General features: G+C 39.7%; 3 protein-coding genes across 4 annotated transcripts; 1 reads left to right on the top strand and 2 right to left on the bottom strand.

The window, feature by feature from the left end:
* Positions 1-61,551: 61,551 nt before the first annotated feature.
* Positions 61,552-65,540, bottom strand: LOC121862239 (homologous-pairing protein 2 homolog). The gene is made up of 3 exons (XM_042360329.1): positions 65,316-65,540; positions 63,589-63,816; positions 61,552-62,245 (listed from the first exon to the last, which is right to left on the bottom strand). The coding sequence occupies exons 1-3, from the start codon at positions 65,463-65,465 to the stop codon at positions 61,988-61,990; spliced, it is 636 nt and encodes a 211-aa protein (XP_042216263.1). The 5' UTR covers positions 65,466-65,540; the 3' UTR covers positions 61,552-61,987.
* An 884-nt stretch (positions 65,541-66,424) lies between these two features.
* On the top strand, positions 66,425-88,680 carry LOC121862238. Of its 2 annotated transcripts, none has more exons than XM_042360327.1 (19): positions 66,425-66,772; positions 68,099-69,396; positions 69,929-70,801; positions 72,014-72,128; positions 72,317-72,489; positions 72,798-72,871; positions 73,880-74,080; positions 74,334-74,460; positions 75,426-75,557; positions 75,957-76,076; positions 76,978-78,294; positions 78,626-78,818; positions 79,897-80,027; positions 81,540-81,670; positions 81,979-82,221; positions 83,121-83,235; positions 85,574-85,684; positions 87,118-87,327; positions 88,015-88,680. In XM_042360327.1, exons 2-19 carry the CDS (start codon positions 68,185-68,187, stop codon positions 88,207-88,209), a joined length of 5,673 nt encoding a protein of 1,890 aa, XP_042216261.1. In that variant the 5' UTR covers positions 66,425-66,772; positions 68,099-68,184; the 3' UTR covers positions 88,210-88,680. The 2 variants fall into 2 exon arrangements, with proteins under 2 accessions (XP_042216261.1, XP_042216262.1); XM_042360328.1 differs by having other exon boundaries at positions 66,425-66,594.
* A 5,725-nt stretch (positions 88,681-94,405) lies between these two features.
* On the bottom strand, positions 94,406-98,700 carry LOC121862481 (beta-1,3-galactosyltransferase 1-like). The gene is made up of 5 exons (XM_042360785.1): positions 98,479-98,700; positions 98,054-98,293; positions 96,346-96,740; positions 94,963-95,128; positions 94,406-94,504 (listed from the first exon to the last, which is right to left on the bottom strand). The coding sequence occupies exons 1-5, from the start codon at positions 98,698-98,700 to the stop codon at positions 94,406-94,408; spliced, it is 1,122 nt and encodes a 373-aa protein (XP_042216719.1).
* Between the last annotated feature and the right edge of the window lie 31,492 nt (positions 98,701-130,192).

Raw genomic sequence — 130,192 nt, forward strand, 5'->3', positions numbered from 1 at the left:
ACTTGTCTGATATTCAATGCGTTAAACTCTGAGCCATGGAAGCTAAATACGGCGGCGATGGTGAATAGATATGATGGTGCAACGCTATTGTTATATTGTTGAGTGGGAGCCTTGTCCTGCACCACCAAGAGACGGAACACCTAACCCACAAGGAGCACCTCTACACCACTAGGTCAAGGAACATCCACAAGGAGCACCTCTGAACCACTAGGTCAAGGAACACCCAGAAGGAGCACCTCTGAACCACCAAATTAAGGAACACTCTTGGTTGGGGGTATAGAAGAATGCTTCAGCAGACGGTGGGTGACCTCAGGACCCGCCACCACCCGAGTTTAGACAATAAAGACGTGTACCGTACCCCTCCCCACCCCTCCCCACCCCACCCCACCCCACCCCACCCCGTCCCGTCTCGTCCCGTTCCGTTCCGTTTCTTGCACGATATAAAGCTCCTCTTCGTCAACCTCTCCACTATAATTCATAAAAAAAAATAAACGAATAAAAATATACAATCTTACTCTCCATTACTTCTCAAAAAAAATTATACCTGGTGTCACTTAATACCCCGACCGTGTCAACCTGCTTACACCACATGTCTTACAACTCAAGCTGTAAACTGCCTCCTCCATATATAAAGGGATCACCTGAAGATTAACCACCCTAATCTTATCTGCGTGAGGAGAGTAAGGTTGGTTAGCACAAGGGGAGGTTAATCTTCAGGTGAAATAAGCTGGGGTGGCTAATCTTCAGGTGACACAGACATAAAAAAGTTCGCCATCATTAGGCTTCGTAAACGACTAAAGCCAACCAAATACCATGACCTTCACTGACCTTCGTGTTCCTCAATGTCATGACCACTAGTGTTTAGACTGTCAATAATCCTTACGACGAATATTCATCTTAAATGGTATATGAAAGAACCCAATTTTAACCTAACCTTACCTTAACCCAACATTAACTTAACATAACTTAACCATAAACTAACCTAAGATAACCTAACCTAACCTAACCCAACACAATCTACCCTAACCCAATCTAACCTTAACCTAACATTAACTTAACTTACCCTAACCTTAACTTAACCTTAACATAACCTGACCTGACCTAAAATATTCTTACACAAATCGGGACAAGATATGAATAGCTTAACTGTAGCATATTAAAATTGTCAATAACAGCCAATACAGTATAAACCTTAAATTTACTCTAAGTTGAAAGGTTTACATATGTGAGAAACAGAAGGTAATAATGTAAATTCTTCAGCTACATCAGAATCTTAGAGTGGATAAAATAAGAGTTACAAGTATCAGGTCATCACGTGTACGGAGTTACTGAGTCTCACTACTTTACCCAATTAGTTCAGGTCTTACAGGTGAACACAGGTATAACACGTGGATAGTGTTATGGTTTATCAGTAAATTATCATACATTCACGAATCTTTTAAAGTCTGATATCTGATAATTTACTTTTACCATTTCTTGACATTTAACAAAATTCTAACCAATAATAATAATAATAATAATAATAATAATAATAATAATAATAATAATATTAATAATAATAATAATAACAAATAAAAATACTAATAGTAATAATAAAACAATAATAATAATAATAATAATAATAATAATAATAATAATAATAATAATAATAATAATAATAATAATAATTTAGACCCGAATAACATTTTAAATTCCCAGTATTTGCAACACACTCAGGTATCTAAACACAAGAGAAGGGTAATGCTGGTACGAAGGTCACACTGTAAAAAAAAAAAATACCCACCCTCAAATATTTACACCAAGTTCTCAAAATATGAGTCACACGACCTTCAGAAAAAGACAACCGAGTCAAACTTCAGCGATTTATTTTTTGAAGACGAAAATAAGTTAGACACAACAACCATCGTTAACACAAACAGGAAATAGTCAAATAACTCACCCACTATCCTCCGCCCTTAACAACCCACACTCTGCTTACCTGCAAGAGAAAGAATATGTTTAGAAAATGACAATATGACTCAATGTAAATATTGTAGAATTATTAATGTAAGGTCGAGAAGCACACCATGAGGGTTGGGCAGTGATAAGGGGTGACAAATATGGAGAGCCAGACACCACCACCATACACCACCCAACATCCCGCCCGATAACTACCAACACACAACTCTCTCTCTCTCTCTCTCTCTCTCTCTCTCTCTCTCTCTGACAGACACGAGGGCGTTTTTAGCCTTCACCTCCCACCCAGTGACCCACTACCTCCTACCCTCACCCCTTGTCTCTTACCATGACCACAACCTTCCCCACCCACGTCTCATCCACCTTTGATCTATCCCCTCCTCTTAACCCGCTCCAACCTCCTATTCCTCCATCCTTCCCGTCCTCCCTCTACCTAACCTAACCTTACAAAAAAAGGTAAAATAAAAATAAAGTACGACCAAACCTTCGCCCTACTCATCGATCCAGTCACTCCTAACTACCACCACCCTCCCAGTCCCACACACACACACACACACGTTATGGGACCGTGCCACCAAACTACGGCGTCTCAGTCACCAAGGTTAAACAAACCTCGCTCCACTTCCCCCCATGTAAACCCTCGTACCTCACCTTACCCCCACCCTTCTTTCTTAACCCTTCCCTCAACACCTAACATTATCAGCACCCACTGTGCCTCCTACAGTTCAGCCTCCACTCTCCCCCCTTGTGTGCCTCCTACAGTTCAGCCTCCACTCTCCCCTTGAGTGCCTCCTACAGTTCAGCCTCCCTCTCCCCCCTTGTGTGCCTCCTACAGTTCAGCCTCCCTCTCTCCCCTTGTGTGCCTCCTACAGTTCAGCCTCCACTCTCCCCCCTTGTGTGCCTCCTACAGTTCAGCCTCCACTCTCCCCCCTTGTGTGCCTCCTTCAGACACTAACCAACCTAGCCTTACATATTCACCTATAAATTTGATAAATATTTCAATTTCAATCAACCATCAAAGAAAAATACAGTAAAGGTGCAGGTTAATGTACATTGACATCAACAAAACAGCAACATGATATAAATACTTATTAATATTTGTTTCATCATCAAAATATATAAAATACAAATAAGAAAAAATAAACAAACATTAAATAAATATACTTTTCAATTTCAAACCCTGGCTGCTGGTCCGTAAATCTGCCTATGAGCTGTAAACAGATTTTTCTATTTCCTTCCAAAGACTTTAATTCCATTAGTATTTAGTTACAGCCCTTGTAGCTTCCTATGGCCCCAAGAAACCTGACTATACAAGAGCACACCAAAGCTTCAGAACTAAAATAATAAATAATATGAAATAAGATAAAAAGAGCTGACCCTTCTGCCTTTCCCCTCACCAAAAACTTTACAATAATAGAGACCAAATCTTCCTTCTGAGGCGGTAACTGCGAAAGCTACTTATGGTGTAAACACATTTGTCTTAGAAGGCAAGTTAAGGGTGTTGCAGACGGCGTCCACTACCTTATGTGTTCAACTGGAAGCCACAGCACATAGGGGACGGGGTCACCTTCCACCCTCCCACACATCACATGAATACTATCCAGGTGAACTATTAAATCACCTGAATATTATCCTATCAATCAGGTATTTTGCATGTAAACTATCACCCGATATTATATAGGTAAACAGTCAAGCCAAAAGTAAGCAGGTTAACTAAATGTTACCTGAATACTGTACAGGTAACTCAACCTGTGCTTACCTATGATACTGAACTTACTGATTACAGGTGTACTTATACATGACGCTAATTCATCAAAATTACAACTGATCTACACTTTAATTAATTACAAGTGTGCTTATCTTCGACACGTAATTACATATTTGTCTTAACACTGTACTTATTGTCTCGTCATCAGTGTTGTAACGCCATGATGATGATGATGATGATTACCGGTATCTATTTTCACGCAACAGATCAGGTAATTAATTATATCACCTTACAAGTCGTATATATAATTGATGGTCTTATTTTACTATGAAAGATAAGACAATGTTGCGTGGATCAATAAAATCATCAAGGAGCTCAAGTTCAAAGTGTGTGTGTGGCATGAGGGTCGGTTGATAAAACTTGACCTCAGACACCACATGACCTTTACATATCACGTGGTAAGATCACATGTATACTTGAGATATCTTTAATATCCTTAAATGGATTAGGGCGTGGTTACAGGACAGGAAACAGCGAGTGAGCATTAACGGCACTAAATCCCATTGGAGCAACGTCACTAGTGGAGTTCCCCAAGGCTCAGTACTTGGAACATCATTATTTATTATATGCATAAACGACATAGATATCGGCATAGACAGCAACATAAGTAAATTTGCTGATGACACTAAAATAGGACGTGTTATTAAATCTGACGAGGACTCAGCAAAACTACAGGAAGATCTAAAAAAAAATTTTGAATGGTCTGAAAAATGGCAGATGAAATTCAACGTGGACAAATGTAAAGTACTCAGTATAGGAGATGTAAACAGGGAAACCAGTTACCAGATGAACAACGATGCCATTGAGAAATCCGACTGCGAGAGAGATTTAGGAGTAATGATAAGTAGGAACCTTAAGCCAAGTAAACAATGTGTTTTTGCTCGTAACAAGGCTAATAAAGTACTTGGGTTCATACAAAGGAGTGTTAGTTACAAGACTAGCGAGGTCATCTTTCGATTATATCTTGCGCTTGTGAGACCTCACCTGGATTGCGCAGTTCAGTTCTGGTCACTGTATTACAGAATGGATATAGAATCCTTGGAAAGAATACAGAGGAGAATGACAAGACTAATCCCGGGCATTAGGAACCTTGAGTACAGAGACAGGTTAAAGCATCTTAATTTGCACTCCCTCGAGAGACGTAGAGCGAGGGGCGACATGATGGAGGTGTATAAATGGAAGTCAGGGCTAAACAAAGGTGACATTACAAATGTACTCAAACTTTCCAACCAGGAGCGAACTCGTAACAATGGTTTTAAATTAGACAAATTTAGATTTAGGCGCGAAATAGGTAAACACTGGTTTGGAAACAGAGTAGTGGATGAATGGAACAAGTTACCAAATATCATCATTAACTCGAATACGCTGAATAGCTTCAAACATAGGTTGGATGCTTATATGAGCAATAGGGGTTGGGTGTAAACGGGGCTGCCCAGTATAGGCCAATAGGCCCGCTGCAGTTTCCTCCATTCTTATGTTCTTAATACCAAATAGCTTTCTCCCTCCTCCGCCGTCACCACAGAGTCTTGCACAACCTGGGCCACATTCCCTCACCCACCCATACTGTGCACCTCCCTTAGTAACATCTCTCCCGACCTGCCTCCCTTCCTCGCGATCTCTTCCTCTCTCTACCCTACCCCTCTCTCATACCCGTCCCCCTCCTCCCTCCTCAGTCAATTCCCTTACATCACCACCATTCCCATCCACTCCCCTCACCCACCTACCTCACCTTTATAGAGCCACTCCTAAGCTGCATTCCCGGTGACTACTACGACTCTCCGCACCCACCCACACCATCATCACAGTCCAAAAAGTTCCATCGCCAACATCATCCTCCTCACCAAATTCACCAACCATTATCGTTCTTGTTATTCTTGCCATTCTTGAGCCTGCATATATGAGGCTAGAGAGAGATATAGTGAGGTAGGTAATAGCCACAGCCTCGCTACTTTCTTTAAACAATCACGTAGTAACAAGAAAGCCAACCACGTCAACACACACGGCTACCGATGTTATGTGGCAGTCTTCCCTTCTATAGCTCACATACTCTTTATTTTCTGTCTTCGTCTGTTTATATAGGGTGAGATAAAGGGCTGGAAATCTCTCGCTATTTAACACTGATAGAACAGATGTGTACAGTACCGACAACTGAGCATTTTAACACCAATTAAAACAGTTATTTTATCGAACTATAAACCCAACTACATGTGTTTATCCCCACACTTGGCGGCTGTTTTGTGGATAAATGAATAACATAGAAAACATAGTAATAACTAAAAAAAAATTATAATCCTGTAACGTTGATGTCAAAGCTGTAGTTTTTTTTCCTCCAAATGACTGTAGCGTGATGTAATGATCTGTGCTGCACTGTAACACCCTGGGAGGAAGTATCGGGTGAGAATAAATTCAGAGTTGGTCACAATGACATTATTTAAGCGGGTGTTGAGGCCCCCGGGACGACCACCACCCCCCCCCTTACACCACTTTCACAGCCGATGGAGCGAAGTGCTTACGCGCGTCCAACAACGTAGACCTCACGCCTGTCAACAATGGACTAACAGTGAGTAAGACAAAGCTCTGTCCATTGACTCTCTCAAACTGATTGTGAGTGACAGACGAAGCGACTTACTGTCTTATATCTCTCACGGGTTTGACTCCCGCCCGACCTGAGTGAAGGACTGGGTTCCTCATGTACACACTCAAAATATCTTTACTCGAGGGTCGATGAATTTCATAATGAACACCCCGACTCCTGCTGACTCAACAGGGTTGTCAACATCCTGCGTCCGTTGTGTCATACTGTCTCGCACAAAATCGTAAAGATACTTTTTGGGTTGAGTGTTATATTTGGTCTTATGAACTAAACCGTAGAAAAGTACAGTACACATAATAACATAAGAAAGGAGAAAACTGCAGCGGGCCTATTGGCCCACACTGGGCAGTCCCATTTACACCCAACCCTTATCGCCTGTGGATAGTGGAACAACCCTTGGCTGGACTAACATCCTGTCAGCTGACGTCATTGGTTTATTTTTGTCATATACATGTTATCGAAGGAGAGATGACTGTGTCCGGCCGTACGGTCTGCGTCTTGGTAAGAGTGTAGGACAGCAGGAGTTTCTCAGATCTACTGTACAGTATTCCACCCCATCCACCCACACCAATATCCCACAAAACACTCATCCACACTCACACAGTCCACACACACACACACACACACACACACACACATATATACACACACACAGTCTACACTACCCCCACGCAGAAAATTTTCTTTATCTGAGTCGTAATTAAACACACCGCAACTTACATAGACTCCAAGAAAGTATTTTCTAAAAGGTCTAAATGACTTTTATTAGCACACACAGACAGGTATAAGGCATTCATCACACACACACACACACACACATTGCAGGGGAGAAAGTCTGGTGGTTCTTCAGACATTACTTTTCGCAGTCGTAATTACAGAAGATGGACTCTTATAAGGGGGCGGAGCGTGAGGTGGGTGGGCAGGCTTGTGTAGAGTGGAGTGGGTGGAGTGAAGTGAGTAGGTGGTTGGTGGAGTGGTGGGTGGGTAGGTGGTGGGTGGGTGGGCGGGCGTGTAGGTGGGTGGGTGGGTGGGTGGGTGGGTAGGTGGTTGGGTGGGCGTGTAGGTGGTTGGGTGTGTGGATAGGTAGGTGGCGGGTAAGTAAATGGGTGAGTTTTTGCAGCGATGTGGGAGACAAAGGTAGAAGAGAGAAAGTGGGAGGGAGGAAGGAAGTGAATGATAAAGAAAAGAGAGAGAGAGGAAGAGACGATGAGATAAAGTATGAAAAGGGTACAAAGTAGAGACAGTGAGAAAGTAATAAAAATAGAGGAGGTAGGAGAGACAGAGAGAACTTTATATCAGGTAAACAACAAACAAAAAATAAAATAAAAAACAAAGAAAAGAAAAGAAAAAATTAGTGTTAAATAAAAAAACGACTTACGAAATTACGACAAATGATGATAATAAATAATGATGTTGATAAATGAAAATAGATGTGACTCACACACACCACGTCAGGCTCCTCATAACACCATCTGTGAGGGAATTACTACACCACGTCAGGCCCCTCATAACACCATCTGTGAGGGAGTTACTACACCACGTCAGGCCCCTCATAACACCATCTGTGAGGAGTTACTACACCACGTCAGGCCCTCATAACACCATCTGTGAGGAGTTACTACACACCACATCCAGGCCCCTCATAACACCATCTGTAGAGTTACTACACCCACGTCAGGCCCCCTCCATAACACCATCTGTGGGGAATTACTACACCACGTCAGGCTCCTCATAACTTGCCTGCCATCTGTGGGGAGTTACTACACACACCACGTCAGGCCCCTCCTTAACACCATCTGTGGGGAGTTACTACACCACGTCAGGCCTCTTACCATCTGTGAGAATTACTACCACGTCAGGCCCCTTATAACACCATCTGTGAGGGAATTACTACACCACGTCAAGCCTTCATAACACCATCTGTGAGGGAATTACTACACCACGTCAGGCCCCTCATAACACCATCTGTGAGGGAATTACTACACCACGTCAAGCCTTCATAACACCATCTGGGAGGGAGTTACTACACTACGAGTTTGCTGTTCAACACCTACATTAATCTGTATGTTCACTGTATGTTCCTTTACCTTTCTCTAATGAAGGCGTTTGTTAAACCACCAATGTATGTAATAAGTCATTTATGTCCAATGTATATTTTCAGCCTTCGGACTGCAGAACTTTTTCAATAAACCATTATTTTTTTATTATTATATACACATACTCTTCCTCACACACACTCTTACACCCTCCCCCACAGACATCGAAGACAGAACAGTCGATTGGTATTTGTGTTTATACATTACATATTTTCAACCCATATATACACAAAAAAACCCCGCACATATACGGACTCCAACTCAATGCTGGCGAATTATTAGACTGCGGAAGGTTAACCTTGCCTGGGGGTGCAGGTTGAAATTCAAGCACAACAGGAATCCAGCACCCTTTTAACAAGTCACTGAGAACGTAAAAATAAAAAGTAGAATTCATCGTTATCAACTTCGGAAAGAATGAAATGTAGTATATAATGCACTTATATTATTGACGTCTGTGAGCGTTGACTTACTAATGTAATGCCACCTTTAATGTTTGTATACATGTGTGTGTGTGTGTGTGTGTGTGTGTGTGTGTGTGTGTTTGACTTGCATTTTCTCTTCTGACAATCCCCTCCACCCCAAAAAAAAATAATAATAAAGTAAAAAATAAAAAATAAACAAAATTCTATACTGTACATCAGATCTTCTACACACACACACACATCGATCTCCTCTGTCTCTGCTACACCTTTTATATTTCATTGACGAAGAAAGACAGTCAGCGGCAAGTGTTAGAGAGACCAACCAACTGTCCCTGACCTTAAAACTCTACTGGGCCACCCTTCCATCACCACTCCTACTCCTGCGCGCACACGCGGGGAGGGGGGGGAACCCAGCCATGTGTTCAGTGACCCACATTCAGCACGGCAGGACAGAGTAGTAAGGGAGTTGCTTTGTCCAGTAGTCAAACCATGCGTGGCACGGTGCGGAGTAAAGGTAAACAACTCAATTAAAACAAGCAATTAGAGTCGTATTCACACAGGTTAACCCATTAATGTAAACACAGGTATGTAACCAATTTCAGTATCTTAAGACTATCATCGTATCGGGGAAAATTAGTTTTTCCCAGAACCACACAACCTCCTTCACACCCACCAGGGAATATGTTCAAATGAGAGGGAAAGAAAAAGTTGGTTCTTTCACTATGGATTTACCTGGCCACGATTCGTTCACCTGAGAGAAGTTGGATAAGACAGACAGACAGACAGACAGACCGACAGACAGAGGAGGTACCGACACTGTATACATAACCAGGGAAGGCCCATTGTCACACCCAAGAAAATGTTCACCTCTCTCGCAGTAAAAGTTGTTACCAGAGCCACAAGAGAATATATTCATGACGGTACAAAACTTTCTTAAGGGGGAAATGAACTAATCTCCACTACTACTATAATGTCCATGGCTACTACAGCTAAATAATGTCCACTACTACAAATACTAAATATCAAGATGACCAATGGGCTTATTAGTAAATATTTGTAGGCGTCAACTACAGGGAGATAATACAGACAGCTTCTCTCCTTTTACATCTGAGTTGGGAAAAAACAAAATCGAGACAGCTAATAACCATCACATTCTCTCAACACAATTACTGTTCTTTGTCTGTTCACCTAAACCAACTTTTGACATTTGGAAACACGTCCTATCACGCCAAGGAGGGAAGGGGGGTAGAAGAAACCGGTATGTGGAGAGTATCTACTGAGGCCCTTGAGGAAGGTACTCGTCTACATAACACTGATACGTCTGTCATCGTTTCTGTGACTATAATTGCATTCCCCGCCTGACCCGCTATGACCTTTCCTCAGCCTTGATGGTGGAATAGTACATAATGTATTACGGCCGGCTGTAGGTGGCCGTAGTCTTCTCCACAATTCCACCTACAAGTCTAAGTTACAGAGGACAGATGTAAAAGACAAACTGGTTTATCTGGACAAATTAACATTCTTGTATCTTGACGTTTAAAGAGGAATTCAGAAAGTAGTGCCGAAGAGAGACTACAGTGAATAAGTTAGCACCACCAATGCGCTGAGGGAGGTTGGTGGAGTGGTTGAGAAGTGCAGCTACTTTTTATGCACGGGGTCAGTGGGAGACAAGAGATGCACTTTTTTCTGGACAACTGTTTCTACTGGTGAACGGTTACAACTTCTTTTTTTATAGTGGATATTGAGAAACATCTTAAAGTATGTCATCTTATATAATTACGAGGAACTGACACAATGTCTAGTTACACGTGGATATAATTGACACTTGTTTTCAATTTTCAAGTCAGTGTTGTGATATTTATATTACATTAAACAAATCCGACTTTGAGATAAGAGTGCAGTTAAAATATTCATTTATTATAATTATCATGTTCTTCAACTCAAATACCTTTTATTATAAGAGAACAAACGTGTTGTTGTTGTTCTTTAAGCTAGAGAGAACAGCCCAGAGCGGACACATTCGCTCTAAAATGGTAAATAACAAACACGTGATGGTATTAATTAATAATCAGCTACTGTGCGTTAAAGAACTAAACAGTCGGTCATTATAACCATGTTCTTACACACCATCATCACGCACACAGAACGCAACTAGTGCAATTTTGTAAGGTGAATCACAGTGGCGTCACACCTGCATGAGTCACCTGAGTAATCCAACACGTGTCAGTGGCAGGAGATGAGGAACACCAACACTTGTGGCTACACCTGTGCTCAACCGTCTATCATACTCATACACACACTTCTCCACTGCCTCCCTTCACTTCATACTGTATCTGCACACACACACACACACACACACACACACACACACACACACACACACACACCCTCCATATCCTTAATCAAATCCAACATCAGCATTAAACAAAATCGCATAACTCCTCTTTCTCTGAACACCAACCAACTAAAATTACTGTTTACCTTGCTCACATAATTACCCCCAACCACTCCCCTCATCACTTACCAAACTACAATAAAGCGCTTTACACGGTGTTAATTTCAGGGTAGTTTTTGTGTCTAAATTTCACAGTTTAGTCCCGAGCCGCGCCCTGCCATTACCGGCGATCAGTGAAGGGAGTAGACTGTCCTCACACTTTAAAGCCACGTACACTGCAGGAAATTGATCGCATCACCTGAAGATCAGACACTGTAGGTTATATTCACTTGATCAAACGCCCTAACTCTAATGTAATCTAATCCAAAAGTCCTCATACAGCATAAACGTGTTTAAACAGGTGAGATAAACGGAGGTGTATAATCAACAGGTGATCCAATTATCGCTCTTACTCTCAAAGATATTTAATTTTTATCTTTACACAAGAAATGCATAATTCTTCCCATACAGAACTGAACAAAAATCTAAAATATTAATAAAAAATATATAAAAAATAAACAGAAGTCATGAACACTGGCACACACGATCAGCCTTTTCTCCAGGATATATTGAACAGCCAATCTTACCTTTTTACACTGTCACTATGTTGAAATGCCCTGTAGTATGACCTTCTCCCCACCTAGTTATTATATATCATATTTGGATCACTTATGTTACTTGTTATTTGTCAATCAAGTGACCCATTCCCCAAATATGTAACTGTATATTTTCAGCCTTCTGGCTGCCATGCTCTTTCAATAAACCGTTAATTATTATTATTACATACAGAAAGTCATCATACTCAATGGGCAACTCACTGTACTCAAAGGGTTGAGTCACTGTATTCAAGGGGTTGGCATCCTACTCAAGGGGTTAAGTCATCGTTCTCAAGAAGTTTACAAAGATGTTAACCTCCCACCTCCCTAACTCACCCACCTACTCACGCACACTTACCCACAAGTATGTCCACCTAGCTCTTCTTTGACAAGGTAACGAAGGGAAAAAGCACAACTTTTCAAATCCCGGAAGCTAACACTTACCCATTGTTGTCGCGGCATCTCTTGTCTTCATTGTGTCAATCCTAAACAATCTGTCGCCCGTCACGAGTCACTGGGGAAATGTGCACACAAAAAATATCTATTCATTGTATCCGGGGTTAAAGCATACTCATGTGTTGTGTTGATCTAAACGACTACCAGCACGGAGAGCTTGTATACCCACCAGGATGTTAAGGTAAGTCGTCATTGTTGAGGTTGTGGTCGCCTTATTTTGTCATTCGTTATCGCCTTCGTCATTATTCTCAGATGTTGTGGTAGTCGTCATTGTTGATGTCGTGGTTGTCGTATTTGTCGTTCGTTATGGTCGTCGTCGTCGCCTTCGTCATATTGTAAGACAAGTTTTTTGTGCTAATGCAGTTATATGACAGACGAGTTTTTTCATTCTACCAAACGACACTTGTTAATGATTCTGGTGGCACACGCAGCAACCTGTACTAATCATGGTGCCTTAACCTGACACTGTATACTAGAACCTGAGCCAGCACTAGCACCTAAACCTATACTAACACACATAACTTGTCAATTTTCCTTTTAACACGTATGTAAATTTGACGGTCATTAAGTGTCCTAGATTAAACTGAGCTTCCAGTACCTTACCATCCATATACTTAGGTAAACTACATCAATCTGGTCAACGTCTGTGGTTTACGCGCCTTCATCAGTTAAGATCATGATTTAAGGCGACATAATAGTAAGATATTTTAGTTGCATACACTCCACGTTAAAGAGATCTTTCTTTTACACTGTGGAAATTATTAGGTGATGGTAAGAGGATTTATTACACGTATCTTAAAGACGTTCACAGTAAGTAAGTGATTGTAGGGCTTAATATGACTAGAGACCTTTAAGTAAAAGTTATTCTTGGAGTGTGTCTTTAGTAACTCGACTCGGTGATCAACCCTCCCCCTCCACTGCCTCCCACACCCCTCCTCCCACCCCTCCACCTTCACCGCCTCACACCCCTTCACCCGCCTCCCCACCCCTTCACCGCCCTCCCCTCCACACCTCTTCACCGCCTCCCCACCCCTTCACCGCCTCCCACCCTCACACCCCTTCACCCCACCACCACCTCCTACACCCCTTCACCGCCTCCCACACCCCTCCCCCGCCTCCCACACCCCCTCCCACATCCCTCCATCACCACTTCCCCCAACTCCACCCTCCCTTTGTGTGTTGTTTAACAGGCATAATAGATGCTTCAACAGGTAGGGCCTTTAAGCTCCTTTTATCGTGTTTGACTTTTTCTTTTTTTTGTCAATCACTCTTCCTCCCCTCCTCCACAAAACACCCCCCCTCTCCTTTCACCCCCTCTCCTACACCCACCTCCTCCCTCACAACACCTCCCCCAGCTACCCAAAGCAACCAGGCCTCAGAACACAGAGGCTGGGCGACAAAGCGACCATCGTCCACCAGACCACTCAACAATGAAGGGAACAATGACTCCTCTCGCGGGGGTTTTAGCATTATACCCCAACTCATCCACCCCCCACTCACATATTATCCACACATACACACACAAGAACCGTACACAGATACACATACCGCACATGCATATACATACATACATACATATACATACATATGTACACGGACCATACATACACCACACATGCACACACCAACTTTACTATTCCTGCTCCAGTAGTCTAAACACACACACACACACACACGAGAGAGAGAGAATGAATGACGGGTTGCACAAGACGTTCATTGGAAAAACAAGAGAACTCTTTAATGGATGAAAAAGACCTTCCGGTGAGGGGAACTAATTCATTAAGTATAAGAACCCACCCAAGGGGTTAGTGACCATGAAGGAGGAGGAGGAAAGTGTTAGAAGCATGGAGCTTGGGGGGAAAGGGGCAGAGAGGAAGAATAAGAAAGGGCGGAGGAGGAGGGCTTCAATCAAATACAAGTGTCGGCTGAAGTGGTGGCGTCGGTGCCGATAAAGACCTTACTTAAACATCCTATTAATAATAAGCATCGGGTAAAGTACTAAAGCTGTCCAATGAGTATTACTTAAATGTCCTCATAGATAATTAAGTAACCACATAAATAGTAAAGATAACCACTGAACATTACTTTAACTTTATTGCTCAAAGATTTAAGTACCGGCTTCAGTGCTCAAGTAACTTAAAGGATTCTCAATAACGTTCTTAAATACAGTACAACCAACACAGACTACTTCCTCGAGGGCCTTCACTTATTGTCTTATGCAGTACAAGAACCCGCCTAAGTGCTGCTGGCTGGCGGACACAGTGAAAAGGATTTAGCAGAGTTGAAATTGGACTAAAGTTTCATTTATTTATTTATGTATATTCACTTCTGGCTCGCTACCTCTACATGGTGATAATAGTTTAAATGGCACGGCGCTACACCATCACTTAATGAACTACCCCGTATAGTGTGTAAAGGATATTATGTACTGTATGTAACTCAGTGTTAAAGAGACCACAACCTTGAAGACAGACAGACAGACAGACAGACAGACAGACACACACACACACCTTCTCTCCCTTCCACTATCACTATCAATACAACTACTATCACCATCAACTGAATCAGATATCTTAACCCTGAGTGTAATAAGCTCACTCAATAAGACACTGAATCAATAAATCACAATCCTATGAGTACGACAACAACCTCTTGGATACGATAACTTTATCTCTCGAGTACGATGTCGTAAACAAAATCTCAAACCCTGATTATTAAGTACATATTTTTTTTTTCGGTGACAGATTTCGCCTTCTGTCGGGAATCTCGGTTTTCTTGAATGCATTGTTGGGGGAGAGGAGGAGGGGAGGTAAGGAGTGGAGAGGGAAGGTAACAGAGTGGGGAGGTGAGGAAGAGGGGAGACCTAGTGGCAGGAAATTGTGGACTGGTGAAGATGAGGCAGACAGCAGAAGGAGGACGAGTAAGAGGAGGAAGATAAGGATTAAGATGAGAAGAGGAGTCAAGTGAGCGAGTTACAAGAGGAAATGAATAAGACGTTGTGGTGAGCCATTCTGAGAAGGAGACAACCAACAGTATTGAGGGAGATGGATGGTGGAGTGGAGGGAGGGTGGAAGAGAGGAGGATGGAGAGAGGGAGAGGGGGGGGTGGGGGAGATGGGGGGTGGGGGGGGAGAGAGGGGGTGGGGGGAGGGGGTGGGGAGAGGGGGGGTGAGAGAGGGGTGGAAGAATGGGAAAGAGCAAGGTTGGGAGCATGAGAGCAAAGGTTGAAGAAGAAAGGGGGTGAAGCATGAGGAGGAACAAAGGGGTGAAGAAATGGGGAAGAAGAAAGGGGGGTGATGATCAAGAAGGAAGGAAGGAAGGAAAAATAACAGTAAACCAATTATAGAATCAACCAAAACGGAAAACCATACATGTCAGTCGTTCAATAAGACTAAAAATTCTCGACAGCAAAGTGAGCGATCTGTCTCCTCGGTGATATATAACATGAGAAATACAAAACCACGTGTGACAAGTGGCTACAATCACCTCCACGCCTTAACGCCCAGGTGAGTTAGTCTGGCACATAACTTAACACAGACGATTCTTCATGTGGATATTACTGGTAGCCTATGGTTTAGAAATGTAAGATCTACTACTACTACTACTACTACTACTACTACTACTAATAATAATAATAATAATAATAATAACAATAATAACAATACTACCACTGCTACTATTACTACTACTACTACTAATAATAATAATAATAATAATAATAATGTTTGTTTTCATTGGGTCAACTTGATGAAGCCAATGACCCGTTCTTAGCAACACTTGTTTACACCTGGTAAGTCTAGGCACTGACGGCGACGTAGATGAACTGAAGAGTCGACCTGGATCACCTGAATATTAACCATCCTAACGCTAATCCAACTTATTTCACCTGAAGATTAACCTAACCAAACCTAATCAAATCCTCCAGATATATCAAGAGGGTAATTAATCCCCAGGTGAAATAATCAAGGGTGTCTAATCTTCAGGTGTGATCCAAAAAGAATGATGAGAATTTACACACAAACACACGACTAGAACCTCCATGGGGCAATAAGACCATTAATTAAGGAGTAACTTGATCCCCTGGGTAGTTAGCTATTGAGCATAATGAAGACTGATGACCTATAATGCCAAGGGGCAGAGAGAGACCTGGAGTAGAGTCACAGTGTTATAAAACGTGGTAGAGCTCGGGTAACCAATACCGTATATACGTAACATGAAGTAGAGAAATGTTATAATACTTCAAATGCATTACGAAATATATATCTTAAAAGTATTAAAAATATATACTAATTCCCTTAAAAGCATTATAACACATGAGGGTATTTATTGAGAGGTATAATACTTAAGAGCGTTAAAACTTATAAGTCTTAACGCCAACCAAACAATACAACAGGTATATAATAATTACTCACTATCGGTACCACTAAAAACATAAGTGACCTAAAAATAAAAATAAAATAAAAAAATAAAAAAGTCAAGGACGAGAAGCGTGAGAACACAGAAGGCATTTTATCGAGATTAAAAACACGGCGAGCTTCAATCTTCAAGACATTGTTGATTCTTTGACACACACACCGCTGAACATCTAAGAAAACACAAGCGAAATAAGATAAAATTACCCGGATTCAATTCTCTTCAAACAATTCTACCGCAAGTTGGAAAAGGTGTCCCCAAAATCACCACGAAAAAAAGGTTTAGAAAAGAGCGTTGAAAATAAGAGTGAGAAGGTATACAGTGGAGAGATGATGTCACGGTGTGTTGACAAGTTGCGTTCGGGAGAGATAGGTAAGCCCCCCCCCCCCCTTTAGTTCTCAATGACTCCCAATATAATAAACAATTCATAATTATTTTAACTGGTCCTCATAATCGTTCAACACCCCCTTCCCCACCAATCATAACCGGAAATAGTGAAGTACCAGTTAACAACAAGATATTTCCTGTCTAAAATAAGGATCAGTTTATTATGTTCTTGATATACATATGTCAGATATAATAGTTTCTTGTACATTGTGTGAGGCATTGAGAGAGAGAGAGAGAGAGAGAGAGAGAGAGAGAGAGAGAGATGCATTAAGTTACAAAAGAACGATATACAGTATATACCATACACTACAAAATAGACAACTTGCAAAATAATCCCACATTCCTACATAATACTACAGCATACTAACAAATATCACCCAGATACCAAGTGAATATTAACGAGGGGATAAGAGAGTACAGGCCCAAAATACTTCCCGACAGCGTTTAACATTTAACCCTATAACCTCTAACCAAAGTCAAGGTAGTTATTTTTTTTAAGACCTTAACCAAACTCGTCATAACTTTAACCTCTGTTGAATAATAACTCTTGCCTAGAAACACATGCTTGTTCGCCACATCACCAGTATAGTGTGTTCCGTGTGTTCCCACCTTCTTACCCACCCTCCTTAGCTGTTTATCTTTCTGCATCTCCCCTTCCCCTCCTCCAAACCCTCACCTTCGCTCTTGCAATCACCGACTTCCCTTCATTTTCTTGTTCTAAGGTATTGCGGGTTTTTTTTTATCTTCTTTCACTTCCTTTATAGGTTTGTGTTGGCCAGTCAGTCAGTCAGTCAACCAGTCAGTCAGTCTATCTGCCTCCGTCTCCCCCCACCACCTGTCGTCTAGCTAGCAACAACAGCTTGATGTATGCAGGTTTCCACTCGTACACACACACATGCACTCACACGTTTTTAGTATCCTGGACGGAAGTTGTGCATCATCCTCCTATTTTCGTCACCACCTCTCACGACCACCTGTTATTTTCCCGTCTCTCTCTCTCTCGGCCCCCTCCCTCTACCGGTTCCTTCCCACCACCTGTCCCTCCCCCACCTTAACCTTCACTCCGTACCGCCTCCACCTCCCCTCCCCACCTTCCGGGATGTCACGACCTGACTCACCAATGACGTCACCACAACTTACGTCACGACCATCACCTCAGTAAACACTAACAAGAAGAGAGTAACACAATAAGCCCCTCATATGCCAGGGCTCTTGACTCACCACCACTGTCTCCTTGCATTACTAACACGTTTTCGTTCAATTGTTTCTCTCCGTCTACCACAACACACTGGTCTTTAACAATATCAGTAACAATCCCTAAATACACAGGTTAGGTTCCCTGGTTAGTGTGAGTAAATATACCAGTAATATTAAATACTTGTTCAGAATTCCCCCAGCTGAAGATCGTGTGGTGAGCCTTACTTCACGCTCGGGGTGTGAGAGTTGTAGTGGTGGCCTGAAGGTGAACGCCAGATAGTGTCCTGAGGGAATGTTTATGTGTTGTGTCACCCCCGATAGTTTACAATATGCTACGTAATGAGTGTCAAGGCCACATACACACACTATCTTCCATCGGACATGAAAATGGGGAGATACAACTACAGCACATGGGTGGGTGGGTGGGTGGGTGTATGGGTGTCGGTGGGTAAGAGGGAGGCGTTACGAGCAGGGGGTGATTGTACTTTATAGGTATAGGAAGTTACCGTAGCCACACACACACACACACACACACACACACACAGGGCGTACGATCGTCTAGCAATAAGACCAGTGATGTGCAGTGATCAGTCACACCGCTACAGTTAACAGTAATCCACAGCCACTGACTATACCACCATCTACCACCACCACCACTACTACTAACTGCACTATCACCCTTAGTACTTTTTTTCACCACCACCACTACTATTATTATCATCTGCATCACCACCACTCTTACCCACATCATCACCATCCCCTGCACCACCACTTCTATCACTACCACCACCTGCACAGTCCCACTAATACAACTACCCGCCATTAATAGTGACTGCACCATCACTACCAACTGCTCTACTAAGTACCACAATACACATACTACCACTAATGACCATCACCACATGAACGACAACCACTACCCTCACCAACACACCTGAAGATTAATTAACCAGCCAACTACCACACACACCTAATGACTACGATACAACCATGACGCACAACAACAACAACAATAATAACAAACAACAACGCTCCTGCCTTTCGTGTTTCCAAGAGAACTTCCATTCACTCAATACAATTACTGATCATGATACACCGAAGCTGACCAGTGTGTGTGTGTGTGTTAGTGGTAGGGGATGACGGAGGAGGCAGGAAGATGTTGAGTTAGGTAATCGTAGTGGGAATGATGGGAGGGGGGTGTTGTGATGGCTGTTAAGTGGTAAATAATACATATGTCACACTATCAGAGATAAGGAAACAAGTTTAAATTAATTCTAAGGGAAGCAAAAAACAAGATAATACCCAAACACAGAAAATAATAAGACAAACGTGAGTAAACGGATACAAGAATAATGAACACTACAAGAGAGGAGATGGAGGGGTAGTCAAAAGTCACTTCCCAGAGACTAACTCATCTATTCACCTCATCCTCTCACCATCCACTAATCAGTGATGTACAGAATGAACCAGGGTGACTATTAGGCCCTTCATATGTCTACTACGACTGTCCCCTTGCCCCCCCCCTTATGGATGCCAAGCTCAGGTTCCAATATAAAACAACAAACATTATATATCACTCCACATGGACCATCTAGTTTCCTCAATGTCAACGATGAAGGCAAAAAAAAAAATCCCCAATTACACACAGCACTGAGGCTCCTGTCGTAACCAGGTGTATTTCTCATGTTAGAAAAAAATATTAACAAAAACCATTTGACAGTGCAGTTCCTCAGTGGCGGCCAGCGTCATGTGGTGAAAATACCTCGGCAATTATTATATACTGTACTAAGTTTAAATACACACATGGTTAAAATCAATTAATGCAACACCTTTATTTTATTTGATACAATGATTCTATTAATGAACTAAGGTACAGTAAGTATTAATCATTAGACGTGTTTATCTTGGACAGTATCAAAGTAAATATACAACTATAAAACTCACTGATTAAATGATTCATGTAACAGTAGGATATCATAATGGGATACAAAGATGTGAAACAAAACAATACAAATACAACAGTACTGTTAGATACACAGAGCAACAGAGAAACAAACAAATAGATGGGGAGAGGTAAGGGGGTCAGATAAGAACCCCCACCCCCACCCCTTCCCTCCCTCCCACCCCCACACACCAGCCGACTCAAGGCCAGTAGAAAATTGTTGCCAACCCCGGACTCGACTCTAAGACACGCCTTTTCTTGCAAACTCTTGATGCCACCGACAAAATAAATAAATAAATACAAAACAAAAATATAAATTCCCACTAAGATTCAGGATAAAGGCCGATTACACGTTAAAAAATTTTGATACAGTTATCTGGTAGGTTTCTGCACTGCTTTGTTAAACTGTAAAATATTAATTAACTGTAAGGATAATTTTTTAAATATCTTGGACTACCTAATAATGTTTGAGTAAATAAAAAAAATGCAAGAACACTCCACACTCAAGAAACAGCGAAGTAGTCTAAAGGCCCTACATCAATGGCTACAGGGCCTGATTTTCTACTAGTAATGAGGCAGTTACCAGTAATTGAGAATTTCCTGCGATACAGTAGTTGCTCCAGCCATAATTTATCTAACACAGGCACCAACCCATTATGTAAAAAATTAAGAAAAATACTACGCATCTACCTCAAGTCCTACAGCTTAGTTCTGCTAGGTTGAAGAATACACCTTGAAGCACCACGTAAGATAAATGTATATCATTAACAGTATTCTTGCCACACTTGTAAGATCATTTTTATTAATTATCTTACATACCAGTTTTTAATATTACGTGTTCCAATAAAATTTACTTCCTTGGTTGAGTTAATAATAATCCCTTACATTATTTTTTGGTTCTGTAATAGTATAAATAATTTAAAATCAGACGTCATGTTACACAATCAATTCTCTGACCAGTAAAAAAAAAGGCCTATGAGATAGAAAAACATCTGAAGTTATACTTATATGTAATAGTAATAATAATTATACTCTACCAGTAATACTTATAATAATTCTATAATACTAATAAGTAATACATACTTACAAACGTTATCAAAAGTGCCAGTAAAATACCTCAAGAAGAAAAATAACAAAAGCGGTACAGAGACATGAGCAATAAAGACATGAGAGAGAGAGAGAGAGAGAGAGAGAGAGAGAGAGAGAGATGACAATTAGCAAACATTCCAGCACAAGCGAGGAGAAAACACGGCCCGAGGCTGGAGTGAGACGCACAGGTATATACAGGTATATTTTTTTTAATTACACAATCTTGAAGACATTTCCAAGGTACTGTATTACTTTTTTTTCTTGTAACCGCCAGTCAGTCGGTCAATCAATCAGTCAGTTAAGAACGGTCGATCAGTCAGTTTCAGGCACAGTATTTTTAATTTAGACTGACTCAAGTATGAAGTACTGTACTATTGGGTTCAGTACAGCACAGTTATCTATTATGGTATAAGGTTTGTTTACCAGATCATTTAAATAAAGTCAGAGTACAATAAGTTAAGCAAAGCCAGAGCATTATAAGAAATACCCGTTAGTTAAAACTAGATTACGAGTCATGGCGGACTAGTCAACCAGTGTAATGTTGGCTAATGCCACCATGACCTGGTAACTTTCATTATATACCTGAGGAAATGTTAGGCAGAAAAAAATCTTGTGTGGATAATGAGGAAATTTTGAGAGAGAGAGAGAGAGAGAGAGAGAGAGAGAGAGAGTTACAGTAGGCTAATTTGTATACATTTTCTCTCTCTCTCTCTCTCTCTCCCTTTCTTTCTTTCTCTCTCTTGCTCTACACTTGTCTTTCTCATAACAACAAAAACCAACGTGTACCCCTGAGCGAGTAGACAAGCGGTAAGCGACACAGGACACTCGGAACACAAGCACTCAGATACCCGACACGTTACAGCAGCCTCCGCCAGCTCTCATCCACCCTCCCCCCTTGACTACTTCAGCCACGCCGCCCTCCAACTGCCACTACCTACGGGAGGAGAGAGAGAAGGACTGTTACTACGGTAGTGAGGATGGATTACGGTGTGAAGTAATAGTACGATAAAGGAGAATAAGATAATGAAAAGGAATACGATGATAAAAACAAAATAAAAACAATAAAATAAATAACAAAAATAAATGAATATGACAATAAAAAGAAGTATAATGGTATCGAAAAGAAATAATCTGATAATAACAAGAAATATTTAAAAACAAAATATTACGTATATATTATGGGTCAACTTAGAGCCAAAAAATTACATAAAAGACAATTTATTGGACACGAGCACACGAGGGCGAGATCGTGTATAAGAGAACATATCACATTCTTGGAGTTATGTTAAATACCAAATAAGAGACAAAGACGAGGCTAGTCACCATGGAATGTGCTGCGTTTGGTTCTTGGTGATAAGTGAGTAGCTCCTGTCGTCTACTTTCTTGGCACTTTCGTCAAAACCTGGTAGCTACAGTAATCACAACAGCAGGTACTAGCTAGTCGATATGTAAACACCAATCCACACGTGATGCTTAGTAATTCCAGACGAAGACCATAATGAACACCACACCCCCCACCTTCTCCTCCCTCGCTCGTTGGTGGAAACAGCCAGCCAGGCCCATTAGCTCAATGTGTCAAGGTCGTTCAGGACGTGAGGGGGGAACCTCAACACGAGCGGAAGTTCTTCAAACCTCAAAAGAGCTTGTGTGTGTGTGTGTGTGTGTGTGTGTGTGTGTGTGTGTGTGTGTGTTGCAGGGAGATGATGACTACTCAATACTTAGGGTTATGTTACTCCATCTCTGTACCAAGGTCTGTGTATAACTACTACTACGACTACTACTACTACTACTACTACTACTACTCGTATTACTCTAGCATCTAATAAATGGAACACCCTCTCCCAATAACAGCTACAATATATACCGTAATATCCCTAACAAACTACTAAATTTCTACTGACTACAAAGATCAAACTATACCTGCCGTCAAGACTAGTGGGTGTAGTGTTACCGACAAATTTACATGACTGAGGCAAGAGGAAATTAGTGAGAGACGGTAGGTAGGTTTTTACCCCAAGGCCAAAGCTAAACACGATGGGTCATTCACAATAAAGGGGGACCGTGAGTTTTTTTTTCCTTGTCCAGAAACTTTGTAATGGAAAAAATAAATAAATACCCAACCTATGTGACCTTCATTTCATTGGATTAGGTTGGTTAGGTTAGGTTGTCAAGCTGTGATTATTGTTTCCACTTCAGAATTCTTAATAAAAATGATTAGCTAAAGACATGGGGATAATTTAGAATCAACAATATTTACTAAACAAACATACAACCACTATATAAACAAGTCGAGTCCAACAATCATAAATATTTTCCCCAGTCAACACACCTGATCCATTAATTAATTACCCCACGTAAAGGTACTCACTAAACTATTATCCCGCATTTAATATTTAACTTAAAAAAAAATTACACCTCACGTAGGACTGAGGAAAACGGATATTTGTCACACACTTCACTATAAACTGAGGTAAGTTTACGTGAAGGAAAGACGCACTGTGTCGGTGACCTGTCTGGTTAAGTGACGTAACGTGAGGGCCGATTACGGATAGGGGTAATAGAATCCTTTAGCCAGACAGTCAAGTAAATGTTGTAACACAAGACAATAGACATTCCTGAATCCGTGGCCACAATGGTATAAACCTCCTTCCCCACCACTACCAAAGAGGCATGAGGGTATTGTAAATTTATCCGTGTGTGGGTGAGTCAGTTCCAAGTATAAGGGTATCCACAATGTCCTGTTATTGTTTACTTCTTATTCTGCATTACACTAACACCTCAAGTAAGAGTCAGTGATGAGTTATTCATTATATATTTATTTAGTTTTGTCCACATATGAAAAAGGATGTATAATTTACGTATCCAATCTCTGCTGACGTAAATTACAAATATTTATCAGGTTTCTTTCATCCATATATTACAGTTACTGGTCACACACACACACACACACACACACACACACACACTGCGCGAGGCCACCCACTGCACTCAAACTCGTGACAATTCCAAGAGGATGAAATAAAAAATACACTTGTTATCTTTTGATTTTTTCCCCCCAGAAGAAATTGATCTAAGTTACAGTTTCTAGTTAAATGACGAGAGATTACCTTGATTATTAGAAAAAATTTCATAATAATAACGGGTAGCCTTCAAGTCCTTCTAAGGCGTTAACAATGAAAAGGTTTAGTAATTAATCTGTTTTATGAGTCGTTAAGTTCACCAACAACCTCGATATATTTCCTGAGTTCTTTTTATCATCACCTACAAGAACACCACTACTGTTACTTTCTTTAACTGTACCGTTTACTAATATATCACTTACCGGTACAGTACCATAGACAAGTTACCACCATTTTCCTCAAGTACATATTAATTTACAACTCGGTGAAAATTATATTGTTCGTGAATGAAGAATTAAGTCTGGTATAGCAACGTAAAATTATATGGCGAAGTATCAACCCTGGGTGATGTGCATGTCCATAGTTTAAATTTCAACCTACCGCTAAGCCAAGGAAGGAGTCGGGGTTCGAGGGTTCGGATCGGGACACGGGGTTCGAGGTTCGTACAATAAGATCACTTGACTAGTTCATTTAAGCTAGAGTACAAAAAATCACATCCACTACTCACACGAAATCACACTGAGACTCTACCTAACATGATCAGTTCACTTCGCACTAAATAGGAGACATAACTACAGTACAGAATCTTTTCCGATAGTAAATTTGATCTCTCGTGTGATGCTAACTGGATCACTTTAGCTAAGATACAGTCTCTGAATACAGTAATTGTGATTATCGTTGTGCATCAGCTTAAGTCAACTACTTAAGTCAGTGCATTCCTTAACGTTTACTGACGACGTAAATTTAACAAACGAATCTTTAAGAACCAAGAGCCGTGGTTATCCCATTAACTCAAGTATATAACACAAAGACATTTTCCCACTCCACTTAAAACATTTCTTACACTTGAAATAAAAACAAAAAGGTTAAATCATCTCTAAAATCATTATTATAACATATAAGTCAATTATTAAAACCCGTTTGCTTCTACTCCCTGAACCACGAACCCCGACTAGTGAATCCGAAGCATTTATGGACAATAATATATCAGTCTACTGCTTCAGGTTCATGAGTCTGAATCTCGGGGTTCAGGGGGAGACACGAATGGTTTTTATTAATTGACTGTAAGCCGTTCCAGTTGTTCCTACTTATCTTAAAAGCATAAAGATCTAACTCTGAATTAAAATTATTATTATTATTGGTAGGGTAGCTACTTTTGTATTAGAATATTTACTTTTAAGGCAATAAAATGGCGGCGAAGGTGTGGCTATTGGAGAAGGCTGGAGGTCAAGTTACGAAGAAAAAAGTAAAGTAGTAAAAGTATCGAAATCCACAGCCTACTCCTAGACTACAGTACGTTTACTCACTGTTACATCACACATAAACATTTTCATAGCACTAATCTGTCAACATCCTGGTGAGAACAATTCCATCGGACGTCACTCCACGTTTCATCTGACTCAATAGCATCAGGTCTTCACGCCACTTCCTCTAGCGTACACAATACTTAATGTCACCTGATAACTATAGTTCTCTGTTCTCTTATTTCGTTCTAGATGTGCCCTGTGGGTCGAAGGCAGGGAGAGGAGAAGAAGAAACGAAGGGAAAGAGGGAGAAAGGAAAGAGAGGAAGAGAGGAAAAGGGAGAGAGACGGAGGGGAAGGAAGGAAGAGAAAGAAGAATGGGAAGGAAAATAAGGGAATGTATGTTCTGATCATAAGTAAAAAACGAAGAAATACCAAACTTTAAATGAATTCACCATCAGCTTATATAATACTCTCTACAGACTGTCGCCCCCGGCACGAAAACACAGCCACTACTTGACAAAACTGGGTGGCCAAGACAAGACTGGATGGCCAAGACAAATCTGAGGTGGTGTTGGTGTTGGTGTTCACGAGACAATCTTGGTATTCATAAGTCTTACTCACTCACTCACTCTCAGCTGCAGTGTTGCACAAGACCGAAGCAGTCACTTGAGACGTAACCTTAATAAACTACACCTGGGCCGCGTCTACACACCTGCAAGCTTCTCCGTAACTTAATACACACGAAAACTACAACACTCGTTCACTATCTTTTACACACACACACACACACACACACACACACACACTTCTATACAATAATGTAGTACGTAATAGAGCTACACATTTCACAGTTCTCTAGGATCCATTGTTAATATATGTACCCAACTCTCGGTAATAAATTAATAAGCTATAAATATATTCACTTCCCATCATTACAAAATCACGATGACCCGAGCACACTATCTGACCCCCACCTCTCGTACGTCTATGGGAAAGGGTCGCGGAAAGGGGACGTGATTGCTGCCCGTATCATCATTGGGTATGACTTTGCTTGGGAGATTGGTATCCCCGCATCCCCTGAGCAACGCTCTTGTGCATTATGCAGAAGACCCGACAGCAGCACCCTTATCCACTACCTCCTAAGATGTCCCCACACACAACGCTTCCGTGACGCCTGCTGGACCACCACTCCACGACCCCCTGACGGAGACACGATGATCCTCCCCATACTGGCCAGATATTTTGTAAATAATATTGATTATGTGTTAAAGGAATATCCTTCCTTCCTTAGGCTTTAGTAAGCCCCTTTATAATATTTATACTGTATATACTTGTCACACTTGCCAGATGCTTCTGGTGTCATTGTACAGGGGTACCTAGTGACAGCACTAGGATCCCGCTTCCTCTATCAAGGAATAAACAATTGAAATTGAAATTGAATCTGACCCCCCCACCCCCCACACAACCTTGACTGCCTATTATGCCTGTTAAGTGATAGGTAAAACGCATCATAGCGGTCAACTGTTCTTACAACCTTAGATATAATTATAATAACAAAAAAAATTCATTAGTTACTTCCTACATTCGCGGTTTACCACCTCCGGGCATGACGAGTCCTGAGCTACCACCATACCACCTACGGGCATTTCCTGATACCCCGTTTTGTCTACTGGGAACGCGCGCTACATGGGGCAGTGACGCGATTCAGTGATTAAGCCTCCACACACAGTTTGTAAATATTTAAAGACCATTAAGATCTTTTAAGTGAGGTATTTCATAAATATTTAGAAAGCATTAAAAGGTCTTCCGAGGAAGATGTAAATATTGAAGAAACATTAAAACTGCATTACCACACACTATGAGTACTGGATAACCAAACACAATATAGCTACTTAACCACTACCTGTACCCAACAACCCACTACACACACACACAGCAGTACACAACAACCCACTACACACACACACACACACACACAGGAGTACACAACAGCACAAAAACCCACTACACACACACACAGGAGTACACAACAACACTCCCACACGTGACGACAAAAAACGCAGTGTCATACCGTCAGTGGTAAGAGTATTAAGAGAGAGACTCGGGCTTAAGAACACACGGGCAAAAAAACCACGTGGGTCCACTACTGGAAGGATTCTCCACTAAGACATCCGCATCGCTCGCACACTGGCGGGATTTCCTGGAGGGGCGGAAGGTAGAAAGGGTGTGGGGAGGGTAAGGAGGTAAGTAGAGGGGAAATAGAGAGGGGTGAGGGGAAACAGGTAGGAAGAGGGAAAGTAGGGAAAGTGTGGGGGAGAAAAAAAGAGGTAGGGGGAAAGTAGGGTGGATGTAAAGGGGGAGGGAGGGAGGGGAGGCAGAGGGAAGAGCTAGGAAAAATCTAATAAGGTCAGAGGGGAAGGAGAGGTAAAAGGAAGATAGGAAGTATCTGATAAAACCAAGACGCAAAATAAGGGGGGAGGAAAAAATCTTAGATCAACTGAAGAAAAAAAACAAATAAGCGAGATGACAAATAAGAACAATGACACGACAAATAAATGACAAAAAAAGATTAAATACAAATAACAAAAAGATAATCCATAAAGACCATCAGAGACAAAAGATATAAAATACTGATGGACGATGAAAAACAAGGAGACAAGAAGGATGAAATAAGAGAGAAAGGAGAGAGGACGAGGGTGAAGACGTGAGGGGGGGGTTATAATAAAGGCTCTGAAGACGAGGGAGAGGGAGAGAGCCACGGCTAAGGAGGAACGAAGAAGAGAAGAAAAAGACGAAATCAATATAAAAAGGAATACGAACGAGAAATAAATCAGACCCAGAGAGAAAGGGGGGGGGGTATAACGGGAAATAAAACAGATTATAATACAAACACAAATAAAAGCGTTGATACCCGAGAGACTATGTTTGTTTGTGCTTGAACATGTATGACTCGAAGTACATGAAAGTGGATGAAGGGAATAAATAATAGTAGTAGTAGCAGCAGCAGTAGTAGTAGTAGTAGTAGTAGTAGTGATCTGGTTGCCTCCTCCCCTAGTAGTGTGTATATACCGGTACAGTATATATGATACCACCTTATAGTACGGTAGTCTGTGTATATACCGGTATATATTCACAGTAATGGTGACCTGTTGGTGAAACGCCAATCCAAGACACCGCCAACACTGCCATCTTCTACACCATCACCTCTTCTCCACTATCACCAACACCTCTACTATACCTTCACCAACTCCACCACCACCAACCCCCCCTAAGTAATAACACACACCTGCTGCATCAAACTCCGAGTCGTTCTACTTTTGCTTGCTCATTATCGTTCATCTTAAGACACACATCACCCACCACCATCACCACAACCACCATCACCACCACACGAGTACCACCATCACCACAACCACCATCACCACTACCACGACTACCACCATCACCACAACTACCATCACATCACGACTACCACACTCACCGACTACCACCACGACTACCACATCACCACAACCACCATCACCACAACTACCATCACCACTACCACCACCACGACTACCATCACCACAACTACCACCACCACAGTACCACCACCATCACCCACAACTACCACCATCACCCACCATCTACCATCACCACCATCACCATACCACCATCACCACTACCCACCAACACGACTACTACCACCATCACCACAACCACCACCACCATCACCACCACCATCACCACAACTACCATCACTACAACTATCATCACCACTACCACAACTACCACCACCACGACTACCACCATCACCACAACTACCATCACCACCACTACCATCACCACTAACACGCTCATCTGAAAACCTCACACGTCAAAATAGACATCACACATAAACAAGATATTCTAACGTAAAATATATACTGTGACATCAAAACAAAGACTCACACATCTACAGTATAGTAAGCATTACCTCTTTTTATTATGGTTTATATTGAAAAGTGTCGCAAGGTGTTAAATCCCCACTTAATTGGCTGACAAAATAATAAATAACAATTAAAATGAGGTCATCTGTTGGTCTATTAACACCAACAAGATGAACACCGGGTCTCGCTTCACCTCCAAGGTTCGCTTAAGTTAATTTAGTTACCTTGTTCACAAAAGTTTAAGCACTGAGACACGGCTCATGTTACGGGTGACTGGTTACAATGCAGTCGTCTTATTCCCCGTGACATTAAGTCTCCTCCTGCGTCACTCTCATCAACCCCGGGCGTCATGGGTGTGTCACCGAGGTAAGTACAGGTATGTGTCATTAAGATGAGTAGGCGAGTCATGTAACCAATGGTGAGCCCTCACATGTCCCCCAGGGAACAATTCATGGTGATATTGGTCTCAGATTGTTTCCCACGGCAAGTGATCCAGCGTCCCCAGATAGTAACTCTGGTGATGCTGCTCTCAGGTCGTGCCTCACAGTAGGTTCATACAGACACCATCTCACCTCTAGTATGCCAACTCGTGATGTTATTAGTCTTAGGTCACGGTGACTTGAGTTCATAAACCCCCACCACATCAAGGCCTCCCACAGTTCACTCGTCTCCCCTAACAACTCGTGATGATACTCGTGGTTGGTGCTTCCCAACGGAAGGCTCCCCCCCCCCATCAACAATTGACCCTCACATACGACAGAATACATTATACCATACGTAACAAAGCCATTCCTTTGTGATGGTTATTGTTGTCGGAGTTGACAATGTTATTGTTGGGTGAAAGTTTGCAAGTTAAAAGTTGCCATGAGGGCTGTGTTATGTTGCAAGTTACCATGATAGCCTGTAGTATGTTGCAAGCTGCAATGGTGGCCTGAGACTTGTACTAACTTCCCTGGTGTTGCAGTCGTGATAAAGCTGTCGTTTCTACTAAGTGAGGTGATAGCTCCAGTCTTTGGCCACTTCACACACCCCTCCACTGTGTCTCTTATAAAGGCTGCCGTTCTGAGCGTATAATGACCTACATGTGTACCCACTCTTGCCTACTTTAACAGAGATAACCAACTCAGTGTGCTGGGTCAAGATGACTCGTGAGGTTACTTACACAGACACTCATCCCCTGTAAAGAACCTGGGACTACCAACCAAACATCCCTTTTATCACTGTCTGCTTAAGGACCACTGCCAGTATCCCATCCCTCACCACCACCCTCACACACACCCCGTCCCTCACCACCACCCTCACACACACACCCCGTCCCTCACCACCACCCTCACACACACACCCCGTCCCTCACCACCACCCTCACACACACACACCCCTGTCCCTCACCACCACCCTCACACACACACACCCCGTCCCTCACCACCACCCTCAAACACACACACCGTCCCCTCACCACCACCCTCACACACACCCGTCCCTCACCACCACCCTCACACACCCGTCCCTCACACCACCCTCACACACCCTGTCCACCACCACACCCGTCCCTCACACCACCCACACACCACCACCACACACACCCCCCGTCCCTCACCACCACCCTCACACCTCCCTCCCCACACACACCCTGTCCACCACCACCCCACACACACACCCGTCCCACCACCACCCCCACACCACCCCTCCCCCACCCTCACACACACCCCGTCCCTCACCACCACCACACACACACACCCCGTCCCTCACCACCACCCACACACCCCGTCCTCACCACCACCCTCCCACACACACCGTCCCTCACCACCACCCTCACACACCCTCACCACCACCCCACACACCACGTCCCCTCACCACCCCCACCTCAAACACCCCTCACACCCTCCCTCACCACCACCCTCCACCCACCACCGTCCTCACACCCACAAACACACCTCCCTCACAGCCACCCTCAAACCTCACACCACAAACACACCCCTGTCCCAACCCCCACACCCACACCCGTCCCTCACAGCCACCCAAAACCCCTCTAACTACCCAATAACCTCACGAGTTGAAACACAGTACAGGAGGCATGGAGGTGGGGTGGGTAGGTGGGGGGTGGGGGGGAAAGGGTACTAGGGAGGAATAGGTTTGGGTAGGATGCCCAGGCAGCTCTCCTGGGCGTCCTCCTCTCAACCTTACTCCCCACCCTCCCCACACACACACGCGCGCTCCCCCCACACACACACACACGCGCGCGCTCCCCCACCTCCCCCCATGACTGTACTGTACACACAAACCCCACGTGGTTGATTAATGGCCCTTCATTTCCTCTAAATCGTCATAAAAACATAACTCCTGGTAAATAAACATTAACCACGAGGGTAAACTTTGTAATGTTATAAAATTTCCCCGATTTAGCAGAGACGCTACACGACCACAGGGGATAGGTTAGGTTAGGAAGAAGGATTTAATTCAAAATATCCTAAGGTCTAATACGTTATCGTGGTAGAGTGTGTCATATTAAGCTCCTCGGGATTATAAGTTTATCCACAAATCTAACGAGAGAGAGAGAGTAAACTTTAAAGCGGGCAACAAAAGATGACGAAACTACAAGAAAAACTTACTTTCCTTTTGCTTTTTTCACCGAGTAAGTTTTAATACTACAGAAAATCTTAATATTACTTTAAGATCTACTTTATTAAAAAAAGATCATCTCCTAACCTCTTGAGTCCAGAATCACCTCTAAACAAAATACAACCGTCTAGCGTTAACCAAACAAAAATTATTAAAAGTAGCGTCCCAGTAGTGAAGGGGGGGGGGGGGGTTAACAGTTTAAACGTCATTAATAGGTTAAATCTTGCGTCATGTAAACAAGACCAACAATCTTCACAAAAAATATATATATAATTGTGTGTTTTTGTTGTATAATATCAAACATAAAGCCCACTGGTCTATGAGTTAACTGACAAGAGTATAACTGAACAGGGGACACATTGCCAGCCAAGACCAACAGCAAATGTCAAACCCTCGTGTAGTACGTCACACTCACCCCAAGAGATCTAACCAAAACACTAAGAAAATGTTCCTTCTTGTTTTTATAAAGGAAATTGAAACTTCCAACCTAAATGTGTTAAAGTTTTAATGATCAAGTGAGCGTTTGGTCCTATACTTGTTGACCACTACTCCCCTAGTATCCTGAACCAACCCAGACCTGATACATAATGAGATAGACAAAGAATATACTGTATATAGCCTCAAGAAGCTCTGATACCAGCTGGCCCCTAGAGCACGTTGAAGCACTTATGTTATTTCTGAATAGGTCACATGATACTACACCCACACACAGTATCCTACGTTTAAACTTAATTCCAACTCGTAATAAGTATGAAAAAAGGTTTTGTTTTTAAGAGAATTATCATGACGTACCCTTGAACACGGCATTACTCACCACAACACGAGACAACACTAAGTTTACATGTGGTTTCCCTTGTTTATGTTTCTTACCATCAAAGGTCATTGAACCCTATGGGGGGGGGGGAGGTGTGGGAGGGAGCAGTTACTTGGTTAATCAATCAAGTGTGTGTGTGTGTGTGTTATAGCATCTACCAGGAAGCCATATACAAGAGTGGGCACTTCGCTGAGCCAGAGAACCACATATATAATTCTTGTCATTTTGAATTCAATTGTTTAATTCATATTACGTCAGAGATGGTGACTGAGTATTCAAGACAACACTCATTGTTATTATTATCCAGACACCTTCAGACCCGGTATCTGCAACTCTGTTAAAATGTCAACATGCTACCCAGTTCCAAGCTATGACTCACTGGTAAAGATAACATCCAGCCTTCGTGCATGTTGGAATGATTAAACGTCCGGGTGTAAGGAGGACAGCAGACGGTGCGTGACCACACAGACTTGTCTATGTTTATCTAAGTCTCTCATCAAGGACCAGACTCTAGTAATAGAAAAGGCGGGGAGGGGGGGGGGTATTATCTTACTAAGCCTTGCCATCAGTGTGATTAGGCCGCTCCTCTCTTTAATATGCCCCCTTTGTCTCAGTCCCTGCCAGGTCCCCCTCTCGCTCCAGAATTAACCCCCCCCCCTTCCACCCCGCCGTACATCCTAATAAACAAGTTTTTTCTCCTTTCCCTCCCCAGTTAAAATCAGATCAAGGTCAGTGTCATTACGGAGATGACACGTTTCTTACAGCAGGTTACACCTTATTGGGCAATTCACCTCCTCTGACCTCCAATTCATTGGTGGTTCGGTTGCGGAAACGTGTTCCTACAACCCCTGTGGTAACCCTTGTCTCCACACGGCCAACCTATATGACCTCTAGCATCTTTATCCACCACCCTCGTTACATGACCAATACCCATTCCTTCAAAATTATTGATACTACTACTGCGACGTGCCGTTTAGAGACACCGGTGTAGGAACACATTTCCGAAGCTGTATCATCAACACAGCAACCAGTGAATATTCCATAACACGCATAACTAACAACCACCTACTGAATATACCGTCAGACGCCTATAACGTCAACAAGCTTTAATTTCACGGAAGACAGCTTCCACTACCACGCTGTGTCAGATAGTAGTTAAACACCGGACACGGGTAAGGTGTTTTGCCTTCATGCTGCTGGCGACTCAGCGTCTCACAAGACGATGAATACACTCCACTTTTTGCAGCAGCCGGTCAACCCCAGGACAGCGTGGGAAGTGAGTTACTTACGGCCCCGGTACCATACTGTTGTTGTTGTTGTCTTCATGTCCCAGTCTCTTTACGTTGTACCAGTACGTTTTGTTCTCGGTGTAACTCAGTAAAGTGTGTGTGTGTGTGTGTGTGTGTACAAAGAATACTAGTGGTGTAGAGTGGTTCACTAGCCAACAGTGCTGCATTGTGTGTGTTATATTCTCAGGGGAAATGTTCCCATGAGAAACACAACACTAATTCCCCGAGGCGCACCCTTAACCACTCCCACATTAGAGACTAAATATAATACAATCCTTCAAGTCAACACTTTATTCCCAGCCTTGACAACACCCCCCAGTCTTATACAACTAAACCTTTCTATCCCATAATCAATTTCAATTCAACACAAACACGAGCTGGAAACTAGCCCTAAGGACTTCTACTGCGTTAATAACCTCTGAGAAATCCCCTCCCCACCCACACAATAACCTATATACCCCATTGCCTTGAGTGCTTGTTATCCTGCACCTAAGGTCAAGGCGCACAGTAAAATAATAAACCTTTACTGTACACTAACCTACCCTCCACAACCCAGCCATCACAAACTATAGCAACAAATCCACCATAAAACCCGTAACAGCTTTAATAAAATTCATAAATAAATAACAAGCTTATTACGAACAGTTACACAGTACAGGATATTATATGTTTTACTTATCGCTGTCTTTCTACTTATGAATATTGTAAAATCGATAATGACCACCATTTAAAATAATCCGGTAATGCAAGTATTAAATTCAGTCAACAATTACCCAGTTTTAATTCCAAACCTCCAGAGAATTTCACTTCACCTAAAGACCCCAAACTTACATAAATTTGGCTTTATCAATAATACGTAATCCAGGTATATAGTACTGTACATGCATGATTCGTCTCGTATAATAACAGGCGAGCTCAAATGTTGGGTTTTTTCACAATAAGAAACGTCCCATCTTCACTTTCTACTTAATACATTATGTTTAAAAGTCCTTCCTAATCTACAACCTTTATCTATAGGCCTAGATTCACCCTGACAAATCATCAGCTATCATTAACAATATATAGATTTTACATGAACCTGTTATAGCATTATGTAACTATAAACTAAGATACCAGGATAAAGCAGAACTATTATATACAATAATCCAATAAAAAAATATTCAAATCTTACGATGATAGCAAGATAACTAGACACACACTGAACCAGTCTAACTCTGATTGATAGTTCTTTAGATATCTTGCTGATAACACGTACGACTGACAAGATGGAGATAACATCAATGTACCCTCACCACCCACCTCCTGAGATTGATGTCATAACGTTATATTTTTTTTTTACTTATATTCATAGTTGATCCACGTAAACATCACTATAATTTAAGAATTGTTCTATATTTTATCCAGATTTTCTTTTCAACATAAAAGTAAAAATAATTAGTGTTTTTTTTTTCTGTAAAGGACTAATGGGAAAGAAGATAAGAAAGCCTAGAATAGCAACCGAGAGAAAAAACGACAAATGTCTGATAAGGAAGAGTGAAAACCTCATCTATGTCTGCCAAGGAAACAGAGGACCCAACCCAACCATGTCATGTTTACTATCCAGCCACTAGCTTCCATTAATGTTTATATACTTTTCTGTCTGAATTACTTTCTTCTCAATTCGTGTCTCATTAATTACAACAAGTCTGAAATGCACTCAGACCGCTATACCATAAGCGACAGTCGTTTTCCCATCGTGATTCTGAACCAAATTTGCCCAAAAGTCAATCCCAGGTTGTTAGTCCATTAGTTCAACGTTCCGCTTACACCAAGATTAAATACTTTTAATAGTAAATGGTTATGTTACGTACAGTAGCTAAAACAACTATCTGTGTATACTTTGTGGGAAACAATAATTATGAGACCATGGACGATAAATTTTGGTATATGAGGGCTGTCACCAGTCACACGTAAAATTTCTGAGCATATCAACCCCCAGCCTGCACAGATAGTTGTTTTAGCTTCTGTACATGCATACATACTAAACACAGAAATACACAGATCCGGCTCACTGATCCCTGAATATGCACCTGAGGCATCACTATCAAACCAATAATGCAAGCTTTCTATAAGGTTATCAGTAACCTGTTTTACTGTGTGCAGCTCAAGTTACCTTAAATCATAGACCTATTGATCGTTTCTTCACGACACAAATCATTCAAGTATTCATAACATACGAAAGAATCAAGAGACAAACTAGAAACTCCGGTACAATATGTTTAATGAGCCGCCAAATTTACTCTCAAATGGGGAGACCTTGAGTCTCACACTCTCAAGTTTACACGAAGAACGAAAAGAAAAAAATTTGTTTGTCCAGAAATCTCCGACGGTAAACTTATACTTTACTGTCCAGAAAATGTTTTATAGTCAAAGGCGTTTTCATACAGTACTAAACAGTCTTTAAAGCAGCCACTTTATAAGTGTTCAAGAAAAAATACGAACGACTAAAAATTGACAATGATCTTGGACTCTGGGCCGTAGGCAAAACTCCTTGTTCACGTAGCGTGGCAGGAAACGTGCTTACCCGCTTCCGGTCTTGGTGCAGTCTGGATCTTGTTGACCACAGGTGTACCTTAACCTACTAAATGTACAGTACAACTTCACAAACAAATCAACATATAACAATAACGATGATGAAAAGAGCCTCAGTTATCATTTGTGATAACGAAAATAACTATGAGAAAACGCCATGGTGGGGAGAGACAAGCATACTGTACCAGCCACAGAAACCCACGGGCGTCATCACACCTGCATTTCCTGAGCCCAGCGCCCGACACCATCCAAAATGATACCTCGACCCTGTCACTTAATGTCCCGTGTTAGTACATAAGGAAACTGGACTACCCGGAGGAAACCTGAGACGTCTGGTTGTGTCACACTGGATAAAAACCCTTCCCACGTCTGCCCCGGGACAGGAATCAAACCCTGGACACAGCCATGAGAGATACACACTTAACCTCTCAACTGCAATCACACACTATCAGAATCAACCATGATGCTTAATTCCAGTTACCAAAATTTTACAAAATAGATAAATGCAGAGCTTATCACAGGAAACTACACAGCGGAAAGTGACAGAAGCACAAGCAAGGTGACCACCATTCAGTCACAAGGTTAAACAAGACTTAAAGTTCACTAAACCTCTCTCCTGATCTCTCATAATTGTTGGCTATTGCAGAAAGTGACCTTGTGTACTGTGCTGTAACACCTTATATACGTTAAAACACTGTAGCAACTAGAGAATTCATGACAGTACAGTACAAATATATCACCGGGACATGTATCAACTCCCTCCCCCCCCACCCACCCCCCCACCCACCCCCATGATTGTAGGTTTCTAGGTAAAAGTTCTCAAAGTTTCACCACAATGAATTATTCCACGTGTGCATACATTCCCGGAGCGGAGCGTGGGAGGCAATATATCAGCTGATGGGGATTCATTAGTTGACTGATGCATTACCCAGCATGAGATTGTCTGAAAATACCTACCCTCGCCTCAGGAACTACCCAACCTATTTTTTTTTCTCATAGTAAATGTATAGAAGACAGTGCTATACCTTAGAATCCGACAAAATAACACGATTTAAGTTTCTACATTACAATTGACTATGTAATCACTTCATTTATCTAAAGTGACCATACTAACAACACAATTCTCATGCCCAAAATTGGTATATTCGAGAACACTGACGTAAGATGCAATATATATATACGTTATCAGTAACATTTTGTCCGAACATGCACACCTTGCAATCATATCTGCATACTTGTGTTTGGTGTGTTATCAGAACAAGTCCCTCCTGCTGAGCTCCATCAAAACACTTGAGTTCTGTAGCTACCAGTGTCATCTATCCGTTCACTTATGTCATGGTGGAGAAGGTCACAGCCTGCCCAGTGGTCCAGATGAATACTTAACAGATCATTCTCTAACACACCAAAGAAAACCACAAAGTCGTCGTCGCCACCAAGCTACGGCCAAGCTTCATCGCCGTTTTTTTTTTTCAGGTCACAAGTAGCGAACAACTTAAAATATGCTAAGGGTAAAATAGAGACCTTTACGACGCTAGGAGGCATAATAGGAGTCAAACACATACATTAAGATTCGCTGTAATGGTATTTTTGTCTTCTTGGGCAAATGAGACGGGTTATAAAAGGGAGTCACAACACTTATGACACTACTACGACGTTTAAGGGATAACAACGACAGGTTTTAAATACACCTGCAGTGATAAGAAGGCTTTATCATCACCCACTTCCACCGGAGGACTCACACGACGCGGCCAACTGTCCACCAGTAGCCTCACACACACACCTGTCTGCCATGGTAACCACAAATGTACCTTAGAAATTTGACAATATATCCTATCCTACTACAGCTGTTTACACCGTGATTCCAAACTTCTGTCGACCGTTGACGTTCTACTTCTGTATGGTTGTTGGTAATGTTACTGCAGTTTGCGTGGAATTTGGCAACAAGACACAATAACAGGTCAAAATCATCCAGCGTCGGTAATATTGGTCACATTTACATTTCAAGGTCAATCCTATCATAATTACTAAACAAGGTCAGATACTTTAATTCCCAGTAGACTAGAAGCCACATTAAACTGGCCAAGGTCCCTAAACAAGCCCATGCTGGATACCACTAAATAGTAACTCTTAATATATAATGCCGGTGACAGCTATAAATCAGAACGTAAATTATAACCTAAATACAACAGCACGGGTTATAAGAGCTAAGCATCGTCACAAACACCGCCCGCCTCCACCACGCTATACAAGATAACATCCTGTATGACAAAATGTTACGAACAGTCACTTTATGTCTCGCTGTAAATGTCAAGAACCAAATACTACCACGAGAATACAACAGGGTGTTCAAGTGACGTCTTATTGTGTACTGAAGGACAAATGTTGGGATCGTACGAGTTGATATTGAGTTTATATTTTAATGATTCAACGCTTTAGAAAATATGGGTAGAGTCGATGTCAAGGATATGGTACAACAGGAGTACCTTAGTCTACGAAAGGACCAGGATTCCGAGTTCATTACCATTTAAAAGGGCATCGTACTTTAGTGGCTATCGTATCTTGCGGAGTAATGTAACTTTGAAGATATCGTCTCATTCTGCCTATCGCTATGTTTCTGAGTATAGCTTAACATACTCATAAAACACATGACAGGGCAGTAACCTGGTGCCCTGTCATGTCATATATACACTGATAAGGCTCTTATCGTTACTGTTACGTAGATAAGAGTTCTTATTAAGATAAAAGATACGGTATAGAAGTAAATTTTAAATCACCTGGATACCGTCTATGAATTATGTTCAATTTCTTCACTAAATTCCATTAACACTTGTCCTGCACAAAAAAATAATTCACTTAACGATTAGACCACTCACCGTGTACAATTTGACCATATATCGTATTATATTTTTCTATACTGTCTTAAGAATATATGAAATTATCAACACCAGTGACTGTAAAGTGGTCTCAAAATTATACTAAACAGACAAATAAATAAAGAAGGTTAGCCCACATCCATTAGCCAGGCCAGGAGAGGTGGATATGGGGCTGAATACTCGACCAGATTTTTTAAAATTAAATCAAATATCTTAATATTAGTTGACATGTGAAAACGGATACGTAGAAAACGGATATCCGGAACATAGTTAAACTGGTGGTCACACATCCGGCCCACACAAAGCCAAGAGCGACTGACATAAACAGAGCCCGGGAGACCGTGTCAGACTGTTAAGAGCATCATCCTCAGCCCCACAAGGAACCTTCACTGATGTCAACACAAGGGAACTCCCAACACACACGACACAACTTTAATCCTGTCGCTACATTTCAATAGTGTCGATAACCACTAGCACCTTCTCCAGTTGTGTGTATATACAACTGAAAATGCCTGTGGGTGTCGAAGCCTTGGCAAGAAAGCTTCGAGTTTCAATCAGAGACGGTTTTGTTCACATGCTTGGTACCCACGTTAATGTGAACCCTTCCAAGTACAGGATGTGTTATGACTGCAATAAAGGTTAAGGCAATCCTAACTGTAACATACAAGAGCACTGGTGTAGCCTGAAGTAAACCTCTTGAATATATTAGTACAGTATCTCACTTAAGGCTTTTTCCCCCTAGGCTATGCTGCTGGTGGAGCTTTTAATGTGAGCCAAATGACACACTGACAGCTGTTATTGGTGAAAAAAGGCAACGACAGAGAACTTCCGCAATAAGAGTGGCAGTTTATAAGCCATACGGATATGAGAGTCATTCTTAAACTCTTGCGGCCACCTACAAAAACGAGACGTGCACTCACCCCCCCCCCCCACACTTCCTTCCTTACAGGATAATTATAATAACTCTAAGTAACCTGTTAACAGTTGGTGGTATCAACACTGACAAAATAATATGTAACTTTGAAAATATAATTGTTAGAGTCTTATCTAATGTGTATATGGCTTAGCTGTTTAAATTAGTGTTTATAGTAAACAGTGATTAAAGACCCCGATCGTTGAATCACCTATTGTACTGTACATGAAAACACCTTCACCTTAATCCGCATATCGATGTCAAGGGGGAAAAATACATGAATCATAAGACAAATACACCCAAACCATCACACTGGTGAAAACGTACACACACACACACGCACACACATACGAACATGCGACGTGGATGCTGTTGACTAAATGAGTCTTTTGAACTCGGCTGCTTCTGTAGACTGACATGGGTAAATCTCACCGGCTGTTTTCACTTTTTATTTTTTTGCTATTTGTTTTACTTTCTCAGGTTTCCCACAAGCCTTACTTTCGTTTTAGTTGTACCTAAGCTAACCTAACCTAACCAAGCCCAACCTAAGAAACGCCTCTTATTCTACGATAGTCACAAGCCTGTCTGCTCTCATATGATTTACTGTACGTTAAGTTCCCTTCTCTCTATACTGTACCAGGGTTGTAAAAATGCACATTCTAAATGATTTATAATAAGACATTGAGTTTGCTTTAATAAGACCAAACTTTACGTGTTGGCAGGAATTCCTCGGTACCTTTCTTACCGTTGTTTAAGCTTCCCTCCTAATTTGCATTAGACTAACATTTGCCTCCATACAACCCTAGATGTTTATGTGTGGGATGAAGCCTCAGTGTAGCGGGAGCGAAACTGACCGCCTTACTTCCTCACAGAAATTTATAAAACAACACCAAACAGACCCACATACTGTACGAGCCATAATCTCCTCACTGAACTATCCGACATAAGGCACTCTAAAATAGGTCTACGAATTAGTAAAGGTCGCTCATCCCACTAGAAGCGTAGGTGTGAGGAGACTTAATGGTACCAACACCTCCAGGGGAAGAAGCACTGGTAGACTGACACACACACACACACACACAACTCAGGCGTGTGCAAGCTGGGAGTTGTACGTCTTCCGGGAGCAGCCAGCCACCCACCCACCTCCACGGCTGCTCACCCACGCTGCCTGCCTCACACACACACCTGAGACCCACCATACTCATCTGGCAGCTATTTAAACACCCTGGTATTTAAACACCCTGGTACTCACCCCCCCCCCATCACAACTGACGTTATTCTGTCAAGCGTGAACCACATACGCTACGAACATAGACAGTTACATTACAAGCTACTATTGCTTCAGTGGTATGGTTACTAGGAGTATATTCTTAACATAAAAATATTAATTACGATGTCACCCTCTATCGGTATATTCATTTACGTAAAACATTTTCAGACACCTTTTTCACTTACCCATAAAAACCTCTACTACAGTACACTGCTTCCATTCCTTTCCTCTTGTCTGGAAATTCTAGTAATGGCATTAAAATCTTCCTCATCCTCACCAAAGCACGACAACTTTTTTTTTTTTAATCTCTTGGAACTTACACGTCGTCAAAAAATTAATTATGGTGACTGTATAACCAATAATGTTTATCAACTCAAACCGCCCAAAGTGTGATGAAGGATATCAATGTCTTTGACTTATAGAATAATAGATTCCTCTGAAGATTAGATTAGCGCAGTTAATCTCAACTCAAGGTGAAATAAGTTGAGAGAGGGAGTGGTGTCTTCAAGCAATCCATAATAAGAATTATCTGTGCAAAAATAACTGACACTTTGTAATTCTAATCAGATGAATCAATGATGCATTTGAGCCACTTTGGGTATGACAAACAAGAACGGACAGACAGGGTCAAATCTATATACCTCCCTCTCCTGACATACAATGGGGGAGATACAGTAGAAATCACAGGAAAAATCCTATTTCTGTCGCTACCATAACCTCACGGGACTGTCCTGTACAAGTATTTGGCGACAGCAACTTGTGTTGGAAACAATGAGTGTCCAGGGTTATCATATGGCTGCACTTGGCTTGTATTCTTCAGTGGAGCAACAACTATATACCAACAGGACTTTGATTTTAGTTTAATAAAGTCAACAACTCTAAATAAACCTTTTTTTCAATCACTTTAAAATCCATAAGCTATGGTAGTTCACCTTGTACCGATGTATTGGTACTCTCAAGTTTACACACACACACAAGGGGAGATTTTAAGGATTTCTCAATATTGTAAAACAATAAAGGAGTCGACTTTTTACTGCCTCTGCGGGAGGTAGAGGGAGAGGTTATAAATATACTGAGTGGAGGCTTAGGAGGGAAGGTTAGTGTCTCAGTAGGAGGTGAAGGTATGATGAAAATAAAGGAATACAAGTTGAGGACCAGATATGTGATTTAGCAACTGTGTGTGTGTGTGTAGTCATGAATCTTTTCCCCATTATCCCTTCCACTGAATATTAAATCACCATTCCAGGCAAAACCATTATCGGCCCTCACCATTCCGCCTCCCTACTGAGAAACTCATCACTACTACCAACTCCACCGTTTAAAACCCATCACCCGCCCCTTCAGCAGCCCCCACCCTCGAGCCGTCAGTCAGCGCGCCCCACAGGACCCGTGTGCGTTGGGAATTGTGTTGTGTTTATAAACATGACCTGGGTATTTTTTGGGGCGTCTCTGTGGGTGCGGGCAGACCTCCTGTCCTCGTCATCACCGTTCTCTACCCTACTAAGGTTTCTATCATCACTCCAGATATGCAAATTCTCTCTCTCACACATTGTATGAATCAGAAGGGTGAAGCAGGGATAAGAATGGGACGTTTTATCTTGACCAAAACCTAACTCATATATATCTCTTTCCGCCATAATAATTTCCATGAGTCCTTATGTGTGATAAAAAAAAATAAACAGATCGCAGTACCAAGTGTAGAGTGTCTGACAGGGGTGAGTCTTATCTGCCCAGAATCACGTTTCACCACTAGAAATCCGTAAAAATATAAATTTAAATATAAAGTTCAAGTACAGTGGTTATCGTAAGTAGGATGCGAGTTGTCAAAAAATATGGCGTCTGAACTTCTATATAACTATAATCTTATCTAAAAACATGATTAGCTCTTATCAGTAAAGCCACGATCTCGCGATATCCTAGTTACGCCTGACGACCTAGCATACCGTACCAGTCACTACAGTACCGACACACACCCAAAGTTCACCGACGCCAAGTTAACAGCCAGGTGCAACTCCGGAGAAATCCAATTGATCAAATGCACTTTATTTGACCTTGGAGGAGTGTCAGGGTGGAACAAGGTCAGGTGGCTTCTTAAAGGGTACGAGGGGCTAATCTAACCAAGGCTAAAAATTCCCTGAAGTTTCTAAAGAGAATCTAGGATACTATTTTCACAATCAATAGCCAAAGGAATACGAAAAAATAATCGATAACTGTTCACGTTAATTTATTAAAGCTAGATATGAAAAATTGACTTGATGCTCTACCTGATACTAATGCGCTGAGACTCTACAGCAACCAGATGCGTTCACTCACATAACCCGATGAGACAGAGAGAAAAAAATTAAAGTACAAAACCCTCAGACTCCAGCAGACACACCCCACAGCACCAAACAAAACCTGCTGACTAACCAGAGCCGTGAGAGTTGACGTGCCCTTGAGACTTTCACACTAATAACGAGTAATTCAGCAGCGAGAGTTTAATTGTTATATCTGATGGGGACTCAACGAAAGGCCCCGCACACACCCATGAGGCTCCATAATTATAATATATTAATAAATTACCATAATATACAATCTACTGGTTACATGGAAATCACGTTCTTCTCTTAATTCTCTATTTTCCTTAATAATAATTCAGACATCTCTATAAATATCCATATAATTCCACGTAATAACAGAAAAATACAACACTTACTCCTAGAATAAACACAATCAGCAATATACGACGAATTTGTTCTAAATTTCCACATTTGAGTATAAAATTAATACATTGGTGTACCGTATTCACCCGCAGTCAGCTACCAGTGTTACCAGGGTCCCCTTGTGTTGGATTATGTTATCAGTACATTCTTATCATTTACTCCATTTCTTTATCTTTTTATGATTGAAATCCATATACAAATGCAACAGCAAGTTGTTGTTTAACTGTGATGGAGAGCAAAAAGTCCAAGTAGGTAATCTGCTTTGTATCACCGTGACCAGACAACAACAGAACGACTGTAAACCCTTGTCACTCAACAGCTACTTGCCTGTCTCCTCGCGTCACACGTAGCCAGAGCACGGAAATCGTAAGTCATTTAAGAATTCCCTGAAGATAATTATCCTGTAACCTAACTGGAACGAAGGCTACTGTATCTATTTCTGTCGAGGGGAAAAACTGAACGTGTTGAACTTTTATGATACAAGGAATCCAAGAGGAAAAAACTAAATGACGAAGGAACGAAAATTATTATGGCCTAAAGCGAGCAAGCGAGCTACGTCAAGTACACAAACATATACTGTAGTAGCGAGGACTCGGGGCAGATGTGTTGTGTTCTGTTAAGTTTCATTCTGGTGGTGTTTAAGAATACCTTGTGTATATGATGGAGATATCGTATTAGTTTAGTAGTGTTGTCTACGTAATAGGAACGATATAGACAAAACAAAAAATGGAAACCTGGCAACCTAGTGCTCGCTTGTTGTGGTACATCACCACTGTCACAGGGCGCGGCTGGTAACAAGATCACCAATACAGTTACCAGGACAGAGTACGCATCATGTTCCAATAACCTAACAACAATAGAAGCGAAGTTAGAATACACTATATTAAACCCACAAATCTCGCACCATCATGGTCAAACTACCCCACTACACAAGTAAATTATGAGACACAAACCTCTCCCGCCACGTACTATACTTAAAACTACCAACTGCATGAAGAAAAATAAATAACCTAAATAATTGGCGAGACGAAGATTTTAATTGAAACACTGAACATCAAATTATCTGACTTGTAAAACACACAGACTTATAAAACACACACAGACTCTCTGACCTAAATAATGAACAAATTTACTAACACAAATCCTGACATAAACAATAAACACGACCTCTAACATAAAATCCCCCAATCTCAATAATAAACACGACCAAGTGACAGCTTAATGTGTCAGACAATATATGCTCTAGAGGTCCAGCACTCAGGGTGGATTAACAAGGACTATTCTTGGTCAAGGGTTCTGAGGCGTCTTTGACCGGGTACACACATTGCCCGACTACCATTATGAAAGGCATTGTACATCATCAACCCCAGACATGTAACACAACCTCACCCTTGTCGAGATTATCACAATTCTCAATATTCTTGAATTACCTCTAGCAAACAAGCAATTAAAAAAACTTGTACTATCAACACGAACTGTTGTCGGAACCTTTCTGCCCACATTGCAAATCACTTCTCTAAATGAGCTTGTTTCTACATCTGTTGGTCTCGTAAAATCTTTATTTTGAGAGCAGACTTTCGCAATTCTCAGGGCCTCGTAGTCATGTCAGTGGTCGAAGCCAAGGTAACTCTCATCCCACCATAACTGGATAAAGAGGTTAAGGCTTAAAAATACAACATAAGAAATAACAACACTACAGTTCGCTCCACATAAGGTTAGGATTTCATGTAAGGATAAGCGGGTAGAATTAGGGCAAATTCTATGCGGATCCCAAGAGTAACATCGTTTTTCTCATTGTTCTGTCCAAATTCTCTTTCCTGTATCCACTTCTGGTGACTTACTCTTATAGACATAACTGGAGATCGTCAGACGAAGCCAACCAACTTCTGAGATTACAAAGCAGAACATTTTCGAAGTTTGGAGGTGAAAAGGGAAACTTTCAATGGTAAAGATTCGTTTTACTTACACTACGGAAACTACTAACAAAACTAGGTTTTCCTGGTGGACTGGGTGTTGTTTCAAACGAATCTGACCTTCAATTCCGTCGCAAACGAGCCGGGTTTTTCCTTGAAAACCTACATAACTTCCTAGCCGGGGAACCCCCGCCATATTAAACAGGAAGTATACTTTTTTTATATCTAATACCAATGAAGCAACATTCTGAATCGCCATGGTGTAATTTTACGTTTTTTGTAGACGTGAGCAGACGACAAAACGCCCCAACAATGGTAGAGACCTAATGCATGAGGGTAAAGATATTAAAAACTAAGCATTTGCACAAGAAACGTTACTCTTAAATATCGAACGAATCGTAATTTAAACAAAAATAACATTAGGGTAACGGCAGTCAAAAGCACTAGACGAATGGGTGAAAGAATATTAACCTGCGTGCTATCGAAAAGTCCAAAATACTCTAAAAATATAAATTTGCGACGGAAACGTAGGACAATTTTTTTTTTTTTGCTCTTTCTTCCAAAAAATAAAAATATGAAGTCCTGTGGTGTAACTAAAACGAATCTTAACAGTTTCAATCTCCCTAAAGACATGCTCGCCTCTCTCAACTAAACAGTAAACACAAGGCAAAGCGAATACTGAAGGGAAGTAACATGCTACCACGGAGAGAGACAAACTACAGCGAGAAAGGGGCGTCACCCACTTGTCAACCGCCCTCCCCAAACACAATCTGGGCCACCTGTTGACCCACACAACACTTACCTGACCCACCACCTGCCAACTTGACCCACCTTTAGGTCTCACAGCATCACCTGACCCATCAGACAATCTCTCTCCACCACCTGTCAAACCTTTATCACCACCTACAAAATCATCAACACCACATGTCAAGCCTTCAAGTATCTCCTGTCAAGCCTTCAATATCTCCTGTCAAGCCTTCAATATCTCCTGTCAAGCCTTCAATATCTCCTGTCAAGCCTTCAATATCTCCAGTCAAGCCTTCAATATCTCCAGTCAAGCCTTCAATATCTCCTGTCAAGCCTTCAATATCTCCAGTCAAGCCTTCACTATCTCCAGTCAAGCCTTCACTATCTCCAGTCAAGCCTTCAATATCTCCTGTCAAGCCTTCAACATCACCTGTCAAGCCTTCAACATCACCTGTCAAGTCATCAGCATCGCCTGTCAAACCTTCAACACCACCAGTCAAGCATTCAATATCTCCTGTCAAGTCATCAACATCACCTGTTAAGCCATCAACACCACCTGTCAGGCCATCAGCACCACCAGTTTAACTTTCAACACCACCTGTCAAGCCATCAACACCGTCTGTCAAGCCATCAACACCGTCTGTCAAGCCATCAACACCACCTGGCAAGCCTTCAACACCACCTGTCAAGCCTTCAACACCACTATCAGGCCATCAACATCACCTGTCAAGCAATTCAACACTACCTGTCAAGCCTTCAACATCACCTGTCAAGCCTTCAACACCATCTGTCAAGCCTTCAACACCATCTGTCAAGCCACCAACACGTGTCAAGCCATCAACACCACTTGACAAGTCATTAACACCACCTGTCAAACACTTTAACATCACCTTTCAAGCTCTTAACCCCATCTGTCAAATACTAGCCCCTATCAAACCTTTTAACACCACCTGTCAAACACTTTAATACCATCTGTCAAACTCTTAACACCACCTGTCTAGCCCTTACCACCACCTGTCAATTAACTACAAGCTGTTAATTAGACTAATAACTATTTTACTACCGTCAATTACCACATAATAAAAACCATTTCCTTGTCAAACTTTTAAAAAAATTTTCAAATGACTCACTTCATCAATACATTGTTTTAGTATTTCAGACATCCAGTTCCCTACTACCTAATGCATAATGTTTGTTCAAATACCTTAACGACGATATAATCTAGTAGTAACTGCAATCACCCTCCAGGGAAAGTTCAAAGATCAAGGTTTGTTAAAAAGTTAAAACTTTCACTGACGATGATAAATATTATGTCTTGGCTGCCCGGTGGTAGATAAACCTGTTCTTTCTAAAAAAAAAATATATTCACTTTTTTTACGGGAATTGGTAATAATAAAAAATAAACAAACTGAATAGTTGGTAACCCTTCGCAGGATTTCGAGTTGCTATGATATTCACAGGTATAAAATCCCTTCAGGTGCTGCGGGGTACAATATGTGTCTTCTGTTTTTCATTCCTTCCCTCATTCAAACTCACTGAGATGCACACACACTCAACCAAACGTTGTATTACAAACTTCTTAGCCCGGTATTCTTTAAGATACCTCGTATCAGTAAGTCCTTTATAGATGCCAGAGATTAATCTTATTATTGATTTTACGTACCTGATTCTTAGGTTATCCACAAATGCATCGGTGGATATTTCATCAAGGAGAACTGCGTCTCCTATTCCAACTTCTTCATACGATGCCATCGTCACGAGGAACGACGGCTTACCACCTATCACTAGCACGGTCGAATGTGAACTGTCGGGACGCTCGGGCGAGAGACTTGGTGACGTCATGAACGGACTGACAGAGATATAGCTCATTCGACTTGACGCGTAATAGTTTAAGAAAAATAAAAGAAGTTCCGCTACTAAATTTGTAGTTTCAACCTAAAATAATTAATTAATATAATACTTGCTTATTAAAAAAACAAGTAAATTTCTTGCAAGTACAATGCAAAATAAGGAACCTCATAAGTAAACACAATGCGCCCAAACAAGCGCATGCGCACCTTAGCGGGAAGTTTAAAAGCGTTCGCCGTTGACTCGGCGAAGGTCATAGCATGACTCATAGCAGTGTTTATGGCCTGTACCTTATGAAAGATGAGTAGGCACACACGAACCCATTAACTAAATACTGTATTCAACATATGATCTTCTACATCTGAATATTGTCCAATTTCATCGAATAACAGCGTGAAACGTCCTAAGATCTTCAAACTCGATTACTACAAGTAGCGTCAGAAAGGGGGGTCACTGGGGGGCCGTACCCCCCACAGAAAAATTGGGCCCCCATGGACCCCTCTAAATAAAAAAAAATAAAAAGATAAAAATTATCTTGCACTCATCTTCAATTCAAGATGAAAGATCCAGTGAAATGTGGCATACAATAAGAGTAAAGGCAGTTGCTTTAGCTGACACCACAGGTGTAGATGTTACTCTATCTCCAAAGAGATTGACACAAGTCTCAAAGAGGCTTCCTGATCAGTTGATTATGAAGTCAGTTGGCCAGCATGATGAACCAGCTGCAGATGGGAAATACTGTACTGCTTTATACTTACCTGTTATTGGCAGATTACTGGGTGAGATCAGCCAATGATTCAGCACAACAAACAAAGATTTGTTGTATCTTTCTCTGCCTTAGTTCCATGTGCCTCAAAATTTTCTGAATTCTGATAGTTCGCATAAAATGGCCGGAGTGTATGAAGTGGACACTGAGGCTGAGCTGAAACACGTCAAACAGGTAGTGGACAGTAAAGTTGCAGATGGTGAGCACATTAGCCGTATCCAGAGGATGACTGAGTTATTGGCACTGTACAATGAAGAGTTTCCAGACGTCAGTAAACTGGTAAATATTACATTAGTGGCGCCACCATCATCAGAGAGCAGTGACTCCTTCATTAAGAGTTTCTTGAGGAACAGTATGACTGATGACAGGCTGTTGGACCTCTGTGTTACCGGCATACTTCCCCACAGAGTAAAATACATTGATATGGATAAATTTGTCAAACTCTTTACTTGTAAACACAACAACATAAAATTTCAGCTGTTTCGAGAAAGCAAACCTTGTAGTTCAGTAACCAACAGTGGCATTTCAAAGATGAATCACTGGCTATGTCCTGGAAATAACTATATAATAATATGTACAGTTGCCAGAAAATGTCCTGTCGCCTCTTCTGCCATTCCACGAACCCCGAAATTTTGACTCGTGAGCCTAAGCAGTAGACACATGCTTTATTCTGTCCACGGCTGCTTCGGATTCACGAGTCTGAACCTCGGGGTTCGTGGAACAGCAGGAGAGGCGACAGGACATTTGGTGGGCAACTGTACATCATATAACAGTATGTAGGTGTATATTAATGTAATGATGTATGCCTTCTACAAATGTACAAAGTTATGAGAATTAATTCATGTTTTTTCATTATTTTCAAACTTTACAGCCAAGTATATTTGTTAAATGGACATGTGGTTAATCAATCAATATATCACCTCAACAATTTCCCTTATTTCTTTTCACGTATCTATGTGTTCATGTCCAGAACTTGATGAAGGTATGTTTTGTTGTTTTCTATTTATTCCTTGTGTTTATTGAAGCATTTCCCTGGAAGTAAATGTAGTCAATGTTTAGCAGCAGTTACACTAAATAATAAACGGGTTATTAGAATAATATACTGTACATTTAATCCCTATAAATAAAAGACATATAAGCACAATACTATTCAATAAAAGACAAATAAAAGCATAAATCCTAAAACGAAAGTATTTATCACTGAGTCAAGGTGAAGGTTATACTTTCACCTTCTTGTCTTTATATATTTTTGTTCGAGTGAGAAATAGTGAAACTCGTGTGTGTGTGTGTGTGTGTGTGTGTGTGTGTGTGTGTTGATATGTATGTGTGACTGTGTGCTTTGTGTGGGTGCGTATTTATATTTGTTTGTAAAAGAAAGGATATTACATCAGCAACACACACACACAGAGTTAACAAATAGACTACACTATACGGCTCGTTATAGTTAATCTTTACAGAGCCAGGGTCTGCCTCCTCATAGACTGACACCATAAATTCATTGTCTTAAGATGAAACACTTATCTGCTGCAGTGTGAAGTCAAATATGGTGTCCTTTTGACTCTTATAGCTCGTGTGTTAAGTTACATACGTACTGACATCTGTATTCGGGGAAGTGAGAATGACTATAGGAATTAAACGGTGAAAGCCTCAAGCTGAACTTCAAAAAGCATCCCCCATGACCAAACAACATCCATTAGTCAGGTCAGGAAAGCCAAACGACCCCTCCCCCCCAATAATACTGTAATGTCATATAACTTTAGTAATACACAGCCCAGTACAGTATATGGCCTGACTCTTTACGTGATAATAACGAACATTTATTGAAGTATTCTTAGTACAGTATATGGCGCTCGGCCGATAAAGAGAAACTAAAAATAACTTTAAATAATCATAAATATAAGAGAATGGTGGGAAACAGAGGGAGACTTTTAAATTATAACAAGAAACAAAGAAACACACCATATATTAATTATGTTTCAATCTAATTCATACTTACACGAAATAACGATTCCATATCGGGTAATACGAGGACTGGTGAACGTTGACGAGGTGCAAAAGAAACATAGTGAAAATAAAACAACAAACAACTAAAATTATCACTGTTTACACTCCACTGACGTAAGAAAATTGAGAAACATTGTAAGTGAAAAAGTAAGTCTTCTTATTTTATTTTGTGGAATACGGGAAAGAGCCTTTATTTCTTCACTCTTTCATAAATAATAATAATAATATTAATAATAATAATAATAATAATAATAATAATAATAATAATAACAATAATAATAATAATAATAATAATAATAATAATAATAATAATAATAATAATAATAATAATAATAATAATAACAATAATAATAATAATAACAATAATAACAATAATAATAATAATAACAATAATAATAATAACAATAATAATAATAATAATAATAATAATAACAATAACACCACTAAATATTATTATCATTGGACTAAAGGTGCAGCACAAGATTCCCTACAAGGTGGTGTAAAGTGAAAATGAGGTCACTTATACAACACTAACACCTACGACCGGACACATATCACACCTGTGCCCCCACTAATCACCCAGGTGTTGGTACAGGTGTGTGATGATGATGATGATGATGATGAAGTAACACCTGCTGAGTGAGGTCTTGCTTCACTCTCTCAGTCTACAGCTTCTTGACTGATCCTTAGTTTTAATTCATTCATATGACCCATTTACACGCGACAATTAACCCCCAAACACCCAACTGAGTCTATGTTATGTACAGTATATATTACGATAATGTGATATCACGGGGTAATCCCTCAACCTCTGACGTTACTACACCACACACGACAAGTCAGACGGAACAGTTAAATAAACACCTGGATTGAAAACACTTGGGGATATATATATATACAAACTCTCCGATTACGTTGTTGACTTTGTTTACAATCTCGAGTGACTATTGAAGAGGTTTTTCAGCAGTGATGTAGGTCTCGAGACTTTCTTTTTTCAGGTCTCGATGTTAGTTGCTAAGGTCTCGAGACTTTCTTTTTTCAGGTCTCGATGTTAGTTGCTTAGGTCTCGAGACTTTCTTTTTTCAGGTCTCGATGTTAGTTGCTAAGGTCTCGAGACTTTCTTTTTTCAGGTCTCGATGTTAGTTGCTTAGGTCTCGAGACTTTCTTTTTTCAGGTCTCGATGTTAGTTGCTTAGGTCTCGAGACTTTCTTTTTTCAGGTCTCGATGTTAGTTGCTAAGGTCTCGAGACATCCTTGGTTTGAGATTATTTGTTCGAGACCATAAATTAGTTAGTTTTCGGGCGTGTTGGGGTGGGAGGGGAGGGGGGGGAGGTAGTTGTCAGCTGGTTAGGTCTGAGTTCAGGTAGTGGGAGAGACCTCATCTTCCTTATGTATGTACGATGATAAATGACGTACAAGCACAAAACTACGTACATGCCCAGCAAGGTCTACAGGTATATTATATGCCTTACATACTAAACATGTGTCAATTACCTGTGTACACGAAATCAAGTTTATTTACACACACACGAATTTGAGTATGACTAAGCTCTTGTGTTCGTCCTCATATTTACACGCGTGCACGAAATTGTGTTCATACATATATCTACATATTATGTACACGAATTTAATGAGTGCAGTAGGGATTTTGCGTTCGTGTAAAGTAATGCCTGCAAGCTTGAATTTAAGTGTAATGCACAAAATTATGTGTTCACGTATTTGTGTGCATACCTAATTTTGCGTGCATGCACATATTTCCATGGAGGAAGAAATTTGCCTACATGCACAAATTTACGTGGATATCTCATGTACAGTACTGTATTGAGAACCTCAGTATACAGAGTAAGAAGACTGAATAATCGTGAGAGACGGAGTAAGAGGGTCAAATGAAGTTAAATACAGGTGATATAACTACAGGGTGTAAATGGTTGAGCATAAACAAGAGCTGCTTCACATGGGTTAATTGGAAGTTTTCCTTATTGTTATATTCTTATGACACTAACCAGTCATTATCCAGAAATTCTATCCCTTCAGAAATATTATACTTGTATGAACCGTGACCCAATTTTTTCTTAAAAAAAATAATAAAATTTAATAAAATTGCAAGTGGACTCGATCTCGGAAGGCCTGTATCGGTCTTGGTCTCTGACTTGGTGGTTTCAACTACAGTGCATGAGTGGCTTTCAGCGTCACGTATATCATCGTCTGACACTAAGATGGATTAAAATATATACCCAGTCAGTGGAGGTGGGGGGCTCTAGTGGATACAGCGCTCGCCTCCTTTCCTAAGGGATGCTTGTTTGCGCCTGGGGTACCCCTAGTTCACCCAGCTGTGGATGGGGGTACCTAACTTTACACTCAACCGTGTATACGTATAAGCGTATATACACTTACACAGGCTCAGTCTGCAGTGTGCCATATCTAAAATGGCTTAAGTCTACAGTGTACCCTATATGTACACTGTCCCTAACGAGCCTATGGGACCCACTTTCACACTCAGTCAGTGCTAAAGGATTTAAATACAAAACAAAACAAAATAAAACAAGAATTACGATTTTTTTTAGATTATTACTTGAATAGTTTTAATACTTCATCTTTATATCATACCATAACATGTACAGTACAGGCACTACACTGTTATCGTACAGAACAGGACTTGAAGGATACAGTTTCGTCACTTCCTCTCTTTGTTATATACTGGGATTCTTGTTTTTGTTATTGTTGTGTTCATTGGTTAGAGAGGACAGTGTTGTTTATGTCACTGCTGTTCATGATCACTTTCTTACTATGGTTGTTCATAAAGATTTTCGGTAAGATTATGTTACCTCTCAAAACTGGCATTATTATCCAGTTATTTCTACAACTCGGGACTCAGATAGTGTTTTGTCTAAGAAAATTTAACATTTAAAAATAATAAGAAATCAATCTTTTTATTATTTCTGTATTCCATTTTGTATATTAAAAAAAATCACTGAACAATAGTCCTCCCAGCTACCTTGGGGTTAGATTAGGTTAGGGTGATTTATCTTAAGGTGCAATAATCCAGGGAGCTAATTTTCAAGTGATCCTGTCCAATTTCTAACATTTTTATTGCCCAAACACAAATAAACTGATATTTTATTCGTAGAAAATCTAAAAGAAATGCTGAACTGAACCCTACTGATCGTTAGATTGGTTTTGTCAAGTTAGATTATAAAAATTAAAGGAATCAGCACTTGAGTAACGCTGATCTCAAAACTACTAGTCATAACCCGGTTGATGTGTGTGTGTGTGTGTGCAGGCGCTGGTACACAAACTATCCCTGACAAGTGACCAGTACCAACATAAAGGTTAACGTGTATCAAAATGCTATGTGACTGGATATTTAAATAACGGCAAAAATATATCATTGGGGCGGGTTTCAGGGGATTAGGTGAGGAAGTCGAATGGTACGCTCTTCCCTCATTTAAATTTACATTGACTATATACTATAAATTGCCACTAGTCGTGATTTTCCCCACACTCTTCGCATTACATGTTACCGCTGAGGACGGTCGCATTCACGTTCGTTTAATCAGGGCACCAAGAAGCTTACCACCTATCAGTTCGACTTGGCGGGTCGTCTTCTTCACCTTCACAGTAATGAGGTCACCAACATACAGTATTGCAGATCACACCGGGGTCAAGAAATATTGAAAATGGAATTATTACTCCCACATATGTGTAGAACCTTACTTGTTAAAGCACGATAATAACATCAGCGCCGATGGCATAAAACCACTGCGAACTATTTCTTATTAGTATGCCTATTTTCTTTTATAATTTGACAGGGAATATTTATACTTTTTTTCTTTTCTTTTATCCTCTTCGCCACTGATCGGCTTGTTAGCCGCTTGGGCGATCGGTCACGACTCTTTTCCTTTATATTCTTCACCAAAAGGTCGGCTCGCTAGCCGCCCGGGCGATCGGTCACGTCTCTGTCACGCACTGTTGGCAAATACTGGGCATGCACCGGCTCCTGAATGTACCTGAACCCGCTCCAGTGTTGGTCAAGTCTTCTCTTGAAAGAGCTCACACTCGGTGCCGTCACAACACTTTCTGGTAGATTGTTCCAAGAGTTTACAACCCTCACTCCGAAAAAGTTTGCCCTCACGGTTTTCCGGACTTGCGGCTTCTTCAATCTTGAGCTGTGACCCCTTGTGGGGCGAGCGTCCGCCAGCTCCAAGTAAGGACACTCAACTGAGTAGTGCCCCCTGAGATGCTTATAAACCTCAACTAGGTCCCCCCTTGCCCGTCTGTAGTATAAGCTAGGCAAGTTCAGGCGCTCCAATCTCGCAGGGTAGCTGAGATGCCGAAGTGCAGGCACCAGCTTGGTGGCCCTCCTTTGAACATTTTCAACCAACTGACAGTCCCTAGCATATCTCGGGGACCAGATGGGGTGACAGTACTCCAGATGGGGAAGCACTTCACTCCTGAAGATCGTCACGAGGGACGGACCGTCTAGATATCTGAACGACCTTCTTATAAGACCCAATAATTTATTTGCCTGATTTACCTTCTTCTCACAATGGCCCGAGAACTTCAGCTCATTGTCAACATACACACCTAGGTCCTTCTCACACACAGTCTCAACTAGTACATTTTCTTCATCCCGTTGGGACATATGGTACGCCTCCTTACCGTTGGTACGCCCCAGGTGCATCCTCTTACACTTCGTGACATTGAATCTCAGCAGCCATTCCTTCGACCATTCCTGGAGCCCACAGAGGTCCTTCTGCAGCTCTTCACAGTCCGCTTGGTTCTTAATTTCCCGAAATAACTTGGCGTCATCGGCAAACATTTGTATGGAGGAGTGTACAACGTCAGGCATATCATTTATGAAACAAACAAACAACAGCGGGCCCAATACACTACCCTGCGGTACCCCACTTGTTACAGGTACAGATGACGATTTCGTGCCATTAATCACCACACATTGCTTGCGGTCATGTAGAAAGTCTTCTATCCACGCTAGGACATTTCCCCGAATTCCGTACCCTTCCAGTTTGATTTTCAGCCTTTCGTGGGGTACACTGTCGAAAGCCTTGGCAAAATCTAGGTAAATATTGTCGATATTACCACCCCGTTCTAGAATATGGGTCCAAATATCCAATACCTTGAGCAATTGTGTCAAGCAAGAGCGCCCCGGCATAAAACCGTGTTGGCAATCTTTTACAAGGTTGTTTCGTAGTAGATGTTCCATCGCTGCATCTCTGATAATACTCTCAAGTACTTTACATATTATGCTGGTCAGGCTCACCGGTCTATAGTTGTTCGTGGAGTGCCTATCGCCCTTCTTGAAGATAGGACTCACATAAGCCACTTTCCATTCACTGGGGACCATTTGTTCATCCAGGCATTTACAAAACAGAATCTTCAGGGGCTCTGCAAGCTCGTTGCATTATTAGATAAAACAATTACATAAAGAAAAAGGCGTCCAATTGATTACTTTTCGGTGTCAATGTTAACCGCCTATGACGAGAACATTAAATTGTTAATGTATTTTAATCGATATAGCTTTAAACAGTAATCTATATCAACACCCAATAAGTTGTAGAAGTCCACAGTATTTTTTATTATGTTACGTAACTTTAATACAGTACAGTAAGATCATAACAAAAATCACTGTCATTAAAGTTTTCTTACGCCCCCTTTCAGTCCGCGCACCGGAGTACACACTGTACTGTACTACAAGGGCCGAGAGTGAGACGCGTCAAGACGGTGGTGGCTTTGACCAACAATGTCAACGCTTGTCTGGATTATGCATGCTCAGCGAGAATCGCCAGGTGTTAGAAAGAAAGAAAACTTTCACTGAAAAAGTGATTGATAGCTTTGGAGCTTATAAACGCTTGTAGTATTTATTTAACTATTGAAAGTAGTAGGTAGTAGGCAGCTACCAAACAGGGAGGTACTATCGCCTGGGAAGATATTGGAAGCATAATGTACTGTCTAATGGTAGACCCTGTTGCCTTATGGCATCACGAAAACTGTGACCAAGTCCCAGGTTGCTGATCTGACTTTCTGCCTCATTTACACACAATTGCAGGGTCTCAATTGTTTCTCTTACTATTAACAGCACAACATACATACTGTAGGCATATATTGTTTCTCACTTTTGATCCTTTTTTCATTTTTGTATTTATGGTTCTTTATTATTATTATTATTATTATTATTATTATTATTATTATTTTATCACATTTTTTTTATTTGAAATTTTATTTACTATGAATTATTATTATTATTACATTCTAGCCCCCCAGGCCCCAATGTGGGTCAGTGACCTGTGCCCGGGTGGGCTAATCCCCGTAAAAAAATAAATAAATAAATAAACACTGTTAATGTTCTGTGTAAGTCACCAGCTTAACAGACAGCTAGCATTGGCCATCCTTAAATTATCCTCATTAATCTTATGGAATGTAATTTATTATTTTCGTTAGATTTGAATGATTAATGACTTTAATAATAATTTTCGTGATTAATAATTTGGTGATAGAGTGATATCGCTGATCATAGTGTACTCGAAATTAACTCGATTATACTTGGTCATACTTTTATATGGATGTATATACGTTTTGAATAAATTGATATGTCAGGTAGTGCCTTGCCTGCATCCTTGAAAAATCTTTAAGGACGCCCATGAATGCTAAAACAGTGCCTATCAGAGAGCCAGTGCATACCCACAGTGCCAACAAAGCATATAAGAGAAGTGATCGACCTCTAAAGTGACTAGATGGCCCATCAGTGTCGAAGATGATAAAATAAAATACAGTACATTAAAGTAAAATATTTGCTATAGCTTATAATCATAATAAAAAAATAAACAAGTCTCCCTATGTCAGGATTCCATTTTCTTTAATTACAACTGAGAAAATGGATGTAAATAGACAGTTTCAGGAATGAGTTTAAATGCGGGAATAAAATGACTTTGAATGAGTTTAAAGGTATTACCGTAGTATTAAAGAGATCAACTGAGTAACACTTTAATTAAATGGCTAACAATAATATAGATTATTTACGGGGAAGAAACATCAGGGAACAAGTGTCATAGAATTATCTGAACTATTGATTGCAAAAATAAATGATCCAGATTTAGTTAATACAATAATAATAATAATAATAATAATAATAATAATACAGTAATAATAATAATAATAATAATAATAATAATAATAATAATAATAATAATGATAGTAATAATAATAATACAGTAATAATAATAATAATAATACCTGTAATAATAAATATAATAATTATTATTATTATTAAATATGCAAAGAATAATTGTTATGTAGTTAATTCAGGACAGTTATATTAAAGAAATTAACCTCAGCTATAGAAATTTTAATAACAAAAAGTTCACATAATAGAAATTGAGTCAAATTTAGCAAAAGAACTTTGTTACAGATTATTTGCAAAAAATAATAAGAATAAATAGACTTCAGGAATATTAGGAACCCTCGTATATTGGTTTGGTTAGGCTAGATTGGGATATGTTAAGTTAGGTAGGTAAGGTTAGATTAGGTTTGGTTAGGTTAGGCTATATTAGATAATGTTTGGTTGGGTTAGGTTACATTAGGTTATGATAATTCAAGTTAGGTTAGATTAGGATAAGTTACGAATTGGTTAGGTTGCATTAGGTTCCACTCCTATTTCACAAGTGATGCATTTCTATTCCATTATAACCATTTTTAGGCAAAGAAAAACATTGTTATCATGCACATGCACATTTCATTAGCTGGACCACATACATAATTATGTATACACCTTAATTATATCTGTAAAATAACAGTACTGAATGAAGGTAAAATGTTAGCTTATTTGTAATGACTAATTTTACTCACAACGTCCTGACCACTTTAAAAACAGTCCAAACCCACCAGTGTAAGAATTATCAAATTATAGTTAACCTGTGTATTCACTCCCTGTCAATCTCACTTTTACACTTATTATGCTGAGATGTTGACATGTTTTTAAAAAAAAATTGCCAGTTGGTTTTGTTGAATGAGTACCTTGGAACAGAACGGATTTCTATTGGGGTTGTAGAGAGCTTTGATATTATGGGTAGATGGTCACTGGTGGTGTTGAGTCCAGCTTTTAGGTGTACATGGTCACTGTATATTTAAATGGTGGTGCTGGTTGGTTAATGCATGTCAGGTTTCCCCAAGATACCTGCTGATACGCAAGTTTCAAGGTTGGGCCCAAGGAATTTTATTGTCCTATGGTTGATTAAGTCATGAAGGATTTCTTCCACATGGTTTTGTATTGTAGTTGAAGATTTTTATTTTTTGGCTGTTTTTATCCATTCATTTGAATTAAGTGGTATTATGTCTGGGTCAATACTGTGTTGTAGGTATTTGTCAGTTCCATTTTTCCTCAACTGCATCCAGGCAAGGATATTGTTGTAAAATTTTCATGTTTTGGTTCTGTGCATTCGTGGATCCAGTAAACTTAGTCCAACTTGCTTGCTGGCTCTTGTTTCTCCTGTCGAATATGTTTGTCGTACCTCCTTTAGTCCCGTTCTTATTTTCTTTTACTGTCTACTTTTTCAATTTTGTTGTATTAGGTCCTCATTCTCCCATTACTGATTAGGGTTTCAACATGTGCCTCTTCCACTCTATTGTCCTCGAATGTGTATTTGATGGAGTCCTTTTTTTTCATGCAGTATTTTTTCACTCGGGATTATCAATTGTGAGATGATGAAGAAAAATCGAATGTCAATATTCTCGCCGAGGTCAGGCATCTTGTGATTTCATTGGTAATGATGGTAGGGCTTGGTGTCCAATGGGGATCTCCCTGCGCAGTGCAGCAAGATGCGAGAGGCTATATTCTGTACACCATACAAATACAGTAGTCAGTGCCGAGTGACAATGTTAGGGTGACGTTTTTAACGAATCGGGCGGGTCGTAAGAGAACGTTGTTGGAATCATGGGTATTTAAAGAGTAGCGATGTTATAATGAAATATGTTATCTGGGACAATGTTAAGAGAGGACTTACTGTACAAAATTTTTTTTTAAGTCAGGATATATGAATAAAAGTGTCAGTAGTGCTGTACAGTACCGGTACTTCTTTGCAATGTTGAAATCACTGATGACTGAGGGAACAAACCCATAACAAAATATATACGTATACTGTATTAATGGAAATTTTGAATCCCTCTATTTGCAGATGACAGCCTCTAAAGTAACAAGGATAGATTTGAATTCAGAAACTGTTATAACAGATTAATTCTGAATACTGACCACAGCCCACGGGAACATTTTCCATGTTTGTGTGGGTTAGCCATGATTACCTGATGGCATGTTTTCCTGGTTGCCATCAATCAAATTTGAAGCATATTTCATGGTTGGATGCCCTGGGCATTACAGTACTGTATATTGTATATGTATGACTTGCCATAAAAAATCTATAAATCATCAAATGTATATCCTGTGTGGTTAAGATTAAGAAATTTCATCCATGCTTTTCACAATATTAAACATTATGGAATGACTAAAAACCTTTGTAAAATATATATCAAATACAGTAATGAACTGTCCAACTTGTAGAATATATTGTGTGGGTTACAAAGAAAGATATAGTATCTTAAATTTGCTGTTTAATAAACTATATTTGCAATGATAACAGATTCCTTTACAATACTGAATATTCCATTATGATATTAAGTACAATATCACAAAAATTAAAGAGAAATTTGTATGTATTTTATGAGACTTACGTTATATGGTATACTATACTGTACAGTACTTACAGAAAAATAAAGTTGCAATTTCAATAGGATATTCTATAGATGCTTTGGTAAAGGAAATATACATTTATTTTGTTTTGAAGCATACTGAAATTTGTAGTTTCAAAGACAGATATACTGATCAGTATAGGCACTTCAAAAATAAGTACTGTACTGGAAACATAAATGCTAGAGAGTGAAATTTTTGTGATGTTACTGAAAGAAGAAAGGCAAGCCATCACGAAATTAACATTACCGGTATATACTTTGTAACTAGAAGCCTGCATTTTGCATCTAAGTCTTTGGTAAGTTTACACCAACATCTTCATCAGTTTCAATACCAATCTCTTCAAACAGATGCTTCTTGGGGTGGGGATATCCTTCCAAGATGGCATCCAACATGTCTCGTGCCATTCGTCTCCTCTTTCTCCACTGTTTGACCATCTCTTCATTGGCTTTGCTGATCTTGTCTTTTTCTTCTTTAGAGACCATCACTTGATTCTCCTGAAGATCAGAAAGCCTCTGTTGCAGTTTTGAAACTTCTTCATCCAGCTGTAATTTGTTAAAAAATCTATATACAGTACTGTATAGATAAACACTCATGGCAAAACATTACATGATGAACAGAATAACATTCTGCTGAGTAAGATGGCATAAGCATCTTTGGGAGTACAGTACAGTATTGTAAAAACAGGTGTGTAATGTTCCACTTGAAGAACCTCAGGATGTTGGTTATAGCAACACTGCCAACTCTAAGGTCCCACGGTAATTAGATGGTGGCGGAGAAATTTCTGAATTTTCAAATACTTTGAGCAGGCTTCCGCCAGCTCCAGGTATGGACACTCAACTGAGTATTGCCCTCCGAGATGCTTAGAAATTTAAATTAGGTCAACCCTTGCCGGTCTGTAGTATAAGCTAGGCAGTTAAAAAGCATAATTCTTTTTACAGAATTATCTAGGTATTGTATTTTTTCATTGTTTAATACTGTACAGTACAATGAAGTTCCCGAGAATGAAGTGGATTTCGCGAACACTTCCACTTCATTGCCTGAGGCTATACTGCACTCATCCACATTATCTCACACTGCACAAGGCCAATGATGCCACATACAGTATATACGTACACTGTGACTCGAGAACCTTAAAAAATCTTCTCTGCAGCTCTGAAAGCTTCTAGAATCTAGGACCTAACCTACCTCTATTAACACTTGAAATAAAAAAACATCTAAATTTACTTAAGTATGATAATATTACTTGAACTAATTTATTATGAGCTTAAATAAGCCAATGTGTTAGTGTAATACGCTGGCTGTTGTTTTGAACAGTCGTGCCTCTCTGCTGATATGGATGTCTGAATAACGGATTCCATCTGGTTAATGATATCAGAGTTTTTACTGTACCGTATACAGTATAAAGAAGATAACATGTTCATCTACTGTATGTTGGTCTTACTTTGTGCAATTCATCATTATTTTGGAGAGTTGATAATCCTCTCCTAAGCAAATCCTGCATCCATCCCTGCTTGCAAGTCCTCCATATAATGCCTAGTTCCTACTGTATAAAAGTGGTTTGGCAAAATAAGAGCTGTAAAACTTGTTTCAAATGTGCCTCATGGCAAATATGGAAAATGACCGTAATATGTGGATAATTAATAAGTATTTTATTTACAAAGGAAAATAATGTTTACAATCAGTGCAGTACTGTACCCCAAATGAACAGCCCTCCCCTCTGGCTTGCCAGTTGAATCGTCAGGAAATAGATCAATACGTTTTTTATCCTTCAGAACAATTCACACAACTTTTTTAAAAGCTAAGATTACTGTAATGCAATAAGGAAAACTACCTTTACACCAAATGCAGCATACTGTGATACACACACAAAAAAAGAGCACCATACCTGCGTCACTCTCTTGCTGGCCTCCTCTGTTGTGAGGCTGGAGTTGAGGTTCCGTAGTTTGGCTTCCACCTCCACACACTCCTTCTCACTCTCCTTGATAGTCTGGTTCAGTTCCACTAACTGCATGTCCATTTTCTTGAGCTTCTGTTCATCCAATGCCGGAAACTGTTCTTGATCGATGACATACACCTTTTGCTTGCCATAGGTTTTTTCTTTAACTGATCCATTCTATAAAGATGATTACCCTGAATTAATATTCATGGTAAAGTACAGTAGTATATGAATAATATTCAGAACTTTAACTCATATTGCAAAACTAAAACTGGATAAATAAAATTAATAACAACTGCCCAAACAGATAGTAAGCTGATAAGTGGATGAAATGATAAATAAAAGTAATATCATTGTTAGCCAGAATCTTCAATTCCCGGAACTTTCCATTAGCCGAAAAAACAAATTTTTAGCATTTTGAAAAATTCTGAGAAAAATCCCTCTGTTTCAGGCATTCGAATGACTTTCCGAGCGATTGCATCCCGCGCTTACACGTGCCAAGTGCAGGGATGAGTGTGGCTGCAATACATTACTGTACTACCAAGTATGCTGATCTTCACAATACTGACAGTCTGAATCACACCTTAGACAGTTGACTGAAGAAGGGAGAACACCATGAGCCCTGAGGATGTCAACAACTGTCTGAATTACACGCCAATCCGCAAAGGAGCAACCTTCACAGACAAAACACCATCTTGAAACTAATCAATCAAATTTCAGAGCTTGCACATGCTCACAAGTCTTCCAATGACTGGCTCACAAGTAACAAATGACATCCAATCTTCCGTTGATTGGATGCGTAATAAGTAAACAATGGATTGATTCCTCTGGGAATTTTTACTAAATTTCAGTTAATAAAAATTTAAATAACTAAAAGAAAAATAATAAGAGTAAAGTACTATTTTTGTGGTAAATATTCGTCAATTGGCTGTCCTCAGGTTTTGGTACAAGAATAGTTTTTTTGACGTTTTTCAGTGTGTTTTACTCATATCTGACCTTCATTTCTTTTGCAAATTGGCGATTTTTGCGGAAAAAAAAAAATTTAAATAGAAACTGCAAATTTGCACAAAATTAGAAGTCAACTTTGAGTAAAACACCAATAATAAAAAAAAACTATTCTCATACCAAAGGAGCCAACCAACCTATCTAACCTAACCTAACCTAACCTAACCTAACCTACAAGGAGGAGGAGGAGGTAACGAGGAGACAACTAAGTGAGGAGTATAACCTCAGGTAAACATGGTGGTAACCTGTGGACAGCCAATATACGAGTATTAACTTTTTTTTCTTCATCTCCATGTAGTATATAAGACTCACTATAGAGTTCTATGCTTGGTAACTTAAATATTAACCTTGAGACTGACAACTTTTCTTTTAAGACAACAAAGTGGACCTCGTAAAAACATTCAACATCCAGAAAGGGACAAATGACATTAACCATGGTTACTTCTTCAAGCTGTCAAATACCACAAACACAGAAGGCAAGTTATAGCTCAAGTGGCCGTGGAGAACGAGTATGAGGAAACACTTCAAGTCTTGGGTGGCAGACCAGTTGAAGCCCTGGACACATGAACACTTCTGGGCTTCATAATAGTCCTGGGGGTATCCTACAGAGGCCATCATCCCCCTTGGCCACCTCTAGCTCTGTTAATTACTTGGTAACTTTATATACTCACTGCAACAAGTTTATCCAGGCACTTCTGAACAGCTGTCTTCCCCACCTCCTTATGCAGGTTCATGAAGATGTCATTGACGCTGTATGGACGATTTTGCTGTTCTAAGTAGCTTTTAATCTTTTCTGTTGCCTCTGCCTCTTTTTTACTCATTTTAAAGGATATGCCACACGTCAGCCTCGGCGCCAAATGTCAAATGATGTAAATAAACGTTTTCTGCTAAGAGTTACATTCAGAGAAAATGGTGGACCAGGACAAACAGTTTTACTTATTTAACTTGTGCTAACTTATTGCCTAGACGTGCATTAATAACAATATAAATATAGTATCATCAGAAATATGATATATTATTATTTACATAGTATTTAATTCACTTAAGATGAATATCAATTTATTGTGATACACAGAATGTTAAGGTAGTGTAAGTGGAAATTAAAGGACCCTTCAGGAAATAGGCTGTTTTGTCAGATAGTCCTTGGTAAAGTAAAAGCACTAGATGTTGATGATGAGAAACACATGTTATATATTGTAATGCGGTATTTGAGGTATTAAACACTGTTCTTTTTTTTATAATTGCCACCACTCATCAGCTTTCTAGCCATTCAGCCAGTCTGTCTGGGGTTTTATTTTGTAAGGACCTTCATTGTGCAGTGTTAGTATAGGAAGAAACCAGAGTGTCCATAAAATGTTTCTGAAGGGTCACACTGGTTAACACCCATCTCACATCTGACCCACGGCGGGGATCGAACCTGGGACACATTCAGAGACACAAGCATCACTTTTACTTTTTTTATGGCTATGATAGTGTGCAGCTCTATACTCGTTTGATAATATTTGCCCATATTTCATACATACTCCTCCCCATAATTTATTCCCTGAACAAGAAGCTTATATCCTATGTACTTCAGATTATGTAATAGAAAATTTGCTATTATAAACAATTGATTCCTGAAAATAATATGGTTCAAAGTTATTTTCTGTTCTATTAATAGCTTTAAGAATTATATTAAGTAAATAAAATAAGCTTTACGAATTATATATACTGTAATTTCTTATGAGACCATTGATTCATGACCTGGAGATAATATTAAGGATACCGTAAATTTAAGTTATTTTGGGTTATTATTATTTGAAGAACAACGAATTAATTTAATTATAATAGAAAAATGTAACTGGTTGCCTTTCTCGTACAGTGATATATTTATTAATAACGTGAGAAATGACGATTATATAAAGATTTAAAGGAGAAAAGTGAGAGGAAGTTGACAGGTTGATGTTTGGAGTAAGAGGAAATAACGTAAAATTAAGTGTAGATAAAAGAAAAAAACATTTATTAATGCTCATACCAAGTGTGCACATCAAACTAACCATTTTTATTGAGTCTGTTCTGTACCTGAAGAACAGCTCACAGCCACCCAGGGAGTAGCTGCCTGCAATCTTGTTATTCTTATCTTTCTAAGGTAACTTCCAGAGAAATTCTAAATCCAGATATTGTTACACTTGAATTGTTGTATTTTCCAGGGTTCATGATTTTTCTCAATATTTCTTATCTTATGTAATTGCCTTTGGCAAATTGAGAAAAATAATCACTGAAATATGACTGATTTTAGTAGGATGGAAAACTGTGGGATTTTGGTCCATTTCTGGGTAATTTATGAGGAAACAACAACTACCAGAAAACGTTAATAAATCATCTGTTGTGGACAGAGCATAAAAGAAGAGGGAATTTACAGGGTAAAACATGGAACATGTGACAGTAATTTCATGCCCCTTGATGCTTTGTAGATGAAGAAATACATTTTTTACCATAAATATTTTGCCGCCAATTCAACTTTAGAGCCAATTGTTCTCGTCTGCTCTTAAACTATAATGTTGTTGATTCTGGTACAGTATTTGAAAGCATATAAAAATGATGGAGGCTCTCATTGGAGGCTTTACCATATCTATTGGCTTGGTTGTCTTTGTTTTTAATTGAATAGGTTTCACTTTCCTTGGGGATTTTTTATGGCGTGTGCAAATCCTTTTCTTCTTTGTACATATGGTTTTTGAACCTCTTCTATGTATAATCGACGAGATTCATATATAGTAGTTGGAATCGAATCTCATAATATGGGTTTGGAAACATTTTCAAATTCTTTCAAGTATCATTGGATTCTAAGTGAACTGTATGGTTCTATACTTATTGCTCATTGTTCTTCCTCAGAGAGAAACAAGCCATCTTGTTTTTCAATGGTGTACAGTAGTTATGACGTCCTGTTCGGGTTGTTGTTTCTCGTATTGCAAGTTAACTGTGCTTGTGGAGGATCAAGACTGCCCTCTGGTTAGGTTAGGTAATGTTAGGTCAGGTTCTCTTAGGTTTTGTGTATTGTCATTTCCATTTTCTTGTTTAGTATCATGCATACACCATTTCATTATTTTTTTTTCTAGCAATAACCGTCTCCTCCACCTTTACCCATTTCTGGTAAAATTGGACATCTCCTGTTTAACCTATAAATCTTCTCTTCGTAGAAAATATATGCTGTTGCCTTAATTTCTGTTAACATATATGGATAACTCATTTGTTCACGCACCAATAGTGCATTTAACTTATGCTTCTAGCCTTCAAACTTGAAGTGTTGCTTGAAAAACCCTCAGACACTGTTCTGAAGTATGCTGTACTGTATACTGTAGAACAGTATTTTCATAATAATCCTGGTTATTTATACCTCAATGTCTTGGGACATGTTAAAAGTTATTCTGGCATTATAATAAGGCTACCTATTAATTACTTTTTTACTTTTTTGCAGGTGTGATTGTTAAAACATCAAATAGGACAAAATAACAAACAAAAAATTTTCAATATTCAGTGTACTGAGGAGTATCTTTCATAATCATGGAACATAAACATACAGAAGAATCCAACACCCACAAGAGGATACTCAGTACCAACCACCACAATAGTCTTGTGCCTGGTTTGCAGGTCACCTTCTCTCGAACCATGACACAGTCCACACCTACAGGATCTGGAGGAGATACTGCCCAATCTTCATCTTTGCTGGGATCAGAGTTTTGTGAATTAGCTTCAAAATTTGATAGGGAAAGCTTGATTAAGGTTGATTCAATGCTTGCACATCCTTGTCGATATTTAGAGGAGGTGCCAATCTTTGAAATAGATGAGACTGATGGAGAAGTCCAACATAATGATCTTTCTGACACTAATGTTGGCTTAACAGAGAGAATGTCAATTCTTGACACTGCTGGATTAGACTCTTCCACAAATTTTGAAGCAAGGACTGAAGAGAGTTCAGGGATTTTGGCTGATGTAGAAGAAAGTGGAGAGCCAAAAGAAACAAAGATGGATTTATTGAAGCTGAACTCTGCTCCATTCTTGGTGAGTGAAGAAGGTGTGATGTTTCAGTGTTTCCCTATATCAGAAAAGGAAGTTATTATTGTAAGTTTGGATGATAATTCCCTGTTGATAAATGATTCCCTTACTGGCCATGTAACTGCTTCTTCTGAGCCAGATTCTGTAGGAGGCACTTCCCATTTAAGAATATATCCTGCTAACAGTAGTTCCACAGAAGATAAACTTAACATAGAAAAGACTGACTCACCAGTTCATCATATAGATGTACCTGCATCAGGAACTGGAAACCATGACAATGTTTCATCAACAATCATTCTCACAAACAACAAACATGAAGGTAGTTGTAACGCACCATCGTGTGGCACAACCGAATTAGCTAAATTAACCAGAAACTCGGCTACAATTCACACGAAACATATCAATGAAGTTATTACTTCATCGCTACCTCCCGATGTGATGAAAAATATACAGGTTAACGCCACTGTAAATCGTAAAAGGAAATTAAGTATAATATCTGAGGATGTTCCAGAAGGTCCACGAAAAGAAGCCAAAATTACTCATGCAACAATTTATGCTCCGTTTCATCGAAAACCAAGAACCGTGGCAGCAGACCCAGAAGAACAGGGATCTTCAGAGTGGTTTAGGTGCACAATGTGTACTGATGTTCTTCCATCAGCTGCCACACTTAGACATCACCTGGTTAAACAACATCAGCAGCAGGACATCAAGTCATTCATGGTAAGGATCAGATTACTGTACATGATTTTAGCATAAAAATACAGTTTCTGAATTACTGTGTATGTTGTACATTTCCATATCAACATTATTACTATATGTAGTTACAGTACTGTAGCTACAGTATTTAATGTACTATACAGATAACTTTTATCTTTTCCCAAACATACTTTCTTCAGTACACCAGTAATTAAACCTTATTTTATCTGATTTTAGAATTCCACATTCAACATTCAAGATGTATGTGAAAAAATGCCCTTTTTTTGCAAAGATTTACTGTGTTTAATTTTTGTGCTTAGAATTTAACATCAGTGTTAAAGCACAGCAGTATTATTGTCAGTTTTGACTTCTTGATTTATTCAAACGATGACAGTGTCAAAGTTTAATATTTTTTCAAAAGGTTCCATAAATAATGTTAAACTAAAATGCAAAATGGTTTTGAAAAAGATTTTACTATGTACAGCAATATAGACAGTCTACAGTAGTGCGCCATGTGTCTGTTTTATATTGTAATTGAGAGTTTCTTGTTTGGCAGTGTTTCCTGTGCAAGCATGAGTGTTGGAGTGAAAGTCAACAGGAGTGGCATCTACGTGTTCACCATGGCATTAAGAACAAGGCTGTGGCTTGTTCTGTATGTGGTACGCAGCTGTCCACATCTGCCGAATGTAAGGCTCATGTACGCAAGCACCTCGCTACCCTGGCATGCCCAAGTTGTTCGCGTAAGTTCTCTGCTCAGCATCAGCTAGTAGCACACGCCAAGCAGCACTTAGAGCAGCTACGGCCACACAGCTGCCTCATGTGTGGGGCTCGATTCACCCATTGTGGAGTGCTGCAGGTACATTCATGGCGTCACAGGCCTCAGAAGTGTCCTCAGGAGGAGTGTGAGCATATAGCTGAGGATGAAAGCTGGCTTGTAGTCCATCTTCAAAATCAGCACAAACTGACAGGCAAACAGATCCATAGTATTATATCCCCTCGAGATGCATCTGATCGTCGTATGGATATATTATTAGATAAATATTCATCCTTATGTGAAAACCCTCTGGCTCTCCTCAATTCATATAAAGTTGATGATTATTTAACTTTAGAGAACTTGAGCTTTTCACCCAATGCAGTTTCAGGTGTCCAACCAAGGAGAAACAAAAATGTTGTAGATTTAGAATCCAGCTCAGTCAGACAGTCTGAGGCTACAGATAGTGAGGATTGCAACATATTTAAAAATGTTGTGAATTGTTTGGTGGAGGCTGTAGCAGGTGTTGAGGAGGAAGAGAAGAAAGCAGTAAGAAGAGAAGAGGAGGTACTGCAGAAGGTTATGGAGGAAGGACCAACTCTGTACCGTTGTGGGTTATGCAACATATATTTGCCCTCAGCAGAGGAACTTGCCACACATAAAGCTGGACACAATCAGGTATGTATTACCTTTAACAAACTGGTAACTCTTAAATAAAGATATGTTCCGGTACTCTTGCTTTTAATTTCTGGAAGTTGGAGTGTCGGTGTTAATGGCAAAGATTGACATTATTCTGGAGAGTTTTTGAAAATCAATTACTGTACAGGTATAAGAGGAATGCAATATTGGGTGGATTAAAGCAGGTGCATGTAATCTCATTTATGGCTAAGAAGTCATCAATGACTGACCTGTGAGATACCTTCACCAGTGTCTGCTATTACCATGGTGTTGTACACCCACTAAAAAATTATTCAGCACCCGTGTCATATTGTATCACGCCGTAAGGGTGCCGAATAACTTTTTAGTGGGTGTACATGATTAAGCACCAGTCTATAGTCATATAGATCATTTTCAGCTGTAAAAATACTTCATTAGTCAGCAAGCCAGGAATAAATCCACTTTTAATTCCTAGTGAAGTTAGCACTGGAAGGGTCCGAGTTAACACCATCAAACTCATCTCGGTATATGTTATGGCTTGTAATAGGGAGTGCAGGTTAGCCAGGGTTAAGCATGGAGTCCTGGTCAACAACTGTACAGTACTCAATATGTACAGCATAATAGGCTTTATTTACAAATGTGTTCTTGAATATTTTTCAAAAATTCTCTTTATGAGATTTTTTATTCATATTCACTAAAGAAACTACCAGACTAAAGTAGGCACTGCCCCAAATCCCATGAGTGCCCTTATTACTGAGGTTCCATTCTAATATTATCAACAAATTTTAATTGGTTTTCTACAACAACTTCACAAAGTCATAATCAATCATCATGGCAACCAGATTCCAAATTATTATGTTATTTTTACCAGATACTGTATAATTTCAATTAAAAGTGCTGTACTGTAAAAATATAAAAAGTGTAAAGTTCTGTACTAAACTAAAGAATAAATCCCCAAACCCATATCAGTAGACTAATGAAGTACTGTACTGCTGCTTCATTACTTACCAAGTCTTGTTTAGATGTGTCACAGGTCACATCCTTCCTCTCCCTGGTGATAAGACGAGACTGTACACTTCACTCATTCTTTTATGAGAATCTAGAGGTCCAAGACTATACTGTACTATAGATACATATGTCATCTGTGAGAGTGCTTTTATCTCTTATTATTGTTGTGATGGAATTACTAATAATGATGATAATGATGTGATAATGCAATATATTTTTCTTCAGGCAATTATATGTCTGAAATGCCAGAAGTCATTCCTGAGTGTGAAGCAACTGAAGCGTCATATGACAGTCCATAGCTCTCAAGATACAAGCCAGCAAGGGGCAGACAAAAATAAAGGTGTGTGATTCCGATTTATTTTTGTCAGATGGTGATTGTTGTCTGACATAACATTGGTTATTTTTGCAAACATTACAAATTCTGAACCCGAGACCAACAGATCACATTGTTCTTTATTTCATGTGGATTTATTTAGCAACACAGCATTCAAATTCTGTCAGCTTTAATTATGGCAATATCCTTTGCAGTTATGCCAGAGCATCGATGTCTAGAATGTGGGAAGACCTGTGGATCAGAATCAGCTCTCAGTAGACACCGTGGCACACATGCACGTTCTCTTGGCCGGCATCAGTGTCAGACTTGCAAACGTCGCGTGAGAACACGGGCCCATCTCATAGAACACATGGCTCGTGTACACAAAGTATGGAATAAAGGGCTGCTGTAAATTGGTTATTTTCATGATTTAGTTATCTGAACTCTTTACAGTATTTGTTTATAATCACAATGCCAGACGTATGGTTTACATCCATTTTTTTTTAGAAATATTACTTCATTGTCCTTCCTGATTTTTGATGATATCTCTATCAATATATTTTACATGGTGGGTTCTCTTAATGAAGGCCATGGTCTTGATTATTTAACTCTTGGTATTTAACAGTTTGATGCTTAATGGGGATATTATAAAATGAGATTAAAGGTTTTAATATTGGGTATTTATTTTATCCTCAGATAAATCATGAATCAAAAAAGCTGCAGTGTTCCATGTGTGATAGAAAATTTACAACCAAAACTCATCTTGAGTCGTAAGTTCTTTTTTAAAATGTCTCGAGTCTTTTGTAATGTAACGCTTCCTTAGTTTGCACTTTTGTTTTTGTGTCAGAGTTTTGAAGTATTTCTGACCAATGAAACTTTTCATTTGTTTTACATACTTTAGCCTTTGGATGTGAATAAGTCAATATAAATATCATAGAAATGATACAACATACTTATGGTGCATACAGTAACACTACTGTATTGACAAATTATATACAGTACTCCATTCCATTCCTGTTTGGTTAAGAATCACAATTACTACTTGTTGATGCTCCATTTGTCATGAATTAGCGATTGACTGAAGAGAAGAAGTGAGTGACCTGTTTTTCTTTCCTCCTATTTTAAAGGAATTAGAAATCAGCAGGAACTGTAAGGATTTACATGTGAAATTCCTTTTATGGCATAAAAAGTTTGGAAATCACTTGAGGAACTGAAAAGTGTTGATCCTTGACATAAATCCTAAATGGATCTCGAGTTTACTACAGATCCTGAGCCATCTTGGTGACTGGTGAGAGAGGTGCTGTTCACAGGTGGCAACAGTATCTGGCATTTGTTTCACAGAGTCAGTATACTGCAGTTAAATATACCTTAATGGTGGGCTTGCCAAAGGATGGTTAGCGTATGGATTTCAGAGACCACACTTTTCTTCCTTTTGGTCATAAAATGGAGTTTCTCACATCAGTTCTTCATGTTTTCCACTACAGTGCTTAAATATAATCATTTGAACATTTTCTTCATGTATATTGTCTTCACTTCTTTTATCACCTTAATTCTCAATTGTATGGTATAAAGTATTGTACTTTCCTGAAACTGCTGTATGTTTTTTAAGTTTAGATCCAATTCTATTTCATATTGATTCAAAATTCACCTCCACTTAATTACACCTTTTTGTATGGTCGAAGCTTCATTTCAAATTGATTGATTTTTTGTTGTGATTAATATTGTTGAATTAATTATTTCATTACTTTTCTCCTTGAACGTGCATTTCCTCCACTTAGGCACTTGGTTAGCCATGGTGAGAAGGAACCACTTTGGTCATGTGACAAATGTGGCCGTAATTATGTTCGTCCTCGCAGTCTGCAGCGACACATGGCTACCCATGATTTCAAGTTTGCCTGCAGCAATTGTGATGAAACCTTTATGTCTGCTCGTCGTCTGGCTATCCACGCTAGAACCCATGATCCTTCACATAAAACAAAGTAATTATCTAATTTTTTTTTTAGTTAATTATTTGTGGTATATTTTCATACATAGTCTATTGTGCATTTCTTGAAGTTTACAATCTCTTTGACAGATTTTTATAAAAGTATGGAATGATATTACACTCGGGGTTGCCACAGGTCAGGTAGTTTATTTTTTAAATTTATGTGGCAACCCTGTACATGTACTGTGTATTGTATGCATTAATGGTGATGGTCATTGTATAATGACAGCTGAATATTACAATTTCAGGCTGTCATGTCCCAAGTGCCCACAACGCTATGCATATGCGAGCCAACTTCAAGTGCATATGCGAATCCACACAGGGGAAAAGCCTTATGTGTGTGAGACATGTGGCAAATGCTTCAAACGTCTACAAGTTAGTAGTGAGACGAATCACTGTGCTTTATTTCTTCTTGCTAGTTACCTAGATGACTGCAGTATTACTGTAGCTGTATTATTTGTCTTTGTACTTTTAATTTCAGGCTGTCATGTCCCAAGTGCCCACAACGCTATGCATATGCGAGCCAACTTCAAGTGCATATGCGAATCCACACAGGGGAAAAGCCTTATGTGTGTGAGACATGTGGCAAATGCTTCAAACGTCTACAAGTTAGTAGTGAGACGAATCACTGTGCTTTATTTCTTCTTGCTAGTTACCTAGATGACTGCAGTATTACTGTAGCTGTATTATTTGTCTTTGTACTTTTATCTTCATTTGATCACCCACTCACAGCTTGCTCTTAACTCTACATTTGCTGTAAACATTTTCATCCAATGGTAATATTGCTTTGCACTGTTGTTAGTTCTATTGATGTGTTTCCAAGGAATAAATAAGTGAAACTTAAAACCTGTTTCTGTCATCCTTGACGAAATGCCAGGTGATTTAAGATGACATGTTACACAGCTCTGCCTGTTATGGGATAATTTTACTTCAGATTTTGGTGTCTGGCATGAGGCTTTAGAGAGCATAGTCTTGTGTAGCTCAATTTGGAATTTAAAGAAAGTTCCAGTTTGAATATTGGTTGGGAGAGGTGCATTGAGTGAGCCACCAGTCCCTAGAGGTAGTCAGATCTACACCTAATATACACTCTTGAGTACACCTTTGTGTTTTGTATTAGGACATATAAGAAAATTTGCAGGGCTCTGACAGCTGGTTAGCAACATGTTAGGTCATTTAGTGAGGGCAATCAGGTCACTGATATGTTACATGTTTAGCTTGAGCTAAGCCCTTACCTTACACTGTTAGTTATCCACTATACTGTATGGTGATGCTAATTATTTAGGGAATATTTCCTGCTCCCCATAATTGCCTCAACTCAAACTTTCTTTTTGTTAATCCAGCAATGCCGAGCACACCATCGTATGATCCACGGAAACCACAAAGAAGCGTGTCTTGAATGTGGCAAGACATTTGGAGACAAGACTAATCTTCTGCGTCACCGCCTAATGGTTCATCATCATCTCAAACGCTGGGTAAAAGAGATAAGTTGAGCCTGTCAAACCAAGATATATATTGTTGTGGAGATAATACCAGTACAGTACTGTGCTTGTATAGAGACAGCAGCACATAATGCACCAACAGTAGCATACCCTTTTCTCTCTCTACATTTTTATGATTAAAGTACTGTACAGTATTGTTTCAGGTGTCTTACTGGGTTTTGTAGCTAAACATTTATCCTTTGAATTTTGCGAGAACTATTGTAATAATTTTTGTTAATAATGGATTAGAACTCAAGCTGTTTAGCATGTGATAATAACAAGTTAAATCTTTCACTCAAAGTGCATTAGATAATTTGAAATCATTCCAGTTACTGTATATAAAAAACTAAGCATCAGAAATTTAAGATCACTTATCGTTGACTTCTGCTCTAGGTGTGTGGTGTCTGTGCACAAAGTTATGCATATTCCCAAGACCTTAGAAATCATCTCCAGAAGCAACATAATCTGGCTTTTGAAAGGCTTGATGGAACCAACAAGAAATCCAGACATGAGGTAGGATGGTAAATTGATCCTGAAAGAATAAAAATTATTTAGATTTATCAATACCTGTAAAGTACAGTATGTGTTGTACAATTATATATATTTATCAACTGAGAAATTTGGCAAGATTTCTGTGAACTGTGTTATCCATTCCTCTTAGAGTTCATGCTAGTGTGTGTGTGCGTGTATATATATTTATTTATTTATTTATTTATTTATTTGTGTGTGTGCAGTCCCATACCTTATACAGTATTTCCTCTTAAAATACATAGATTAATATAGAGCAATTCACCTTTTGGGGGGGGGGGGAATTTTGACCCCATTCTTATGATATATGAAGGCCCTACAACAGTATATTATTACTGTATTTCACTGATGTGCGCTACCATCCTCCATCATGGTGAATTGTAACCAAGGAAGGGGTAGGATGCTTGGAACATGTGTGATGAGTGTAGGAGGCTCACAGGGAGATGTTATTGGCTCACACAGGACAAGGTACTGGTAATTAAAAATACAGAAGGAAAATAAATATCTTTTAAGAACAAATAGAGCTCTTAACAGCTTTATACAGTAAATTTTCCTAGGATGATCAGAACACCATAAGGGTTGTTAAAGTCTCTTGGTGTGATTGGGTGATGATTCGTCTTTTCAACAATCGTACCTCATTTAAATATGTCCTATCACTGGATACTGTACTCTATGACACTGGTACATTATCTTGGCGTGTCCATTAAGCCGAGGCTTGTGGGTCTCTCTTTAACTCTCGGCAATAAGATGGGGTTTCATATTTGATTAATTTATTTTTGGACTTATAACTTAAAGTTGTACTGTATTGTATATTACTAAAGCTGCGAGATTCTGTACATCAGCATTATTTAAATTATGGTTATATTGTCCGTAACTGCATTTTCAGGTTTATGTTGTGCCAGAAATGGGTAGTCAAGACCTCAATCCAATTATGGAACAAGCTGTGGAAAGTGTGTGCTCTCTGGAGCGTCGCAAAGTACAGCAAGTTTTATGTGGCTTCTCCGGCACAGTGAGGAAAACAAGAAAATCTGGAAGTGAGAATGCAGAGGAAGTTGACAACCCAGATGACCCAACTTCACTTCAAGATAGTCCTTTAGCCATTGCATCTCTCGCAGTAAATGACCCTCCACCTACTCAGGAGACTCCTCTGAGAGCAACATCTATATTAGTTCCCTCTGCAACAATATCAATTCCCACTGTAATTGAAAATAGCCACATTCAGCCAGAACATAAAGGTGGTCAGAATGTAACAGCAACAGTAGAAGGAGAGGTTCAGGGTTTTGTGAGGGTGTCTGGGGTTACTTGTGCTGAGTGTGGGGTTGAGGCTACCACACCCTTACAGTGTGGACCATGTGGGGCATTAATGTGTTCACAAACACACTTGGATCTTCATGTTGCATCAAATCATCATGTGATGTTTCAGTGTTCTGTGTGTGGTCTGCATTATGGAAGTCAGGCAGATTGTGTGGCTCATGTAACAGCAGTTCACTCATCTCACTTGCTGGCAGTTCAGGGGGGTGCAGCAACCTACCTTACCCCACAATCATCTCAGCCCATTCAGATAAATAATGGGGGTAATATGCAGTCTCAAATCTGCATGCCCCTCAATAACTCACAGTCCACCCCACAATGTCTCTTGCAAGTAGGGGACCGTTCACCACAGGTGCCTCTCATCATTGCACCAACTACAGCGAATGTGACTACACAGCAGCTAGAAACCAATAATGTAATTCTTCAGTATCCAAATGTCAATGTTCTTCCTGCAGGCTTTTCTGCTGTACCTCATTCAACAGCATTAAACCCTACCAAGAATCAAGAAAAGCAAGCAGTATTTACAATGACAGGTTTTCTGGCAGGCCCTCAACAAACACAGCCAAAGCATCAAAGAAAAGTTAATCATGTACTAGACAAACAAGAGAAACAGCCATCATTATGCACCATCACAATTCCCAATAGTAGTGATGGAGGTGTTCTGCTTCCTGCAGGTGATTCTGCTGCTGTAAACCTTTCTGTAGGGCAGAATACAGCTATGCTCCCTGCCATCCTTCCCCACCAAACCAGCAATGGGGAAAACTCTGCTTTTATTATGGGAAATGCAGGCATTGGTACTACACAGAATGATAGTGCCCCTGTCTTGTTAATGGGTTCATTGCCTTTTAATAGTGTATCAACTGGATCCACTACTCTTCTACCTCAACCAAAGGTAAATTACCATATTGATATTTGTGAGAGGTATACTTCAATGTTTGTCATACAGATTACACAAATGTGAGAACTGGTTAATGGTAGGGAGAAATTGTAAAGGTTAATCTAATTTGATGAGTTTCATTATTTTACAATACACTACTGTATATGAAAATCATTTGATAGCATTTATTCTTATATCTCATTATTTGCTCTGGAAAGTATTGATTGATCTGAGTTACAGTTCTTTGTATTGCAACCCTCCAGAAACTTTAAAGAATAAAGTCATCTTAATTGTAATTTATTAAATTTTTTGGATCACGTCCACTAATTAAATAATCTTTTAACAGCCGTGCAACCTCAATAATCAAGCAAACACATCCATGGCCAGTGTCCTCCTCACACTGGCTGAACCTTCTCACAATGACCCTATGTCATCATTCATGCCAAGTGAATCATCAAGAGTTGCAGATGAACAAGTGAAGCAACACTCTCCCTCATCAGTGCTAGTCAATAACCTCCCACTGCAGAAAACTGTTGAAGGTAAGTCAGGGTTGAGGTTAAGTACAGAATGTTTGTCAATGCTGAGATTTTATGGAAAATGTTAGTTAGTTTTGAGATTAAGTCAGAGGCCTGAATGTTATTACTAAGTGGGAAGATCATAATAAAATATGTTCTTATACATACAGTACGTTCTCTGCTCTTACGTGTATTTGAGCTCATGTAAAAAAAAAAGGAGGGGCGAGGAATACAGTAGGTTCTTGCTTTATGTGAGGGATATGATCCTCGGTATACTTGCATAAATCGAATAATAGGTTAAAATAATGCAAAAACTAGGGATGTGGCTACTTTAACACACAAAACAGTAGTTAAAAATAATAAAAAATATATAAATGAAAGTTTGTTAAGTATTGTACTCACCTACAGATACAGACAAGACAGGTAGGTTTGTGTGGTAGTGACCTGCATGTGGTGTGGTAAGGGTGGAGTAGGGTCATCTTACTGTCACTGCTGGACGTTGCTGGTATCGTGACATCTAGAGGTGATACCAAGGAACTGCTGGGAGGTGCAGTAGGTGTCATGACAGAGGTTGATGGGCCAGGTGAGTCAGCAGGTGTGGAGCTTGGAGTGAAAGGCTTGACAAATGCATGATGTTTGGCTTCTTGGTCAATTGTTCCTATTGGTCATGAGTTCCTTATAGGGGGCAGCAAGTCCAGCAGTCAAGTTGTACAGGTATTTAAATTACAGGCTTCTTTCCAGGTGAGGGTCCATGTGAGGTGCTCTATGTCTGTCCAACTGCAGTTAAGCCTCCAGAGCAACAGTGCTCCATGCCATAGTTTAGACAGGGAAACATTTACCAGTGCCCAGAAAAATTCCATAGATGTGCAATTTTTTTTTGGGGGGGATAAGAGAATTTGTCTCAATACCCAGAAATCTCTCAAACCCATAAACGCTCTGCACCAATTGTTCCTATTAACGGGAATATTACTATCAATTTATCTCTTATGGAAGAGTACCCCCCACCAAGCCTTTTCACTCCAATATTAACTTATTATTTGACTGTTTTGCATATTTCATATTTATACTGTGTAGATAAAGTTTTAATTATTTTGCTTTACAGAACAGTCAAACACTGAAGATAGTTCAAACCTTCTACAGTCCATAGTGGGACTTCCTGTACCAGATGAGGAAGGGATTCATGGACCAACTTCATCAGCCCTTCATGATACACTAGTCACTGAGGATCAGGCTGTAAGACATTTTGAAAATAGATTCAGACTATTATTGTCACTTACCCAGTAAAGGGTTTTTCCTGTAGGGTCACATGTAAACAGTTCCTCCAAAATTTACAGTTTTGATCACCTTTCACTCTTATATACTTTTCTCTTTGTTACATATTGACTTACATTGTCTTTAACTATGCTTATTCCCTTGACAGAAGCTCTAACGATGAGTCAAGTGTCATGGTGGTTTAGTGTAGGGCTCATTACTAAAAAATGCATTGTTACTCTATAGCCTATATACTGTATAGAGAGAGAAGGTGTTCTGAGACATTTTGAAAGGTTTTGATTAAGGTAAAAACCAACTTAGAACAAATGGAATGACAGTTAAGAATGATAAAGGGGATTTGTTTTGGAAGTATTAGGATATGAAAGTGAGATGTATAGCATATTTTGACCATTTACTGCATATAACAGATGAGGAGAAACAGATGTGTGTCATTTTATTTGGGACATGGAGGAATGATAAGTATAAAGCTGAAAGAGGAAAAATTTTATGTTAGGAAGAGGTGAGACAGACTCAAGAATGGTGAGGCACATGGTGTGGTTGATAAACAGTGTGTGTATCCAGGAGGAGATGGTCATGAGACAATGTGGAATAATTGGTGAAGGAGATACCCCAGACAGGGATTTGTAACAATACTATACTAGAAATGTAACAAATGAATCATGTACAGGGGAGCATTCTTAATATCATGAAGCATTAAATGCATCTTTAAGAGTTTGTTACATACTTGAATGGAATTATTAAACTTTGAACCAAACCTCCTATAAGGGACTAGCATTAAACTTTTAGCAGTCACAGAGGCAACCATTCCTAGGTTGATTGATCAGTAGTTGTGACTGTAACATCCTTGTTTGTCAGGTAGATAGGGAATAAATCATGGGGTAATTTGTCATAAGAAATTTTTGTCATATTTGTAGAGATGTTGGGGTTTTATTGTGATAACATATAATCTTCAAAGTATTGCATGAAATCTACTATGTGTTGGTTTAATCTTCAAAGTAAAGTATTGTACTGGGTTAAATCTACTATGTGTTGGTTTAATATTCAAAGTAAAGTACTGTATTGCATGAAATCTACTATGTGTTGGTTTAATCTTCAAAGTAAAGTATTGTACTGGGTTAAATCTACTATGTGTTGGTTTAATATTCAAAGTAAAGTACTGTATTGCATGAAATCTACTATGTGTTGGTTTAATCTTCAAAGTAAAGTATTGTACTGGGTTAAATCTACTATGTGTTGGTTTAATATTCAAAGTAAAGTATTGTACTGGGTTAAATCTACTATGTGTTGGTTTAATATTCAAAGTAAAGTATTGTACTGGGTTAAATCTACTATGTGTTGGTTTAATCTTCAAAGTAAAGTATTGTACTGGGTTAAATCTACTATATGTTGGTTTAATCTTCAAAGTATTGTATGAAATCTACTCTTTGTTGGTTTACCTGATTCTATATAATGTACATTCTTTCATCACTACAGGAAGAAGAAGGTATGAGCCAAAACCCTGTGCACGAAGTGAGTGTAGAAATTATTCAGACTCAACCACGGAGATCCAAGGCCGAGTCACGAACAAAACACTACTGGGAGAAGGAAGCATCACAAACACCAAGGTTTTCCTCGTTTATGCTCTGGAGTGTCTGCTTGAATTACATTTATGCTTTAGAGAAATAACGTGAATTCTTCTTAAGAGCGTTATGTTGTATTATTATCACAGTTCAAGTACTGTATGTCTTCTTCTTAGTGAACATTGCATACACAATCTGGAATTTTCTTTTCCAACTCATATGATATAGTTATGCCGCAACTTGTCTGATCATCCCAGCTAACAATTTAGCTCTGTGTCAATTTATGTGGTTATTTATTGTTATTTAATCTACAGATAAGCATGCATTGTTATTACAGTATTATACTTTTTCAGAGATGCAGATAATGAACTACCTAACAACAGTGGGGTTGACCCATCTTACCAGTGTTCCACATGTGGAAAGAATTTCCAGACTTCAGCTCATTTAGAGAGACACCAACGCACACACGACAGTCAAAAATTTAGATGCCAAGTGTGTGATAAAGCTTTTACGGAAAAATACAATTTGAAGACACACATGTTGACTCACACACGAGCACGCCCACATGTCTGCAGTCAGTGCTTCAAGTCATTCAGGTTGGATATTACTGTACTATATGTTGGTGTTTAATATTAATAAATAATTACTGTATCGAGTATATAGTCTATGTACATCTTGGGCAATTGAAGTTTGGTCAAGAGTGTATGGGGTTGGAAACACAGGATTTAGGGACTTTTGACAGGTGTGACAGGCACTATTTCAGAAGTAGTCCAAAACGGTTAACTTGTAGCTACAGAAAATACTTCCGAGTTAGTTAGTTCTTCCTAACCGCAACTATAGTCCTCAAAGGGGATTATTGTGAAGGGTATGTTACCACTGACATTGAATGGTCAGAGTCTTATTTACCACATTAGCATGTGTGCTCCACATTTATCATGTGTCAGCTACATTACAGCATATCAGCATCAAACACATCAGTTTCCTGTCTCATAAACTCTAGTGTACTTACTAGCACCCTCTTACTGATGGAAGTTAACCGCTGCCTCAATGTAATTTTCTATTTTCTTTTGTTTTTGGTTTAATTTATCATTTCCATCTGTTGTCAGCTTATTAACAACATGGTCAATCAGTTGGTTCTTTGTCACAACCTTCATTATCCAGTGTTATTACAGGAGGAAACAGGAGTACTCAGAGAAAATATGTGATGTTTGGTAGAGTCACACTGGATAACACCCTTCTCACACATGACATGAGGATTGAACCTATGATGCAGTAGTGAAAGACAAGCACATTACTGCTGGGCCAATATAGTTTAGAGGTAGGAAGACTTTCAGATTTCATGCTCATATGTCATAAAATTTGATCACCCTCTTCATTTCTGACATGGCCAAATCAATAAAAATCTTGTAATTAAATTTAAAGAGGTGTAAAGAGGTGAGAATTAGTTGCCCATTAGTGTCTTGTCTTTTGTTGCTAACATATTGCTTCTCAACAGATATATGCGTGATCTAACAGAACACAAGCGTACCCATGAAGGATCAAGACCACATGTGTGTAAAATATGTGAGAAATGCTTTGTGCGACGGAGGGATTATACGCGGCATTTTCGGGTTAGTCACAATGTGTTCATCATAGTGTGCATTATGAATCTTTTTTTATATAATTTTAAGCCTGTAAATAACTGTCTTAGTAGATTAGCAACTGTAATAAATACTATTAAGATAATTTTCTTTTACATGAACAATATCGTAATCTTATCTGTAAATCATTTATTTGTTGAGCTCATGTATAGTATACTATATTTGATAGTGTGCTTAGTCATCAAATATGTATATTTTATTTGTTCAATGAGAAATGTAAGATAACGAGGAAAGAGTTTGAGGTTTTGAATGAGATGCTGAAGATGCTAAGAAAGGGGTAAGAGAAAAGTACTGTAGTTGATAATTTTGACATGAATGAAAACTTTGGAGAAAACAGTGACCTGTTCTAGAAGGAGTTAAAGCAATACAATCATTCTTCTTATTTAAGAAAGGGGTGAATTCAAAACACAAACTAAATACTTTCGGGTCCCAAAATTTTGTAAATTGTGAAGTCTTTAACTGTTAATGAAAAAAACAAACAAACAGTAAATCAGTTAAAAGAAAAAATAATGAACCTTTTCAGGGTACTCACCAAAGTGTAGTGTCAAATCTGCATGTTAAGATGGGTGGAGAAGAGGCGTAGTGATGTTACTCCCGTGTGGAGCCGGTGATGGTGGCTGTTGTGGTGATGGTGGCTGATGTACAAGGTTTCTTAAACGTCTGAGAGATGTCTGGATGGCTTTCTTTTTCTTGGCTACATAAAGAGCTCCCTATAACACCAAAGGGCTCCCTCGACTATGTGACAAGAATTTATGATGTGTTCCAGGTTTGACCAAGTTTGAAGCCTTTGACAGCCATTGGTGATGTGATGCTTTAGTGTTAATATTGACTTCTCATCGGTTTCCTCTTTCTTGGCAGCTTTTAGTTCTTGAAGTAAAATGAAATCCTCCTTGAACAAATCTTCTGCATCAGAATCCAGCAACTCTTCCACTGATGTCATCCTGGTCAACTTCATTAAAGCCAGTTTCCCTCGCCAACCTGATAGTTTGTTTATGGATGTCTGGAATGTTATGAAACCCTCGCAGACCATGAATGCATTCCAGCCAGTTTCTTCTATACAGGATTCATGGTAGCTTGCATTACTTCATTCCACAATATGCTGAGGTTGTTTACTGTTTTTTTACACAGTAATTACTGCCATACAAGATTAATTTTTTCCCCAAAAGCCTCCAAAAATCACCCTGCATCTTATATGGGGAGGCGTTCACCAGTACTGTACTTGATTAAGCTCCAAATTCCCCCATTTGACACACAGGTTCCCAGATGACCCCAGAATATGATAAATTATATATAAGATAAAGAAAACAAGTGAAATAGATACAAATATAAAAGGACATAATCGACAAAACCATCACTTAATAACGTTACCATCTCAGCAACGTGGAACTACCTAAATATGTGAAATTATTTGTGCCCCTTCTCTGCTTATCATGAAGGAAACCCATCTATATGTGAGCTAGCATAAGTTAACATGTGGCCACCGTTTTGAATATTGCGGCCACCAAGCCCCACACGACCTGCCATTCACTGGATGAAAACCATTGTTGGATGTATCAAATATCTTGCAAAGCTGTATTTTGTTTACATTTCTTACAACACCATAATCCAGAGAAGATCTTAGATAGATATGTAATGAAGGTTGGTGTAGTTTATTAAATACTTGTTACACTTACTGTACTGTACTTGAAAAAGTTATGAACATATATGGTATGGTTTGGTAAACATTTCAGATTAAAAATCCCATTCAACTCTAATATTTTGCAATGGATTTCTTCCAAGAAATTATCTATCATTCCATGTTGCAATAAGGTCACTTTTAATCCGAGTAAAAGTAAAGATTTAATTAAAAATTATAGTTTGTGAGTAGACTGTGCTTGCAAAAAAAAAAGTTTACTAGTTTATGTACAAGATACACTACAACACTGATGAAGTGTGCAATAGTTAATCAATGTCTCTATACAAACTTAAACACAAGTATACACATAACAAGAACAGTGTTAATCCCAGAACAAGAGTGAAGGCAGTATAGGTTGACATTGCAAAACATAATGGGTGTTTGGGGGGGTTGATAGAGAAAGGAATGAAGAATTAAGAAGACTGTGTGGGATCAAAAAGGTTTAGAAAGTTGAATGGATTAGAACAAAGTTAGGTGTTATGCACATAGCAGGCAAATGAGTTATTAAAAAGACTTATGACAGGATGGTTGAAGACACAAAAGAGTTAATTAGAGATGATAAGGCTATATCCCTCCCTCCCTCCTTTCCCCAACTCTGATGCCTGTGCCTAATAATCTTCTTTTCTTTTCAAGGAACAACATGGTACTCAGCGTCACCAGTGCAAAATTTGTGGCTCTTCATTCAAGCGCCGCGTTTATTTAGAAACCGTTCACATGCGTACACATCAACCACAGATGGATCAAGTAAGTCTTTTAATGAATATAAATTATATAAGAAGGATGTCTTTTATATTTAGGTGTCTGAGATATATTGCTGAGGGGGATGACAGTCACCCTGAAACTACACAACAAATACAGTACAAAGATCTTTATTTATTTCTCGATATCTTTTTATTTTTCATTCTATGGGTAAATATTGAGATGTATATTGAACCGTGAATACTTTTTTTGGAGTAAGAAGAGGGTTTCAGAATATTTAGTAGGTATTATGGTATATTTGAATCTACAGAACTACTGTATGTAAAAATAAACCTTAATGTCACCTAGTATACAGGCACCTTGCAGTTTACGTGATAATTACATTCTTGAAAATGGTTCTGTAAATAAAAAAAACCCGCTTAAATCAAACCATGTAAATAGTGGAGATTAGGTGATTTCATTATTAATAAGACAATACCCAATACGTATTATACCAGTGAAAAACTACAGAAACCTGTTCCAGGAAATATAAAATACTCTGGGCCTTTGTTTGTATCACAAGCATGCTGATGGGAACATTGGGAATATGAAGTGTGATTAATGTTCCACTCTTGGAAATTTCCTTGATCTTCTCTGCATCATCACGAATAGTGCATAAAGTAGATTCACTAAGTTCAAGGGCACGCTTAATATCAGCTGTTCGTTCACTTCTCTCATAACGTTTGAGCACATCCATCTTAATCTCAGTGGTGATGGTCTTACACTTATTAGCACCACTGGTACCAGGAGACCTTGAAGGAAACTTTGGTGGCATGATACAAGGGGCAAAACACATGCAGTATACTGTAGCACAAAATACTATAGCACTCCATGACTATAGACTGTATCCACACAAGGTGCGGAAGCTGCATAACCATGTCACATGTATACGCACTTCTTATATGGCACTGGCAATGTCACAACATTGTATTGCCAGTCCATTGTTGATGTGTCCAAACATAAGTCCACGTAAATTAAAAATAAGAAGTGTAAATGGGCCTCACACATTATTCCCAAAATGGCATAAAACAAACATGTGTAAATTAAGAGGTGTCTTTACAGTATTTAGCCTGTGATCTGTCATCAGGTATATGTAGTAGGTTAATGGTACTGTTCATAAACTGAGCTCAGAATTACACACTGTAGTAGGTTGATGTTGGAGAAAATTGGGATCTTCATCCTTTAACTTAACCAGCCTATTATTTCTCCCTAACTGTGGAGGGAAGAAATGAAGTGTAGAAAGAGTTGATGATAGAGAAGCCAGGTTAAGAGTTGATGATAGAGAAGTCAAGTCAACAGGAAAAGAAGTAAAATATATATGGAAATACTGTAAAAAAAAATATTTGAAATTATTTAATTGAATTTACATCTGCTCCGTGATACAGTAGTTATGGGTAATGCTGTACATGGATATAGAAATCTTTTTCATCTCATTCTAGGTTCCACAGGAGGGTAATAATCCAGTACAGAAGGCAACACACAGCAAAGAAACTAAAGAAGCTAAAGAAAGTCACATGTGTAATATTTGTGGAAGAACCTTTGCTCGAGCTCGTTACTTAACCTCACATTTACGTACACACTCCAGACGTGCAGATTATGTTCGCTGTCCCAGGTGCCCTCGAATGTTTACATCAGAGCAGACACTGAAGGTTAGCAGAGGTTCTCTTAAGTTTGTTATATGTTGCGCACTTTCTTTCTAAAGTCAGTTTTTCTTTACCAGATTATGCTGCAGAATATAATAGTTTGTGTGAGTTCTGTCTACAGGATATCTATTTCATACTTCCTGTACTAACACTGGATAGACCGCCCAAATGGCTAATAAGCTGATAAGTGGCGAATATGATATTAAAAAAAAAAATTGAAATATGCAGCTCAGATTTACATAATGCATGTTTTGTTACTATTAATTAGAGTATAAACTTGCTACTCCAGTGCATATATGGGCTGGAAGACTAGATACACAGATGTGCCCAAACTGTGACCATCATGAGAAAACACTGGCATACTCTTTCTTTCTTTTCAGTTTTACTTGCAATGTTTATACAGTACAGGTATTATGCATTCATGGGCCAAAATTGAAAATTGTTGTATAAACCCATAGTGAATTTAGATCCAGTTAATACATATCATAATAACTGAAGACTAGATCACAAGGAAGCCTTCCATGACCGGGAGACCACTGGTACTCGAGGTTTTAACAATTCAGATTTTGATGTTTATACAGTACAGGTATTATGCATTCATGGGCCAAAATTGAAAATTGTTGATGAAACCCAAAGTGAATTTAGATAATTAGGTTAATACTGTATCATAATAACTGTATTTCTATTTTCTAGGTTCACAAGGAAGCCTTCCATGACCGGGAGACCACAAGTACTCGAGGTTTTAACAATTCAGATTTTGATGATGTTGACCAAAAACCTGTTACTGAGGAAAGTTTCTTCCCAGAGGTACACAACAACAACCTAAACATATTAAAGGCTCCAGACCCAGCATGCTACATCAGACTAGTGCATCCTCCTCAGGTGTAGAGACCTCACACTCAATTTTAATGTCTTCCCAGCTACAATCACTATCACCAGAGGTCACATGCGAGCTGCTACATCCTTCCTCACAGGTAATGCCTAGTGAACATCAATCCCACCATGGCACACACTCACACACTGGGGAGGAGCTGGAGAGAAGTGACCAGCAAGGAATGATGTCACTCAGTGTACATATGGAGGACTGTGTTCCCATTAACTATCTGACTCCTTCATTTTCATCTCCATAAATTAAACATTTGTAAAGAAACTGTTGTGTAATTTAATTTTTGGGGGTACTGGTGAAAAGATTAAAGGTTTATGTTTAATTGTCTAATATTTGAAAAAATAATAATTACCAATTTATAAGCATAAATGAAAAAAAAAATTCTTATTAAAAATTATGTACTGTATCTGGACAAAACCCCTAGTCATATAGCGTATATGGTTATTTTTCAATATCAAGGGTATTTTTTGTTACTGACGTTTTATTTACCTGGAGGCCAGAGAATTATTTAATAAAATTTTATTGGGTGACCAAAATGAAACCCTTTATACTGTTAAGAAAAAGTGGTGGTATATCAGAATATATTTATTAGTACAGTATTGTATATTTTTCTAACTTTAAAGTTTTCATAGTAAAATTACTTGAAAATACTGTACATAGAAACAAATGTTTAGAATTATGCAAAAGAGATACAGTATTGTATTTACACTGTTTTATGGCCATTTTCCATGATTTATCTACAAAATATACAAAAAAAATTCAGTCTTAAAGGTAAAGCTATTTTCCAGATGCAGTAACTAAGGTACTGAATTTCAGTACATGTACAGTAATATCCCTGTTAGCCTGAATCTTTGATCCCAAAACTTTCCATTACCCGCAAAATAAAATTTTACCATTCCGGGATGAATTTCCGAGTGATTGCATCATGCCGACAAGTGTCGAATGCATGGGTGGGTAGGTTGAGAGTGGTCGTGTGCTATGATTGGCTACTACTGTCAGGTGATGACTACATGGAATGTCTATGATTGGTTGATGTATCTCACAGTCTATCTCCTCAGACTCTTGCATCGTGACACTCTTAGTTCATTGTCTGCTGCCATTGTAGAAGCTTGTTCACTCGCTCACTGTGGTTTTTGCATGATCTGTGTTGTGCAGTGCAGTACTTTACATTACTGTACCAGGATATTCGGTAATCAACCAAGAATACAATTAAAGCAGTGTTAGGACATAAAAAGTGATTACAATAATGTATACAGTATTGTACTGTATAGTTAGTAGGTGTGAAAGTACTGTATGTACAGTGCAGTACAGTACTGTACAGTATATAGTAGAGTCAACAGTGTATGCCTACTGTAGGCTAGTGTGTAGAGGGTGATGTACAGTATACAGTGTGTGTACAATTCCTCCTTCATAGTGGGAGAGGAGAGCGACAGTTAGCAAAACCTGCTGCAGTAGGTGGTACAGGACAAAGGCAGGCGATCCTGTATTATAATATCACCATTGGCCTGCCTGTATCACAAGCTCAAGATGACAGCATCTGCTGTTGAATACAGTATACAGTATTGTATACAGTAATAGATTTTGTTTATTTAATATGTAATGTATATTTATAGTAATGTTTGCATAAATAGATACCAGTACCACTCTGTCTGTCCAACTGCAGTTAATTCTCTGTAGCAACAGAAAAATTCTGTACAAGTGTGATTTTTTTCAGGATAGAGAATTTGTCTCACTACCTGGAAATCACTCAAACCCAGAAACGCTCTGTACCATTTGTTCCTATTAACGGGGATATTACTGTAATTATTTTGTCTCAGTTCTATTGTTAATACAAACTTTATACCTGTAGTACTGGTACTTTATCTCAAGACTGAGAAGATGAAAGGTAACATACAGATTTAATGCCACTGCACAGGAGCTGTAGTTCCTGGCACAATCCCAAAGCACAATTGCCTTGCTCTTTGAGTACAGGTACTAATATTTATGTACTGCACCTGCTCCATGTGGCCGACTGCCTCAAAAGCATGTCAATGTTTCTCCTCAATATGTTCAGTGACTGATAAAACTGAAATGTGAACTTGGACCAAACAGCATAAAGTACAGTATCCCAGAGCTAATGAACAAGTACAGAATCATGTGGCTCCAACCTATGGTAATTGACTACCATTGCTCAGTTGTGCACCTTATGTTAACACACTGTAAAACTTGTTACCTTTGCTGCAAAAGATTGACATCAATCACTGGAACAACTGGATTCTAATGTTTCTACATGTAAATCTTGGTATTAACAGTGTTCATTTAACAAAAATATTGAGCTCATATTTTCTTACTCTTAAAAAAAATATTCAGACATTCCCCGGTTTATGGAAAGGTTCCATTCCTCGACCCTATCTGTATGCCAAATTATCTGAAAACAGAAATTGACCCTACCATAAGGTAAATATGTACTGTACCCTGTACTGAATCACAGATGGCGTCACACAAATGGTGTTGTTACACCATACTAGTTACCTTCCATAATAACAGAAACTCTTGCACAACCCAAAAATTTTATAATAGGACTTATGGGAAGCATTCTGTATCCTTGAATTTCTGTAAACTGAGTGTTCTGTAACCCGGGCAGTGTCTATACCTGTATGCCAAGATATTTTTAGCAGGAATTTCAACAATTCATTGTAATATGAAACTGAATTACTGTGTATGTTTACATCTGGAAACATGTGTTACCAGAGGCACTGTCATTACAACTGTGATCAGGGACTCTGCTGATTGGAACCTTTTTCACTTGGAAACTCTTTGCTTCTAATGCATACATTCAGCTATTTTGTTGTCTTCCCCTTACCTTCCTACCCCACCACTCGCCTTGGGATTATAACTACTTTATACAAATCTTGTTTTCCATCCTCTCAGTCTGTCTAGACCACCTTAAGAAAACCTCTTCAGCTCTCTGTCTGGCACTTACTTCATTACCACCTCCATCATACTGTTGTATTATCTTATCTCTTCAGTTATTCACCCTATATTAATCTCAATAATGTCATCTCTGTTCCCTTTGTTTCTCTACCATAGTTTTACGTCATCTTGACTCTAAGCATCAACTTCAGAGTTCTTTTGATACAATAATTTCTCTCAATACCTGTATCTTAATGCATCAATTATTTTATTTCGTACATACTCTATCATTCCATTTGTTCCCCATTCATCTGTTCATTAGCATACTACTCCCTGATACTGTACCTGAAACATCTCACTTCCCTTACTTTATCTTCATTCAAACTGATATATACTGTAGTATATTTTTCCCGTCTGTACAGTTCTTATGTTTACATCCACTTTACCTTTTTCCAAGAAACACTATTAGAAAGTCATGCAATTATGTTTGTAGTTTTCTCTGAACTACTGTACTTAGAATGCCTATACACAGTACTGTATTTGTACAGTAAGTCACTTATTTATATCAGGGATGTTCCTAGAAAGCCTAAAGCAAAATGAACACTTTTTTCCGTCTTAAGTGTTATAACTGGGGGTTGCCATACAGTACATTATATAAGAAATTTTTTGGTCACCTTAACCTTACTTAAACCTCATTTACCTATTGAGACAAGAATTAAATCAATCAATACAGAGAATAAATGAGGCGCTCAGCATTAGAAGGGGTTGAGGCGACACCCCGGCCAAAATGCGTTTTTTGATGGATATCACATTTTCACCCTCCCTCTACATGTTGGCGTTGGATGTAACCCTCTGGCTAGAATAGAAATATGGTAGAAAGTCCTTCAAAAATAAGGTGTGATTTCACCTCAGGCCTGGAGCTACGTATCTGGCTGTGAGCTCAGTCAAAGAAGGTGGCAACATCCCGTTCAGCGCGAGAGGAGTGAGAGCCAATGACAGCACGCCTCCTTTAGAACATACCCCCTGAGGCAGCCAATCACAATGGATTTCCCCTTGCTACGTCACAGCTCCTCGGCTAATTCGCGCGCCCAAATGCTGCCTCCTTGTTAATTTTGACACGTTGTATAGCATAAGGAGGTTCAGTGCACTTTCTACTGCTATTTTTTATAACTTTTTGGCGTAACATTGACGCTATTCGTGTTCCACTGGTGTGAGAAGTGCTGTGCAACATCTGCCCGATATTAGAGTAAGACTCGAGTGAGGCCAGGCCTTCTGGTGTGGGTTCAGGAGCCTATTATTCCTGAGCGAGTGTTTAGTGACGACAGTGCTCACGTGGACACCCCAGGAATGCTTGGTGATAGTAATAGTGATTTTGGTATACTGTACTCATAATACAAAAAGTGACTGCTATGCATCACAAGACCTTTTTGCAGACTGTGTTCAGGTACAGAGTTACGTGACATGCACTGACGGCAATAATGACGATGAAAGTGAAGATGAAAATGATGAAAGTGAGTCTAATGGTAACACAAACAGTGACACTAATGTATCACAACAAGAACATACAGACTGTGAGGAGGTAGAAGTGGACAGTGACGAGACATGCATTGACCTTGATAGTGATGAAAGTGAGCCTGATCCAACGAATGCTAATGAAAGTGAGCCCATACCTCAGTCTTATAATGAAACTGAACTGTTGCCGGCATCAATAATCAATGATTTAGTTGATGAAGAATCTGTGTGGCGATTTTTAGAGGGTGCAGAGAAAGACTTTGCTAAGTACGTGATTGATTATGACGAGGCCATTAAAGTTATACGCACTCCTCAGTATTTACGTAACTTCAAGTTCCTACGATCTTCAGGGATAATAAAACGGAGGAACTAAACAAAATAAGATTGTAATACTATTGTCATAATACTGTTTTTACCAAAGATTATGAAAACTTTCTCCGCCTTTGTATTCGCATGTTAATTACGTTGGGGGGGGGAGTGTAGTGGTGTTTCCTTATTATTACACACTATTATACTCAACAATATTATAAATCTTGGCTAATAATAGGGACGGAAAAATAAATACCGATAGGCAAATGAGTTTTTTATTATTATTTCATTGTTTGGGGGGATTATGGGGGGTGGGTGGGTGTAAGACGAGTGCTGTTTTTGGTAATCATTAACTTGTTTTACAATATTAACCCACAATAATAAGAAAATTCTGCAGAAAAACGCGATTATTGTTGGTTTGAAGATCAAACAACTGTACAACACAGGTAGTTATTCTCCTTCAACTGAAGATAAAATAATAACTATTCTTAGTACTAACTTTCAGTTTTCACAGCTCGCTAGGAGAGGGATTGAGCTGTACAATAAAAAAATGAACCCTCTAGCTTAAAAAACAACAAAGTTATGGTTGTTTGAACTTCGAAAAACTTTAAATGCATTTTTCTCAGCTTTTTTTTAATTTGGCGCTTCACCCCTTTCTAATGCGGAGCACCTCAAATGAAGTGCACAAGTAGACAAATGAACACCGATACATGGGTACAGTACTCACCAATATAAAACCAAGGTTGCTTACAACTTCTTGCCAGGTGTACTTACAGAATATTTTCCACTCATGATTAAGGAACAGTTGAAAGACTGGTGCAAAAATAATCACAGGTAATATAGAAGTACCTTGACTAATGCCCAGACGTTGTTCCTGAAAACTGAGCACTAATCAAACAGTGCTAAATAGGGTAATGATAACCTGCTTTAAGAGCGATTCAGGCCAGACAGTACAATTACTGTACTCACCTATAAGTAATCTATCAGGTCTGCATTAATCTAGTAATATAAAGACAATCTCCTGGTTAACAAAAAATTCTAGACGCACCATTTACACAGCTTTCAGTTCCCCCATAGTAATAACTGTACTGTATTAAAACAAGAAAATTATCTTTAAAAATACAGTAGGATATGCATGTCAGTACATGTATACTGTATAGGTAGTACTGTACAGTAACTGGTTCTGCTTATGATGAAACTCAGACCTCGAATTTGATTTTTTTTACTGGTTATGAAGATTTTAGGCCAAGGGATCTGGAGACCACCCAAGTCTTCAGTACCCCCCCACACAAAAATAGTTTTGAATTTAGGGAAACTAAAAAATGACTGGGTGAACTAAAAGTCAGAAACCTGGATTAGGCAAGAAAAATCATAAGCCTGATAGAGGATACTGAACTATAAATAGAATAATACCTTTGATCCTTAATCTGAAGAAGTTAGCAGTACAAAGAGGGGAATGGTGTGAAGCAGCTTGTGGTATGGAATTCAGCTGGTTCCCAAGACATAAGGTGGAATGTAGGTAAGGTTTTCCAATATTCGTAGAGCATTCCATCCCTGTATTGCTTGTTTCATATCAACATTCTCCTGAAAGTACACGATATCATTATTTCATAAGAATTATTATTGTTAAATTAGTTTTATTCCTCTCTTACATTGTGGGGTGGGTTAAGGGATATAGAAAATTCAAGGGAGATGGTATTTCAGTGGTGTTAAGTAAATGCAGAAAATATGACCTGCCCCTATCCATTCATCTATCTGCTGTAACATCCCCATACGCTACTCAACATCTTCCGCCCCAATCATTCACATGTTCTGCTACAGTCCTTCCTGTTAGCTTATTAGTCAGTCAGTCTGTTCCCTATTACTCACATCTGTTCCTTATTACAGCCTTCATTGGTGAAGAGAAGTTTAAATCTGCACAAGCAATAGTTATGAATTGATAAAACAAATGCCCTAAATATGATTCATCTTATACAGTTTACCTTAACTCCAAAAGACTTTCCAATAATAATATTCTTGTTACCACTAATAAAAAAATCCACCTGGAAGACTCTGGCTCCGGAGCACCAGTAGTAGTCCATCTTGCTGGCAAATGAATTAGTGAGGGAGAAGATGTTGTAATGATGGACACCGCTGGTCTTAGCTGCTAGACCCGTCGTGTAAACATCTTCCAGGAAGAAGAACCTGAAGAACCCATGAGAAGCATATCTGAGATAATAAAACTAACTTGAACTGGTTACAGAAGATTCACTATTAACACCAAGGGATAAAGAATGAAAGATTAGACTATGGAGTTTGGTCCTATTTGTAGGCTCTTGAAAGTTTGCTGCTGATAAGTAGTGTACGGTAGAGGTATAATGTTGAGTGTGTCTGGATATGAGTTGTACAAACAACAAGATGAAGAATGGGAGGATACCGGGTGAGGTCACAGTGAGGAGGAAGGCTGTCTGAGGGAAACAGTTTATATGGAATTAGACTGGAGTTTGTCAAGAAGGAATGAGGGGAATTAGGTTACACCAAAGGAATGGGGTGAGAAAAAATAACTAAAGATTTTATAAATATTATATCAAGTTGAAAAATGTATTGATTTGAAGGCAGGTTGTAAATAATAACTACCTTTTGATGTGAGGAAAATAAACCATAAATGTGTTATTGAAAGAAAGGAAAAACTTAAAAGTTGTCTTGCTTGTAAGAGAAGCTCGAGTTTTGACAGCCTTAATTGTTACAAGTTTACAGGTATTTCCCTCTCCAGTGCAGGGCGGCAGAGGTCATACGTTAGAGTAAATCAATGCTTAGATAAACTACAAGGAGTTGAGGAGCAAGGCAACAGTGATTATTCAGGGGCGGATCCAGGTATATAAAAAAGGGGGTCCAAGAAGATGTGGGTGAGAGAACATGGCGAGCAAAGCGAGCCCACCCAGCTGTGGGGTTTCAGGGGAGCGCTGTAAGCCCCCCCCCCCCAATATCATGGGCATTTTGAGGCCATTTTGAAGCCATGTGCACTTGATATTAGGAGATATTCTGAGGCCAATAGTAATTACTCTCTACTATATAAAAACGAAAGAGTACAATATTGCTTTAAAGGAAAATTATTGGATTTTTCTGATGAAAAGAGGGGGTCCGGACTCCCAGGACTCCCCCTGGATCCGCTCCTGTTATTACGATGACATGTTACTTATAAGATAATTTTTTTAGAGAATTTGATTATTGAAAAAAGTCAGTGGAACTGTATATACCTATATACTGTTTAAGAGACAGTACAGACGTGAAAGAAAATAAGTGAGATCTGTCCAAAACTGCTTAAATTCAGCATATGAACACAAAAGAAGACTTATATATTACAAGATAATTATTCTGACTACAGTCCACACATACATAAAAGCTTGAATTCAGATCTCCTTCACCATGTAAAATATAAGATTTACTTAGTTCTCTTGATGGCTTGCAGTAGGGTAGGTATGATGGGTGTGGGCACTATGTATGAAGGCCCTGCCACGTAGGTAGGATATCCCTTCTTTGGATATATATCCTCTGGCACTCCCCACTTCCCTTTCCTCAGCACTGGGTCACAACATCTTACTTTACCCATGATCCTAGTAGGCTGTGGGTGTTCCTGCAAGTAAACTAGAAGGAATTCTCGCAGTGCCACTGGATTGAGAATAACATCATCGTCTATTTTAAGGATGACTGGAGCGAGTGGACAATGTTGGGCTGCCCATGTTAACAGAGCCATTGTCTTGTAGGTGAGGTTCCGATAAGAGTCGATGAAGTTAGCCTGTACCACATCATGATGTTGCTGTGACTCTCGCATCACAGAATCCTGCTGGGAGGAATGTAGTGAATCAGGGAGGTATTTTAGTTATGTTCATGAAGTCACAAATCGTATGCAAATGTGACTTGTACTAAAACCGAGATAAAAGGTATTATGTCTGAGTAATGGAAGGCATGATATTTGTATGACAGAGAAGCTGTAAGTTGGTAGTGATATATCCTGTATTCTAATACAACACCTTGCCAAAGCATATATAATACAGTAATCTACAAATTTGTTCCTTATCAAGTCTAACACTTCTAACCCATTTCACCCCTCTGTTTTGATCAATATTTTATTCTCTGTCTACGGCCAGAGCCGCATATAGAGAGCCGTAGATAGAGACAGTTCAGCCAACTGGGCGCCATGTTGTTACTCAGCGGGTGGGAAGTCTTCTCGAGGTGTCTTCCACATAGTTTATAAACATGCTTATCCAATTGTAAATATGTATGACAATTTTACTGAATAAAAATCGTCATCACCATCATTTACAGGACCAGCGCAAACGTTTTCATCAGCTGAGTATCAGCATGGCGCCCGCCTGTCACCGAGTTGACCGAACTGTCTACGGCTCTGGGGTGAAAACGTTCACTCATTGGAGTCAGCCATCCTTCTACAGTATAGAATCCTTGCTTTAATTTATTCTCTTCGCCAATAGTGGCAGTATTCGCCACTTGTTGGCCTGTTAGCCGCTTGGACGGTCGGTCATGTCTCTGTTATGCACTGTTGACAAGTATATATTGTTATGTACTGGCTCCATTATGTATCTGTACCTGCGCCAGCGTTGGTCAAGTCTGGTCTTAAATGAAAAGAAGTTTAAAAAAGAGGGGAAGACTGGGCATAGAAATTTTGACTTGTGCACGCTGGTAATTTACTTCTTGGGAAGTGACTACTGGACATGAGCATAATGTCACACAAATGCCAAATATTTTTTATATAATTTTCGCCACCTATCAGCTTACTGCTACTCACTACAAAATGTAATGAGTAAGGTCATCACATCACAACTTTAATAAACTTCAATGTATCAAGTGAATTATAAAGTGATATACAGTACCACATTACACTTTAAGATATAAGGAAAAGTTAAATCTACACTGTGTGAGTGACAATAACTGACAATGCAGGGAAGGCAGTCGGGGCTAAACGACATATACGACAGCGGTTATTTTTACTCATAATTATTAACACTTTCTTTAACCCGAGATTGTTGTGATCATACTTCTTGACTGAGGCTGATACTATCATTTTATCAGTCGCATCACTTCCACTCCCTCACAACCAAAGCCTCAGTAGAAGTGCCCCTTTATCGCTATACTCACCTGATGTTTCTTATCATTCACTTGACCCATTACGAACAGTGGCTTGACTCCCGTGACCTGGACGAGGGCTGGGTGACCCCAGGTGTGACGGATGAAGTGTCGTCGGTGCCAGTTAGTAACAGCCGTCACCACCATGGCCAGCACCAGCGGAGGGTCCCGGCAAGCCTCTGACTCCTCCACTAGGAACGTCACCTCGTCAGGGTACGTGTTCACCACATCACCTTCTATTTGTGACTTCACCTGCAAGTCAATTGTTATTGTATCATTAGTAACCAAATTACTCACGACCAAAGGTATTAAATTATTACAACCTAGCCTAACCTAACCAAGCTGAATCTATTGCTTTCAAATTACAAGGACTATATTGTATATCGTACAGCTAAATAAACAGTGGTCTTGACAGTTTCAGTAATCAAGTCACACACCTGGTAGTGATGGTTCCATGACCCCACAATTTCCCTCCATTCCTGACCTCCATGTCGCTTCCTGTAGCCCAAATCCACCTCTGTGTTCGAGAAATAAAACCCATCATACGTGTTATCAGCCTCTCCACGTCTCAGGCCAGCTTTTAAGACCTTGAAGATATTGGTGTACGAGAATAAGAGGTAAGTGATGACCGCCAGGCTCAGTATCCAGAATTTTCTCATGGTGATCCACAGGAGAATAGCCACACACCTGTTTGGATGGAGGAACTACAGTACAGTACAGTACAGTACAGTACAGTATTAGCTTCACAACTCATAACTCTCAGGTTTGGTAACACCTAAGATACACCACAACAGATGTAAGAACATAAGATAAAAATCTTTAAAATAAATTTAGCATAGCACCGGTATTTAATCTCAAGTAGTTACATTGGTGTTCCCTTCACTATATGTTTATTGTATGTATACGTTGCTTGAGATATAGCCAGTATAGTATAACTCTACTACAGTAATGTGAAATATATACACGTTGAGCAGCAGCAGCACGACATATAGCAATTGCCTGGTGGATACTGCTTTCGCCTCGTGTCTAAAGGTCGCCTCTGAACGGCCTGTTAGCCATATTGACGGTCGATCACGTCTGTTACGCACTGTTGGCAAGTACTAGGCATGTTCTGGCTCCAGACTATATCTGAACCTGCGCCAGTGTTGGTTAAGTCTGGTCTTAAATGAGCTCACACTCGGTGCCGTCACACCACTCTCAAGCAAATTTTTCCAAGGGTTCACAACTTTCACCACAAAAAGTTTACACTAACAATTTTCTGTACTTGTGGCTTCTTTAACCTGAGGCTGTGACCTCAGGCGGCTCTGGCATCCGTCAGCTCCAGATATGAACACATGACTGAGTAATGTCCTGTGAGGTGTTTATAAACTTGTATTGAATCACCACTTGCCCATATATAGTATAGTACTGTATTTTTGAAGAGCATTATGGGGTACTAACCATCTAGGATAAAGTACAGTAAAATCGAGCCACTCTTGAATCCTCTCCCTCCCTCCACTGTGACGGGCTTGGTGCAGGGAATTAATGATCAATGAGGGGGACATGAAGAGGAGATAATTTTAGACAGGAAGGAGAAGAGGGGTGAAGAGGAGAAGAGGGGTGAAGAGGAGAAGAGGGGTGAATAGGAGAAGAGGGCGTGAAGAGGAGAAGAGGGGTGAAGAGGAGAAGAGGGGGTGAAGAGGAGAAGAGGGGTGAAGAGGAGAAGAGGGGTGAATAGGAGAAGAGGGGTGAATAGGAAAAAGAGGGGTGAATAGGAGAAGAGGCGTGAAGAGGAGAAGAGGGCGAAGAGAAGAGGGGTGAAGAGGAGAAGAGGGGTGAATAGGAGAAGAGGGCGTGAAGAGGAGAAGAGGGGTGAAGAGGAGAAGAGGGGGTGAAGAGGAGAAGAGGGGTGAAGAGGAGAAGAGGGGTGAATAGGAGAAGAGGGGGTGAGGAGAAGAGGGGTGAATAGGAGAAGAGGGGTGAATGGGAGAAGAGGGGGTGAAGAGGAAAAGAGAGAGAAAAGGAAAAGTGGGGGAAGAGGAAAAGAAGGGGAAGGTAGAAGGGAAGGAAGGTAACAGCACATATTTGACTGACAAAGAGGACTGTAGTCAGGTGTTCGCCTGCCAGAGAGAGAACAGGTGTTAGCTATAAGGGGTCGCACCCACCCACTACTCATAGCATTCATCATCTTTTATTTATAATGACTAGATCTACCACAACCTGAATTGGTATTGTACTCGGTTCTTAAATTTACAGTACTTGGGTCTGCGCCCTGAAGGTTGACATACTGAGTCGAGCATCACGTATTTGTTTATCTAATTTTCTTTTGAAGAAATCACGCAAGGTCAGGCACCATCTGGCTATAATGAGGTACAGTATATAATAAAGCAATGAACTCCAATATCGATCAGAGATCTACTTTTACATTGAAATCCGGCAGAAGTTCCTGACCGTCGCTCGGAAGCAGCGCTCAACGCTTCACGGGTGTTATATGGGAGGGCAATTAACTATTACAGAAGACCCTTCAACTAGTACACTGTTTTTATATCAGAAACTCAGTAAAGTCTTGCCGTGACGTTGGCTGTAGCTAATCTATCCTTTAGAGTTTATTCACTCCTGCATTTCTCCCATATTACGTGGTGGCAATCAATTAAAAACGCGCGGCTGAATGTGCGGCTCATTTATTATGAGGAGATAAAGTGGCAGTAAATGAACTGCTTCATTACGGATGCATTACAAAAGCACTCAGTGTGTTTATTCTCCTCTGGCTTATACAAAGATAATTCCAGGATCAATTGATACTGATATCTGTGTACCTCAAATATTTTATGGGTGCAAACTTCCGAACGAGGGACTGGAGCTCCATGCACAGAACCTGTAGAAATGCCTCAATCATTTGTTGCCTCTTCCTCATTTACTGAGCTTCGTTTTGTAATAAAACACTGGAGTACTCTTTAAATTTTATGTTTGTTTATTGTGCAAATGGGAAATGAGAATAGCCAGTTCGCTGAAAGCCTATAATAGAGTACAAACATTTATCACCCAACTCGACTGAACTGTTGCTCATATGGGTAGTAATTTGTCTTGATAAACTCGCGCACTAGTCTTGACCTCGCAGTCTTCGTTTACATCAAACATGTTGTAAACACTATTTTGTTTTGATATCTTTGTTTAATGTGATGTAATAAATATATCACTGTCTATTCATTATATCCTTATTTTTGTTAAGGTTGTCATCTCTCTCGTTATCCGTAACATTAAAAATCTTATTAATATAATTTACGTCACGCCCCCGTCTGGTGCATATCTTTGCTTACAGTGGAGGATCCAGCCTGACGTTTCAGTGCCTAGGACAGAGGATTAAAACACTGACTTTTAAAAAAACAATCTCACCTTCCTTAATTACAACTACAGTACCTGAAAAACCTGTTTAATGGAACAAGGGATCAATTATTATATGTAAGTTTCTATATTTCATATATTTATCGATGTAAGTCTGGTAACAAACACTATATTTCACCCCACTGTACGTTAACAAAGTCTTCATATACAGAAATCTGATAGTTTTTACACAGTGAATTAAAGCCTAAGGAAGTTAAGCATTTGCCAAATTATCCACATAAGTTGCCATGTTTGGAGTATTATGAACTGCACTCTACTTGGTCTTTTGAAGCACATATACAAGTCGATTAAAGACTGGCTGTTAAGTATATAAAACACACAGGAAACCAAAACAGGGATCCCGTTATTAGATAAGTTAACCCGACCTTATAGAACCGAGATCAATAGCCCAGAATGCAAAAATGGTCACGCAAGCTTACCACAGCCCAATACTCCCCCGTAGACTATTGGACGTCAACTCTTACGTTCTCGTTATATACATCAAGCGACTGAGTGAAACATCTAAGCTATTTAAATGAATAACCTTAAGATCTTCTGGCTGTTTTATTTGCTCTATTGGCTTATTTCTATTAGTTCCATTGTTACTCACGACAACTAAGTGGGTGTCAAGAGTCAGGTGTCTTCAACTAACTTCAGGTAGGCCGTGGCTACTGTAATGGAGACTATTATACATTAAATGGTTTTTTGAAAATGTTCATTGTTAAAAAAATATTCATCTCCTTCCCCAGCTTTTTGTACCACAGGAAATGCGAAAGATTAATGGGAAAGTTTACCGTTTTTAAGAGTAGATTTAATATGCTAACAGTTCATAAATGATGTGACAACCCTCTGCTTAACTTTCATCTATAGTTATACCATTATCAGGATCGGACTCCGTACAGTAGGAACTGATCAAGAAATAATTTCATCTATATACAGTATCGACACCCTCTGGTTCATAGATTTACCCGACTTTCATTTTCATTCGTTAAATATATACTTAAAGTCTATAGCTACTTTCTATGTCTACGAATCATAATATTTACAGTGAATCATATCCTTTAAATACACCACAAAATTACTCACCTTCTATGGAGACAACAGACCAGAGGATCGCTTGTCATTACGCTTCCAAGTGAAGAACGAAATGATTCAGGTGATCCAAGATAATGAACTCCCACCTACACTGTTTCAGACGGTAGAACGTGACGTGGGCAAGTTTTCCTCTTGACGCGTATTCATGAATTCATACTTGGTTCTAATAATGTGGAAAGTCACATTATAGACTAAGTTTCTTATCGCACATGATAATTATCTTCGTCTCACTTTACCTGCCATAGACCCTGTGCATAACTAATATGTTATTTGGCTGTTTCATTGAATTGATAAAAGAAAATGGTACATCTGCCAGCTTCTGTCAGGTGAAAGTAATAATCTTCACTGTGTATATGAAATAACTAATTGGAAGTTCGTGAATAAATTTGCCCAGTACTAAGGAAGTGCCTGTATATAAGAACGATAGAGATATTTTCATTATAGTTCCGTACGTAGTTCTAAATTAAATATCACCCAAAATAGTATACCTAGTCTACCTAATAGGATTTAGAATTTATTTGTAACGTATTAGTGGATTCTGTTTATAATCTTTTTTTAATGTAACTTTTATTAACGAGAACACGGAGGGAGGGAACTCATTTCTTTATCCCTAGTAGTGTTGCGTGGAGAAATAAACTTGTCCACCGAACCATCATCTCGGTGCTTCACAAATCCTTGAACCTTCGTATCTCGTTATCTTATGCTTCACTAGACCCTTGAATTCTGAGTATCAGTGTTTCACGAGTCCTTTGAGACCCAAGTTTTTTTTAAAGGCGATTCCAACCACTTTTTTTTTTAATTTCGTCACTTAAATTTTCAAGTTTTCATCAGTTCCTTTCCTCCTCAACAAACCAAACTAATGAACATCACGTCAATATAGTTAGTGTACAGAAGTCACAACATCCAAGCTTATCGATTGAATTCCTTATTTTAAGATCGACTATTCACCGACAAAGCTGATGAACATTAATGAGCTGTAATCATCTATAAAGTTGTAAAAATTATTCTATATGAAACAATAAGTAATTCACATGAGTGCCGGTTAGGTTAGCAATCGGTTATCAGTTCGTATTGACTTTTTCCTCTCAACAACGAAATTTGAAGTCAACAGTTAACGCACTACCACTATCGACAGGGAAAACTTCAAAACACTTACATCTGTCACAACAATGCACTCAAGTCAATATACAACACCCACCACCACCAACTGCCAGCGAGACACTGAGTGAGCTCAGCGGTAGGCCGCAGGTGGTGAGTGGTGATGGTGGTCCTGTTAGACTGGGTCGAGTATACAGGGTAGTGTGTAGATTGGTGAAAATAATCAATGCTGTCATAGTAACTGTGTACATAACGCTGATTTTTCATGTTTCAGTTTGTAAATATTAAAATAAATATTTTATGAATGCCGTATCATTAATTCTCCGACGAATAACAGAAAATATGTAAAAAAAAGAAACACACTGGAGAATAAACAATTTAGATTCATGTTTTTTGTTTCACTTCACTTGGCAATAAGTAAACAAGCCTATTACTATACTGTGGTCGGTTTATAGAATTTAGGATTCTTTCGGCCACACACTTGCTAAATTTAGTACAGTAATCATTACAATTTCTGATTTCAATAAACAGGATAAATCGAGTTATCAGATATTCTGTACAGTAATGTTGTATTATGGTTTACAAAATGGATTACCTGTTCGTTCTGGAAAAATTGTATGTTCATGGCGGGTACAGTGGTTGAGCTTAGTGAGGGAGGAAGAGTAAGACTACCAATAGCCCAGTTGGCGATTAGAGATGAACCAAGGACCACTTTATACCAACACTTGCATATATTAAATCAATATGACTAATTATGACTACAGCTGAACGTGAGCCCTTGAGGATGGGAGGAGGCATACGTGAAGTGTCCTACACATAACACAAATTCACTGTAAAGGACTGCCAACACAGTTTATACGGAGACGCTCCTGCTTGGCTGAATTTCTCAAGATACTGGATGTTTGGACTCAAATTCTGGAACAGGGTGGTAATGTCGACAATATATACCTAAATTTTGCCAAGGCTTTCGACAGTGTACCCCATGAAAGGCTAAGAATTAAACTGGAAGGGTACGGGATTCGGGGAAGTGTCCTAGCGTGGATCAGAGACTTTCTTCATGACCGCAAGCAGTGTGTGGTGATCAATTGCACGAAATCGTCATGTGTACCTGTGAGAAGCGGGGTACCACAGTGCAGTGTGCTGGGCACTGTGCTGTTTACTTGTTTCATAAATGACACGCCAAAAGCTATACACTCCTTCATACGAATGTTTACGGACGATGCCAAGTTATTCAGGGAAATTAATAACCAAACAGACTGTGAAGAACTACAGAAAGATCTCTGCCAGCTTCAAGAATGGTCGAAGAAATGGCTGCTAAGATTCAATGTCACGAGGTGTAAGAGGATGCACCAACAGTAAGGAAGCATATCACATGTCCCAAGGGTGCGAAAAAAAACTGCATTAGTATAAACCGAATGTGAAAAGGACCTGGGGGTGTATGTCGATAGCGAACTGAAGTTCTCGGGCCATTGTGAGAAGAAGGTAAATCAAACGATTAAACTAGTAGGTCTTATAACCAGGTCGTTCAGATATCTAGACGGCCAATCCCTCGTAACGCACTTCAAGAGTGAGGTGCTTCTCCGAGATATGCTAGAGCTAGAGACTGTCAATTGATTGAAAATATCCAAAGGGGGGCCACCAGAATGGTGCCTGCACTACGGTACTTCAGTTACCCAGAGAGATTAGAATGCCTGCAATTGCCTAGCTTATGCTATAGACGGGTAAGGGATGATCTAATTGAAGTTTATAAACATTTCAGAGAGCACTGCTCAGTCGAGTGTCCAGAAAACTGTGAGGGCAAACTTTTTCGGAGTGATAATTGTGAACTCTTGGAACAATATGCCAGAGAGTGTTGTGATGGCACCGAGTGTGAGCTTTTTCAAGACCAGACTTGACCAACACTGGAGCAGGTTCAGGTACATTCGAGAGCCAGTACTTGCCGAACAGTGGTGTGACCTACCGCCCTAGCGGCTAACAAGCCAATCAGTGGCGAAGATGATGAAAGTAAAAGTAAAAGTATCTATGACAGACGGAAAAAGAAAGACATATCTTAACATAATGGCCTTATGTATCTTTTAGTTTATTAAAAACTGACCTTATGAACTTGTATGCTGACTTCACACAGCATCCATCATCAATCTATCAAACCGCTATTTGTCAAAATACTTGGCGTGTCGAAATTGGTGGTAACAGTTTTGTGCAATAATTATAAATTATTAATATAAATTCTCGTAATACATCACGTATATCGTAATCAAGCTTAAGAAATATAAATACAAGTTAGCCCTATACAGAATGCATTTTCTTTTAAACAAACATATGACATCATAGAAAATAGTAATAGGGGTAACTCTATCTTTCTATCAATAGGACGCCATCCTCTGCCCAAGATTGAATTTAACATATAAAAACTTAATAATAAGTAATATTGTAAGGGGGAGAAAAATAATATGTAGTATGGATGGCGAAAAAGACAAAAAAGTACGCACCCGCGCGCGTATATATATATATATATATATATATATATATATATATATATATATATATATATATATATATATATATATATATATATATATATATATATATATATATATATATATATATATATATATATATATATATATATATATATATATATATATATATATATATATATATATATATATATGTGTGTGTGTGTGTGTGTGTTCATATAATATTCGCTACAGGAATATTTTACCCTAATTTCTCTCCAAATCATTTCCCATATTTATCCGACCTCCCATTTTACTCTCACCCCACCTCTGTCTCCTCGTATTTACTCTCTCTTGCTCTCTCTCCCTTTTCACTCTCACTCACTTCAGTTACTTTCACTCTTACCAATGTGCTCTCACTTCTTTTGTCTCTTAGTCTATGCCTATCATATATTTTATTTCCCATCTGTGTTTCCTTCTTGATTCGCTTTTGTTTTCATTTTATCTTATTTCTATATATTTTTCGTTAATTCCTTGAGTACGACGATTTAATCCCTTAGTATGACGCTAGCCCCCTAAGGACGATGAATTAGTCCACTGAGTAAGGTGTCTTAACGCCTCGAGTTCATTGACTTAATCGCTCGAGTACAATACCAATCATCCGAATACAAAGAGTTTGTCAACTTAAGTAATATATCTTACGTTTACATTACTTTTATTCGATTCATCACTGATCGGCGAGTCAGCCACTTGGGCGGTCGGTCACGTCTCTGTTACGCACTGTCGGCAAGTACTGGGCATGCAGTACTGTTTGTCTGTTTCTCTCTAAATATACATATATTCATTATCATCTTCGCAATCTTTCTCTCCTACGTCACTGTCTTTATCATCCTTATTATTAACTACTCTCTGTTTCCTCTGCCCCCTCATTTATCCTTCCCTGTCTCTCTTACCATTTTTATCTTTTTTATTACCATTTTCTCTCATCTTATTTGTCCTTTCTTTCGTCATTCTTATACCATTCTCTTTCTCTCGCCCCCCTCTCTCTAATACATGATGAGGCGTATCAAAGACAACATGTATATGGAGCAAGTAACAAAATCACTAGATTACAAGATGATGTAACCGCTAGACCAAGGTTAGGACATAAGTACCTCTGGCAGGATACCCCGCTGGCAGATGTGAACAAAACTAAATGTAAAGTGTGTGGCCAGACATATGACCACACACTCCAACACTACAGTACGTCTTAGACTATGAAAAAATAGAACCTTTTAAGCACAGGTCAAGTTCACTGTGTATGTAATGGTACAGTGCGTTTCTCTGATGGCTAATATACTAAGGCTGTATCTACATTTTGGACCTAGTAGCTAAGTCAACTTCTACTGTATGTACTGAACTAAACAAAGAATGTCCTGGAAATACTCTATAACATTCAACGCCACGATATCCTAACCACTGGGGTCTGATAAACACCTTTTGTGACCTCTACTCTGTAAGCCTTTTTGCGCTAGAACTCACAAGATAAGTATGGGGTGCACAATAAACTAGCTACTGCCGCGGCCAAATTCAATTCAGTTCCTCTCCATTCCCATTTATTCCCACTCTCCTTCTATTACCCCCCCCCTCTATTTCTTCTTCCCATCTCACTCATTCGTGTCTCCTCCAGTCACTCGTTATTCAATTCTTCTTTTCTTTCTTTTTCTCCAGGTTTATCTTTCTTCCTCTTCCATCCACATTTTCACAATTTCATTCGTATCTCTGTCCATTTCTCTATGTCCTCCTTCACCTCCGTTTCTCTTTCTCTTTTCTTTCGTCCTCCTCTTCCATTTCCTTATTCCAATCGTATTTCCTGTCTTACCTCCCCCATCCTCTTCTATCCCTCTTTCCTCCCCTTATTTCCTCTTTCCTTCTTCCTCCTCCTCTTCCTTTCTCCCCTCCACTTCACCCTCCTCATTCTCACCTTTCTTTCCTATTCTCTTCCATCTTCTTCCCCTCCCTCCTCCTCTTCCGTTTCTCACCCTGCTCCTCTTTACCCCCATCACTTCCTTTCCCTTTCCTCCTTTTTCTTATACCCTTGCTCTTCTCCTCGTCCTGTTTCTCTCCTCCTCCATCCTTTTCCTCCACTCTCTCTCCTACTTCATCTTTTACCCCCTCTTTCCTTCTCTCTTCCCTCTTCTTCCCCTTCCTCCTCCTCTTCCTTCTCCACTCTCCAACCTTCCTTCCCTCATCTTTCCTACTCTTTACTCTCCGTCCTACTCTCTTCTTTCTTCTTCCTCTTCTTCTTCTTCCTAGTGGTGGTGGCGGTGGAGGCTGGAGGAGAGCGAAATTAGCCCTGGTGCTGGCGGGTCGCTGTGCTTGGCTGCAACAAGACAAAGAGCTCGGCCTGGGCGTCGCGTTCCTTTCAACGGGTGCACCGCGGCGGAAACCCAATGTGACCCCACACCGCCCACCATTGATCTTGTACCACACCCGGGAAGACCCAACAAGACCCCACAATCGTACCCAGAGAGATACCAGCGTAATCCAAACGATAGCTAAGGGGAGTTTGTATGACCCTATACCGTACCCAGGGAGACCTAATGTGACCTAAAATTCAGTCTAGGTGACCCAATGTGACCTAAACTACACCCTGAGGACACACTGTGACCCATAATACATCTAGGAAACCCAGTATGATCCGCACAAAATCCAGGAACGTAATGTGACCCAAAATAAACCCCGATAGAGCCTCTTAGTGTGTGTGTGTGTGTGTGTGTGTGTGTGTGACTCGGCCCGATTCAAAGTTCATATTACTGTTTGATACAGGAGGTGAGGGTGGGGGGGGTAAGGGTCCCTGTGTCTCTGTCTGTGTCCGATACATTTGTCTGTGTTTATCTATTCCCGATACAGTAGTCTGTAGCCGATAACTTCAACTCTGCGTGCCTGTATGAACACTTTTTTTTTTTTTCTTTTTGTTCCTGATTTCTGTGTGTGTGTTGTCTGTATGTCTGTATTTTTCTGTGTGTGTGTGTGTGTGTGTGTGTGTGTGTGTGTGTGTGTGTGTGTGTGTGTTCTACGTAGCTGATATATTCGTCATTAGTTTGTCTGTCTGTATTTGATGTGATTCAATGGATCTTGTAGTGTACTTCTGTGGTCAATCCCATTTATTATGATTAAAAAACTAACTATAAAAATAATACAGTTAATGATTACTTAAGTGAGTCATATTATCAAGAGGAAGATTAATCTTGTTGATAAGTACTAAATGTGGTTTAAAATAATGACGAGGGAAACATGAATCTGGAAATAAATAAAATGCTAGTGGGAATACTCGCCTTCCACATGCCACTGTAGTCCACGGTCCCATATACTACTAAAAAGATACATATTTACCAAGAAAGAATCACACACAACCGAAAAATAAATACTCACTACCATCACCCACATACCATTAAAAAAACGCATGTATACCATCAAAACAAAGTACCATATCCCACTAAAACAAAAAAAAACCTGTACATATTATTGAAAAAAATTATCCCATATTTCACTATAAACTAGAAATAATAATAATAATAAAGTCCACACGCCACAAGAAAGACAAATATACAACTATCTAAACAAGACTCCACATTCCACTGAAAAGACGCACATACCCCTGGAAAAAAAAGACCCCCCCCCACATACCGCTGGAAAAAAAAGACCCCCCCCCCACATACCGCTGGATAAAACGTACACGAGAAATTTGCAGCAGTGAGCAGAGTGAATGTGTGGCGGCACCGCTGGCGTCCCACATGTACACTGCCTCGTAATTATTTATGTCACTCTCACAACTCTCTTGCTTCGGCTTTTTCAGAAAGTTAGTTTACGTTCAAATTTCGTACGTTCGAAATTTTCTCCCAACTAACACGTCTAGTGAGAAGGTGTCTAACTGGCTCATTTGAACTGTAGGTTTAAGATTCATATGACTGCCTCTTGATGAACTGTTATGTACAGTTATGAAACAGTTTATCATCGAGTTTTAGAGGCTGAGTTTTTCCCTTATGATATAAAAGAACGTATCTAACTGGTTTGCTTACACTACGAACATAAAATACGAAAAAAAAAAATCTTCTATAAAACTGAAATATTAGAAAAAAATATAACACAATAACTTAAAATAATTATTAAGCTTAAATTTCTTTCCTCACTGATTTGTTGATACTAAAGGAGAGATATAAGTACAATTTCTATCTCTCAGCTGGAGAAATAGTATATCCAACTAGTACACTTTCACAGTATTTCTAAAAATCATTGTCTTCTTTACTGGATTTGTAAGAACGCATTTAACTGGTTCCTTTACAATAAAATGAAAAGTTAGCGATTAAATTGCCTTACGGTCTACATACTTCCGTTCTTTTATTTCTATTTGATGAGAATAAAGATCGCAATGTTGAATGAGAATGTTGCTGCTAGTCTATGTTGCGAGGCTACAGGAACATTAATCCCCGAAATAATACACTAATACACCTAAGTCCTCCTGTGACATAACCTAACCTAACCTTCTTTCCTTTTACGACTAAGTTCTATTAGGTCTAGGATCTATTAATACTGGGGGGCCCATTAGGACTGGGAGCTAGGGCCAATTAGGACTGGGGCTTAGTCGAATTGGTTCCTATTTGAAATGGGGCGTATTAAGACCCTGGGCCTATTAATACTGGGCTCTATTTGACCAGTTAACTAGAGGTCTGTGTGTGTTACGGCGTTGAGCTTGACTGTATTTGTCTCGACGCAAAACCCGACGGACTAAAAGTTTTATAAAGCAATTTAATGTATCAAAAGTTTATGTTCTGTCGGGTGAATTTACTAACCATTTTGTAACTATTTTTCTTATTTCTTCGTAAATTTGATTATTTATTCATAATTTTCTTTCTTTTTCTGATGTTTATTCGCTGTTGTGTTAGATTATTATTCATTCTATGGTAAGTTACTTCACTCGATGGAATTTAATTATATTCTATATGTTAATTTACTGTTTTGTAATATCTAAGTTATTCATCTCTACATAGGAGGAATACAGTAATTCCCTCACTTTCTCACTAATGGAAACAACCTGATTATTTTTCGACAGTAAATTCCCCCCAAACTTAGCAAACTCCCGATGCTCTTTCGTGACCTGACTGAAATTGTCCTTCTCACACGAGGGATATATTCTCCAGTTAGATTCATAAAAAAAAATTAGTATTTATTAACTATCATCTTTATCAAAACAATATAAACACAGCCCCTGCCTTTCCTGACCTGACTGAAAGCATTTTAAGTGAATGAGATTTTGTTTTTTGTTACCAAGTTAGGGGGTGTATTCTTTACTAGGTCTTTTCTGTTTTTAGTGTTATTATTTTTTCACTTGTTGTATAAATTCAGTAGGTATTGTATTGATTTATTTCCCCGTTCCATAAATCTTGTCTCTCTGCGTTATGAGAATGTTGTTTGTTTCATTGATTTATTTTCTTGACTATGAATATACTGACTAATGTTTTCAGCTGTGATATTGTACTTCTCTGTCTCTCTTTATCTCTCTCTATCTCTCTATCTCTTTCTCAATTTTTTATTATATTTTTATTGATTTTTTTTCTCAATTATTTTTTTTTTTTAATTTCTCTATTTTTTTTTTTACATTTTCTTTCAGTACAGCTTCGTTCTTGTTTATTTTATTTCCATTATTTGTTTTCATTCTTTCTTTTCTCTTGCTACTTCTGTCTCAATCTCTTTCTTATTTATCGTATTATCTCTCTCTCTCTCTCTCTCTCTCTCTCTCTCTCTCTCTCTCTCTCTCTCTCTCTCATGTTTCTCGTTATATTTATTCTGTATTATTCATGTTCCTCGTGTGTATTTTATTGTCATTCCTATTCTCCATTCTCTTTCTTCATCTTTCTTCTCTCCTCGTTCTCTCTCTTCCCAATGTAGATTTCTCTCTCTCTTCTTGTCTCTGTATCTCCTTCCTATCTCCTCTTTACCTCTTTCTTTATCTTCTCTACTTCTCTTTCAATCTCGGTCTTTTTCCTGTCTCTCTCATTTATGCCATCTCTCTCTCTCTCTCTCTCTGGTCTAATATATCAAAGCAAACTCTCGGGAAAAATATATTTGTTATTACTTAAAAAAAATTTGAGTTACCTATTTCAATTAAAAAATCTTAATGTTGAGTCATACCTTTTTAATGATGGTTATATTACGAAATGAATATATGAATAAATAAATAAATAAATAAATAAATAAATGAATAAATAAATAGATAAATAATAAATATGTGACATAATCTACTTAGAGCTTTGAACACTCTACCCCCCCACCTAAACAGAGGGTGAAGGGGTTAATGATTTCGCTATGATTATGTGTGTGTGTGTGTGTGTGTGTGTGTGTGTGTGTGTGTGTGTGTGTGAGAGCAGTTGTGGTATCGATCAAAATAAACGGAGTAAAACTTTGAATATTAAAGGTCAATTAAGGTCAAGTTTACAGGTCAAGGTTAAGTTAACAGGTCAAGGTTAAGTTCACAGGTCAAATTCACAGGTCAAGGTTAAGTTCACAGGTCAAGGTTAAGTTCATAGGTCAAGGTTAAGTTCACAAGTCAAGGTTAGGTTCACAGGTCAAGGTTAAATTCACAGGTCAAGGTCACGTTCAAGTTCAGAGGTCAGAGGTTAAGTTCACAGGTCAAGGTTAGGTTCACAGGTCAAGGTTAAGTTCACAGGTTAAAGGTTAAGTTCACAGATCAAGGTTAAGTTCACAGATCAAGGTTAAGTTCACAGGTCAAAGGTTAAGTTCACAGGTCAAGGTTAAGTTCACAGGTCAAGCTAAAAGTCACTTGCTTAGTTATTATTTTATTTGTTTTTTCTTTCTCTTCTTTCTGTCTTTACTTTTTATTCTTGTTTATTTTATCTCTCTACTTTTATTTGTTTACGTTTTTTTCTTTTTGTTTCCACTTGTTTTTTGTTCAACATCTCTCTCTCTCTCTCTCTCTCTCTCTCAATTCTCCATTTATTTTCTTCCCTTTTCCTTATCTCCTTTATTGTTTGTTCTTCTCATTTTCCTCGCCCCCATTTACTCTCCTTCCCTCCCTACTTCCCTACTCCCAATTATTCGACCTCTTTCCTTTCCTTCTCCCTCTCTACTTTCCCTCTTCCCAATTATTCACCCCCTCTCCCTCTCCTCCCTTCCTATTCTTCCCCCATCCAATTATTCACCTCTTTACTCTCTCTTTCGCTATTATCCCTCCCTCTCTCTATTCTCTTTCCCTTTCACTCTCTCATTCATTTTCCTTCCCATTTCTTTCTGTCTCCTCTCTTTACTCACTGTCTTCTCCCCTTAATTCACTCTCACAGCTCCCCTATTGGCCCTTTAGTCACCCCAGTTCTCCCCTCTTCCCAGTTTCCTCCCTTTCCCCGTCTCCCCTGTCTCTCTCCCCTCTCTGTAACTTTCCCTAACTCTCCCCAGTTATTCCCTCTCCCCGACTGACTCTTCCCTCTCCCCCTGACTGACTCTCCCCAGTTATTCCCTCTCCCCGACGGCTCTTCCCTCTGCTGAGTCTCCCCTCTCCCCGGCTGACTCTCCCCAGTTATTCCTCTCCCCCGAGCTCTTCCCTCTCCCCGGCTGAGTCTCCCTCTCCCCGACTGACTCTTCCCTCTCCCCGACTGACTCTTCCCTCTCCCCGACTGACTCTTCCCTCTCCCCGGCTGAGTCTCCCCTCTCCCCAGCCACCAGCGTCCCGGCCTGTGTTTCACGGCTGCTGCCTCCGTGACTTATTGGCGTCGCTCCCGCCAGCCTCAATCAGGCCAGAGCAGGGGGAGGAGGAGGAGGAGGAGGAGGAGGAGTGTTTGGTGGTTGTGGAGGAAGAGAGAAGAGGAGGAGAGTTTGTTAGGGTAAGAGGAGAAGAAGAGGAGAGAGAAGGAAAAGAAGAGAGGAGAATGGGGAGAGAGAAGGAGAGGAGAGTTTGGTACTTGTGAAAGAAAAGAGGAGGAGGAGGAGAGGAATTGAAGATGAACAGGTGAGGAGAGGACAGAAGAAACGTTGAAAAGAAAAGGTATAAGAAATGGGGGAGGAGGGGAGAGGGGAAGGAATAAAAGGAGAGGAAGGAAAATAAGGAAGAGAAAGATGAGATATAGGAAGGAGGAGAAACAGAAACAGAGGTTTGTTGGTTGTGAGGGAAGAGAGAAGAGGAAGCAGAGGAGGAAGAGGAGAAGTAAGAGAAGGAAGAGGGGTGGTCGGAGAGAAGGAGAAAGAGACAGGGGAGAGAAATAAGAAATGGAAGATGAGTAAGTGTGGAGTTTAGTGTCTTAAGTGTGAAGAAAACGGAGAGAGAGAGAGAGAGAGAGAGAGAGAGGGGGGTGCGGACACATAATAACAATAAGAAGGAAGGAGGGCGAACTGTCCAACGCAGGGAGGAGGAGGAGGGTAAGACGACAAGGCTATTACGCTTGGGGATGACGCCTAGAGCTGCCAAGAACCATTAATCGCTTGAAGAAAACACACACAAACACACACAAACAAACACACACACACACACACACTTCCCTCCACCACCACAACACAAGTGACGTCATACGCCTTTAAAAATCCTACAAAAAATCTCGTTTCGTTTTCCATTATAACTCCCTGTGGGGCTGTCTAATATAGCACAGGATTTCCCCTCCTCTTCCCCCTTCATCCCTCCTCCTCCTCCTCCTTTGCTATCCCTTCCTCCCTCCCCCTTGTGCTATCCAGGGATAAGTAGTTTCGTGCTCACATGGCCGTGAGTGTGGGAAACCCGCGTGACGAATTAGCGCCATCTGTGAGCGGTGGGCGGAGTTACTGCCCCCCGTTTTCTATGGTGGTAGAGGGAGGGTTTGGATGGGGGTTCTTTGGAGCCTTTGTAGTGGCGCATTTGGGGTGGGGGGAGGGGGTGTTGATTATACCGTAATTTAGAACGTGTTGCAGAGAGAGAGAGAGAGAGAGAGAGAGAGAGAGAGATTTAAAAAAATAAATTTCCCCACTTCTAGCGACAGATACTTCGATATTGATTAATTTTTTTGGTGGCGGGTCTGTACAATATGGTTCACTGGCAGTATTTTTCCTCCAACTAACTCAGCAAACGTTCTTTGATTCAGTAAATATCCTTCAAACAACTTCCCCCCGCCCCCCCACACACTACCTCCCCTCCATCACTTTGGGCCCCAACACACTACTGTCTCCACCTGCTCCGTCGTCTCAAATCCCTCGGAGTTCTTACGTCTCAGCTCTTGAGTGTTTACATAATGTTCATACATGCTAAGCTGACCTTTACTTCTCCTGTCTGGTCTTCTCAACTCTCTCTGACCATCACCATGACCCCATCCGTAAGTCTGGGATGAAGCTTCTGCACCATCCTCGACACGGTCTCCTTCTTCCACCCGAGATCCCTCGTCTGAGAATTGCTGTTCGACACCACAACCGCATCCAGCCCATACGAGCACGTACTGATCGCTATAAGAACAGCCCAATCTTACCTTTTTACAATGTCACTATGTTGAAATGCCCTGTAGTTTGACCTTCTCCCCACCTAGTTATTATATATCATATTTGTATCACTTATGTTACTTGTATATTATTTATCAATCAAGTGACCCATTTCCCAATTATGTAACTGTATATTTTCAGCCTCTTGACTGCCATGCTCTTTCAATAAACCGTTAATTATTATTAGCATTATCATTATTAACATTACACACACACAACCTACATTCGATTCTTCAATGCTTGGTGGTGTGTGTGTGTGTGTGTGTGTGTGTGTGTGTGTGTCGTTCTTTCTGTTTGTCAGTGTCTGTCTTTTTGTCTTTCTATCTGTCTGTCTGTTTGTCTGTCTGTCTGTCTGTGTCAGTCTCTTCGTTTGTGTTTCACCTTGTTTGTTCTGAATGATATATTACCCCATTCAGCTCAGTGTTGGCCAGAGAAGTAACGTTAACTGTAAAGGTCAAACAACACGAGGTCAAAGGTGGAGGTCACGAGATCAACACGAGGTCAAAGGTGGAGGTCACGAGATCAACACGAGGCCAAAGGTGGAGGTCACGAAGCCAACACGAGGTCAAAGATGGAGGTCCCAAGGCAAACACGAGGTTAGAGATGAAGTACACGAGGCCAACACGAGGTCAAAGGTGGAGGAAATGAGGTCATCACGTAGTCAAAGATGAAGGTCACGAAGCCAACACGAGGTCAGATATTGAGGTCACGAGGTTAAACAATAAGGTCAGGGGAGTTAGTGCTCTTATCATAATGACGAAGTTAAATATGATGTATAATTTCTATAGTTTTATATTATGAAGTAACAGAATCTAGCCCGTCTGTCTTTCTCTGTTTTCATTTATGTCTGTCTGTCTGTCATTGTTTGTCTATCTGTCTATCCTCGAAAGTCTGTGTTTTTGTGTTATCTATTTTTGTCTGTCTGTGTGTCTGTCTGTGCTTGTTTATCTGTCATTATCTCTCAGTCATTATCTCTGTCTGTTTTCTTTATCTATCTGTCTAACTTTACCTGTCTGTTTGTCTTCTTGTCTGTCTAACCGTCTGTGTACCCTGTCTAGTAGTCATGTATATTTACCTTTTGTATTGTTCTGTCTGTCTGTCTGTCTGTCTGTCTGTTTGTCATAACATCTATAAATACAAGTATATATTTCCTGTCAGTATCTCTCTCTCATTCCATAATACATTGTTTTGATCGCTTATACTCCCTTACACAGTGTTTTTATCGCTTATACTCCCTTATACAGTGTTTTGATCGCTTATACTCCCTTATACAGTGTTTTTGATCGCTTATACTCCCTTATACAGTGTTTTGATCGCTTATACTCCCTTATACAGTGTTTTTGATCGCTTATACTCCCTTATACAGTGTTTTGATCGCTTATACTTTGATCGCTTATACTCCCTTATACAGTGTTTTGATCGCTTATACTCCCTTATACAGTGTTTTGATCGCTTATACTCCCTTATACAGTGTTTTTGATCGCTTATATTCCCTTACACAGTGATTTGATCGCTTATACTCCCTTACACAGTGATTTGATCGCTTATACTCCCTTATACAGTGTTTTTGATCGCTTATACTCCCCTTATAATAAGTGTTTTTGATCGCTTATACCCCCTTATCCAGTGTTTTTGATCGCTTATACTCCCTTATATGCTTGACTGCTTATAATTCTCTTTATACAGTGTTTTGATCGCTTATAATTCCCCTTATGCGTTTGATCGCTTATACTCCCTTATACAGTGTTTTTGATCGCTTATATTCCCTTACACAGTGATTTGATCGCTTATACTCCCTTACACAGTGATTTGATCGCTTATACTCCCTTATACAGTGTTTTTGATCGCTTATACTCCCTTATACAGTGTTTTTGATCGCTTATACTCCCTTATACAGTGTTTTGATCGCTTATACTCCCTTATACAGTGTTTTTGATCGCTTATACTCCCTTACACAGTGTTTTGATCGCTTATACTCCCTTATACAGTGTTTTGATCGCTTATACTCCCTTATACAGTGTTTTGATCGCTTATACTCCCTTATACAGTGTTTTGATCGCTTATACTCCCTTATACTGTGTTTTGATCGCTTATATTTCATTATTCAGTATTTTGGTGGCTTAAACTCTTTTACATTGCATTCCGGTCGCTTAAAATTTCATAGGCAGTATTTTCGTCGCCTTAGTCTCCGTTTACACAGTACGACGGTCGCTTAGTCTCCCCCATACGGCATTTCGGTCGTTTTATATTCTATTATAAAGAATCTTCTTCGCTTATTCTCCGTTTACAGTTATTTTGGTCGTTTATACTCTGTTTACAGGCATTTTGACCGCTTATTCATGGTTAAAGAGTATTAAGATCGCTTTAACTTGCTTATAAAGTGGTTTGATAGCGTACAACTCCTTGAGCAATATTTTGAGCGGCTAAACCCTCCCAACACAATATTTCGGTCGGTTAAAATCCATTCCTTACAAATATTTAAGCCGCTGAAATTCCTTTAACAGAGTATTTCGGTCGTTTAAACTCTATTTACAAAATAATTGGGTCGTTTAAACTCTTTTGTAAAGTATTTTGGTAGCTCACTCTCCCTTTGCCTAGACTTTTGGTCGCTAAAACTTCCTTTACAAAGAAATTTTAACGTCTAGGCTCCCTTTACAGTCTCATGGTCGCTTAAATTCCCTTTGATAGAAAATTCTGGTCACTTGAACTCCCTTACACAGCATTCACATTGCTTAAACTCGCTTTACCCAGCATTATGGTCACTAAAACTCCCTTTAACCACGATTCTGATTACTCAAACTCAAACTCCCTTACACAGCATTCAGGGCGGTTAAAATCCATTTCTTACACGGCATTTTCCCGCCCCTCCGTCCAGCTGTTGTCAAAAATCAATAACAATCGGGTTGGATCCCCCCCCCCCCCCCCTCTTGGAGAGCCTCAGGTGGCTGGCGACCCTGAAGGCCAGAAAATCCCCCGCCAGTAAGATCAGATCCTTTTGACTTTTGTGTTTTGTGTTTTTTTTAAGTGTCAGTCGGAAGCCACCCCGAGTGCAACTAACTGCTTTACACACACACACACACACACGTTCAGTCTTTCTCTCTATTTCACAAACACAAACGCACATGCATACATGCGATAAATTCACGCACATAGATGAACACACACCTTTATTCATATTTTGTGTATACACTCGTACACCTACATAAAAACATACCCACATACGCATACTGTAGATATGTAACAAACACTCACACATGACTGTATAACCACAAACTCATGTACGCAATATAAGCGTAATAATGCACAAACACCTAAACATTAGATATATGTATCCTCATTCATAAGAGCATAGACATACATACATAAATAATTACATACACACACACATACACACGCACATACATACATACACACACACACACACACACATACATACATACACACACACACACATACATACACACACACACACACACACACACACATACATACACACACACACACACACATACATACATACATACATACATACATACATACACACACACACACACATACATACATACACACACACATACATATACACACACACACATACATACACACACACACACATACATACAGTACATACATACACACACACACATACATACATACATACACGCACACACACATACATACATACATACATACACACACACACACACCTATGGACAATCACAAACAAGCCCTCATACACACTAACACACTCGTACACATTGTCGTCCACACACTTACACACACCCTTACTGTTCATACACACACTTACACACATTCGCTGTCCATACACACACCCACACACGCTACTAAATGCGTACACACACCCCCTCATCATCCTTACACATGTCTAGACACATTACTTAATACGTACACACACACACACACTCACAGTCCATACAAACAACTACCCACACATACAAGTATAGATACACACACTTACACATTTAATTTCCACATACACTCAAGCCACACACCTAAACATTCCCGTACACACACTTACACATTATTTTTCGTCCCTTCCGACATACACGCACACGGACACTCGACAGGTGAAGCTATCAGTGGTAATAATAACTCTCTGACTTGTTTGGTTCTCAAGATTTCGTTAATCACGCTTTGACATCTTATGAGAGACCCACGATAAGTGTCTCCTCAACCACGACACAGACAGGCATCATCTCCACTGTAAATATCTCAGGTGTTTGTCCTTGTACTAATTAACCTAACGACAGCAGGCCCAGGTGTGTGTAGGTGTTTTTAGGGTGTTTCTGGGAGCCACCTGGGAGACTAGTGACTCATCTGGCTGCGTCTCCGCGTGCTCAGTAGTATATGGGAGACTTCAACCAGTGGCTGGTAGGGATCCTTGCGGTTAGATTGTGGTTACTTTTATTATTGGAGACCCGAGCGTTGGCAACAGAGGCATCTCCTAGTGTTGCCACCTCCCGCACCTCTCGTCCATTTTCCCTCCCGCGCCCGCCCGCTCGCCCGCTCGGCCGCCTCGGGTTGCCAGTTAGGTGATATGGCGGGTGTTTTCCCCCCACAATTGTTACGTCTCTTGAACTTTCATTCTTGGTGTGACGCGGTATTAACATATCACCGTATATGTTTGTATTAAATTGTGAAGCTAATAATAATAAATTTAACACGATTAGTACAATATATCAGATAACGTGTGACAAAGAAGGTGTGTTGAGAAATATGACTTCTGCCAAACTTTACCTTGCATCGATTTAATTTAAATAAGAAAATCGAATAATTATTGAAGTTACATATATAAAGAAAATCCATATATTAATTCTATATTTAATTATGCAATATATACGAATACATAATACAAAATAGAGAGATATAATGGTGAAAATATCAGAAACAAGAGACAAACGATGTATTATAAACAGGTTGTGTTGTGTTCTGTCATCTATTACACGTTAATCAAATAGTGTAGTGTTGGACGAGTAACGGAGTGATCATAGAGCGTAAGATAGTCGTTGTAATAGGGTAATGGTTGTAATAGGGTAATGGTTGTAATAGGGTGGTCGCTGTAATAGGGTGGTCGTTGTAATAGGGTGATGGTTGTAATAGGGTGGTCGTTGTAATAGCGTGGTCGTTGTAGTCGGGTGGTTGCTGTAATAGGGTGGTCACTGTAATAGGGTAGTCGTTGTAATAGGGTGGTCACTGTAATAGGGTGGTCGTTGTAATAGGGTGGTCACTGTAATAGGGTAGTCGTTGTAATAGGGTGGTCACTGTAATAGGGTGGTCACTGTAATAGGGTGGTCACTGTAATAGGGTGGTCACTGTAGTAATCGTTTTTATCGGTGACCTTATGATATTGATCTTTGACCTTGAGCTTTAGCCTTGACCTTTGACCTTCACATTTGACGTTGACGTTGACCTTTGACCTTGAAACCTGACATTTGAGCTTTGACCTTGATTTTGTACCTTTATTTTTAACATTATTCATGACCATTGACCCTGACCTCTAACCTTGACCTTTAAACTTTGACCTTAACCTTAGATCGACTTTATAAAGTACATGGGTTTAAAAATATGACCTATCTCGGTGACCTCTGACCTTTTGAACCCCTTATGTCTATTGTTGAACAATGATCGAATAAGATCTATGGACCTTAGTGAACGGACAGACAGACAGATAGACAGACAGACAGATAGACAGACAGACAGATATACAGACAGACAGATAGACAGAAGGTATCGAACCCAGTAAAATAACTTATAAAAATCACAAAATTATAGGCATATACAATTTTTGATCCAGATATATAAAATTCTAAAGTTATATATTAAAAGTAAATACTAAATCAGCTGTCACCCACTTAGATACTTAAATCAATACTTATGTACTTTTTATTAGGGATTGTGTGAAAAATATACTGTATACTCCTAGTGACGTCATACATCAGAGTGGTGACGTCATATATATCAGGTTGTGACGTCATAGATCAGAGTGGTGACGTCATAGATCAGAGTGGTGACGTCACTTACCAAGGTGTTGTTGACGTCAGCACTAATTGTTTTGTTTTAGTTGTTCTCTTCTGTCTCTCCTGTCTCTTACTCTCCCCTCACTCTTTCCTTACTCTCTCTTCTGCTCTACTCTTACTCTGCCTTCTCCTCTCTTCTATTTCCCCTTCTTTATTTTCCCTCTCTTCCCTCTCAATTTCCCACTCCCTTTCTCCTGAAATTGTTACATCGTCTTTCATTTCCATTCTTCCCTTCCCTCTCACCGTCCCCTCTCCTTCCCCCTCAGTTCTCTCACGTTTTCCAACATCATCCCTCTCACCATCCCTCTTTATAGCCCTCTCCTCTCCCATTAACCTCCTTCCCTCTCACCACCCAATATCCTTTCACTCTCAATTTTACTCTCATTTCCTTCCCTCTCACCAGCCCTCTGTAACTAGCTTTTTCACCTCCTCTTCCCTCTCCCTTCTTCCCTCTCACTCTCGCTTTTATCTCCCTTCCCTCTCCCAGCCTTCTCACCCTAGCCGACTCGCCCTCACTCTCATCTTCCTTCCCTCTCACCTAGCCCTCTCTCTGGCCGACTCACCCTCACTCTCATCTTCCTTCCCTCTCACCCAGTCTGCCCTCTCACCTCCCCTCTCCTCTCCCCTCATCCTCCTACAAACTTGCCAATTTGGAGACACGCGAGAGAGGGGCGCCCTAAAATTGACACGGCGCACGAGCCAATAAAACATTATTTCCAATATGAAACCTGAGCCCAACCCGGCACCTCCTGCTGGTGCTGTGATGCTGTTCCTGGTGGTGCTAGTGGTGGTGGTAGCGGTGGTGGTGGTGGTGGTGGTAGTGGTGGTGGTGGTGGTGGTGGTTGTGGTGGTGGTGGTTGTAGTGGTGGTGGTTGTAGTGGTGGTGATGGTGGTGATGGTGGTGTTGAACAATGGTGCTGTTTCTAAGGCCAAAACAGTTTCTACAACAGCACCAGTAAGAGTGAGAGCTGCATGACAACAGTAAAATAAACACGAGAAGGTAACAGCATCCATGACTACTTTAACAGCAGGGAAAGATGCAGTAGCCACAACAGCATTAGTAGATATCGAAACAGGTCAAATAACAGTAACAAGCAAAACAGAAGTAAAAATATCAACAGTAATAGGGAAACAGATAACAGTAACAACAGGGCAATGAGAGGAACAACAGCTATGACAAAATATATCCTTGCAAGTAGCAGCAACGGTAATAGCAGCAGCAACAGGAGATACAGTAGCAACAGATATAGTGTGAAGTAACAGGTAACAGTAGCAAGAATGTCAACAAGGAAAACAACAACAAATACAGTAACAGAAACAACAATGCAACAGTAGTAGTAGTAGTAGTAGTAGTAGTAGTAGTAGTAGTAGTAGTGCTCGAGGATTCTGGACGCGGGGACAGCGAGCTTTCTTCGACATCAGGATTTTTGATCCCATGGCCGTTTGTCACCGTAACCTAGCTCTCGATGCTGCACATAGGAGGAACGAGAACGACAAGAGAAGGGCATATGGGGAGAGAATTCAAAACGTTGATCAAGGCAGCTTCTAATTCTCCTCGTGTTCACAAATCTCTGTGGAATGGGCCCATGCAAGATGTTTTCGCCAGACTCTCGCGGAGGTGATTCTGAAGCTCATAGCTAGCAGCCCGTAGTTATGTGTTACAGCCTGGATGAGGTGTCGACTGTCCTTCTCTCTCCTTCGGTCGGCTTTGCTCTGCCCTCAGGGGGAACGAGAGCTTGCCCCTACTTCCGACAACTGCTGATATGATTATGAGGCTATGAGTTACTGAATGCCGCATATAGATTCACAGGTTTCAAATTACATTCTAACACAGATAGTATAGTTTATTATGTATTAGATATTTAATATTAAGGTAAATAAAATGGTGGCGGAAGGTGTGGCTATTGGGGAGGTTGGCGTCATGTTGAAAAAAAAAAAAAAAGTAGTCGTAGTAGTAGTAGTAGTAGTAGTAGTAGTAGTAGTAGTAGTCGTAGTAGTAGTAGTAAAGTAGATAGACCACGAACAATGGTAATTATATATCGTAAGATAATGTTACGTATCACCCATATAACACATAACACGGCGTTACAATACTCTACAAAGTAACACATTCTAGGTATACATCACATAAATCACATAACATAACACATTCTAGGTATACATCACATAAATCACATAACATAACACATTATAGGTATACATCACATAAATCACATAACATAACACATTCTAGGTATACATCACATAAATCACATAACATAACACATTCTAGGTATACATCACATAAATCACATAACATAACACATTCTAGGTATACATCTCATACTTCACATTACATAACACATTTTAGGTATACATAACTATACATAACATCCACAACATCAGCACAAGGTATGGTAGAGACTACAGACCCAACATCAATAATGAAGAACTAAGAGAGGATAAGATTAAAAAAAACCCACAATAATATGGGGTTAATGAAGAAGGGAATAAGGCAAAGAGAAGAGGGGAAACGATAGAATATGAGGTAAGGGGAGATACAAGAAGGAGAGAAAGAGAGAGAGAGAGAGAGAGAGGAGACGGTGTAATGTGAGAAGAAGAAGGAGGAGGAAGAAATCACAACACTCCATAATAATATAAGGGGAGAGATAAGATAGGGTGAGAGAACTGTGAAGACGGAGGAGGAGGAGGAGGGAGAAGAAGTGGAAGACGAGGAGGGGGAGGAGGAGGAGGGGGATAATGATGAGGAGGAGGGTGAAGGGGAGGAAGAAGAAGTGAAAGAGGAGGAGGAAGAAGTGCAGGAGAAGAAGAAGTGAAAGAGGAGGAGGAAGGGGAGAAGGATGAGAAGAATAAATTAATAAAAAATCATTATTATTGTCTTGTTTTGGTTTGTGCCATCAGGAGTAATTTATTGTGCCATTAAGAGTGATTTATTGTGCCATCAAGAGTAATTTATTGTGCCATCAAGAGTAATTTATTGTGCCATCGAGTAATTTATTGTGCCATCAATAGTGATTTATTGTGCCATTGAGTAATTTATTGTCATCAAGAGTAATTTATTGTGCCATCAATAGTGATTTATTGTGCCATCAAGAGTGATTTATTGAGCCATCAAGAGTAATATATTGTGCCAACAAGAGTAATTTATTGAGCCATCAGGAGTAATTTATTGTACCATCAGGAGCAACTTATTGTGCCATCAGGAGTAATTTATTGTGCCATCAAGATTAATTTAATGTGCCATCATGAGTAATTTATTGTGCCATCAAGAGTAATTTATTGTGCCATCATGAGTAATTTATTGTGCCATCAGGAGTAAATTATTGTGCCATCAGGAGTAATTTAGTGTGCCATCATGAGTAATTTATTGTGCTATCAAGAGTAATTTATTGTGCCATCAAGAATAATTTATTGTGCCATCAGGAGTAATTTATTGTGCCATCAAGAGTAACTTATTGTGCCTTCAGGAGTAATTTATTGTGCCATCAGGAGAATGTCGACAGCCAAGAAGAGTAATTTATTGTGCCATCAGGAGGAATTTATTGTGCCATCAGGGAGAATTTATTGTGCCATCAGAGTAATTTAGTGTGCCATCATGAGTAATTTATTGTGCTATCAAGAGTAATTTATTGTGCCATCAGGAGTAATTTATTGTACACAAGAGTAATTTATTGAAACCATCAAGAATAATTTATTGTGCCATCAGGAGAAATTTATTGTGCCATGAAGAGTAATTTAATGTGCCATCATGAGTAATTTATTGTGCCATCAGGAGTAATTTATTAAAGGCGAAGAGTAATTCTACAGCTATCAAGAGTGATTTATTGTGCCATCATGAGTAATTTATTGTGCCATCAAGAGTAATTTATTGTGCCATCATGAGTAATTTATTGTGCCATCAAGAGTAATTTATTGTGCCATCAATAGTTATTTACTGTGCCATCAAGAGTGATTTATTGAGCCATCAAGAGTAATATATTGTACCATCAGGAGCAACTTATTGTGCCAACAAGAGTAATTTATTGTGCCATGAAGAGTAATTTATTGTGCCATCAGGAGTAATTTAGTGTGCCATCATGAGTAATTTATTGTGCCATCAGGAGTAATTTATTGTGCCATCAAGAGTAACTTATTGTGCCTTCAGGAGTAATTTAGTGTGCCATCATGAGTAATTTATTGTGCCATCAGGAGTAATTTATTGTGCCATCGAGAGTAATTTATTGCGTCAGGTTTATTTAAAGAGTTGAGTAGTCACCTTACTGTGTGTGTGTGTGTGTACAGGTATGGACCACACCCTGATGGAGGTGTTGGTGCAGGGAGAGAGGGAGGGAGAGAGGGAGGGAGAGAGGGAGGGAGGGAGAACACACACATGACATAGCGTTTGGCCCCCTTGTTTGTGTGTGTCTGTCACACTGTGCGTTATTTACCGCCTTCCCACCTCTATCTCACCACTTTACTGGATGACCTCTCTCTCTCTCTCTCTCTCTCTCGCTTCCTCTCTCTCTCCCACCGTGATCACCCTTATTCATTTTATTGTATAACCACTCACCTGTTTTCTCACCATAATCTGCTTTCTTCATTTTTATTGTATGGTCTCTCTGTTTCTCTCTATTTGTGTGTGTGTGTGTGTGTGTGTGTGTGTGTCTATGTGTGTGTGTGTGTGTGTCTTGCCTTATTGCATTTTGTATGACTGGTCTCTCTCTCTCTCACACCATGATCAGTCTTATTATTATTTAATGTACAACAACACTTATCCTCCCCCCTAAACATATCTTCTACTCACTCTCTACTCTCTCACTCTCTCTCTCACTCTCTCACCGTGACTACTTCATCCTCCCTCTGTTCCGGACAATTACCCTGGAAACAAAGGAGGCTGGGTTAATCTAGGATCTTGATTTGAATGCCTGCTGTTGCCACATAATGGGCGTTGTACCCGGACCAAGTGCCGCCCCGCCACCCCTCCCACATCCACGCCCCTCTTCCCTTAGGCATCGCTCACGGCACCCACCCCTCCACCCCTCAGCCCGCACGCGCCCAAGAGCAAAGGGAAACTGACGAAGCAAAGTGGATCGACCGACGGTGATGCTCATTTCAGAAGACGTGAAGGGAGAGAAGTCAGTAGATAGCGACCTTTTGCCACAATGGTTCGTTCGGATGGTGTCACTTAGGATGTTAGGAAGAAGAGGTGAACGATGCCACAGGGAAGGGTGAGTGGTAGGTAAAGGGTTGGGTAATTACCATAATGGCCAGTCGGAGAGCTTCGCCTGCCTGAGCCAACATATTGAGATGGTCCAACGTCTGCTCTGCCCCCTCCTCCCCCTCCCCTTCTCTCTTGCTCCTCCTCCTCCTCCTACCCCTCGCCCCCCTCCTCTCCTCCACCTCCGCCCTACCACCACACACACACCTAACCACTTTCTGACCCCACGGGTTTTGCTGCCGCTGCCATCCTCCTCCCTCTCCTACCCCCCTCCCCCCCTACCATCCATCCCCTACCTCCCGTCCCCCCTTCTCTCACGATCCCCGCCAGCTGGTGAGGGGTTGAGGCTGAGAGGGAGTGAGAGGGGAAGGGTAGAGTTGGTGAGGTAAGGAGGTGGTACAGTTGGTAAGGTGAGAGGAGATGAGAGGGATGATGAGGAAGGTGAGAGGAGGTGAGAGGGATGATGAGGAAGGTGAGAGGAGGTGAGAGGGATGATGAGGAAGGTGAGAGGAGATGAGAGGGATGATGAGGAAGGTGAGAGGAGATGAGAGGGATGATGAGGAAGGTGATAGGAGATGATAGAAAGAGGAAGATGAGAGGTGGTGAAAGGATTGAGGAGGAAGGTGAGAGGGGAAGAGATTTAAAACATCCTCTTCTGGAAGGGGAGAAAAAAAACACAGCGAGGAGGAGGAGGAAGAGGAAGGGAAGAAGAGGAGGAGGAGGAGGAAGGGAAAATGAAGAAGAAAAGGAAGAAGAGTAGGGAGGATAATTGTGTTTTGTAGCCAACCTATATAATTATGGTCGTCTCCAGGTGTGTGTGTGTGTGTGTGTGTGTGTGTGTGTGTGTGTGTGTGTGTGTGTGTGAATGTCTGTCTGTCCTCCTGTTTGTCTGTTAGTATTATCCATTTAAACCCAAATTAGAGGAAATTTCTAATTAGTGTGTCAGTCCGTAGTTACTCAGTCAATCCAAATTAGTGTCAGCCCCAAAATGGTGTCAGGGTCAGCCCCAAAATGGTGTCAGTGTCAGCTTCAAAATGGTGTCGGTGTCAGCTTCAAATGGTGTCAGGGTCAGCTTCAAAATGGTGTGTGTGTGTCAGCCCCAAAATGGTGTCAGGGTCAGCCCCAAAATGGTGTCAGTGTCAGCTTCAAAATGGTGTCAGGGTCAGCCCCAAAACAGCGTCAGTATCAGCCCCCCAAAAATAATGTCAGGCCCAAATTACTCAGTCCCAAATTACTCAGTCAGACTCAAATTACTTAGCCAATCCCAAATTAGACAAATTAAATCGCGCCTCCGTCCAGGCTCTACCGGACAAATGGACAAAATCATTGGCTACAACACATAATTATTTCCGAATCGATGACTGAGTTTGTTCCTTGATGAAGCTCCAATTTGGTCAGCGCTGATGGGGGTTAGGGGAGGGGAGGGGAAGGGGAAGGGGGGGAAGGGGAAAGGGAGGGGTGAATGTATGGTGGGTGAGGGAGGGAGGGAGGGAGGGTAGTATGCTAGAGGGGCAGTGAAAGCGACAAGAGAGGGAAGGGAAACGAGAGGGAGAGTGAAAGCAACAAGAGTGGGAGAGGGAAAAAGAGAGTGAGAGGGAAAGGGGGCGAAGACAGGGAAGAAGGAAAAAAGGAAGAAGGAAGAGAGGAAGAAGAAGAAAGTAGGAAGTAAAATAGACCGCAGTAATTATAAACACAATAATAAGACTTCTCAAACATTTTAAAACTTCCTTTATTATTTATTATTAATTACTAAAACACACACCAATGTATGTATGTATGTATGTATGTATGTATGTATGTATGTATGTATGTATGTATGATTAAGAGATTACAGCAGAATTTTGAATATCATCACGAAAAAAACCTTACAACTGGAACTTTGTCACGAAAAAAAAACAAAAAAACAATATTCTAAACTTTATCACGTAACCAAAAAACAAACGATACTTTGAACCTCGCCACAAAAACCAACAAACACACCAATGCAAAACAACACACCGACGTCCCTGTATTGTTATTGGTAGAGAGAAGGGGGCGTGTCACAACTCCCCCCCCCCCCACCACCACTGAAACTCCCCAAGACTCGACCCGGTGAAGGGAACCATAACCCACTGAAACTATCAAAGTGTAGGAAGTTTGGCAAGATCTAGCGCGAGAACTTAACTCTGACTAACCGAAACTATTAAGATTTGGCGGGATGAGGGCCATAACGCAATGAAATTATTAAGGTGTTGGAAGTTGGTTGGAAGAGGGGTAGTAGTGATGGCGGAGGTAGTGGTGGAGGAGGGGGGTGCCTGGTCCCACTGAATCTATAATAGAGAAAAAATTACAAGGTCTTAAATTATTGATAAGCTAAAAGTTTAATTACTAAGCCATCGTAGATAAATGAGAAAGAGAATTAAGATAAACACAAAGTAGAATAATAAAGCAGAGGAAAGGAGGTGAGAAGTGATAATAAATTCCCTGTGACGTTAGAGGGACATCCTGATGAATGAACTGAGATTGGTAGTGAGGAGGAGGAAGAGGAGTAAGAGGAGGAACTAATAATGAATGGGAATGAACAAAAGTGTATATTTATGGTGGCAAAGCGATACAAAGCTTAGCCGTTTGGGTGATTGAGTGAGTGAGTGAGGGGTTGATACAGAAGGTTAATACAGTCTACAACACTCGTCTCTACACCTGTAATACTCTACCACCAAGATGAGGCCTCACACGTATCTAACCTAATAATAATAATAATAATAATAATAATAATGACATGAACAGAGAGGGAGAGAGAGCGCCACGTACCCAGCTCACACAGTAACTAAGCCTATGGGAACGTTCCTCCCTGTTTAACTTACTGGAGCAGATCACCGCCACACTTCACAAGCATTCACACTTTTTTTTTTAAGAAATCCGACAATTTAACTCCCTATTGTATAGTCACAGTTATATTTCAACTCCGTTTTGCCCGTAGGTGATGTATAATGATACGTTCTCTCCAGTATGGGGAAATTAATCGCAAAACATGTGAAAATGTAAAGCTTGATTTTTCAAAGTAACGTAAGTCCATCTTTCTCGTCAATGCTGATATAAAAATGTATCTAAATCATTCACTTATGTTATGAAACAGAAATAATATCCCAAATGGCGGAGAAATATCACTCAGACTTTACCTGAACTAGATACATCCGCTTGGTAGTGTGAGAGGAGAAAATTAACGTAGAATATCTGTGACTACCGACCCGGGGTATGAACCAATCCTCCGCCATGACAATATTATACCAAAATCCCATTGCGATCAAATTTATTCGTTTAAAAACAAGTAAATATGAACACTAGATCTTTTAAAACTAAATAAACTAATTATTAACTCCATGTATATATTGTGTATATTATTTTACCAGTTTTGATAGATAGAATATATATAACAGTTCAC

This window comes from Homarus americanus, unplaced genomic scaffold, assembly GCF_018991925.1.
Source record: "Homarus americanus isolate GMGI-L3 unplaced genomic scaffold, GMGI_Hamer_2.0 scaffold31037, whole genome shotgun sequence".
NCBI lineage: Eukaryota > Metazoa > Arthropoda > Malacostraca > Decapoda > Nephropidae > Homarus > Homarus americanus.

Coding starts and splice junctions, on each gene's coding strand:
- LOC121862239 (XM_042360329.1), bottom strand. CDS start 65,465: ATGAGTAAAAAAGAGGCAGAGGCAACAGAAAAGATTAAAAGCTACTTA. Junction 63,817..65,315: donor GCCTGGATAAACTTGTTGCA/GTGAGTATATAA, acceptor TCATCTTTATAG/AATGGATCAGTTAAAGAAAA. Junction 62,246..63,588: donor CCAGCAAGAGAGTGACGCAG/GTATGGTGCTCT, acceptor AACAAATTACAG/CTGGATGAAGAAGTTTCAAA.
- LOC121862238 (XM_042360327.1), top strand. CDS start 68,185: ATGGAACATAAACATACAGAAGAATCCAACACCCACAAGAGGATACTC. Junction 75,558..75,956: donor ATCATCATCTCAAACGCTGG/GTAAAAGAGATA, acceptor CTTCTGCTCTAG/GTGTGTGGTGTCTGTGCACA. Junction 78,295..78,625: donor CTCTTCTACCTCAACCAAAG/GTAAATTACCAT, acceptor ATCTTTTAACAG/CCGTGCAACCTCAATAATCA.
- LOC121862481 (XM_042360785.1), bottom strand. CDS start 98,700: ATGAGAAAATTCTGGATACTGAGCCTGGCGGTCATCACTTACCTCTTA. Junction 98,294..98,478: donor CATGGAACCATCACTACCAG/GTGTGTGACTTG, acceptor ATTGACTTGCAG/GTGAAGTCACAAATAGAAGG. Junction 95,129..96,345: donor CAAGCCATCAAGAGAACTAA/GTAAATCTTATA, acceptor TTATTATCTCAG/ATATGCTTCTCATGGGTTCT.